The 144,179-nt window shown below is 52.5% G+C and overlaps 1 pseudogene; it reads right to left on the reverse strand.

Annotated features, from left to right (window-relative positions):
• Positions 1-20,444: 20,444 nt before the first annotated feature.
• On the reverse strand, positions 20,445-21,417 carry LOC135329402 (olfactory receptor 5AR1-like; annotated as a pseudogene).
• Between the last annotated feature and the right edge of the window lie 122,762 nt (positions 21,418-144,179).

Genomic DNA, 144,179 nt, shown 5'->3' on the forward strand with positions numbered 1-144,179 from the left:
ACTTGGGTCTGTCAGTTGATGCATATGGGGGAACTGGGATGGAGGTATTCTTGATCTTTGATATAGTAGGGAACATGGCAGTGGAAAATAGAATTTGGCATCCTTAATGGAACTGTGGGGTGCTTGTCGGGCAGGGTTTAGGATAAGAGTTGCACTGGCAGAGCTGAAGGGTTGGCTGACAGGCTTCTCAGCAGTTGAATTTTGTTGCCAAACCTGAAAGTAGGCCACAGAGTTGTGCAGGGACAGCCCTGAAGAGCTGGAATTTATTGCTCGCTACTAAGGATACGGAAAAACAAGGACACAATTGCCAATTTTTGGGAGGGGGCTGTTCTTCCCTGTCCTACTCCTTCAGTAACCACCTCCATTTATCCCCCACTGAAATTTTCCAGGATTCTGCTGTGTTGGGGTCTTGGCAATTTTGCTGCCATTAGTAATCTGTTGCCCAAGGCAACCCCTCTGCTCTGCCTAATAACCTGAGAGAGGTGGCAGGAGAGAGAACAAATTGGGCTGGATTATGTATACTGTCAGATTTCAACTATTTTATTTTAGAAGTTCTTTCTTCCAGAAAGGGAAACCTGTTTCATAACCTGTGGCAGTGATGGACTTCAACACTGGATTTCTCAACTGCCAGTTTGATTTCTCTCAGCATGAAGATGTGTCCCTCTAAGAAGACATTTTGTGCTGGTGAGGCAAAATGGAGAGACTGTGGAAAGCAGGCACATCAGGCTGATACTTATTAACTGATGACTAGTAATATTTGATGGATTCTAACATAGCCATAAGACCAAAAGTGTGGAATTTCAGATTTTTTTAAATTGCTTGATCTGTAATTGTGAAACTCTAATTTCCTGGTTTCTTTTTTTAAGCTCTACCTTTCCTCCAGGGGAAACGTCTGTGACTTTTTTGCTTTTCTATGAGGAAACACTATGCAGATTATTGCATGTATTGAATTGAAATAATCACTCCGACTATGACAGGGAAGCCAAATACAAATTCTGAGTAGGTTACAGTTTTAAAAGGAGCCTGTGTCTACAGACTCACAGCAAGCATTTTAATATAATTGGTTTGTCTTTCCAGGAAATTACTTAGGATGACTTTAATAAGGTCTCAGTAGGTACAGTTAAAAAACTTGTGCCTGACAAGTTGCAATGATGCAACTTGGCAAATGAGTTTGCAAGTGTGTTTAAATTGGCTCCAGTGTGCATCATTAAAATCTCAAGTTCTTTCACTCCTCGAAATTCGCAGCTCTCTCATTTTACAGTCAGATTGATTATTGCTCTAATCTAGGGATGGTGAGAGACTGCCTTAAAGGAGAAGCATCCTGTGAAAACTGGCAGGATTTCTACAATGCTTTTGTTGTATCTCAAGAAAACCAGAGAGACCCTGGTCTAATCTATTTCATTTAAAGATGATGGGTCAAACAGAGCTGGCTGCATTGCACTATTGAGGGTGCAGTTTTAAAACTGCCTGGACTAAGCTGGTTTTGAACTATTCTGTTTTTTGCTGGGATGACACACAGCTGACTGAAGAATCTGGTCTACATAGCAAAGGGAGTAAACTCAGGAATGGTTCCTGGCAAAGATAAGGCCAAGTCACAAGTTTCACTGTTTTCTTCTGTTGTCCCAGGCATCCTACTCTGCAGATTTCTTCTTGCTACTCCATCTTCTTTGCAGAACCTGGAAAATATGGGACAAAGGTTTGATTAGAAACCTAATTTTTAATTTAATTTTAGAATAAGCAACATTTTGAGGGAGCCTAGCAGTGAGTATGGAGCCCACCTGCAATGTGAGTTGCAATGAGGGATTATTCCCTTCCAACAGAACTATCTCAGAGCATCTTATCTCTATGAAACACAAATGGCCATGAAAGGGAAAAGGATTGTTTTCAGCCTCATGTCTAAAGTCAGCAGCTAAGTCTGTAATTGGCCTGGAGTATAAGGAGCATCCTTAGCTGGCAAGCTCAAGACCTGACAAAGCTCAGTAATCCCACTATTAGTCAATATCAGATTGCTTTGATTGCATTACACTAGGAACATAGTTCTGGTGTGGCATGAGGGGGGTGAACAAAGTCCTTCTCCAGGCAAACAGTTGCCCCTGCTGCCTGTGTAAACCCCATAGTGACAGATCCTCAGGTATAAGGCTAACGATCCTCAGTGGAAGCACCAGTCTGCAGGGTTACATAATGCAATAGCATTCACAGTGAGGAAAAAAAGAGGCCTAAATGAATCTTAACAGCAGTATTGCATGCATAAAAAGACTTTTCCTTTCCTTCTGAGCTTTCTATTTGCTTTGAGATCCAAAGCTAAGATTCAAAATCTAGGAAAAAAAAAAAACAGCCAGGAAATTGCAATAATAATGAATGTATAGATTTAAAAATGTGTGGCTGTGCACCAGGGGGGATGGCTGCTTATTTGTTCTGTCCTGCTTCCTGCACTGTGGATCAAGATGAAACTCCAGATTTCGGTTCCCTCAAACATCCTGAACTTAGAGACCCTTTTGGAGAGTAGGTGCCTTTGGCAGGGCAGGAGTTTGGTAGGGAATCTGCAACGTGAATGCAGATTAGACACAATTGAGAGCTGCAGGGTGCGCAGTCTTGGCCACAGCCAGGCCTCTGAACTGGCAGAGGGAGAGAGACTCTCCCAGTGGGCCAAGAGGGCCAGGGCTAAGTTTTTTGCAACCAAAAAAGCCCCAGAGAGGTGTTGACCTGGAAAGTAGGGCTCAAAGGAAGAACTGTTTTTCCAAGGACTCACTGAATTCAGAGGTGTGTGTTTAAAAACTTTCGATTTAAATTGCTCCCCCAGCAGGCCTGGGATTATTTGGGCCCAGTATATCATCTACTAGTGCACGCATATATAGACTCCTAAGATTTTTTTTTTTTAATTACCATTTCATCATAAAACAGAATGGAAGAACTGCAACTTTAAAGTGCACATCCTCAATTAGAAATTTCCTGTGGCGGCCATAACAAAATAAGCAGGTTGAGTAGTAGCAGATGGCTTTGGATGATAGAGCCCTTTGGATTAATAAGATCTGAAACAAGGAGTTTACACTGTACTACATATATCCAGCAAGTTAGGGGTCTGAAATAGTAACATTTGAAGGAGTTGCACCACCGAAGTACCTCTAAACTACTTTGAAGTACTCATAGGTGAAGAGCACTACTTGTGAAATGGGATTTTTACCCAGAGGCAGAATACCCTTTTTACAAGCAATATGTAACATCTACTTGCAATTGGGTTAAAGGCCTCATTTTTTTTCCTGAGTAATACTTCACAAGTATTGAAATTATTGCGTATGGACTGAATATTTCAGTACCTAGAATACACAGAGGCTAGTAATGCTATTCTTATGAAATATTTCTCTACTTATGTAAAATTCACTAGGCCTTGGTAACCATATGACAAAACTGATAAAAAGAACAGCATAATACAGACACAGCTGAGGGAGCTTTTGGTAATTGCTGATATTTTCCTGAGGGCTTGAAGACTGCACTTGCATTTGGTACATAATAGTGGCACAGAGTTCACAAGCATCTTGGGAGTCAGTAACATTGTATTCACAAACCTAGACCTTTTTAGTCTTGGGCTAACAACATCACAACCAGCCTGGTTAATTGGAAGGCCTGATTAGATTTGGCTAAGACCATATCTCAGATATTGTCCTGTGTTTCTACTTTTAATTAACCAATACAACTAAGAATATGCCTACAATGACACATCTGAAAACTAGATGCGGCATTGAGAGCCAGCAGCCCAAAACTCTCTATAGTCACGGGAGAATCTCACCTTGATGGAGCAATGTGTCCCAACCTAAAAGAGGTTCCTGAGATACATGACGTGAACCGCTCATTGAACTTGTTTATACTTTCACATATAACTACACCACTACCTTTTATAAGTGTACATTTTGATGAGATAGTTAGCTATACCACATACTTCATGCTGATGGCTAGCAATGTATGGTTTGGCAGAATGTCAGACATTGCATTGTAACAGGATTGGATTATCTGCACTGGGATCTAGCTGTAAGGTCTCCGATTAAAAGTACCAGAAAGGGAATATCTCACAGGCAGGAGGTCCATTCGTTTGGCTAGTGTTAGCACATCATCGCTTGACTATCCGTACAGCAATGGATTTTGGAGCCTTGTATCACATAGAGATTTTCATGAAGTATCGCCCTCTTGTGGCTGTCCAACAAAAGATGGGTAACTCAGGAAGTTTTCAGTTAGTGGAGATCCCATTAAGCCAGTTTGGGAAGATGGAAGGGCACAGCCCTAGTTCTGCTCCTAGGTGTACATGAGATTTATCTGTTCACTGTCTATTTCTGGCATCTGTTGGGTTTATTGCATACTGATTACCTCCATTCTCTGTTTCGAAACTTCATGGGATATGTGATTTCTGATGGTCCTAGGGCTTACTGCAGTACACAGAAAGAGAACTGGACCTCATGAATTTATTCCAGCTGAAGGTCTATGCAAGCATTCCAGGGGAGACCTGTGTTTGGTAATCCCTAGAGAATCCCAGCATATCTTCTAACACATACGTGGGAGTCTTAATTTTATGAGTCACACACTGCAAACATAGAGAACAGACTTTAGGAGTGATTGATAAACAATATTATCCATGTTAACACTGCAAAAGTTATTGGTTGGTAGTGTTGGAACAGCAACATATACACCATCCTGTGCATCCAGTTCTGGAACAAGAGTGGGATTTTTTGATTGTTCTCCCAAGTAGTGCTGGTAATTTGTGTTCATTCTTATGCCTGGGTACACATCCACTTCAAGTAGTGCATAGATTTCACAAGTGGTTTACCTGTTGTCTTTTCAGGAGGAGCTGTACAAAATTAAAAGGTTGCTCCTGTGAAAGAATTGGATATTGTTCATAAAATCAACACAGAAGGAGTTTAGAGGATGCTGTGCTAGCTGTCCTTGCAAAGCCATTACAGCACTTCCACAGCAGTCATTCAGGATCTGTTCTTTAGTCTGCAAAGACTTGGAATGTATGTGTTACCACTGCCCTTTCCTAAGGTATGTTCTTTTGCTGGGGAGCTGTTGCCACATTTATTTTGGCCTAATCTGTGTAAGAGGTTGATTTCAAACTTCACACTAAGACAAACTGGCTTAAAAAACCATTTGTGAACAAGTCTTCTTAAGGCTGTAGTTTACTGTAAAGAAGTCACTTAAAACTGTGGACTCTCTTGAGATATAAAACTTCAGTAACCTGGAAGGGCCCATGAGGTAGAGTTGTAGGACCTAAAGAGAAAGACACCATCTATTTCCTTTTCCCGAGAGTAGACTTAAGTTCCAAACCACCTATAGAAAGGTCCTAGAACATGAAAGACATAGGAACGAAAGGATTCAGGATGATGAAATACTTCTATCGTATGTCTAGCTTCCCTTGACCTTTTGATAATATTCTGAAAAAGCCTCCCACACCCAATAAAGATAGCATCCAAGAAAGCCTCAGAGACAGTCCTCTCCAGATACTACCCTCAACACATATTTATGAAACCTCATTAAAAAAAAAAAGACATTTGCTCTTGCAATGAAGCAGCGATTTTGCCAATGTTTGTGGATGTTTGCATAACTATTCCTATGTTGCCAAATTTGGTTTGATCACTTGCTTAACAGATTGGTGTTTCCTAAGTCAACAGTGAAATAATTTTTCTGTTATGTGAAGATATTCTTATTAGATATGGAAAGAGAAAAAAGGACAGTTAAATTTCCTGGAGATACAGATCAGTGTATATTACCAGCAATGAATTCCTTGTAGCAGTGAGTATTTCTGTGTTCATTTTCCATTGTATTTCACCTGAATGACTTCCCCATTTTAAGAATACATGATGCTGTGATTTAAACCACCATGTGTTCCTGCTGACTAAAACATTTCTTATGCTATTTTAAGGTCTGACCTTAGTCCTTTTCAAGCTGGAAATAAGCTTCTGTGAGAATGAGAGGCAAGAGATGATCCTGCTTTAAATTGGGTACCATAGTTACCTATTTTATGTTGTTTCTTTGTATCTCTTACAAGTGACAATATATTATGTTATTTACACCATGTCATCATTGTGATCCAGGTTTCAAAATAAGGATGTGAATAAGACTTTCTTTTTTCCCCTGTGTTCCTTGGCGTTGCCTGCAGAGTGCATACGACTTGGCTGATCATGGTAATGAATTGCTCTAATGGTTATCAGTAAAGAATTTCCTGCATAAGATTCAGCTAGAATAGTCTTGCTGGCTCTCACTATAGAACCAGTGCATAAGTCATTCTTGCAAGTACTGATTTACTGTTTAATATAGTAATGCAAAGTATATGGAAAGATCCTTCAATGCCAAGTCTGCCTAGACTTCTATGCACTGGGAGAGGGGAAAAAATTAAATGTCCGAGTAGATCCTAAAAGTGATGATACTGTTGTTATGAAAGTCTACAGGGCAAAATTTGTAGAAAGAAGTGAAGTCTTTTATCAGATACTGGATTATATTCAGTTTTTTATCCCACTAGATAAAGCTGAAAGAACAAAATGCATTCCGAGTACACCATCCCTTTCAGTGATTACTGGGGGTGGGATTCCTCTGTGCTAGCGTTACTTCACCTAAAAATTAGGTCTCTAGTTTCAGCTAGTCATCTAAACTCCTTTCATGATATTAGCATCATGACATAATTTAAGCTGAAAGGACTTCTAGAGGTCTGTATTCCGACCCCTCTGTTCAGAGTAGGGCTACCTTCAAAGCTATATTGGGTTGCTCAGGGTCTTGTCTAACTGAGTTTGGAACAGCTCCAAGGATGAAGAGGCCACCACCTCTCTGGGCGCTGCTTCCAATGTTGTAGCACTCTTGTGAATTTCTTGTTTCTTATTTCTAGCTGAAATTTCCCTTGCTGCAGTTTGTTCCTGTTGCCTCTTGTCCTTTCTCTATGCATCTCTAAGAGTCTGTTTTCATCTTTATAACCTCCCATTGAGTAGCTGAAGTTTGCAAATAGGTCTCCCCTTCAATTTCTCTTCTAAAGGCTGAAGTTGAATCCTTTGATAAATTGACTTGACCTCTACCTTCATCATACCCACCTGAATTGAGGCAAGATTAACCCTGTCTCTGACTACTCCTAACATCCTTACTGGGCACCACTGGGCTAGGACAGACATTTGACACAAACAGAAAGAATGGCTCTCTGTAAATGCCTTAGAGAGAGATGGTGGATAGAGATGAACTTAAATTGTTATCTTTGTCTTCAGCTCTTCAGCTCTCCAGAGTCAGAGAAGATGAATTGCACACAATGAAGTAAACATTCTTGATTAATCACTGTATGCTTGATGCCTATTTTTTGCCTTTTACATTAGGTATATGGGAGTAAAGTTCAGATTTTTGAGTGAGGTGAGGCAAACTTGCAAGTGTTTTTGAACTGCTAAACAGACCAAAAAAACCCCCACTCTTTCAAAGAGGGATGCAATTTTGACAAAGTTCCTACTTCTTTGTTCCAGGTATATCTCTGAAATCATTTCCACAACGAAAGGTAAAATGGAGAGGGCCAACGTGTCAAGAGTATCTGAATTTATTCTTGTAGGTCTTTCTGATGCTCCAGAGGTATGTTTTCTTCTCTTTGTGCTGTTTTTGTTCATCTATTTGGCCACGCTGGCAAGCAACATCACAACCCTTATTGCCATTAGCACAGATACTCGCCTGCACAACCCCATGTACTTTTTTCTCTGCAGCCTATCTTTCCTGGATGTCTTGTGCCCCACTATAACTGTACCGAAGATGCTGGAGGCCTTGCTGTTTGAGAACAAGGTAATTTCATTCACTGGCTGCATGCTCCAGCTGTTCTTCTTCATTGATATTGTAGGCACAGAGATTTTCCTCCTGGCTGTGGTGGCATATGACCATTACATTGCAATATGTCATCCGCTGCAGCACATGAATATCTTGAATATGAAACTGTGTGCTCACCTAGCCATTGGCACCTGGATAGCAGGATTTTTGAATTCTCTGTTGCACACATCTTTCATTTTTACACTCTTTTTCTGTGATTCTAATAAAGTTGACCAATATTACTGTGATATTCCCCCGTGCTGGCCCTCTCCTGCTCTCCTACTTACACCAGGGAACTGGTAATTCTCACAGTTGCTGGCATCCTCGGAAGCAGTGCCTTTCTGGTCACGCTGATCTCATATGTCTATATCCTCTTGACTATCCTGTGCACAAACTCTGCTGAGGGCAGGCATAAAGCTTTCGCCACTCGTGGTTCTCACTTGACAGTAGTATGCCTTTTCTATGGAACCACCATTTACACATATGTACGGACTTCCTCCAGCTACTCACTCAATCAGGACAGGATCGTTTCCATGCTTTGTGGGATCTTCACCCCCCTGCTAAAGCCCCTAATCTACAGTCTGAGGAATAAAGAAGTTAAATGTACCCTAAGAAGAGTGACCAGCCAGGTAAGAACTGCTTTAACAAGATGAGAACCTCTCTCCCAGGCCCTGGCCTCCTCTGGAGCCCAAGCAACTGGGTAGGTACTACAATTTATGATTTCTCTCAGTCAGGTGAAGGACTCATCTCCTCTAACTTCAGCCATCTAAAATTTAGATGCCAGGATCAAAACTCCTTGCCTGCACTTCCTTTACAGTTAAAAGGTGTACACCTCTAGAAGGTCAACTGGATAGCATGGCTTAGCCCATTATCATAGGAGGAGGTGACCTACAGTTTGCTGACAGGCTGATAGTTTTTTTTCTCCACTGAGCACAGAGGAAGCTTGGATACATAGACCTTATGGAGTGTGAATGGCAGGAAGGGATACTGTAGGCACACTTAAAGATACACATCCTTCTGTACTAAGGCAGTTTATATGGCTGGGGCACCTTTTTTGTCCATATTACTCCTGTGAAAGAGAACGTGAGCACATCTTTTGTGGAAAATTCACTGGAAGGAAAGCTCCTTTGCCATCACTTAAGGTCAGAAATCTGGGTGTGTTTTCACCAGGCATGCCAAGAATCCAGCTGCAATACCTGCGGTGTGAATAGGTACACCAGGCCACAGTTTGCACCATGCATCTCAAAATCGGTCTGCCAGGGTGGAAATCAGCTCCCCTAAACTGAGATGTGAACAGTGCTGAAGTCTACACACAAGCTAGTTTTCTAAGACTGCTTTTCTGGCCTGTGCAGAGGCAAGAAGGCCTTGCAATCACAAGGATTCTGTGAACATTCCACTGCTATGCCTGAGCCGTTCTCAGTGTTGGCAGTACTGAAGGTAGGTTTACAGAGTCTGTTTTAGGTCTGTGCGAGTCCCTGACGAGAAACAGTGTTTCCTTCCAGGCAGAAGTGAAAAATGTGGCTGACAAAAAAATGGAACTGGATGCACAAAGAATCACAGAATCATAGAACGGTTGAGGCTGGAAGGGACCCCCGTCTGGTCCAACCTCCCTGCTCAAGCAGGGTCAGCTAGGGCAGGATGCCCAGGACCATGTCCAGTTGGGTTTTAAATATCTCCAAGGACAGAGACTCCACAACCTCTCTGGACAACCTGTTCTAGTGTTCAATCCCCTGTCAGAGAAGAAGTGTTTTCTTAAGTTCAAATGGAATTCCCTGAGTTTCAGTTTGTGTCTATTGCCTGTTTTCCTGTCACTGGGCACCACTGAGAAGAGCCTGGCTCCATCTTTCTTACACCTTCCCATCAGATATTTATAAACATCGATAAGATACACCGCCACGAGCCTTCTCTTCTCTAGGCTAAACAGTTCTCTGCCTCCCTTTGTAAGAGAGATGCTCCAGTGCCTTAATCATTTCATGGCCCTTTGCTGGAGTCGCTCCAGTAGAGGGAGGGTGCTGTGCAGACTCCTATGTGTGTGTGTTGTGGCTATAAATCTGGGTGCATCTTAACTACGCCTCTGTGCTGGGATGATAAACACTTATGGCTGGGGGTGGACCTCAGGCTTGTAAAAGCACTATGGCATGGCATTCCAGCTGTGGTGCCTGGTGCAAAATAATTCATATGACTTTGTTGTTTGCACACTGCTCTGTACTGAAACCAAATGTCAAGGATGTATTTCTTAGTGGGCTTTTAGTGTGGTTGCTGCCTTTGTGTAAAGGCTAAGCAAATGACTATTTCCTGCTGGAACTCAGCTCTCAGTGGTAATGAATCTTCATTCTTAATAGTAAATCAGTGAAAGTATGAAAGTATGTTAAGTTTTGTTCACCCTCAGCTGTGGGTTGTGCTGACAATGGGTTCATAATGCATTTTCTGATTTTTTTAAAATATATTTCAACAACTTTAAAAATAGCATGATTGTCTGTTACTATCCAAAACCATTTAAATTCCAAAGTCAAGCTTTAAGAAGTTGGTAAATACCTCCATGAATTTTCCATGAAGCTTTTTTTGGGGGGGAGGGGGGGTGCCTCTGTTCTCATGTTGACATCACAGCAGAGTTGTCATGGATGGGACTGATGTGAAGAGGTATCTGTACCAGGGCTTTCTGTGCAGTTCCCTGTGCAGCAGGTGAACAGAAATCAAGAAATCAGCATTCATCCCATCCCAAAGTAAGTATTTCTCATACGCCAGATGAACTGCACCATCATAGTGCCTTTTCTCTCAGCTGAAAAAGAGCCTTGGAACCATGCATGGATGTGTAATTTCAGTGTCCAAACTAGGCAATTCTTACATATACAGTTAAATAAAAACCAGCAGGGCATTGTCTTCAGAACTGGTTTGGTCTGACTACTACTATTTCAGTAATACAGAGCCTATCACAGTGTTGGCATGCGCCAAATCTATGTCTGTCTATCTCTTTTTTTCTTCCCTTGTCTACCCCCAAGACAATTACAGGACACAGTTTGAGGTGACTCCTCATTAATAGTTTGCACATGGCTAACCCATTTTGAAGTGGTAAATGGGAGAAAAGAACTGATCCAGTTGGATGTGAGCCATGCTATACTCTCATAGTTTTTGGAAATGATAGTCTGTGTTGACAGCTGGAATACCCTTTCTTACCCTTTTCAGTAAGGTCATACCAATGTAGTATTCACTAACAAACTGAGGCAACTAGATCATTGCTTCTGGTACCATCAGACTGCGGTCATCAACAACGTTTACTACCTATATAAATGGAAGGAATCTCTTACTAATTGCGGACTAAACTATCACTGTCTGAATAATATGGAAATGTTTTCTGTAGTTACACCATCAAAAAACAGAGTTCAAGTCTTTCCAAAAGCTACAGGTAAGTTAATGACCATGAATTTCCAAACATTTGCTTCTGGTTTGAGAAACGAAGCAGACAGGTGGGGACTGGACAAACATATCTTTTCTCATTAATCAAGATTTTCAAAATGAGTATTAACCCAAGTGGATGACCAGCATAAGGCACTTCAAAAGAAAGAGAGTTTTAGGAAGTATAAAGAATATTCTGAAAAGAAGTTTCTTTAAAGCATCTAAGACTGAGCTTTTGTGAAAGGTCTGGAACTAGGTTTAATAATATTTTTAAATGATATGTGTGTCATTGTTTTGGCCACAAACTATTTCACAGCAAATAAAAGCTTCAGAAAACATTAGCTGTCTTTCTAATCAGCCTCTTTCTAATCAAAATGATATGCAAATGACTTTGAACTGCATATCAAACAGTTGTCTAAGAGTGGGAATGGGCAGCACTGTCAAGGAAATCCTGATGTCACGGGTTAAAAAAAAAAAGTGTGACAATAGTATAATGATCTCTGCTGGGAACAGAGGCCAAGGCTCTTAGAAGCTGTAGGGTTAGCTTCTTTCTGCTTGAGGTAGGTAGGGTGGTCGTTGCTGCTTGTGTTGGATTTAGCATGGATATCTGTCTGTTTGAATACTTGATCTGGAAGATTTTTCTTTTTTGAAGGAGATGATTATTTTCTGTAGAAATAATAGCCCAACTAAGAGCAGCATGCAGAGTTGCTACCAGACTGCAGGACCTTGAAAAACCTTGTGGGATTATACAGGAAAATGTGAAATACAGATGCAAGAAACTTTTCTTAGAACTCTTCCTCTCTGCCTCATATATAGTTGTTTAAAGAGTGAGTGGACTAAGGAAAGAAGTCTTTTCTTGAACCTTTTGCAACTAAATCATAGGTGGAAAAGACAAAAGGGGCATGTTCTAGAATGTGATGTAGTATACCACTGTTTTCTTCTCTTCTTTGCTGTAGGATATTAGACCAATCACTTGGAAATCCCTATGGATTTCCTATCTATGGAATGAAAGGTCAATGATACAAAGGACTTTGAAACTTTTTCTATTACGTATATACTTTCTTGTAGTTCTACTCATTTTATTTATATCCACCCTATTTAATAAATATTGTCTGCATATTAAGATAATTATCCAAGAATGAAATGACTCACCATCTAAAGGTACTTCTATCTCTCTAGTTTAGACTGAAACATCCAAATCAGAGTTGATGTATTCCACTCCTCAGGTTGACAGTGCAAACAAAATGCATAACTTGAAAAATACTGAAAATCTTCAATGGCAGCTAAGCACACTGTAGGGGGCTTTCAAAACATCCTGAGGATGCTATCAACCCACAGTAAAAAAGAAAAATTCCATTTGTGCCTCCCACCTGATAGCAGTCAGTGTGCTATATGCAAGTCAGTTGCATTTATGTTCTACCTCAGTGCAACAGCTCACAATGGCAAGGCACAAGTGGAGCAGTATTTTATATGATGGTGATCCCCGTGCTGAATGTCTTGATCTACAGCCTGAGAAACAAAGGTGTAAAGGATGCCCTGATATCAGCTATCGCTGTCCACCTATCTAGCATGTACTTCATCAGTTTGTCTAGGAGGATGTCATGAGAGACTGTGTCGGAAGCCTTGTTACAACTGAGATGAACAAGTACCTCTCCTCTCCCCTCACCTGCTAAGCCAATCATCTCATCATAGCAGGCTGTCAGGTTTGTTAGGCATAATTTTCCCTTCATAAAGCCATTCTGTCTACTCCCAACCTATCACCTATCCTTCACATGTCTGGAAACAGTGTCCAGGATTAGTTGCTCCATCACCTTCCTAGGTGAGGTGAGGCTGACCAGCTTGTAGTTCCCTGACTCCTCCTTCTTGCCCTTCTTGAAGGTAGGGGTGACATTTGCTCTCTTGCAGTCCTTGGGAATCTTTCCTGTACACTTCCTTTTTAGGTTTGAATTCAGTCAGGAGCTCCTTGTTCATCCACATAGGCTTCTTGCTACCTTTGCTTGATTTCCTGCTTGTTGGAATGGACCATTCTTGAGTTTGGAGGAGGTGATCCTTGAATACCAACCAGCTCTCTTGGACCCCTCTTTCCTCCAGGACCATATCACATGGGAGCCTTCCTGAGCAGGCCAAATTCTGCTGTCCTGAAGTCCAGGGTTATGATCCTGCTTTTTGCCCTGCTCCCTCCTCACAGGATCCTGAGCTCCACTGTTTTGTGGTCACTGCAGCCAAGATTGCCCCTGACTTCCACATTTCCAACCAGTCCTTCCTTGTTTGTATGTATGAGGTCCAGAGTACTGCTCCTCCTCAGCTCCTTGATCACCTGTGTTAGGAAGTTGTCATCAAGCACTCCAGCTCCCTGGATTTCTTGTGCTCTACTCTGTTGTCCATCCAACCAATATCAGGGTGGTCAAAGTTCATAGGACCAGGGCCTATGAACATAAAGTTTATTCCAGTTCTCTGAAGAATGCCTCATCTATTTCTTCTTCCTGAAGAGATGGCCTACAGCAGACACCCATTACATGGTCACCCATGCTGGTCTGCCCACCAGTCCCCACCCATGAGCGCTCAGCTGGTCCCTCACCTGTCCCCAGGCAGAGCTCCATGCATTCCAGCTGATCATTCAAGTATTCCTCTTCTCTTCACACTTGAAACAGATTGCATTTTAAACAAGAGCCTAAATTTTGTCAAATTTAACTTGATGGCTTTAAGGAAATACTTCAGCTGCTGCCTTTTAGATCATATCCATTTAATGTCATCTGCAACTAGAGAGTGGCACACTATTTCTGTGCTCATCCTGCACCACAGGTGTCTGCCTCCTGACAATATAGAGAAAGAAGATTGAAATCAATATTCAGTCATATTACATCCCTGCTGTTGAAGGGACCATGTCTGTACTTACCAACAGTTTGGGCCATTAGGGACAAATTCAGAAGACTATTTTATCCTTCCCATGAGTCTGAACAATAGTGAGTGTACTAAGCTGTCACAGCAGAAAAGTCTGGCAGGTGACTGTTCTACGTCAGTTGGTGACCACTGTTCAAATAACCTACATAAAACTTTCTGCAGGAAAGCAATGGTTCTTCCATGTCAAAACTATGATGCTACAGAGCCTCCCACAGAGTTCAGTGACCTACAGTAAGAGTGGGACTCAGTTCCCTAAATGCAAGTTTTAATGGCATATAAGATGACCCAAGGTATCTATTCTGGTCCCTAGCTTCTGCTCCAGAAAAGGTATAGACAACTCATGTTAAACTCAACATGTTTAATTTCTGGCAACTGGCCAAAAAGACCAGACATCTTATACTGCTAAATAGGAAAAGAATTGTCCATTAAGAGCAGAACAGGTAGATGTTTCCATAGTACTTCCTGTGATTCTTCAACTATGACAGTAGAAACTACTTTCCAAAAATAGTCATTTATTTCAAAGTCATCTGAAAAATCAGAAGATATACATCAACACAGACAAAGTGCCAGTTAGTCTGGATTGTAAAAATGCACACACAAACAACAACATAGACTGGAGCACCCTTCTAGGGTTTGTTAACTGCTTTACAAGGTTCCAGTGAATACTAGAGATTATGGGGGACTGTGGAGGTCTAACATGGGGAGAAGCAGGCATACCTAGTTTCCTTGTAAATCCAGGGATTCTGGTTGCTGAAAATGGGACTCTAAGACCAGAGGCTTGCTCAGGAAGCATTTCCCTTTTGACACCCCATCAGCTTTTTGTATATTGGATATTGTATCTGTTACCAGAGTAGCAATAAACCAGTACCAGTCTGAGGGCTGACATATACTCTGTCGTGGCCTGAAAGGAGTTGTTTAGGATGACCTCCCTCCCCTTGGGACCAACGACCAAGTTCGTGATGCTCTTGGACTGAATTAAGGTGAAACGACACCAGCCAACCAGTTTTATGATTTATTAATACAAAAGACAAGGCATGTGGCTAAATACAATAACTCGATGGCGATTACTTTAATTAGATAAACAAGTCTGTGCTGTACGATTTGAACAGATCTTATAAACATAAACTCAAAAGGGCGGGGGGGGGGGGGAGAGAGAGAAAGAGATATCACCACCCGTGGATCCAGCAGCGTCCCGTTGGTCCTCTTCACCCTGGGTGTCTTGGAAAAGTTCGGAGCCAAATCAAAGCAAATTAAACAAATAGATTGTAAAGACGCACATGCAGTAATTACGACTCGAGCAGGGTGCCTCCGAAGAGGGACCCCAAACAAAGAAACCCCTGGGCAATTATAGCTTTCCAATCTAAGCTGTCCACCCCTCACGCGGTAATTCAGACCAATAGTAATATTCAGGTCTGGGGTCTCCTGCTCCCTGTTGGGTGTCATCGCTGTCCCTAGGCAGGCTGTTTATCTTTACTGTTGCGGTTTCTGCTGACAGATGTGTCTTCATTCCTCAGGTCCAACTGTTGTCTCTTTACTGTTGCGGTTTCTGCTGACAGATGTGTCTTCATTCCTCGGGTCCAACTGTTGTCTCTCAAGGTCCTGACAAGGAGGTGGTAATTCCTGCAATTAACAATTAGCACTGCCCCAGCAGTGACAGTAGGTGTTATCTCCCAAGGTCCTGACAAAGGGGATATAGTCCAGACACCCCCCCCCCACACACCAATTAACACTGTTTCAGCAGCGAGAGGAGGCCCTGCTCCCCAGGGTCCTGGCGCCCAAGCAGGCCTCACTTCAATGCCTTGACATCCTTCCTCCCGGAGTGTGAAGCATGGGAATGCAAACTGCTGGTAACCCCCTTGTCTTTCCCACCTGCACCAGCTCTGGGGCCCTTTCTGACTGAACTAGGAGTGCGGCCTAAGGCTTCAGCAAATTTAGCTACTCATGCTAAGCAAGTTTTATAGAAGTTGTGCTAAGCGGCAATAATTTACAGTCCAGGTCCAAAAGTGTCCGCCCAATTGTGGTCTGGTTTGGCGCAGGCTCAGTGTGTCCCGAGTGGTCGCAGGGAGAGCGTTTCAGGGGTCGCAGCAGCTCCGTCCTGTTTCCACTGGGAACAGATGGCTTGTTCAGGGTTATGGTTTCCTGCAAAATCTGCAACGTGCACAGCAAGGCTCGCACCTTATGTACCAAGAAATGTTTAAGGCAAAAGTTCACTCATCTTGTCTGCCACATGCTCAGTGGGTCAACATTAATATGACCCATGCATATGCCCGGATAGAAGAAGGGACAGACAGACTCAGCTAAGATGACATGAAAAGTGTAGATATGAGAATGTTTAGTCATGTTATAAAAGGAGACTTTTCCAGCTTCATAGTCAAAGAAGACCCCAACCCACTTGGGTTTGACACTAAACAGCAGTGGGGTGGAAGGGGTGGTCGTGGCCACATATTTTTCATTACATAGATGCATCCTCCAATAGCCCCTCTCCTAACTGGGCTCATTAATCATGAGCGTGCAGGTAGCTGCGGTCTGACCTCTTGACATGGATGGCACCGCCATGACCTTTTAGAGGCAGTACAGCATGTACGTGCTAAAGCACCATCAATTATGCTTCGTTAAGAGTAATAGTGTGTGCAGAAAGTTCTAGTTCTTTGGCTCTGATATGCATTCAGTATCTCCCCAGCCACAGAGTCATGGGATACTGACAGCTGGGTGCAATGCTTTTGTTATCCCATGGGATCATGCAGCTAGAGTGAGTCCTCATTTTGCCTATAGGCTCAGGTCCCTGAGATGTTGCAGATCTGATCTGGCTCCTGCAGGCCTGGGTAGTGCTCTTTGGTAGTCCTTTCTGCAAGCAGGTCTATGTTGATTGTCAAGTGACACTGCAATGTAGAAAGCCAGACCAAGGCCACTTCTTGATTATCAAAGGTCAGTTTCAGTTCAATGCAGTGTCATGTCAGCTGGTGTTAAGTATTTATTTCTAAGTCCTCGGGCAATTAGTGTTCTATTTTTTCAGACAATGCCTGTTCCCAGAACACCAAACCATTTAGAGTAAATCACTGTCTGGGCCTGACTCTGACGTTCTATGCTGAAGTGAGGTATATATTTTCCCTCCATAAGTTTCCTAAACTTCCTCTTCTCTTTTCCTCCTTTAATTAATTCCAGACCAGAGATAGGGATCTGATATGCACTCGCGCTCACCCAGATGGGCTGGATGCAATTTGGGTAAACAGATCAACACAACCACTAGGTGAATCTAAGCGTGATTCTGAAATCTACTGAGGTGGCATTCAGTACCACTGAGGCCTCTGAGTGTGTTTGCCACCGCCATTTCACTTTTTCCCATTTTTTTTCTGTTTGCTACCTGATAACGTTCTCCAAAGATATCTATGGTGAAGATGAATGATTTCCCCTGGTGATGCCCACACCATTACAACTGAAAATTAGTTGACCTGGGTCTACTCCTTTGTATTCCCAGTGGCTGCCACTAGACTTTGCACCTCCCAGGTTTGTAGGACCCCTTTTATGGTATCATTAAGAAGTATGCAGAGTCTAGATATTGCTATGGCAGTGATGTTGAGTAAAAGCCAATCATCTTTTCTGTACCAAACCCAGTTGTGTTGGTCTTCTGCTGCTAGGTACTTTCCCCAGTTTGTTGTAAGGCTTCTGTTTTAAACCAGGTGTGGCGGACAGATGAGTGAACTTTTGCCTTAAACATTTCTTGGTACCTAAGGTGCAAGCAAACCAAAACCCCAAACAAGCCATCTGTTCCCAGCGGAAACAGGACTGAGCTGCTGCGACCCCTGAAATGGTCTCCCTGCGACCATTCGGGACACACTGAGCCTGCACTGAACCGGACCACGATCGGACAGAGACTTTGGGACCTGGACTGCAAATTACTGCCGCTTAACACAACTTTTATAAAACTTGCTTAGCCGCACTCCCTAGTTCAGTGAGAAAGGGCCCCAGAGCTGGTGCAGACTGGAAAGATAAGGGAGTTACAAGCAGTCTGCATTCCTATGCGTCACACTCCAGGAGGGAGGATGTCAAGGCTTTGAAATAAGGCCTGCTTGGGCGCCAGGACCCTGGGAAACAAAGCCTCCCCTCACTGCTGAAACAGTGTTAATTAGGGGGGGGTCTGGATTATATCCTCCTCGTCAGGACCTTGGAAGATAACACCTATTGTCACTGCTGGGGCAGTGCTAATTGCTGGAACAACACCTGTTTGTCAGGGCCCTGAGAAAGAAGGGCAGAACCCGAGGAATCAACACATTTGTCAGCAGAAACTGCAACAGTAAAGATAAGGGAGAAAAGCAGCCTGCCTGGGAACAATGATGAGACCCAATAGGGAGCAGGAGACCCCAGACCCAAAAATTACTATTGGTCTGAACTACCGCGTGAGGGGCGGGAAACTTAATTTGAAAAAAGCTATAATTGCCCAGGGATTTCTTTGTTCAGGGTCCCTCTTCGGAGGCACCCAACTCGAGCTGTAACTACTGCACGCGTGTCATTACAATTTATTTGTTTAATTTGCCTTGATTTGGCTCCAAACTTTTCAGCGGGAACCTAGGGTCGGACCCTGCTCGAGTTGTAATTATTGCACACACATCGCTAAAATTTACACCCAGGGTGAAGAGGACCAACGGGACGCCGCTGGATCCACGGGTGGTGATATCTCTTTCTCTCTCCCCCGTTTCTCTCTCTTTCTTTCTCTCTTTCCTCCCCTTCGCCTTCTCCCCCCACCTTTTCTCCCCACTCTGTGGAAAATAAAGTTAAAAGGTTGTACGATATTTGACCGGTTTTAGCGTCTTAATCTCGTCCTTGGGATCATAACGAACCCCCCCCCCCCCCCCGATATTGGATCGGGACACCAGGCTATTGTTGAAACCTGTATTTCATTATCTATTGTTTCCCACACTACCTCCTGAATTTGCCCGGGGAGGGTGGGGGGGGTGGGGGTGGGGTGGGGAGAGCAGCATAGGAATCTCTTCCTAGAATTGGACTATCCTAATGAGATCTGTGGGGAGCTTGGTAGCGGTTGGGTGGGGCCCAGTTGCCATTCCCGGTTGGCTTGTTGGGGAGCCCTGAGCACAGGGATGTGCAGTGATCCAATCTCCCCAGGTACACATCCTCTTACATAAAGGATGAAGCCTGAAAAAAGACTCATTCTCACCCACCAGCTAACCATGAACCCCCCATGCCACCAAGCTACTAATCTCTGTTTTTATCATGGCCTGTTCTTGACTACTTGGTTCCATATGCTGGGTCTGTTGCCTTGTTTGGTTTTCTTCTTCCTGAGGTTCATCCTGCAGGACTCCCTATGCCATGTCATTAATGAGGCAGATTCCCACCACAAGAACAGCAAGCACCTCCTTTGCTACATGTCCTGCTGTAAATAAGGATTTACTTCCCACATCATAATTATGCATTCAGCTGATTTCTTTGGGTAAGATTTTATTCGAGAGAAGTGCTCGGCAAGTGGTCTGACCATCAGTCACAATGTAGATTGGCCCAGTTTCACCCACTACCATGAAGGACCTTCTCATCATATCTGGGAGAAGGACCAATACCCCAGGGCATAGCTTTTGTGTTGGTCTCTTACATTAAACTTAGTATCAGGATTTCACTTTATGAAATCCTAGTGGGAAGAGATGAAAGGATGGGAGGTGATCTGCTCTTTCCTGGCAGCTGATCTCTTCCTTCACCCACCACTGCAGGTATTACCTGGGCAACTGAAATGCAGGAGCTGCTAGAGCGTATGTAGAAATCAGCAGCACATAACCATCACATAGGGTCATCCTGCATGGAAGTGTGGTATGATGTAACATAAGAGCTTGGTGGAGCTGCCACTAAAACTTAGACTCAACTGGCACCCAGAAAGGGTGCCACCTCAACAAGGAACCCAGAAAGCCTAACTCATTTTTAGACTTCTATACAGCAAATATCTTAAGATACATCCTAATATCTTTGGCTTCCAAATAAATAAACAAGCAAACAAGAATGCGTATAATTATTCCCAGTGAATTTGTCTGACAGCGTCTGTAGTTGCAGAGGTCACAGCATGAGATCAGGCATGAGGCACTGCTACATTATGGAGTAATGCTACATCACATCTGAAAAGTTAGTTCCTGAGGACTGCTGACGACACATCCCTCTCTTAGGGGTGAGGGAAAAGAGGGAGCCCTGCAATAGGAAGGGTGTTTGCTTAGCAACGCTCTTTCACAAAAAACAGATGTGGCAACAGGCAGTCTTGGATATTGCTCCCTTTTCCTTTCTCTTTGGCAGGGGGGAACTCACCTTCCTGCGTATTTAATTCACCTGTTTCAACAATAAGGACACATCATTGTCTCTCAGTTCTGCTTGGAGTCCTGAATCTGTTGTTTTCTTGGAGAACAATACAGCCTTGCTATTGTCCTTTGAAGGGCTTCTTTGACCTCCTTGTTCCTCAGGTCAGGCTGTAAATCATAGGGTTCAGCATGGGAATTACCAGGGTATAAAATACAGAGATGATCTTGTCATGCTCCACAGTGTATTTTGAACTGGACCTTAAGTACATGAAGGAGCCTGTCCCATAGAACATGGTAACACCAGTCATATGGGAAGCACAGGTGGAGAAAGCTTGGCATCTGCCTTTGGCAGATTTAATCTTGTAGATGGTGACACCGATGCATATGTAGGAGATGACAATGAGGAGAACAGTGGCGGTGATAAGCATAGTATCACAGACAAAATGGACAAGATCAATGATGTGTCAGAGCAAGAGTTTCAGGATGTGGGGGCCAGGTCACAGAAGAAATGGTTGATGATGTTGGACTTGCAGAAGGACAAGCGGAATATAAATGTCGTCTGAACAGTTGCATTCACACAGCTCATGAAGTAGGAGCCGCACACAAGGAGCATGCAGAACTTCCTGGACATAATGACAGGGTAAAGCAAGGGGTTGCAGATGGCTATGAACCAGTCATATGCCATCACGGCCAGGAGGTAGCATTCTCCCGTCACTGCAATGCAGAACAGGAAGAGCTGAGATGCACATGCTGTGTACGATATGACTTTTGTCTCTGCCACAAAGGTCATCAGAGTGCTGGGTATAATGATGGTGGAGTAGCTGACATCTAAGAAGGAAAGGCTGCTGATGAAGAAGTACATGGGGGTGTGGAGCCTTGAGCTGATCCAGATGAGCACAATCATCCCTAGATTTCCCACTAGGGTGAACAGATAGATCAGTAGAAACACCATGAAGAGGAGGACCTGCAACCTCAGGTTGTCTGTGAAGTCCAACAAGATAAATTCTGTCACCACAGAGTGATTCCCTTCTGCCATCTATCATGGGTGAGAAAGCCAGGGTTACACTGAAGAAAACAAGACAAATGCAAGGTGACTGTCAGGTTGCCAACATGGCTGTAGTCAAGCTGACTGAGGATGAAGGCTTAATTTTGCATATCTCTTCCTATTCATATTTTTCAAGTTTTGAACTTAGATTATCTCAGAGACATTTCCTGCCTTTTAAAAATGTATTTTCTTTCTGTGCACTTTGAAGGAGCACAGGTTAACAAATTGCACCTGTTCCTGCAAACTTCACTGCTTTTCCCTCCCCAAATGCTTAATTTAACTTCTACAGCAGTCAACTGCACTGCAGGCATTAGCTCCATAGTATTTGTTTTACCTCACCTATATTAGATGTTCACTCAAAGATAACTTGGATCATACTCTAGAAATGCTTTTTTCACATGTTTTGATAGACATAGTCTAGGTAATTAACATTGTACATTGCTGAGATATAAACACATGCTAAACTAGGAAAATCTCTCAAACCAAAAAAAAGGGGCCAAAGAAGTCTGTAGCTTACCACTATGCCAAAAATGGTATTTTGGAGCAACTATGGTAAGCAGCAGGCAAAAGCTGGTTGCTTGGAAAAGCTGACCTATAAGCATTAATGGCATTTCAGCTTGAAAAAGCAGAGCTTATGGTCTGCTATTGCTTCTGTAAATCTGAAACTAATGTGAAAATTATAATCAGCTGACTTCTCAAGCATGTTCTGTTTTAGCAGTCTGGAGATAAGCTTTCTGTGCCCAGGAATACAAAATTATGAAGAGACTTTGGAATAACTGATCTTGTCCATTTTTATTTTTCCAAGGAAGAATGCACTCCACCAATGTGATTCCCAGAAACCCTTGCCTACTTTGTTCTTTAAACTCTCTAGTAGCATAGTTTTCACACAATCCCTAGCCATTTATGTTTGTTCTTAAAAAGTTAGTGATTATTAAGTTTTCTCCTAAATTTTAACTCAAATTTTCCCATTGCAATTTAACTGAAAAACCTTCTGTCCCACTCTTTGTGGCATAAGAAACAATTTTTCCCCTTTCACTTTTCAGACATTTTTCCACCACCAGTTTTAACACAGTTTTAATGCTTTTTAGAGCTCATAGATTTTCCTAGACTGTGTCCAGTAAGGTGTTAGCTCATTTGGAAATTATTACCTTCAATCAAAGAGTTTGTTCTCATGGTAATTATGCCAAATGGAATCCCAGCAAAATGAGAAAGCTACTGCTTTTAAAGCTCCTAAAGCGAGCTCTCACAGTCTGAAGAAAAAAAATCAGAGATTATTCTCAAGAATACCTGTATTGATAGATGGGGGGGAGGAGGAGGAAGGGAATTCCCACTTCCCTCATGATATAAAGCAAAGGTATGAAATAGCTTATCTTCTGCATTCAGGCTTATCAAAAGAATTTGTATTTGCAACTCACTATTCTTACCTTACCACTCACGTCTTAGCATTCTGGGTGTGTCAGTGTTGCTTCTCTTGTCAATGAACTCTCCTGTAAAAGAAGCAGAGGAAGAGGAAGAAAATAACGCAGCTCTGACTGCAAGGTGCATATTCTCTGTTGTCTCCAAATAAGAAGGAATTTCTGTTCTCTAAAACCAGAAGGGAAGACACAGTGCATCTTTAGCTGAATCAGGGACACAGCTTATTTGTGGGAGAGGAAAATCTCCTGCTCCTTGTCAGAAAGGAGATATTTTAGCAAGTAACACGTTTTTCAAATACTTGTGCTCCATTTGGGTGTAGAATTCCTGGTTGGCCACAGCATCTGAACACAAGGCAAGACACAGCGGGACAATTAAAATGTCCTTTGTGCTCCCTGTGGAGATAATCTGTCCTCTCTTCTTGTGCAGTTATACAAATGGACTTTCTTCCTCAGATTTTTAAAAAGATTTTTCTTCTTTTTTTTTTCCCCTCTGTGTTATTTTTCTTGTTTTCTTCTGCTGCGTAGTAACTTAGGTCATCATGGACCAAAAAAAAAATCATTTTCCACACTGGGGAGGGAAACACAGGGAATGAGAAAAAGATGCTTCTGTTCAGTAGAGAAGGCCTTTTCCCCAGACTGCTCTGAAGCAGACTGGTAATTTCAGCCATATCAACCTGTCTTGGTTTTCTGAGCCTCTAGGATATGTAGGGGTGAATTAAACCCCTGCAGAAGAGTGAAACTTAGGCCTTGTTTTGCATTCTGGGAAGCTGTCCTGATCCAATATCGGGGGGGTTTTGTTACGATCCCAAGGACGAGATTAAGACGCTAAAACTGGTCAAATATTGTACAACCTTTTAACTTTATTTTCCACGGAGTGAGGAGAAAAGGTGGGGAAAGGCGAAGGGGAGGAGAGAGAGAAAGAGGGAGAGAGAGGGAGATAAAAAGGGGGAGAGAGAAAGAGGTATCACCACCCGTGGATCCAGCGGCGTCCTGTTGGTCCTCTTCACCCTGGGTGTAAATTTTAGCGAAGCGCGTGCAGTAATTACAACTCGAGCAGGGTCCGACCCTAGGTTCCCGCTGAAAAGTTCAGAGCCAAATCAAGGCAAATTAAACAAATAAATTGTAATGACACACGTGCAGTAGTTACAGCTCGAGTTGGGTGCCTCCGAAGAGGGACCCCGAACAAAGAAATCCCTGGGCAATTATACTTTCCAATCTAAGCTCTCCACCCTTCACGCAGTAGTTTGGACCAATAGTAATATTTAGGTCTGGGGTCTCCTGCTCCTTATTGGGTCCCTAGGTAGGTTGTTTACTGTTGTGGTTTCTGCTGACAGATGTGTTTTCATTCTTTGGGTCCTGCCCTTATCTCTCAAAGCCCTGACAAATTATTACTTCCCCAGCAGTGCTAGTAGGTGTTATTTCCCAAGGTCCAGACAAAGGGAATATAATCTGGACCCCGAGATAGCCCAGACCCCCCCTAATCAGCATTGTTTCAGCAGCGAGAGGAGGCCCTGCTCCCCAGGGTCCTGGCGCCCAAGCAGGCCTCACTTCAAAGCCTTGACATCCTTCCTCCCGGAGTGTGAAGCATGGGAATGCAAACGGCTGGTAACTCCCTTGTCTTTCCAGCCTGCACCGGCTCTGGGGCCCTTTCTCACTGAACTAGGGAGTGCAGCCTAAGGCTTCAGCAAATTTAGCTACTCATGCTAAGCAAGTTTTATAGAAGTTGTGCTAAGCGGCAATAATTTACAGTCCAGGTCCCAAAGTCTCTGCCCGATCATGGTCTGGTTTGGCGCAGGCTCGGTGTGTCCTGAATGGTCGCAGGGAGACCATTTCGGGGGTCACAGCAGCTCAGTCCTGTTCCCGCCGGGAACAGATGGCTTGTTTGGGGTTATGGTTTGCTTGCACCTTATGTACCAAGAAATGTTTAAGGCAAAAGTTCACTCATCTGTCCGCCACAGAAGCCCCTTTCTCAAGCTGTGTGTTGACATCAGATGTGCTTCAGCCTATTCTGAAACATGTTACAGACATAAGAAGCACAGATATGAGTTGCTCCTTCAAACGCTTTCTCTACACTTCTAACCTCTACACTGGGACTCCCAACATGTGAAATATGGCAGTAAATTAATTCAAGGCACAAACTAATGTTCTTCTAAGATGCTTCAGTTAAAACAACTACATATTTGCCAAGGTCTTTTCTTATTCACCAAGGGATATGTTTATGTGTAACCAAATCAAACACCTTGGCTAGAAAAGTCAGTGTTCAAGAAATGATATTCATACATTCGGTCCAAGAGAAATAAGTCCCCAGCTCTTTCTGTTTTTTAATTTCTCTGGGTCATTCAAATTAATGGAACATTCGCCCAGCTAAAGCTGTTCAAACTTTGAGAGGAGGAGAAATTATTGACACTTGAGATGAAAAGATCAAGTTTCTCATGGTTAAATAGGTTCATAGATTCTGTGAGGGGAAAATTAATCAACATAGATGACAGAAAGGAACAAAGTGTGTATTTCTCTGAAACACAAAGTCCGTAGACTACACAGTGAACCTACATAGTCTACTGTGACGGTCACAGGATTAATATGCTGTCATTATATATATGAGGACTAATGGCATAGGGGAAAGCAGGAGTGAAGTTCTGGAGGAAAAGTTTAGGTTCATGGAAAGGCAGATGAAGACCTGGAATTGTTTGGTGACATTTTCTGAAATGCCCTTAGCATTGTATGGCATATTAAGGAGAGAGTGGAGAAACATCTATTTAAACAGCTAAGATTATTGTGTGAGGAAAGCTTTAGCTTCATTAAGGACTCAGGACAATTCTGTAATAAAGGTATACTATGCAAGAGGAGGAGACTCCATCTGAACTAGTAGGAAATCAAGCTGCTGGCAAATGAAAAAGATGTTAAATGAGCTTTAAAAGTAAGGGAAAAACTAACAAATATGGAATGTTACATGGCTCCAAGGTAATGTTTCTAAGACCGAATACATGAAAATTCTGTATCATGAAGTGAAGGCTAAGTCAGAAAATGGAAAATGAATGGAAAGCACTGAAGAAGGTTCCAACTAATACAAGAGATTTAAGAAATAAAGTTTCCCCAGACTTGAATTTTGGGCCTAAAATGATGGCATTGTTATACAAGGTGTATTGGAAACTTGGTGGAAGGAGGACAGCCAGCAGGTCATTTTAATGCCAGGATACAGAATAGTTAAGTAGTTAGGGGAAACTCTGCTGGTGGCAGAGCAGTGTTGTGTGTTAAAGCGGAAGACAAATGTCATAAACTATCCATCTCAACAAGTAGCACAGAACCTGCATGGACTGAAATCCCAGGCCCAAGTGGGAAGAGCACAATATTGAAGCTTTTCTTTTGCTACTGGGTAATGTCTGTAGCAACTGTTCAAAACTGCACCATAGAAGCACCACTCTGACAGTGACTCTAATATCCTTAGCTTAGCTATGCCCCTGCAGGAACAATAAAAATGAAAATAATCTCTGATACTTGTGCTAAAATTAATGAGGGGACCTTTGGAAACTGATCTCTTTTGGCTTGTGCTTGTACAGCAGTGATTACTGTAGTGCCTGCTGCATAAGAATAGGGCCTGAATGTATCCCATTAAAATTAGGGTGTGTTTCCAGAAGAGACAATCTAATAGCTTCCCACCACCGTGTACACCTCTTTCTTCCCAGATGCATACTTTTGCCACTTACTTGCAGGAGATGAGGAGCGGCGGAGGTTGTGACAGGGAATGAGATAGTTGGGGATAACCCTTAAAAGGCCCCTAAAATTAAGAGAGGAATTTTAAGTTTGAAACTGGGCAGGAGGAAAAGGGCAGGGAGAGGTAATGAAAGAGGAAAAGTGTCCTGTTGCCAAGATTATATAGTGCTTTGTTTTATATCCTTTTGAAAGCTTTTGACTGGCCATCTACCCAAAACAAGCAGTCCCCAGATACCTTTCCCCAGCTATTTCCTTGTTCATTCTTTGCATTCTCTCCCAGCCACTATTGTCACATGTCACTTCTAGAGGCATCTTCTTTTGGCATGTGTATTTTCCAGGCTATGGAAGGGTTGGTGGCCTCTTGTGAGGCGGATTTCTTCAGCTTCCTGTTCATTAAGACTTGGAAATTCCAGATGAATTCCAGAGTTCCAAAACCGTGATTATTTCTTATATTGAAAAAAAGCATGAGCACCAAAGAGACAAAAGCTTAGAGGTAACCTAGAAATGTCTGAAAAAAGGAAGGCAAATGAGTGTTTGAGTTAGCCTGCTGTTTCAAATACCAGAAGACCTCCTTGTTGGAGAAAATGGATACAGACACTGTATTTACTGAGAAAGCTCTTGCAAACGAGAGAGAAAAAAAAAAAGGCATATCACTTCACACAGTTTAAACCAAAATCAGGATTGAAAATATTTATTAATTTCTTAACAACATGTCATTAACTGGTAATCATCGAACTCTGTGTTCAGGATCCATATCAGCAATACAACAGATAAACTGCAATAATAAATTTTTACAAAGCATTTGTAAATGCCTACCATACCTAATCCCAAGATGTTCTAACCCTGTGCACACTCATGTACGCATGTAGCTGAATGTATATACCAGTTTGCAAAGGATGTGTGGGTTACAAGCCCCCCAACTCTTCTTGAAGTGTGGATGCCCCTACTTGTCCCCCCCGTCTGTGGAGAGCTGGGTGCTCTTGTTTTATGTGGACCTAATATCACATGGAAGCCCAACAGAAGTTTTACACAATGCAGGAGAAAAAAAAAAAAAAAAAAAAAGAAAAGGTAATTTTCTGTTGTTCTGCTGGAACAGCTTGGAGAACTGTTGATGTGTGAGAGTTTGCTCTAATGGATGGGAAGGGATGCATCTGGAAGCCAAGGATGGGAGGCAAAAGAAAAGATAGGGGAAAAACAAAATCTCTTTCCTCAGGCAGTGAGCTGATGTAATTACAACCTTGGGAGATGCGGCTCAGTGCCTAATAGCAGGTGAAATGGGTCCAACATGGGACATTACTTCTAGCATATTAGCAATGGTACTAGCAGTAGGAGGGGGTGGTACTTACTAGTCTACGGTATATATACCAACATAAACTAAATAAAAGTTGTTTTGATTAGTTTACTGTGACTCAGAATGCTTAAATGAAATACTGAGGAATTCTTTAAAATATATATATTTATATATTTTAATTAAATACAACAATCTTTTAATTTTTTTTGTGTTGTCCTGATACAGTAAAATAATTGAAACTTTTGAAATAATGGAATTTCCTTTGAGGTCAAATTTTGCAGCCATATTTTTCACTTGCTACGAGGGACATTACAAAAGTTTACCTCTCTTAACAGAATATTACTATTATTTCTACTGGTGAGGAGATATATGGGGAACACACAAAGGTGAAATGATCATATGGACACAAGTGAAACTGGTTAAGCATAAAATGGAAATGATGAGGAAAATGAATGTTGCCTTATTTTTGTTTGGAAACCTAGAGTTAGGGGACATGAATCTTACCCCAGATTTATTAATTTACAAAGCCACCCACATTCTGTGGTCAATGGATGCAGGTAGAAAATGCTGGAGAGGCATATGTCCTGTCCTAAGAGAGGTGGCTAAGGAAAGAGGAATGAATTACCTTCTCAGGATGCCTCTACCTCTTTCCATTTCCTACCAGGAAAGCTAGACAGTCTGACCTGGGCATCCAACTGGATGAAGTAGTATAGATCAGAAGACAATTTCGCCTATGAAAGTTAGGTAGGGATTAATTTATTTAAACCAGTGGTGCAACTTCTTGATGATAATTCGGTGTACCATCCTTCTTACAGTCTTCAGAGTTCGTATTCCTAACAGGGCAAGTCATGACGGTTGGGGTTACACTCTCATGTTAAGACCAGGCTCCTGCCTCACCCCTGCAGCTGGCTGGCAATTTTTTGTTGAACAGTTCCCCACAAAAATATCCTATACACAAGACTGACTCTTCCAGCACAAAATTCTCTGTTAGTTTGACATTTCCTTTTCCAGCTTGAGTGACCTCAGAAAGATGTAAAGTTTCCAGCCCTTAACCTCAAAGACACTTAGTAATATCAGCTATCACTTCATCTAGTTTGAACTGAGCTAACAGGAAGGTGTTCACCTAGGGTCTTTATTTCTCCTGCTGTATATTTCCTCCACAGCATAGCTGGATGTTCAGCAGCTGGTTAGAAGGTTAGCTGGGGCCATAGAGATCTGGGACAACTCTGCGGGAAGCAACCTGGAAACCATTTCTCACTTCACTGACTGGTATCTTTTGTAAAAGGCAAGTGGCATGTGAAAATAATCTGTTCTGATTTTCCCTCTACTGACTTCCAAAAAAGTTATATCCCAAGAAAAATAAAAAAAGCAGCATCCCATCTTATTGAGGTTCCTAGCTGCTGACTCAGAAACATGGATATCTTCCACAGGAGACAAATTATACTCTCTGAATTTTTCTCCCACTTTTAGACACTTCCAGATTTGTCCCATAAGATGATTTTACTTAGTAATAGTTGTGTTTGCTATTGTCCTCCTCAGAACATCCTTCATCTCCTTGTTCCTCGGGCTGTAGATCAGGGGGTTCATCGTACAGACTATCAGTGTGTAAAACACAGCCACCACTTTGTATTGATCATGTGAGCTGCTGGACATGGGTCTTAAGCAGATAAAGAAGAGTCTCATAGAATAGGGTGAGAGCTGATAGATGGGAGGCACAGGTGGAAAAGGTTTTCCATCCGTCTCAGGCACGATGAATCTGTAGAATGGAAACGATGATATACAGCTAAGAGATGGGGATGACTAAAATGGTGCTCAACCCTGCTACTGCAGAAAAGGCCACGTGCACCATGTGAGCAAAGTGTGTATCAGAGCAGGAGAGTTTCTGCAAGGGAGGAATGTCACAAAAGAAGTGATTGATGACATTGGGGGCCACAGAAGGACAGGCTTAACAAAGAAGCCGTGTGGGCAACTGCATTAATGCAACTGCGTAAGTGTGATGCAGAAACCAACTGAACACAGAGTTTTCTGGATATAAGGACTGTGTACTGCATAAGGGTACACTGAAGTTTGAGTCTGTTAATTATTCCCATGTTTTTGGGGTGGAATTCATGTGACCAGATAAAGATATCTACAGCTGAATAGTCCTCTACATTTACTCTGTTATCAAGGGAAATGAATGAGCACTTTCAGAAAGCAGTTAATTTCATCCAATAAAAGAGGTCAGAAGATTCCTATTGTTAATTGCCTAAGACTTTTATAAGGTCTTATAAGACGTCTTTATAAGATGTTTATAAAGTATGCATACGGTGAGAGCTCAGAATGAAATGATTATAAAGTAGGTACTTAAATCTGGAAAGAAAGATTATCTGACATAATCAAGTATAAACCAGAAGATCAGTTCTTAACAGCCTCTACGGGTTTGTTTTCATGAAGGAATCTCACAAGCACAACTGAGAATTACTGAGGAGTCAGGATATAGTAACAACTGTTTCTTGTCCCGATCCAATATCGGGAGGTTTCCTTACGATCCCAAGGATGAGATTAAGACCCTAAAACCGGTCAAATACCACACAACCTTTTAACTTTATTTTCAATGGAGTGGGGAGAAAAGGTGGGGAAAAGCGAAGGGGAGAGGGAAAAAGGGTAAGGGGAAAAGATAGAGAAAGTTGGAAAAGGAGAAAAGAAACTAGCTACCGCCACTCCGAGTCCGATGATATTCCATTGACTCTGTCTGAAATCGCCAGTCCTCACAAACAAGCCCCCCCCCTCAATTAACCCAGTCTGCAGTTTTTATAGGTTCTTGCCCCGCCTCTGGGAGGTGCTTCCTCACTTCCCATGCAGATTAGCTGTCATGCACAGTCCGCCCTCTCGGAACCTTCCAGAAACAGGATAGGGGCATCTGGGGGGGTGGGGGTGGGGGTCTCCTGCTCATGCGCAGATGGCAAATGTGTATGTGCAGTTTGTGCCAGACGTGCTGTTCCCCTAGAAGCCGCCTTCTGCCCTTTTTGTGCCTTTTTTCCCCTGAGCAGGTGCATGAGGTTGCTTACCTGGCGGACGGCTCCTGGGGGTGCCGGCGTGGCATTGCCTGACGCACCTTGGCGGTGGCAGCTCTGCAGCAGCGACAGCAATGTCGAGACAAAACCGCATTTAGTACCGGTTCTCTACATTTCTAAATAAAAATGGCTATCTACAGAGGACAGGAAAAAAGGTATGCAGATCAGCAAATTGAAATGACTGCAGATTTAGAAGATGATGACCTTGTAAAAACAGGATGATTAATAAATGGTGATATTTTGGGGCATTATCAAAACCTTGTTCAGAGCTGGAAGCTATATGGCCTTGCTGAAATTCTCCCAGAACTCTAGCGCTTTCCTAAGCAGTATTTTTCTTAAGAACTGGGCGTGTTTATAATTAAAACTCCACTCAAATATCACCTTTGATTACAATTTCTAGTTTAACCAAACAACATCATTCTCATTTCTGAAGAACCATAAAGGCGAATTTGTTTACATAACTAGGGGCTCTGTACTAAAAATACATTATTCAGAAGAAAACAGCCCTGAAGATATGGTTGAGAAGGTCAAGGTTGATGTGGGCCTTTCCACAATCAAAAGATAGCATTCATACTGTGTTTGGGATTTTTTTAGATTTACTGACTACTATCTCATTTATTTCACTTTTTTCATTTCATCTGAGAACGATCGAGCAAAAATTAAAGTGAAATCACCACTTTCTTGTTACATGATTTTCACCTCAGAAATAGCTAGGTGTTTTAGTTCTCCTTGCTCTGTTAATTCCTCATGCTTACCTTCCCTAAGTGGTGAAAGTAGAGGAAATTATTTGCTCATCAGAGACAAACCATTGCAGGAATGTTCCTGTAGAGGTGGCAACAAGCAAATTCCCGCTAACAGTTTATGGTCAGCAATGAAATGCTTTGATAGTAGCAAGTGTAGCTCCAACATGACTGGTAAGTCATTTCCTTGGAACCAGGTGGCTCTTCCACTTCAAACTGCAGGCATGTTCTCAAATATGAGTGGCATTTATCTGTATCACATTGCCAATGCATATTGGCACTGGACTCTTGAGACCTTCCATGAAGCTGACTGTGGTGTACTGTTGAAAATTACATCCTACCTTCTTTCTGCATAAGCAAGCCTTTTCTCTCCAGGGCTTTATACTGGGAATAGCTCTCTAATACAAAATCTGCTTTTTAATATTTAAAATAAATTACACTGAAATGAAGGTACTGTCTTCATGCATAATAAGCCTTCATGTTTGTAAACAGTGTTACTGCTTAATTTCTTCTCCTTCTTGCTCTTTTTCCTTTTCACATTATAAGAAAACATACAGTAGTCTAGGTTATTGATGAACAGTGAGCCAAATTCTCTGTCAGTGTCATCTTGCATATTTCGGCTGGTTTGGTGGACCTGTTCTAAATGACAGCTCCTATGGATGTAATCTGGTAGCCTTCACAGTGACTTGAACCCTGGGAAGCTGTGGTTTGGCTTTGGTCTTTAGTAGTTTCTCTCTTTTCTGTGTAAAATAACTTTACAAGGATATGAACCAAACAAATAAAAGAAGAGGGGAAATTGTGGATGTCACTAAATACACATTTTGAAACAGATTTGTTTCTTCTGGTAGAGGGATTTGGGAACCTTTATTTCAAGGATTAGTGCTGAATGAGATGCTTCACTCATTTCAGTCTTTGCTGCATGGTGGGAAACTTGGCCATAGTAAGAGTTCTCTATTTTGAAATGAGTTAATGTGAGATTAAAAATCAAAGATGAGTGTGTACATTTTTGTCTGACGGTGCTTTGGAGAAGATTCTTTATGAACTCCGAATTCAAGGACTATCCGTAAGATGTGCTTCAGTTGTGGGAATACTGAGGCATGAATGGAAGCTGTGTTTTGGGGCCCTTGCAGTGGTGTTCCCCTTAGCAAGCTAGGCTTTTAGACGGGACTGCCTTCTATTTTTCTAATCCATGATGGCACTTCCGTATGTTTCTGTGCACAGCATTTTTCAAGGTAACCAAGAACATGCTCAGTGGTATAAGTGAAGAGATAACAAATGAATGGACTGTATGGCCAAAAAAAGCCATTGTTCTCATACAGACCCTGGTCTGGAAACCAAAAGGATGACCAGGCTTTCTGTTTAAGATGAAGTTTTGAAAGTTTTGCTTGGAAAGTTTTGAAAATGGTTATCCACCTTGGGGCGTTCCCAGGCAGACACTTCCTGGACCTTATGGAGTTCATGATCAAGGTAGCTGTCAAAATTTGAGCAAGAGATTCCTGGAATATATTTGGTAGGAAAAAAGGAAGTGTGTGTAATAAGATCACTGAGTCTTATGAAAGGGTTTGCTTCTCTGCTCTGCTACATAACTGAAGCTTAGAATTTGGTTCTGATCATTCTCCGGGAAATCTTGGGTAACTTCACGCACATCTCGGTGGCATATCACACCTTGTGCTTCTGGAGAAGGAAAAAGAAAAAAAAGGGGTTTGTATTTGGGATTAATCTAACTGAATTTTAGGAGAGTCAAATTCAGCTTCTTTAAATTCAGAGGTGGGATTCAGCTCCAGATTCATACACATAATTCCCTGTATCAGCAATATAAATGCCTGTATGTGTTTCGGGTATCAACGTTCCCATTGTATTTCATGGACATTCAGCCAACAGTATTACTGAATTCAATAGCACAAATTATCTCACCCTAAAGTAGACATTTACATGTGCTCATCAGAACATCCTGAACTCCATGGACTGTTCTTCTTAGGTTCCCACAGGATCTAGATGTCGTAATCCCTAAGCCCCAGGTCAGATATCTACATGTGGAATTGTGTGCCACTGCAGGTGTCTATGTCACAGAGAGCCACACATCAACCAGTTGTCTGGGATTCATTTGGGTAATGTTTCATCTTACTCTAGAGGAGACACTCATATTTTTAGATGAATTACTATATTTTCTTGACTACACCTCTACTGACTACACCTTGGAATTGGCATTCTAGTCTCTCTTTAGATGCCTGTGAAGTTCAGAGGGATGAATCCTACACCACATGTGTTTCTAACGGGGTCAGTAGTCACTTAAAATGGAGGTGTATTCAGATGATTCATTCTCATGATAAAACGTGTGTGAGATAGGTAATACAACTTGTCCTCTGGCAGTGTCTATTTTTACTGTTGACTCCAAGAGGACCCCCAACTTTTTTTTTTTTTTTTTAATAGTTACATGCCTTTGCCTGTAGCCTTCCTCTTTGCTGCAAAAGTCAGCAACATCCTTGGGGCAATAACAGCAGAGTAGCTGACATCTAAGATGGGCAGGTTACTAAGAAGGAAATACATGGGAGCATGCAGCTGAGACTCAGTCTTGATTAACATCACCATCTCAAAGTTTCCCACCAGAATCAGTAAGTAAATGAAAGAAAACCCCACAATTAGCATAACCAGTGTGTTAAAGGATGTTATAGAGTCACTGTCCTGGCAGGCGCTGGGAACCAGGGATCCCTCCTACCTGGCCACTGGAGCCCAGCCTAGTGAGGCTGGGGATCTGGAAGGCTTTCTGTCCCAGGCTGATGGAGGCAGTTGCTGCTCTTCCATTTGCAGGTTCAGTCAATAGCAAGGCTGAGCCCTCTGTCCCTCTAATATCCCTACCCAGACTCTGGGCCTCTTGCTCAACGGCTAGTCCAGCCTGGAGTTTGCTGGAGAATCCCACCCCAACGCACACCAGGTTAGGGAAAAACACCGTGGCCCCCTCAGCAGCTGGTGCCCAAGCACATGGGTGCTATGAAATGTGGTCCAGCACCAGCCACTAACACTGAGACCCTCACTCTACTCACCCCCCCCTCCACCCCCAGCTGGCCTGCACAATACATGGGCAATACGAGTCCTGAGCACCTGAGACCCTCTCTCACCTCAGTTACTGGCATCACAATCATGGGGGCCACTGCTGTCTCAGCTCTGACTCCAGTTGCTGGCCCCAAATTTGCTCACTCAGATCTCTCCAGTTGCTGGCACCTAGACCTTACAGCACTCACACACAGGGGCAGAGTGAAGTTACATGGAAAGATAGTTGAGAGGATTTAACAGGAAGATAGGATAGACTGCGGTGATGAGCCGCAGGGCTCTGTCACACAAGCATAATGACTGGCAACTGCTTACATATGACCAGTCCCTTTTACACACCACTTCCCTATTCCCCTTCTGTGTTCCTCCCTCATCCCCTGCCCTACATATTGCTTTGTCAGTTCTGCATGGTTCCACAACACTCCATGAACAACTTGAAATCCTCAATTACAAAGTCCAGGTTATCCCTCTCCAAAACTATGCCTATGGTTTCTTAATGGCCAATTCATTAGAGACTGGAGACTTTTGGTCTTTGTCATTGTCTGTTATTCCTTGCCTATCAGGTTCAGCTCTGTGGGTTTTTTTTAATCACTTCCCCCTTTGTCCTTGATCAGATATCCTTAATGAAGCAGATGCTCTGAAAATTCACAAACCCTTACATTGTCTACTGTGAGCTGCTGCCTATTCCATTGTCTATTAGGCAAGGGCTTTCAAACAGATCAGATTTGGATACAGGCAAAGGAACTCCTTCAGAAACCTTGCAATGCAGCTCAGAGGGTATTTTATTCTTGGGATTTCCTGGCCTTGCTCGTGTCACGCTGCACACTCCCTGCCCGGGCTCTTCACAGAGGCCGGGGTGGCAATGCAATAGACAATGTGGGCATGTCTGAAAATCAAGGGGTGTCTCTCCTTTCACTTCCCACCCCCGGGCTGGAGCCTGCCATTCCCCAGCGAGGATGAAACCTGAGCACTGTGCCATAGCATCCAACCCCCAACCAACCGTGTCACCACGACTCACCAGCAAGTGTCAACACACATGCTGGTGGGCCAGAGGAGGATGAGGGAATCTTGCTTTTGGTGCACAATTCCTCCTCTGCCATCTTCTTCATGCCCAGACCCCTTCTTGCCACTGCAGAGCATCTGCAGCTCACAGGGCCCCAGCCAGTGCTTCAGGCAGAAGGTCCTGCCTCCTCTGCAGAGAGGAACAGCAGGGGCTGACTTGGAGGCTGCTTCCTTGGGCCATGCTGGGAATCCCCCTGGCAGAGTCTCGGGAACGGAGGCCAGAGTCCACAGTGGTAGAAATCTGCCACAGTCACTGCCCCCGCGGGCACCTGCTGTGGAGGTCGGAGCTGGGGCCATGGGGCAGGAGGTCAGAGTTGGGCTCTGTGGGGCACTGGGACAGAGCTGTGGCCTTGGGGCAGTGAGTGGCAGCTGGGTCTGTGGAGCAGGAGGTCCGGGCCGGGGCTGTGGGGCAGGGGGAAAGAGCTGTCTGGGGCCCCATAGAGGGCAGGGGCCAAGTCTGCCCGAGCTGAGCCTCAGTGCCCCACACACTCCCACTGGCCCAGGCCTGGTGTGGCAGTGCCGAGGTGCCGGTGCCTTGAGGGAGCTGCCTTCCTGGAATCTTAAAGCCATGGGCTCAGTGTGCCCTTCGTGTATCTGTCTGCTCTCCTGGGGTGTGCAGTTGTGTGCCTTGCAACTGCCTTGATTGCTCCCTTGGCATACTCCAGGCTCCTTTGCACAACCTTAGATCCCTTCTCCATGCATGCTCTGGTCCCCTCATGCATGCTAAAGTCTCCTCCACTCCTCTCCCTGCATCCTCAGGTACCTTCCATTTCCCTCCGTGAGCACCCTGAGTCCCCTGCTTCCCCCTCCCTCAGCACTCTCCTCCCTTCCATCTCCCCTGAGGCATGCTCTGATCCCCACCGTTGCTCACCACGCACACTCAGCCCCTCCGTTCCCTTCCCTCTGTGCTCCCATTCCCTCCATTCACCTCCCAGCATGCTCACATCCCCTCCCTTTTCCCCCACTCACACTCACTTCCCCTCTGCAGCTTCTCTCCTCTGCAGTCAGTGAATGAAAACAGGTTTCGGGGTTCCAGTGATAATCCCAGCCTGGCCCCACCCTTCACTTTGTTTTGCCCTGTTAGGATCACATCTTTAAACCCCCCCAAATTAGAACCCACCCCAAGACCAGGATTCCCAGAGGCTGTCTCTAACGCAGAGAGAATTTAGTGCCGAGGGGAAGAAATGACCTTTCCGATAAGCTTTTTTTTTTTTTTCTTCTTGATTTTCCCAGGCTCTTACACTGTTGGGAGTCATTCATGGTGGATTTGCCTTAACACAGTTTTCAGGGTGAGAGAGCAAACCCCTCTGCTCCTCCACTAGGCCATGGCATCTCCGTTCCTGAGGCCTAGTGAAGCAACAGCTGGGACTTGGCCCTTCCTCCCCAGAGGCTGAGTGAGTGCAATCACAGTCTTCCTCTCTATTCATTCAGGTGCTTATTTAGGCCTTCCTTCCTCAGCAGAGCATCTCCTTGCCAGCAGTTACAGCCCCGCAACCCTGATTTGGGGACATCTCAGGAGCGGCATGCCTGAGATGAGCCCCAGCCTGGGGAACCCCTCCTGTTGCTCCCTGTGCCCCCTGGCATCCTTGGGGAGTGGGCAGTGAGGTGGGGGCAGCTCCCTAAAGTGCCCCAGGCAGCTCCCCTTACCCTTGCAGGGCCAACCTTGGCAGTGCCTTGGGGGGTAAAGGGGTCCCTGCGCCCCTCTGTGACATGGGCTGGGGCATCATGCAGTGCATCGCAGCAACGGCTGCCCCCTCCCCATATGGCCCTGGGAGCCTGAGCTGAGCCCAGGCACTTGGGGGCTGCTCTCACCACGGCTCTGCCCTGCCCTGCTGTGCTCTGCGCTGTTCTGGAGGAGCTGCTGTGCTGTGAGCAGGAGAAGGCGAGAGGAGGTGGTGAGACAGCAAAAGACGCTGTTTGGTTACCTTCCCAGGAGGACGTTGGAGAGGAGCGGTTTGTCCTGGCTGCAAGAGCTATTTGGACTAAGTCGGTAGGCTGGTTATTCCCTCTGTGCCCCTAAGGAAGTCCGCAGTGCTGCTGGGAATTGCTGCCTGTGGAAGCCCTCCATAATATGGCGCTGTCAGGGCTGCAGAACTTGTGCATTTAGAATCTTTGTTCCCCAGCAGCATGTCCAGCCCTGTGTCACTATTCCCTTGTCGGCTGCGGCCACAGGACCTTTGGTCCTCGCTCCAATAACTGTCCCCTCCTTTGCTGCTGTCACACTTGTGGTCCTTGGTATTGTGGAACCAACCTGGTTTGACAGGAGTGTTTTGGAGGTAGACGGTCATGGCTACTGAAGTCTCAGAGGAGTGAGAAGGTGCGTGAGAGGAGGAATTGTAAAGGTGCTTCCTGTCTCAAGAATTTGCAGACAGCTCCTGTGTAATTCCCTGTTGCTGCTGTCTTTGGTTTTGGATTATCATTCCACCCAGACCTTCGGACTACTGGCACTCGTGTCTATGGGCTCAGTAATTTCCGTATTGTCTTGTGGACCAAACGCTTGCTTCACTCTCAGGACGTTTACCTTGTCCTCTTCAGCAATTTTCTTTGCCTGAGAAACTTCTTCAAAAGTAAAGAACTTTTCTTCCATGCTTACAAAAGTTGATATGGGCTTCATATTGCTGTTTGAGTTCAGATTCTGAGGAAGAATGGACCTCAGGCAGACTGAGGGAGTCCTTACAGAAGTCAAAATGTCTTTACCTTGCTCCTTTTCGGTAAGTAATGTATTTCACACAGCACGATGCCACTGCTGAAAGAACTTCCTCCAAAGTGTACCCCAGTCTAAAAGAGCCTGTACCTTTGCTCCCTATAGGCACGCTATAGTGTGAGAGAAAGGAAACTTGTTGAATGCTATCAAGCTCCGCTGGAAAGTAGGTTATAGGCAGTTTCTCGGAAGGGCTAATTTCTCATGTATAAGGGGGATAGAAGATGTTAAATGAAAACATAGGTATGCACAGCGCAATCAGAAATTATAGCTAGGCTCTGTAATTTTAGGGCCATCAAAGGCTGGTGGACACCAAGAAGGGGAAGATGGCCAAGATGCTCACAAGGAGTATAACCTTCAGCCCAGGAGTAGTTGTCCAGTATGAAGAGCCTTTGGAAGGTGGGTTATGTGCACAGTTTGTCAGAAGGGCTGATTCCTTGTGCTTAAGGGTGGGAGGAATAAGTCATTGAATGACAATGTGCATATGCAGAGACAAACAAGAAATTATGTCTTGGTACTATAATTACAGGGTCCTCAGAAGACGATGAAGAGCAGGAAGAGGCTGATGGCGAAGATACTCCAAAGCCATCTAACCTTAGGCAAACTGCTGAAGAGGCTCAAGCCCCGCTGAAAGGTAGGCTATATGCAGAGCCTCTCTGAAGGGCTAATTTCTTGTGTATAAGTGGGATACAGGTTGTTGAATGAAAATCTATACGTGTACAGACAAATAAGAAGTTCTCTCTAGGTTCTACAGTCACAGGGGCAACACAAGAAGGTGAAGGCCGAGAAGGGGAAGATGGCAAAGATCCCTGCAAGGAGTATAACCTTCGACCCAGGAAGACTGTCCTGTGCTTCCAGGATCCATTGGAAAGTAGGTTACATGCACAGTTTCTCAGAAGAGCTGATTTCTTGTGTACAGTGGGCTAGAAGTTGCTAGATGAAAAGACATATACCTCCCCCCCCCCCCCCACAACTTTCATTTCAATTCCTTGCCTTCATTCTGCAGGTAAAACTCTCTCTTTGTGATTGAGAGGCATGTATCCTGTGCACATTGCAGTTCTTGGCCAGTGCGCATGCTCACTGCTGCTTTCCATTTCTTCAGGCCCATCTTCTCCTGTCAGGCAAAGGGCTGCATCTGCCCATGCTCGGTCACGAAGCCCGTGCTGCAAAAGAACAAACAGGTTGGTGTATGGATACTGATAGTTCTCAGGGAGCCACAGTGGTGCCACTGCCATCACTGAGTAATGCTTGAAAAGATTTTTCCGATTGATGGTCATGATGGGAAAAGCGCAGCACTGTAGCTGTGGCAGCTGGAGGGTCTAGAGGAAGCAAGGCTTTTTCTTTGGGAAAGAAGATAACTTTCATTAGCTAACAGCTTTTAAAAAGGCAGGATTTGGGGGCCAGCGATGAGATGATTGCGGATGTCCTGGCTGAGAATGGGTATCTGCAATTCTTCTGTTCTACACTTGAAGCTAGAATCCCCTTCCACACATTGTCATTCAACGATTTCATCGTGTTATATAAAAATGTCCACCTGCTTTTCTTCATGCTTGGATAGTGAATGCCAATCAATTCTAGGGAATTTTTAACAGTTTGGGAAGTTTATGTCAGTGTATAAGTGCTTCTACACTCACTTTCAATTATGAAAACCACAGCAATCTCGCTAACTGCATGTTCAGTTAGAGAGCCCCTTTCCCTTTCACCTTCATTCACATCAGGTGCCTACCCCTAAACTCTGGGAAAGACGAATTCAAGGGAAAGCATGTGGATGGAAGGAAAACCGGAACCACCTTGCCGGAAGTTGATCCAGTGCAAATTGAGAGTTCGGTAAGGAGCGGTAACTCATTGTGTCAGTGGGGACTTTTCTAGGGGTCATGAAAAACCTTCCCTACTGTGCTGTTGACAGCTCCCAGGCTTTACAGTTTTCTCTCAGGGAACTTCAAGATCGTCCTGAACCTTGCCTTTGTGCTGGCATAGGAAGCACTAAGGAAGTTTGGAGGAAGCCTTTTTTTCTAGGATGCAGCTTTCTCTGACCTCTGACATGTCTTCTGTTGCATGTCTCTTTAGGTATGCTTTGATGGTGTGGGCAGTCTCTCTCACCACATTTCAGCCTTAAAGGAGATGGTCCTGTTCCCACTGCTTTACCCAGAATTCTTTGAGAGATTCCAAATCCAACCCCCCAGGTAACAGGCGATGCATTAGAACTACAGAGCTAAATGTTGTGATATGCTTTTTAACATGAAAAGTATTCTTCTTCTTTTTTTTTTTTTTTGGAGGGGCAATATCTCAAGACTTAAAGGCTAGCTTTATATATTCTTGGCCAACAAAGCTTAACTCACTGGATGTTGAAACATGACTTTAAATCCTCCCCTTTCTATACCTTTAAAAGTATTGCAGATCTTCAGATGTTTTGCTGCTTTGTTCATAGGAATTCTTTTTTCCAGTTGATGTTTTAAGTAGGGTGTGGAAACAGGGAAGACCTTTTTCGGTCTCCCAGCTTAAGGCTTCCTCCCCAGCAGTTGCCAACAAATTCTGGAAGGCACAGTCCAAGAGCTTTGAATTTTGCAGGGAGAAAGACAGTCTTTGCTCTCAAATCTTGCCTCTTAGCAACACTTGCACCTCTTTGGACTTTCCTCGCACTGCAGCTCTGCCTGCTTTCAAATATTGGAAATGTTTTGATGAGGAGGGAAGGCTGCTTTGCTTTCACAATGGGGGTTGTCATAGGCACTTTTCCATGTTTTTGCTGAAGCTACATAAATCTCTCTTTTTCATGTTGCAGAGGCTGTCTGTTTTATGGCCCACCAGGCACTGGAAAGACACTGGTGGCTCGAGCGCTCACGAATGAATGTAGGCAGGGAGACAGGAGAATAGCGTTCTTCATGAGAAAAGGTGCCGACTGCCTCAGCCAGTGGGTGGGAGAATCCGAGTGACAGCTGCGCTCATTATTTCAGCAGGTAAGGAGGGAATGAGCTACAGGTTCGGTCAGAGTTGGACCTCTACTTTTTCATGGTGGATGTCTTCCAGGAGAATTTGGCCTCATGGGCAGCTGGGCAGTGTCTCCTGTTGAAAAGGGAACACCAGTGTTTCCTTTTTCCCTGCTGTCCTGCTTTGCCTGAGGGGCTGGAAATCTTGCAGATGTTGGCTCCAGCACAGTGTCAGTGCCTTTGCAGCCATAATGTTTCTCCTGCATGGTCTTGCTGAGTAGTGCTTTGTTCTACATACATCAATATGACTGCCTCTGTACTTCCTTTCCAGGCCTATGAGATGCAGCCTTCGATTATTTTCTTTGATGAGATCGATGGTCTTGCTCCTGTGTGCTCCAGTTGCCAAGACCAGATTCATAGGTACTTCCTTTTTCTTCCATTTCCATGTAATCTGCTTCACCTCTAGGAAAAGAAGACCCACCTGCTTCCCTTTATACGACACACACGCTTATTCTGAACTCCTCGAGTACAATGACACAGCGCTTCATAGGATTTTGAAGACAAGAGTTGAAATTAGGTCACTAAGCTTGGTGTCCAGACAAGGTCGCTCTCGAGACCTTGCCTCATTTTTTCTGTCTTACAATGAGGCCTTTTGCTAATCAACAGCTCATCCACAAAAGCTTGTCCTTTTTGAGTGACGTGACTTTGGAGAAAGTCATGCTGGAGGTAACAACAGCTACTAAACCAGGGAATCCAAATAATTTTTTTTTGTCAGTTCTATTGTCACAACGCTCCTGGCACTTATGGATGGCTCACACAGCAGAGGAGAGATCATAGTCATTGGAGCCACCAACAGGCCAGACTCCCTGGATCCTGCTTTACGAAGGTCTGGACGCTTTGACAGGGAGTTCCTTTTCACCTTGCCAAACAAGGAGGTAAGGCTGTTCAGTCAGCCTTCCTGCTGCTGGGGCAAAGCCTTGCTTGGCAAGAAAACCAGGCTGCTGCACAGCATCTCCGAGAGTGAGGAAGGAAAGAAGTGGTGTATGTGCTGCACACCTCCCTGTTCCCAAACAGAACCAGCAGGAAGGCTGCAAGCAGGAGTTTCACTCCGGCTGGAGCACATGGACAATCTTCCTTCCCCACGTGCTTTCTCTTTGCTTAGTTAGTGAGTCCACCTAGGCACTTGCCTTCTGAAGTTGCCGCCTTGCTCTCAGTTTGCCATTTGGGAAAGCCTCGGAGGAAAAGTTGGGCTGGAGTGTGGCCGGGGGGGCAGGGGTTGTGCACTGTTTATTTTGTTTTGAGAAAAAGGTTTAAGACAAACCAAAATGTAACCATCTGGTTTGTAGGCTCGAAAAGAGATTTTCAAGATCCACACGAGAGACTGGAGCCCCAAGCCACTGGACGCATTGCTTGACGAGCTTGCTGAAAAGTGCGTCGGTAAGATGAAAAAGCACCCCCAGTTCCTGCCTGTGCCTGGGGCGTGACAGCGTCTGAGCTTGTGCCAGGCAGTCCCCAAGCTCCCATGCCTTCCCTCAGAATTCCACGCCCACGAGCCAGGTGGCATGACTTGGTTGCTGTCAGAGTGGGATGCTTCTGTCTACTTCCCTTCCCTCCCCCCTCAGAACATGGAAGGGTCTGTGGGGCATCTTCCTCAGGAGCTAAGTTTGGCTCAGAGGGCTACTTCCAAAGCACAGGCTATAGGGTGCTGTGCCTCCCGTAATGCAAGTTCCCCATCATGGAACTCCTCTGCAGTGCAGGAACTCTTTTTCCATTGTCCATGAAACTCTTCTCCCATTGGGCCACATGCAAAGACTGAGAATGTCCCTTTGCAAAGCCCATCCTTGACTCCTTTGTGGTGCCTGAGGCTGACATACCTTTTGATTCTGCTCTTGCTGGTTAGGATACTGTGGGGCTGCTATCCAATCCCTCTGTGCTGAAGCTGCCCTCTGTGCTTTGCATCGATGCTATCCCCAGATCTACACAAGCAGTCAGAAGTTGCAGATTGATGTTGCTGCCATTGAAATCACAGCAACAGATTTTCTTGTGGCTATGCAGAAGACTGCACCAGCTTCACAGAGGGCTGTGGCTTCCTCTGGACAACCACTGTCACCAGTTTCCAAGCCACTGCTTCAGAACACGCTAGAGAGACTCCTCAAAGGCGTGCAGAGGGTATTTCCCCACGCAGCACTTGCACTTAAGAAGGACCAACAGCCAGGTAAGGCCATAGCATTCACTGTCATAAAACTCTCCCAAAGCGAACACTGCTAGTTTGTGCAATGCACAGAAACAAAGCTTTCAGTCAGGATGAGGTGAAGTTGAATGGTAGAGAGGGAAGAGCTGGGAACTCCTCCCACTTCACAGTAGAGAACAGTAGTGTGTTCTCCACTCAAGCATCCAGTTTCTGAAGGCTGTCAGCATCATCTTTGCTGTTTCCAAGGAGAAAAGGAGCTTTCGCCGCTAGCAACACATAGCTCGCACAAATCCAGACACTTGGGAGAGCTTTGTAGAGACTGAGGGCTTTGGAAATGGCATTCAGTGTATGCCCCTCAGGTGAAGAAATGCAAGGCCCTGGGTTTCAGCTCTCAGTTAGAAGCTGTCTTAGTGCAAGAGAAGGTTGCAGACTCTGTGGGAAAGTTAACAAGCCTCTCTTGCCTTCTCATGGTACCACTCCTCTCTTAGAAAACGACTGCGTGCACAGTGATGAGGAGTCACCTTCTGGTCCTGAAGATAAGCCGTTTCATCCCAGGCCTGGCCAGCAAAAGCAAACCTTCCTTAACTGTAACAGGTAACTGTCCATGTCCTTTGATTGAAATTCTGATTGCTGGGGCTTTCCAAACTGTCTTGGCTGTTGCAAGTGGGAGGGGTGTTAGATGAGGGAGGAAGGAAGAGTTAGTCCAGGGTGTTTTGGCATCAAAAACTGCAAGAAGGAAGCAGGGAGATATAAATAGGAGATACAGTTGTAAGAAAGCAAGTAGCTCCAGTCAATCATACTGAAGGAGCCAGCCTCCTTTTCTTCCACCTGAGACATCCACAGACAATCAGGGCACATGGATTTCATGCATGCTATTCTTTAAGGATTCAAGACCAAAGAAATGCATTGTCTCTCCTCTTAGCTAAAAAAAATGCAACGTGGGTTTGTGGAGTCATCTAGCTTCCCAGATTGGGAATGCAGTAGTGACTCACATCATAGGAAGAAAACTGAGGAATGGTCCGCTAAAAGAGCTTAATAAAAACCCTGCAAAGAATGTCTTCATTTGCTATCTTTAAGCCACTATGCTTACATTCGTATTTTGCCATTGCAATGTGAAAGTAATTCACTCCCACAGTGGAGCTATTAGCTTATGAGGTCCCAGCTGGGTCAATAATTTTTATCAGTTTCTCTTACTGTGCTGCTCAGGAAAGCGTCTGACCCACAGAACTTGGTTCAGTCTCTAGGCTCCTTGACCCGAGCCAGAAAAGGTCCTGCAGTACTGGGATGGCAAAAAAAAAAAGGTGCTATTCACAGATGTATTCCATGATAACAGTGAAAAAATCACAAGAAAGTTGTATTTGCAATCTAGGAGACAGCACACAAGGAAAGATGAAACCATTTCAATGAAGGAATCAAATAAATATCCTCCAGTTCTGTGGACTCACAGGAATGTTTTGCACTTCCTTAGATACAGCTAAGGCCTTTCAGAGCCCACGGCATTTGTTTTCTCAGAAGGGTTGTTCTGCTCCTTCCTGACCACCTTCTGCATTTCCAGTTGACCACCTGCACCTAAACCTGACCAGTGCAGAGACCTCAAGGCTGCTCAGTCAGGACATCCTGAACATAAGTGCGTCATGTTGGGGGGGGGGGGGGGGGGAGGAAGAGAGCCTGGCTGGTGTGTGCTGGACAAAGAAAGACACTTTTAACATCTGTGTCTTGATTGATCGTTTTCTTTGTAAACTTCTTGTTTTGCAGTTACGCTCCTAGCAGTGCTTGTTGCCAGCCACCATGTCACAGGCCCAGGTTCTTAATCACTGGAGAGCCTGGATACGGGCAAAGTTCTCACTTGGCACCTGCGCTAATACACGCGCTGGAGAGGTTTGCAGTTCATGTGCTGGACCTGCCAGCTCTCTTTGCTAGCAGCACCTCACCCAAAGAAAGATGTGCGCAGGTACCTCTTCTCTCTGCAATCTCACAGGATGAAGAGACTCAGGGGAAGTAGGCAGACTTCACGGTGTTAATGGCCATGGCCTGGCTTTCCTCTGCTTTCTGTGGTGTTTATTTCACACCAAAAGAACACTTTTCTTGTACACTGAACAATGGAGAAGAAGGATGTGCACAAGCATCTTTTCCATTCCAAGTTAAACAGTAAGGATGTTGCTAGCAGCTCAGGGAGCTCCAAGATGCTCTTGATAAACCCCTCTTCATGGCAAGAGCTGCTGCTGATGACAGTGGGCTCTCCAGAGTTGTTTCCTTTGCCTCTTCAGACTCTGTTGCTCCCAGGAGGCACCTCTGCATCAGCCTGACTGCATGTCATGCCCTTTCTCTAGCCTCCTCCTTTGTAATACTGAAATGCAACCCAGGTTTGGGGGGAAAGAAAAGCGATTCTTTTCTCTCATCATACCACAGGGAAGAGGCAAGAATACACTTGTTGATAATTATGAGCATTCTTTGTAGCTGGGTAATTACTGACAGTACAGCGCAAGTAATCTTCTCTGAAGGATCCTCTGGAAATGAGATGGTCAGCTGTGAGCGAGAGAGCCTTTCAGACTGGCTGAAGGTTGTTCACCTCTTATGCACTGAACCTTGAAATTTGGAATGATAGGCAGGCTTCTTTCTCGGGCTCTGCTCTCACCCTTTCACCTAGGCCTGTGTTTGTTCAGCCTCTGCTCCACACCCACTTGCATACAAGCCCTCCCTCAGCTGGAAACTGAGTGGTGTAGCAGTGGCCCCAGGCTCATGTGGGACCCTGCTGAAGGGCTGGGCCTGCTTTTCAAGCACACTGCTACTTGCACCCAGGGGCGAAGCTCTGGGGGAGTTAGCTGACATCTAAGCAATTTGGAAATCAGGCAGAGATTCAGGTCTGCCTCTCTCTGTGTAGCTATGTCCAAGGAGCTGGGTCCAAGCAGAAATGTTACCTTATTCTTGGTGGTTTGTTTGGACACTTGGTCTTTGTGCCATCTGGTTTTGGAGGCAACTCTGATTGATACATTGTTGCTCATTAGCAGCTTCTGCTACCTGGTTCAATAGTCTTCTCCCAACTTCCTTTTTACCAGTTGATCCGAGAAGCCCAGAGGACAGCACCGAGCATCATTTGTATTCCACGTATCCATGCCTGGTGGGAGGCTGCTGGAGTCACCTTGAGAGCTACGCTCACAACATTACTCGAGCGCATTCCGGCATATGCTCCAGTGCTGTTGCTCGCTACCTCAGATGTTTGCCATGCAGATCTCCCGCAAGAGGTATTTCTCTCACTGCTTTTCTGGCTTTTTTCAGTCTCATGTTAATTCATCACTCCATTCAACACCAGTATCACTAGGGCACCCTGCTGGCATCTCTTCCCTCTGCAGTTGCCACAAGGCTTCAAACTGAAGGGCAGCAAGGCAAGTAAATCCAAAACAGGCAACCTAGGAGATGGTCAGTGTCCTCCCTGGGAGCACTGGAACCTAGGGTCGCTTCACGGAGCTTTAATCCTAGAGGGGTTCCTTAAAGAAGATGCCCTAAATTGCTGGGCTGACCCACTATAATCTCGCCTTTAAGGCCAGGAAGCAAACTTGTTCTAGTCTCTCCCTTATTCAAAGCATTCCTCAGCTTCATGGAAAAAGGTATTCATCTTTTTGGAGTAGAACACAAATTTGGCGGGGGGCCTTATGGCTGCACTGTCTTTTCTCCTCCCACCCCAGGTACAAGTGTTGTTTTCTGAGCTTTATGGAGAAGTTTTCAATGTCCAGTCACCTGGCAAGGAGGAAGGGAGAAAGTTTTTTGAGGACTTGCTTGTTCACCAAGCTGCTAAACCTGCTGCACCACAAAAAAAAGCAGGTGAGGCTATTCTACAAACACAGCTTTGCTATCTGTAGCTTAGCAGCCATTCGGCATTTGCTTTGGTAATAGATTTCCTGGCATGAATGTTTACTCTGCTGGTATCTGAGTACCATCACTTGGCTAACCTTTTCTGGTTGACTGAAGCTTGTCAGGCACTGGAAGTCCTGCCTGTGGCATCACCACCTGAGCCTCGACTGCTGACAGGAGGAAGAGAGGCAGCTTGAGGAGCAAGGGGATGAGACATGGCCAGTGGTGCCTGGAGCTTCCAGTACACCCCTCTCTAGTGGCAAGTTCCTTTTCTTTTCTCTTTCCCTTCCCTTCCCTTCCCTTCCCTTCCCTTTCCCTTTCCCTTTCCCTTTCCTTTCTTTTCTTCTTTCTCCTTCTTTGGATAAGGTGACAATGACGTTGATATCTTCCCCCTTGTCATGGCATACCTGGTTTTGGTGATGCCAGTGGCTTTACACCAAAGGCATTCCATCTCTGAATTAGGTTCAGCATGTGAGGTCAGTCCCCAGGACATTCACTCAACATGCTTATGAAATAAAGCCCAGTGACAGAGCTTGGTTCACACTGTAAAACACTGGCCTCAATGGCCCCAGAACAGCTAACTCCTCAAATGTAACATGTTGTTTAGAGTGGTTGCTGGACACTCCACAAGTTCTTACTGTAATAGGAAACAGTCAGGATGTTTCCTTTGCTTTTGGTTCCCTTTTCTCTTCCTCTCCCTCTTGCCTTCCTGCCTGCCAGCCCCATGCCAAGTAATTGCCATCTGTCTGTGAGGCTTTGGTAACCTCTGCTTTTGGAACAGAGAGGAAGGCGAGCTTGTCTCCAAAGGCTTTTCTGCTTCCCATCTCTTTTAGTTCCTGTGATAAGAGAGGAAGCCACCTGAGCTTATGACCTTGCTTTGTGCTCATGCCTTTGATCTACAGTCTGCTTGTCTCCAAAGGCTTTTCTGCTTCCCATCTCTTTTAGTTCCTGTGATAAGAGAGGAAGCCACCTGAGCTTATGACCTTGCTTTGTGCTCATGCCTTTGATCTACAGTCTGCTCTGTGCACAAAAACTTGAGGAGGATTCTTTTGTGCTTGATATCACCTAACCAGTTCTTGTGCTTTTCAATTCTAATAACAAATTGACCCCCTTCACTTGCTGCCCTCTCTCCCTCAACACATCTATATAGTGAGCCAGCACAATGGTACTCCAGTCCCTCTCACAATGCTAGATTTTGCAGACAGAACTGCTTAGGTAATGCTTTGACTTGCTTTTTCTCCTACCTCTGTGCAGCTGTCTGCAGATGAAAGCGAAGGAGGAACACGTCACCCTCAGAGAGCCTAGCAGAGAAGAGGAGGAAATGTTCACCCCGTGCTGAGAAGGAAACCAGCATGTGTCTCAGGGTGGGTTGGAGCTCATTGATCTACCTTTGCTTCCTGCTCTGCTGTCAACTCTTGAGCTATCCGTTCTGCCAGCGGAGCTGCAGGCATGGGCAATGTCCAGCTAACAGGGAGACAGAAACACCTGAGGAGGCTCCCATTACCAGCCGGCAGCCCTCTTTCTAGAGGCTCTGTGGCCTCTCTTCAAAAGGTGCATTTCACAGAGCCCTGCATTGCAACCACAGAAACTCATCCAAGGCAAGAGGGGTTTTGCTGTGGCAGCCGCTGTCCTTTACTGCAAAATGGGCCATGGCAGTTCCCGCTGTCCTCAGAGGAGTTCACCTGCAGTTAGGATTGTGGAGGTGATGGCCTGAGAAGCAACACAATGCTAGCTGAAACTGAAGCCTTGCTTTTTCTTGCAAGTAGGACAAAGGAGCTCATTTCCTCCATGGAAATATGCGATATTTGGTCTGTTCTTGGATGTTTCACTCCTTTTTTATTTGGTGATAGAAGAAAAGAGGATGCGAGTTGTGTTGGACTGTTTTCTTTTGTGTCTGAACACATCGAGAGCCTATTCAAAAGATCTCATGCTATTGTAAACTTGTACTGTCTCCCTTTTTCTTCAGCAACTGCTGAATGTCATTGGTGAGGCAATGAAGGACTGCAACATCCACCACCTCGAAAAACTACATCTGGTGCTCAGCCAGTGTGTTTACCGCCATTGGCAAGATGATGACAAAACACAGTTAATAGAGGTACTTTGTTTACACAGCACTTCCTGTCACTGTTCTGCACTTCTTCCATGTGCACTGTAGATATTCTGCTTAGTCACTATCCATCCCTTTCCTGCTTAGTAGTCTGTGTTACATATGAGTTGCTGACTTGCATCTGGAAGGCATTGGGCCAGACTGCAAAGCCCTCGTTCAGTTTGGAATGACTCCTGGCACTTTCAGGGGGGCAAAAGGGAGCTTGACAATGACAAGACAAGACAATGGTGCCACCCACACAGCCCTTTCAAAGCTGTGAACCTTCGAGTCTGTGAATAGCTTTCCTTGGGAACCTCTTTTGCAACAGCAGGGGGATGCCAAAGAAGGGGGCTGGTTTCAGTGTTTTCCCTTTCCCTTCCCCTTCTCCCCCCACAGGCACTCCAACATGGTAAGGCTTAGTGGTCCTGCCCTTTTGGAACACTTCTAAAGGAAGGGCCCAGCCTAACAGGAGCGGAAGAGGTCTCTCTAGTGCCACCACAATCTCTTGTAGACAAGCATGCTTGAGCAGCTTCAGTTTCATGTGGAGGGAGACTGCTGCCTCGGCAGGCTTTCCCCTGATTCTTCAGAGTCTCAGATGCCTTCTTGTCAAAGAGGATGTATGAGCTACTAGAATTCAGCAGAAATCTTGCAGAGGCCACCATGGCCCAAGTCAGGCATGCCCAGCCTTGAGGCAGCTGAGATAGGCCACACATTCAGTCTTGAAATTCAAGAGCCACAACCCCATTTCTCTTTGAGATGCTTGTGCATGGGAGGAGGCAAACTTCTTTGTCCCTCTGTGGTTTGCCTTCAAAAGAGGAGGTCTCTTCTCCCAAGCCTGGCTCGTCTTGATCTCTTCTTCCACACTGCAAAAAGAGCGAGAACAGGTGCTCTGTTCTGACTGTGCATTCTGTGTCCTACTCTGTTTTGCACACCTAAGGGTAACTTTAAAGCTAGAGCTGATAAAAGACATTGCAATGGATGGAGCATGTGTACTTTCTAAATAGCGCCAGCCAACACTTGTATGCACTTTTGTTTTATATAAAGCAGCCGACTACAGGATTTTTATGTTTCTATTCCAGCTTATATCAAGTTTGCCTTTGTTTAGTTGGTGATTATTCTTTTTTATCTTTTTTAGGAAATGAAGGGAGAAATTGAAAACTTCTCCCATGCTCAGTAACAGGGAACGTGCTTCTACTCCCCCATTCTTTTTCTTTATTTGCTGTTTTGTCATCAGTGCATAATTCAGTAAAGAGAGCTTGTAGATATAATATAAATAGAGCTGTGCGTATATGTATACATATATATCTAGAATAGATTAATAAATCTCATATAAATCCTTTTAAGCTTTCTTACTGGCTATCTGTTGTTGTTGTTGTTCCATACATATTGTGTATACATACATGATCTGTTGAGATCAGTGTGTTCGGCCTTCCTTTCCCATGTGCATTGCCTGAAAGTCTCGTGCCTGGCATTTTTAGGAGACCAATGGTTGTCAGTGCCTTTGGACCTACACACATCTGGACGTCTTCCAAGTAACCTCAGTGCCTCTCTCAAAAGAAAATAATGGAAAACTTGACCATCTTTGGCCAAATGGTGACAGGCGGTTTTTCTGACGTCACCTGTGCTACTGCCTATTCCATGGTCTATTAGGCAACAGAGGTTATTATTCTTCGGCTCTGCTTGTGCCTCTAGGGATTCTCAGAGAATGAAAACAAACCTCCAGGAAGTGTTGGGGAGGAAAACTGTTTCCCCAGACAGCGGCATTTTTGCTGTGCTTGGGGCGCCCTGTGCCCGGGAACATCTCAGCCCGCAGTGCTGCCCGCTGCCCGCCACCCCCAGCAGCTCTCTTCCGCCCACAAGACGGCAACTGGTGCTCACGCTCTCTTGGCTCCTCGCCTTGGCCCTGGCCCCCCTTCTTGGCCAGCAGTGCCACGAGCAGCCCCTCCGCCACTGGCCACGGCTCTCCTGGCACAGCTTTCCTCCCAGGCGGCCGAGCCAAGCCGAACTGCGCCAGCCCTGGCTCCCCCGGCGCTCACTCCTGCCTGCCCGCCCGCTCGCAGCACCCACCTGGTCCTGACCCTCCCCAACCTGCTCCGACACAACCTGCACTGTCGCTGGCAGCCATGCTCTGCACTGGGAGCCACCCTCGTGGTGGGAAGCACCCCCAAGCCCCGTCGAGGCTGCGAGCCTGCCTGGGGCTGTAGTGCCCACGGTGCCGGCTGCCCCCGCACCCTCACCCTCGCCACGCCTGCTAGTGCTCTCGGCTCTGCGCAGCAGCCCTGCGCCCCGACATCTCACCACCCAGCGCCAGCGCTCTCCCCCGCCACTGCCCTGGCCCCCCTCGCCCAGCCGCAGCCTGTGCTAACGCACCCGGCAGCCGTGACACTCCAGCCCGGGGGGCTGCTGTTCCCCAGTGCCCTCCTGCTCGCCCCCCCCCCCACCACCGAGGCTCAGCACCTTTGCCACAAATTCACCCCTATGCACGTGCACATGAGCAGCGCACACACCCCATCGCTATCCTGAACTGCTCACACCCCTGCGGGTCCTGTGCACCCACCACAGCACTTGCAACCCACAGTCCCGGTGCCCTGCCTGCCCCCAGTGCCCCCGTTCTTCTTGTTCCACACATATTGTGTATATGTACATATGTAGATAATCTCTTGAGCTCAGTGTGTTCGTTGCATTGCTTTAAAGTCTTGTATCTGGCATTGTAACACAAGAAATTCGCTTGCAGCAATGGTAACTCCCTTGCCAGGCTTGCTCACCTGGATGGGCAGCGGTAACGTGCCTTCTTCCCAAATGGAGAGCTGCCAGAGGTTGGTCACAGCCTGCCTTTCTGAGCCCAGATCCAAAAGCTGCCCTGCTAGATGGCCATTGGCAGATGGTGATCGCAGAGCAGACGACCATGGTATCATCACCTTTCTTTTCCTGGTTCCGCCCACCGCAAACAGAAATCAAGCAAAAGTAGGCAAGAAAATCAGGAGGAGGCAGCACTCCTGCCCTTCCCCTTCGTGCAGTGCAGTGGTGTGCGATGCAGCAGGAAGAGCTGAGAGCGAACAGCTGAAGCCGCCACGCAGACTTTACCTCAGACTTTGAAGAAACTCCAAGGCAGCTAAGCACTTACGAAGGCAATGGCCACCTGAGCTGTAAAACTGTGAGCATCCCTCAAGGGGCACAACCTTTGCTGATTTGGTTTTACATTCCACTCACTGTGTCCTCTCAGAGAGGGTTGCTGCCCAGGTGCTCCTGCTCCTCTGCATCTTCTACCCTTTCATTTGAAAACCCCTCCCTCCTGCACTCTCACCTTGCTGATAGCACTGGTGTCTAATGGTAGTGCTCTGGGCAGGGCTGCTGCTTGCCCAGCACCCCCTGGCTGGGTAGCACTACCCAATGCAACGCACTTGCCCCAGATGATGGGAGCATCATTGCAGCCCTCTTTGGCTTCAAGAGGTTTGGAAACCTCTTAGCCTGGGATTTGCACCTTCATTGTAGGGAGAAGAGTGTGCTGGGAACTGACAAGTATCGACTTGATGGTGTGGCTGCCTGTTTCCTTCCCCTTCAGAATGAGCAACAGATGAATATTCTTGCTGGAAGGCCTTCAAAAGCAGCTGCCTCCTCCACAGAAAGCATCCACGACCACCCCAGAATGAAATTGTCCCACACCAAGAAGAAGCTCTTGGGACCTCTATTTGTGGCTCAGCACAGGTCCTTGAGAGAGAAGGGTTCCAACCCATGTCTCTGGAAAATAATTTTTCTTTTCCTGCTTCTGATGCTCTGGAAGTGAGTATGCCACTCCAGCTTTTTCCACATCTGGTCCTGCCTTGCTGACTGTCTCCTCCAAGTTGCCAGCTGTAGCAGAGACTTGGCACGTCCAGAGAAGAAAAGCCTTGCTGCTGCTGCTGCTGCTGCTGCTGCTGCTGCTGCTGCTGCTGCGAGAGTTTCCTTGCTCTGGGTTCCATCTTCACTGTGCAGAGGGACCAAGGGAAGGCATTTCCACCTGCCAGACTGCAAGAAACCTGGCATGCTTACAGTGCAGCCTCTCAGGAGTAAGGGCTACCAGCAAGTGGCATCAGCAACTCAGAAATCTGGGAGGGGCTCCAGGAAATAAACAGAGAGAGACAAACATGCTGGAGAGACTCTTGGGTCCAGGAAGGAAGATGTGGCCCTATATCCTGCAGGGAGGTTTGTCCCAAGGGGTTGTGCTTCATCCAGCAACCTGGCACCTGCCCAGCAGGCCATCACTCCAGGGCTGTCTTAGGCTGCTGCTCTGATCCAGTGAAGCAACAGCCAGGCACAAGCAATCTGACCGAGGAAGAGGTGGGACATGCTGCCTGCCTGGCCTCTCTGCCTCTGCACATGGGATTTCCTCCCAGGCTCCTCCAGGGAGCAAGTGGCATCTGTCTCCATGCATTCAGATCCCTTCTTCCATCTTCCCTAGCAAAACTGCCCTGCAGCTTTGGGATGTGTTTGCTACTCACACAAAGTCCACCTCATTTTCGACTTGGCTGTCCAGATCCCCCTTTGATGGGCGCTATCCATTGCAGTGCTCCTGCAGGCAGTGGGCAGTGCCACGGGTCCTGCGCTGTTGCCCACCAGCTGGCTCCACTGAGCTCCCCCAGGCAAGGCCAAGTTACTCTCCCACAGGAGCTGACTGCAATTTGCTAAGATCCTGCGCAGCAGTACACTGCAGGAATCTGCTGGAACACATGGACTGCTCACCTTTGCCTGGCACGCAGGCAAAGTCTCCGTGGTCCTGGCATTTCCTATCATTGACTAGGCAAGAGAACAAAGACTGCATGTGGGAAATGCATGCGATGCTTCATTTTAGAAATCACTGCTTTCCAAAGTCACTCTGCTGGTGCAGAGGGAACTGTAAAGGCACACCATTCTAGTGGCTTACCTCCAACACAAGGAGCTTAACTGAGGGAAGTCCTGTCACTCTGGTTGCTGCAGCTCCTTTTGTGTGCCTAGGCACAGGCAATGAACAAAGCAGGAACTGCAGTACCAAGCCCTTCTTTTCCCTCTCTCCTGCAAGTCACAGAGACAGGACAAAGTACCATGGGGCAGGACAGAGATGCTGCACAAGGTGGGCTCCCTCTTTCCCTCTAGGCAAGTGCCTTTTTTCTCTCTCCCATGCCCTGGAGAAAAAAAAGCCCCTGGAGCACTTACGTGTGGAAAAGATGAGGCATCTACCAGGTGATGTTTCCAGATGGAGACAAGTACAAGGAATACTGCAGTGTGGGATGTTTCCAAGTGAAAAAAAAAAAAAAAATCTCTTTCCTGAGTAGTTCTTCCTGCTTTCACTGAGGACACCAATTTCCACTCTGCCAACCAGAGAGAGTTTGGAATCTCAGAGCCTTTCCCCTGGTTTGGTACAGCTTTGCACCACACACACCCAAGCAAGCTCTTCTTTGGCCCACTTCAGTGGCACTTGGGTGAGCAGAGGTACAGGTATAGGATAGCAACAGAAGGCTTGCATAAACATGGACCTGTCTTTGCAGGACATTCTCCTCCTGAACTATGTAAATGTGCTCTCCTTCTGAGACATGAGCATGCTTACACAAATCCCGGGGGCTGGAAGAGGGTGTGGGCTTAGGCAGATCTTGTGGGACCAGCTCTCCATTGCTCTTGGGACTTCCTAACAAGAGGCTGCCGTTGCCCCGAGGAGCTTATGGCCTGAAAGAGGCAAATGAGGTGGGGTGGAAGAAAGCAAGAGTTCCTCTTCTCATTTGACAGGTGAAGAACTGAGGAGCATCAAACGAGGCAGGGGCTGCCTGACACAAAGTTTCATTAAGCCAAGAGGCACCCTCCCAGGACTCCCTTTGGCTCCTTCATCTCCAGAGGTTTGGGGATACTCATGAATGGACAAGCTCTGCTGTGAACACTGGGGCTCTCCAGATTTCATATGGGCAGCCTCCTTCACCCACAACAGTCCTTGCCTGCCATTCAGGAGCAATGCACTGCTAACAGGAACAGTGCTGGCTGGTGCTGAAATGGGTGCAAAGGCCACCTGGTGAAAGACAATCTGCTGCTTTTGGAGACCAGAAGTCATTACTTTGACCCAGGGCTGAAGGACACAGAAGTGCCCCCCTGCACACCAGTGCCATCTGGTCCCAGCTGTCTACACGCTCACCTCTCAGCCCCACTCCCCCCCCTGCAAACCTGGCCTTGCTTGTGTCACGCTGCACACTCTCTGCCCAGGCTCTTCACAGAGGCCGGGGTGGCAATGCAATAGACAATGTGAGCATGTCTGAAAATCAAGGGGTGTCTCTCCTTTCACTTCCCACCCCCGGGCTGGAGCCTGCCATTCTCCGGTGAGGATGAAGCCTGAGCACTGTACCATAGCATCCAACCCCGCCAAGTGACGTGTCACCACAACTCACCAGCAAGTGTCAACACACGTGCTGGTGGGCCAGAGGAGGATGAGGCAATCCTGCTTTTGGTGCACAGTTCCTCCTCTGCCATCTTCTTCATGCCCAGGCACCTCCTTCCCACCGCAGAGCAGTAGGTGCCTCCGAGTGCCCTTTGGAGTAGGCCGGGCATCTCCAAGTGCCTTTTGAGTTGGGCCCAGATCCTCGGAGTTCCTTTTAGAGAGTCCCATGGGCCTGAGTGCGTTATGGAGCAGTGTAGGCACCTCCAAGTGCCTTTTGAAGCAGGCTGGGCGCCTTTTGGTGCAGTGCGGGAGCCTCCGAGTGCATTTTGGAGTGGTGGAGGGGCCTCCACACACCTTTTGGAGTGGTGTAGGGGCCACCAAGTGTGTTTTAGAGTGGTGCAGGAACCTCTGAGTGCATTTTGTTGAGGTGTAGGGGCCTCCGAGTGGATTTTGGAGTGGTGTAGGGGCATCTGAGTGTCCTTTGGTGTGGTGCAGGGGCCTTCAAGCGCCTTTTGTAGTGATGGAGGTGCCTCTGAGTGCCTTTTGGAGTGTGCCAGATGCCTCCGAGTGCCTTCTGGAGCAGTACAGGGTCTTCCAAATGCATTTTAGAGCAGTGTAGGGGACTCTGAGAGCCTTTTTAAGTGGGCCGGTGCCTCTGAGTGCCTTTTGGAACAGTACAGGTACCTCCAAGTGCCTTTTGGAGCAGCCTAGGTGTCTCCGAGCGCTTTTTGGTGTGGTCTAGGTGCCTCTGAGTGTCTTTTGGAGTGGTGTTGGGGCCTCTGAGTACCTTTTGGAGCAATGTAGGGTCCTCCAAGGGCCTCTTGGAATTGGCCAGGGGCCTCCAAGTGCATTTTTGAATGGTGTAAGGGTCCCAGAGTGCCTTTTGGAGTGGTGTAGGGGCCACCAAGTGCCTTTTGGAGTGGGCTGGTGGCCTCCAAGTGCCGTTTGGAGCAGTGTAGGGGCCTCCGAGTGCCTTTTGGAGCAGTACAGGTACCTCTGAGTGCCTTTTGGAGCGGTCTAGGTGCCTCTGAGTGCCTTTTGGAGCGGTCTAGGTGCCTCTCAGTGCTTTTTGGTGTGGTCTAGGTGCCTCTGAGTGCCTTTTGGAGTGGTGTTGAGGCCTCCAAGTGCCTTTTGGAGTGGTGCAGGGGCATCTGAGGGCCTTTCTGAGGGTTCCAGGTGCCCCCGAGTGCCTTTCTGAGGGTTCCAGGTGCCTCCGAGTGCCTTCTGGAGTGGTGCAGGGCCCTCCAAATGCATTTTGGAGCAGTACAGGGGACTCTGAGAGCCTTTTAAAGTGGGCTGGGTGCCTCTGAGTGCCTTTTGGAGTGGGCTGAGGGCCACTGAGTGCCTTTTGGTGCGGCATAGGGGCCTCCGAGTACCTTTCAGTGTGGTGCAGGGGCCTCCGAGTGCCTTTTGGAGCAGTGTAGGGGCCCCAAGTGCCTTTTGGAGTGGGCTGGTGACCTCTGAGTGCCTTTTGGTGCAGTCTAAGTGCCTCCGAATGTTGTTTGGAGCAGTGTAGGGGCCTCTGAGTGCCTTTTGGTGTGGCAAAGATGCCTCCAAGTGCCTTCTGGAGTTGTAAAGGAGCCTCCGAGTGATTTTTGGTATGGTCTAGGTTAGCGTGAGGGTGAGGGTTAGGATAAGGGTTAGGGTTAGGGTTGAGAGAGAGACAGAGCGTAGAGCTGTGGCTGCAGTGCCCATGAAAAGGGGCCTCCACGGGAAGGAAAACCCTGCCACAACAATTGTCCTGGGACAGCCTTTTCCAGGAAACCACTTAGGGGGCATCCTCAACTTGGCTGAGTGCCAACGAGGCTTAGGGTTAGGGTTGAGAGAGAGACAGAGCGTAGAGGTGTGGCTGGACTGCCCCTTAAAAGGGGCCTCAAGGGAAGGAAAACCCTGACACAACAATTGTCCTGGTACCGCCTTTTCTAAGCAGCCACGTATGACTGTCCTTGAGTTGGCTGAGCGCCAGTGAGGGTTAGGGTTAGCCTTAAGGTAAGGGTCGAGAGAGGGACAGAGCGTAGAGCTGTGGCTGTACTGCCCCTGAAAAGGGGCCTCCAAGGGAAGGAGAACCCTGCCAGAACAAGTTTCCTGGCACCACCTTTTCCAAGGGACCACGTATGACTGTCCTTGACTTGCCTCAGCCTACAAGAGGTTTAGGGTTAGGGTTGAGAGAGAGACAGAGCGTAGAGCTGTGGCTGGACTGCCCCTGAAAAGGGGCCTGAAAGGCAAAGAAATCCCGCCCACAACCATTGTGCTGGGACAACTGTTCCCAAGGGACCATGTATGCCTGTCCTCATATTGATTGAACATGAACGAGGGTTAGGGATAGGGTTCAAAGAGAGACAGAGCGTAGAGCTGCGACTGGAGTGCCCCTGAAAAGGAGCCTCCAATGGAAGGAAAACCCTGCCAGAACACTTGTCTTGGGACCACCTTTTCTAAGGGACCACTCATGGCTGTCCTTGACTTGCCTCCACCCATACAAGAGTTAGGGTTACGATTAAGGTTAGGGTTAGAGTTAGAGTTAGGCTTAGTGTTAGGGTTAGGGTTCAAAAAGAGGCAGAGTGTAGAGCTGTGGTTGGACTGCCTCTGAAAAGGGGCCTCCAAGGGAAGGAAAACCCCGACACAACAATTGTCCTGGGATGGCCTTTTCCAGGGCAGCACTTAGGGCCATCCTCAACTTGGCTGAGTGCCAACGAGGGTTAGGGTTAGCGTTCAGAGAGAGAGACAGAGCGTAGACCTGTGGCTGGACTACCCCTGAAAAGGGGCCTCCAAGGGAAGGAAATAACTGCCAGAAAAATTGTCCTTTGCCAGGGCACCACTTATTTGCATCCTCGAGTTGGGTGAGCGCCAACGAGGGTTAGGATTAGGTTTAGGGGTAGGGCTTAGAAAGAGACAGAACGTAGAAGTGCAGCTGGACTGCCCCTGAAAAAGGGGCCTCCACAGGAAGGAAAACCCTGCCACAACAACTATCCTGGGACCGCCTTTTCTAAGGGACCACTCATGGCTGTCCATGACTTGCCTCCACCCATACAAGAGTTAGGGTTAGGGTTAAGGTTAGGCTTAGGGTTAGGGTTGAGAGAGAGACAGAATGTAGAGCTGCAGCTGGAGTGCCTCCGAAAAGGAGCCTCCAAGGGAAGGAAAACCCTGACACAACAATTGTCCTGGGACCACCTTTTCTAAGGGACCACTCCTGGCTGTCCTTGACTTGCCTCCGCCCATATGAAAGTTAGAGTTAGGGTTAGGGTTACGGTTGAGAGAGAGACAGAGCATAGAGCTGTGGCTGGACTGCCCCTGAAAAGGGGCCTCAAGGGAAGGAAAACCCTACCAGAACAATTGTCCAAGGACTGCCTTTGCCAGGGCACCACTAAGGGGCATCCTCGAGTTGGCTGAGCTCCAAGGAGTATTAGGGATAGGGTTAGGGTTAGGGTTGAGAGGGAGACAGAGTGTAGAGCTGTGGCTGGACTGCCCCTGAAAAGGGATCTCCAAGGGAAGGTAAATCCTGCCAGAATAATTGTTCTGAGACAACCTTTTCCAAGGGACCTCAACTTGCCTCAGTGTACATGAGGGTTAGGGTTAGGCTTAGGGTTAGGGTTGAGAGAAAGACAGAGCGTAGAGGTGTGGCTGGAGTGCTCCTGAAAAGGGGCCTCCATGGGAAGGAAAACCCTGCTACAACTTTGGTCCTGGGACTGCCTTATCTAAAGGACCACGTATGGACATCCTCGAGTTGGCTGAGCGCCATCGAGGGTTAGAGGTAGGGTTGAGAGAGATACAGAGTGTAGAAATGTGGGTGGAGTGCCCCTGAAAAGGGGCCTCCAAGGGAAGGAAAACCCTGACACAACAATTCTCCTGGGACCATCTTTTGTAAGAGACCACTCCTGGCTGTCCTTGACTTGCCTCCGCCCATATGAGAGTTAGGGTTAGGGTTAGGGTTAGTGTTAGGGATAGGGTTAGGGTTGAGAGAGAGAGACAGAGCATAGAGCTGTGGCTGGACTGCCCTTTAAAAAGGGCCTCCAAGGGAAGGAAAACCCTGCCAGAACAATTGCTCTGGGATTTCCTTTTCAACAGCACCAGTTACGTGTATCCTCGAGTTGGCCGAGTGCCAATGAGTGTTAGGGTTAGGCTTAGGGTTAGGGTTGAGAGAGAGACAGAGTGTAGAGCTGTGTTTGGACTGCCCCTGAAAAGGGTCCTCCAAGGCAAGGAAAACCCTGACACAACAATTGTCCTGGGACCACCTTTTCTAAGGGTCCACTCATGGCTGTCCTTGACTTGCCTCCGCCCATACGAGAGTTTGGGTTCAGGTGAGGGTTAGGCTTAGGCTTTGGGTTAAGGTTCAGAGAGAGAGACAGAGCATAGAGCTGTGGCTAGAGTGCCCCTGAAAAGGGGCCTCCAAGGGAAGGAAAACCCTGCCACAACAATTGTCCTGAGATAGCTTTTTCCAAGGGACTACCTATGGGCATCCCTGACTTGCCTCAGCCTACACAATAGTTAGGGTTAGGGTTAAGGTTCAGAGGGAGATAGTGTGTAGAGCTGCGGCAGGACTACCCCTGAAAAGGGGCCTCCAAGGGAAGGAAAACCCTCCCAGAACAATTGTTCTGGGAATGCCTTTTCCAGGGCACCATATGTGGCCGTCCTCAACTTGGATGAGCGCCAGTGAGGGTTAGGGTTAGGTTTAGGGTCAAGGGTCAAAGAGAGACAGAGCAGAGGCATGGGCAGGCAGCAGGGATGGGACCCACACGGACAGCATGAGCATGGTGGGGAAGGGGAGCTGGGGCAAGACAGCCAGGCACGAGCTCCTCCAGCGAGGGGGCGTTTATTCCTGGCCCTGGGCATTTTCTCTCAGACAAAGCACACTGACCTGGATGCTTCAAGGCTCACACGCACCCCGTGAGCTTTGCCCTGAGGGGGTAGAGAGCAGCTCTGGGCCAAGTGCAGCCAGGCTGCGTGCAGCCATGAGCTTCCCTTGGACACAGGGTTGGGGTTTCCTGTGCTTCAAGAACCGCTTGTACCAATGCAACCGCCTCCATCATGCATCTCCTTCTCCCCACAGGTGGGCCAGCAGGAGCTGCACGCAGCAATGCAGCACAGCCGGACCCCGGCTCCGTCCCACCAAAGGGACAGGCTGCCTTTGCTGCCCGGCCCACAGAGTTCACGAGCCTCAGAACATGGCATCAAAGGTACAGAGCTGAGCAGAGAAGGTGGCAAAGCCTCTGCCTGACTCCCTGCAGCTGCTGAGAAGCAGGCGGGAAGTGCTGGCCGAGACCAGGCAGTCTCCGCCCCTCGGCAGGCTGACTGGCTGCTCTGCATGGCAGCCTGCAAGCACAGGCCTCGGGGCGTCCCAGGGAGCTGCCTTTGCCCATCTCTTGCCCCATGGTGAGGACCCTTCTCCCCACCCAGCCTTTGGGAGCAGGGCAGCAGCCACCTGTGTGGGAGAGTGCTGCCATCATCGAGGGCATCAGGGGCTGCAGGAAGTTTCCATGATGGAAGGATGCAGGGCAGGGGGGGAGGATGGCAGTAACTTGGCCTTTCTTGTGGGTTTGAATTGCAGATGGTGGAGGACACTAGCAGGGATGTCACAGTGCAAGCTCTGCATGCCTCCACCGGCCTTCTCAAGAAGGCTCCTTTGAGGCACGGGGAGACACTGCCTGGCAGGACTTATGCGGGAGCAGAGACACCACATCTGCCTGGCTTACCACCGCTCCCAGCCAAGGCAGCTAGGCAGGCACAGGGAGGCCCGGAGGCCTCTGCAGGTAAAAGAGCAGGAGCTACAAGTCAAACCAAGCTGCCTGCTCTGGAAACATCCAGCAGATCTTCTCCCCAAGGCAGGGCCACTGCCATGGATACAGAAGCTGTGAGCAGGAGAGTCCTGGAGAGAATGACCAAGGCATTAGAGAGGCTGGCTACAAATTCCAGTGAAGCTGCTGCCAGGGAACACTTCCCGCTTGTTAGTGGGGCTGGGATGGCTCTGGACTCAGGGAGGCGCCTGGAAGAGGAGGAACTAAAGCCATCCCAGCTTTCCTTGCCTCCCCTTCAAAAACCCAAGTGGGAAATTCGCACTCTTACGCCCACAATTCAGGAGCATGTCCGCTCCTTGCCTGAGTTCCAGCCTGGGTCTTCCCCATTAGTGCTGGGAAAAGCAAGGATGTTGCAGGACGACGGTACCAGAACACCTCTTGCCCTGAAATGCCAACAGCTCTCAGGAAGCTCCTCCTTTGGCGCAGGAGCACAGACCGTTCCTGAAAGGGAGCTGCGAGGCACACCAGTGTGCAAGGAGAGGCACGAGGCCTGGTCAAGCTACCTGACAGTGCCAAGGCTGCCACAGTCCCCGTCAGCGGTGGGTTTTGCCAGCACTGGCCAAGAAATGCACCAGGAGCTAGTCAGCAAGCTGCCCCCGGCTCCCAGAGATGCCTGTGCCCAGGAGGTCAAGGCACAATGCTTGGACGCAGTGGTGCAGAGGCAGGACTTGGTGCTAAGCAAGTCCTCAGCATCCCAAGGGGCAGACCTGCAGCCTCCCCACCTGCAAGTGCCCCCAGCTGAGATGCCCCCGGAAGAAACAGCCTCTTCTCCCCTGCAGTGTGCGACGGCAGCCAAAGCTGTTTCGGACATGGCTAGACTCACCAGCCGCCCTTTGCAGAGCTACCACCCGGCTCTGCAGAAGACATCGCTGCCAGGTGCCACAGTGAAATGGCCCCACCTGAGACCCCATCGCCTTCCCTGCCGGAGCCTGCTGGCCTTGTTGAGAGCATCATTGCAGAAGCTGGCAGGCAATTGAGGGCTGAGAGCCAGGGGCCTGCCCCACATGGCCCCGCACCGCCTGCCGTGGCTCTGGAGGACGCGGGCCTGGGCCTCGAGGCACACACCATCGATGCAGCAACACTGGCAAGGCCAGACCAGCACCAGAGCACAGAGCGTGGCAAAAGCACAGCCCCTGCAGCTCAGCAAAGGCCTGATCCCCACGCTCGTGGGGGCAAAAGGCAGGTCAGCGGGGCTGGTGCACCAGCTTCCCCAGGCAAGGGTGCGGGGACGGGGACACCACAACCAGCGCCGGCAGGGCAGCGCCCAAAACAGCAGCCTTTGGGCATCATCTGCCACGTTGGAGGAGAGCCGCTGCGCATTCACCCGGACAACACCTCGCAGTACCTGGCAGTGCTGTCGATCAAAACAGAGACGCTGGAGGAGCTCGACAGCAGCTGCCTGGCCCGCACTGGGCAGAGCTTGGCCCAGCTGCGGGAAGCCTGTTTGCAGAGGAGGGAGCAGAGCCTGAAGGAGAGCGAGGGCAAGCAAGAGCAGGGCAAGGGGAAACGTTTCTCCCTGACAGCCTCAGGATCCCTCAACATCAAACCCAAGGAGGTGAGTGCAAGGGCTGGGCCGGGGCAGTGGGGGGCTAACCCTCCCAGTGCTGGGGTCAGCCGTTGCACCGTGCCACGACAGCCTGCTTGTGCCAGTGCTGGCGGGGCCCCACGAGGCCTTTCCTGGTGGGAAAAGGAGCTGCCTTCACAAATCTCCCTCTCTCCTTTCAGCTCCTCGCCAGAAACTCCTTCTACAACTTGTGGAAACCGGAGGTGACGCGAGTGGAGCTCCTCAAGGACGCAAGGTGCAAGTGAGAGGTGCTGGAGCGGCTGTATGCCCATGCCCCCAGGAGGGAGCAGGAGGTGGGAAGAGGCAAGAGAGTCCCAGGAGCGCTGCAGGAGGAGCAAGCGGACTGGCCCAGTGTGGCGGACAGATGAGTGAACTTTTGCCTTAAACATTTCTTGGTACATAAGGTGCAAGCAAACCATAACCCCAAACAAGCCATCTGTTCCCGGCGGGAACAGGACTGAGCTGCTGCGACCCCCGAAATGGTCTCCCTGCGGCCACCCGGGACACACCGAGCCTGCGCTGAACCAGACCACGATCGGGCAGAGACTTTGGGACCTGGACTGCAAATTACTGCTGCTTAGCACAACTTCTATAAAACTTGCTTAGCATGAGTAGCTAAATTTGCTGAAGCCTTAGGCTGCACTCCCTAGTTCAGTGAGAAAGGGCCCCAGAGCTGGTGCAGGCAGGAAAGACAAGGGGGTTACCAACAGTTTGCATTCCCATGCTTCACGCTCCGGGAGGAAGGATGTCAAGGCATTGAAGTGAGGCCTGCTTGGGCACCGGGACCCTGGGGAGCAGGGCCTCCTCTCGCTGTGGAAACAATGCTGATTGGGGGGGTCTGGGCTGTCTCGGGGTCCAGATCATATTCCCTTTGTCTGGACCTTGGGAAATAACACCTACCATCACTGCTGGGGAAGTAATAAATTGTCAGGGCTTTGAGAGATAAGGGCAAGACCCGAAGAATGAAAACGCATCTGTCAGCAGAAACCACAACAGTAAACAACCTACCTAGAGACCCAATAAGGAGCAGGAGACCCCAGACCTAAATATTACTACTGGTCCAAACTACTGCGTGAAGGGCGGAGAGCTTAAGATTGGAAAGTATAATTGCCCAGGGATTTCTTTGTTCGGGGTCCCTCTTCGGAGGCACCCAACTCGAGCTGTAACTACTGCACGCATGTCATTACAATTTATTTATTTAATTTGCCTTGATTTGGCTCTGAACTTTTCAGCAGGAACCTAGGGTCGGACCCTGCTCGAGTTGTAATTACTGCACGCGCTTCACTAAAATTTACACCCAGGGTGAAGAGGACCAACAGGACGCCGCTGGATCCACGGGTGGTGATATCCCTTTCTCTCTCCCTCTCTCCCTCTCTTTTTCTCTCTCTCCTCCCCTTCACCTTTCCCCACCTTTTCTCCCCACTCCGTGGAAAATAAAGTTAAAAGGTTGTACGATATTTGACTGGTTTTAGCGTCTTAATCTCATCCTTGGGGTCGTAACGAACCCCCCCCCAATATTGGATCAGGACATCTAATTGGTGTCACGGGCAGGATCCCTTGAGATGAGAGTGTCGTACAACCTTATGGTGTGCTGAGCGATTGTGTGTGAACGAGACGTACGAACAAGTACAAAGCGAGTGCGGAGTTCCGATCCGCGGGTCCGCTCTCCCGCGAGGGACGCGGCCAGAGACGAACGAAGCGTGAGGAAGGCGTGAATGGTGAGATCTTTAGTATACTAGTTTACGGTTTGGCCTCCTGAGGGTGTATAGGGGAAACCTGGATTTTAAGGTGTGACCCCCTCAGGATGATATCCCCTTTGTAGGACACTTCTTGTAGTAGTTTACGGTTTGGCCTCCTGAGGGTGTATAGGGGAAACTTGGATTTTAAGGTGTGACCCCCTCAGGATGAAATCCCCTTTGTAGGACACTTTTTGTAGTAGTTTACGGTTTGGCCTCCTGGGAGCGTATAGGGGAAACTTGGACTCCTTTAAGGTTTGGCCTTCCCAGGACGAAATCCGCTTTGTAGGATATGGCTGCTCAGAAGGCAGGCGATTTTTGTGAGGAAATCGAGAAATTATATGACCTTTCGGAAGCACACCATTCTCGTCCCTCACCCCCGGGACGAGACTGGGCACGGGACCATTGGTTCCAATTGCAAAGTGTAGTGGACCGAATAGCGGTCTTGCGAAAAGAAGCCAAAGTTAAGAGAGGAAAAGGAAAAGCTATTGTTTGTGCTGTGCTAGGAGCGTGCCTAGCAGCTGCGGTGGAGGACAGGAAGCAGGCACCTTGTCAGGCGGAGGCTGTGGCTGCCGCGCTGCAAGCGGCGGTAAGAGCCCTGCAAGAACAATTACGGGAAACCAAGCAGGCGCTGGAGGAGGAGAAGCGCCAAAATCTGATACTGAAAGAGGAGCTAAGAAACCAGCTCCTGAGGGAGGCAGACACCCTCACCGAAACTGAGATGCTGCTCAAGGAGAAAGGGGTATGCCAAATTTACCCCCCAAAAGACCTAAAAAGATTAAAGGAGGCCGTAGACGCCCCCCCCCCCCGTATGTGCCCACTAGTCAAAACGGAATATATATACGAGGACGACAGTGACAGCCGCCCTCAGGTTGTTACCAAAGAAATCCCTTTCACAGCTACCGAATTGGCCAAGCTGCGAAAAGATTTTGCTAGAACGGCTAGGGAATCCGAAAATGAATACGTGTGGAGGGTATCCCTGTCGGGGGGGTGGGGGTGGGGACGGAATCCTGCTATCGGAAAAGGAGGCAGAGGGATATTGGGGCCCAGGCGTGTTCCTGAAGATGGGCGATCGCCGAGCCCCGTGGTCCCTGACTCAGAGGGCTGCATATTGGGCGGGGGTCTGAACCCTTTGGAGAGGGGGGATCCCCTAGCTATAACAGGTTCCATCGATCAATTGCTGGAAAGCGTACAAATGCAGCTTGTCTGCAAATGATGCACGATTGGGAACTCAAGCCGAACCTGAGCTCTCCGATGTTATTGCCGGTAGATCCCGAGCGGATGACGCCCCTAATACGGGGACTTCCTGATTCCCTGAAACCTATTGGGATTCAATTGCAGGGGAGAATCCAAAATGTGCCCCGCGAGGAAAGAATCGCGGCTGCCCTGGAGGGGATGGTAACCCCCACACATCAGCGGCTGGGGGAAAAGGTGTGGACCTGGGGGGAGGTAGCCCAGGAATTGATCAATTATGGGAGGAAATACGGGCCAGTCGGCCGGACTTACCAAAGGGTGGAAACTAGGGCCGTGCGGGCGGCAGAGCCAGCAAACAAGCCGCTGGCATTTTCTGGGAGGAGCCCAGACTTAGCCAGAAGAGAAAGATCCCTGACCCGGCAGGGACTATGGCAACTGGGGCTGCAAAAAGGCGTGCCCCGAGACGTGATGGATGGGCTCCCGATCAAAAAACTAGAGCTCCTGGTACGGAGGTGGTCCGGACAGGAAACCCCCCCCCCCCCCCCAGACCGAAACCACCTTCCGCACCGGTGTTAAAGGTGGGGGAGGAGTTTGAGGGGGATGAAAGGGAGGCAGAAAACTAGCTCCTCCGTCCCCTTAGGGGGAGGGGGGAGGCAGAGGGTGGATGTTTACAAGACAACTCGCCTGCAATAACAAAGGAGATTTATTAATCACCGTAGCGGTGGGGCTGAAGAAAAGGCCCATAACCTTTTTAATCAATACAGGGACCTCGCCCCCTGACGGGGTGGCTCAGAGAGCCTCCGTACTTCCGTAACGGAAGGAGCTGCTAAAGTATCAAATATACTTGGAGAGCAAAAGATGCTAGTGGGAAAACCCACTAGATTCACATAAAATGGATTATCCCCTCCTTCTGACCCGAGGAGCGAGTTTGTTTTTATTTCTGTTTTCAAGGGCAGCGATCTGACCAAGATGCACCTACTGCTCTGGACCATCCTGACTCAAGGACGCATCCACGAGGGTGATGAACGACCACTTCCCCTACCTTCCCTCAACCCATTTAATCCATTCAAGAACAACGAATTTGTGTTGCTGGTGAAAGCGGTAAGCCAAACTTTCAATTTAAGCCACTGCTGGGTTTGCAGAGGACCGCTAGGGTTATCAAGCTGGCCGTGGACGTCCACATCCCTCATCCCAGACCAGACCGGATGGATGGGCCATTTGCTCAGGGCGTTGGAGCAAAGAAGGGGCATTATTGGATCTGCGGACACACAGCATATAAATCTTTACCCGTGGGGTGGTCGGGAATTTGTTATATAGGGATTATCAGACCTTTGTTTTTCCTTTTACCAGAAACAGGCGGACGTCAGTTAGGCGTAAAGGTATATGACAACCTCGGAGACAGAAGGGTTGCCCGTAAGACGCGATCCATTAAGGTAGATTTGGGTGGGACGCAAAAATGGGGGAATAATGAGTGGCCTCCTGAACGAATAATTCAACATTACGGGCCTGCAAGCTGGAACCCCAATGAACCAATATCGGGGGCGAGGGAACCAATTTATAACCTAAATCGAATAATCAGACTACAAGCGGCTTTGGAAATTATTACCAACAAAACTGCGGATGCAATAGATCTTTTGACTTGGCAGTCCCAACAGATGCGCATGGCAATCCTTCAGCACCGCATGGTCTTAGACTATCTGTTAGCTGAAGAGGGAGGGGTGTGTGGAAAATTGAATATTTCCAACTGTTGTTTAGAGATAGATGACATAGGTGAAGTAGTTCCCCAGTTAACCAAAGATATCAGAAAAATAGCCTATGTCCCCATCCAAACCTGGAATGGCTGGAGTGGCGATTTGTGGTCCTGGTTACCGGGGGCACTGTGGGTGAAACAGTTAATATTCTATTTGTTATGTGTGGTTGCCGCTTTAATGTTCTTACCCTGTATAATTCCTTGCTTTGTTCAATTAATCCGACATATTGTGTCAAATATGCAATTTGTTCCTACCACCTCACCCGATGGCATTAAGAAAATCCGTGCCATCCATCGGCCACAGCCAAACACAGTGCTCATCATTTAAGCCCATTCCCGGTTTATCCTGAAGGAGGAAATTGCATATTAACATCCACAACGCGTTTGCCAGCTGTTTTATACCTGTTGTAACAATCACTTACCTTGTTAACTCAGTTTTGATGTTTGTTCTGTGAAGTTAAATGTTGTTAAAGTTGTTAAAGAATAAGCTTGCATTGAGCAAGACCTCTGTTTAATCATTGTTAAGCACCTCCTTTTTCTTTTCCCCCTTTTATTCTTCCCGCGACTTGTTAAAAAATTGTTCATAGCTACCGTGTGCGCTTCTACCTTTTCTATACTTCCTTCTGATCTCTCTCTCTATCTCCTATCACCACCGTGGACGAAGGCTATGAAGACTTCAGGAAGGAGACGTACCAATCAATGTTTAAGTCACGGGGTGGTGTGGCGGAGAGATGAGTGAACTTTTGCCTTAAACATTTCTTGGTACATAAGGTGCAAGCAAACCATAACCCCAAACAAGCCACCTGTTCCCAGCGGAAACAGGACTGAGCTGCTGCGACCCCCGAAATGGTCTCCCTGCAACCATTCAGGACACACCGAGCCTGCGCTGAACCAGACCACGATCAGGCAGAGACTTTGGGACCTGGACTGTAAATTACTGCTGCTTAGCACAACTTCTATAAAACTTGCTTAGCATGAGTAGCTAAATTTGCTGAAGCCTTAGGCTGCACTCCCTAGTTCAGTGAGAAAGGGCCCCAGAGCTGGTGCAGGCAGGAAAGACAAGGGGGTTACCAACAGTTTGCATTCCCATGCTTCACGCTCCGGGAGGAAGGATGTCAAGGCATTGAAGTGAGGCCTGCTTGGGCACCGGGACCCTGGGGAGCAGGGCCTCCTCTCGCTGTGGAAACAATGCTGATTGGGGGGGTCTGGGCTGTCTCGGGGTCCAGATCATATTCCCTTTGTCTGGACCTTGGGAAATAACACCTACCATCACTGCTGGGGAAGTAATAAATTGTCAGGGCTTTGAGAGATAAGGGCAAGACCCGAAGAATGAAAACGCATCTGTCAGCAGAAACCACAACAGTAAACAACCTACCTAGAGACCCAATAAGGAGCAGGAGACCCCAGACCTAAATATTACTACTGGTCCAAACTACTGCGTGAAGGGCGGAGAGCTTAAGATTGGAAAGTATAATTGCCCAGGGATTTCTTTGTTCGGGGTCCCTCTTCGGAGGCACCCAACTCGAGCTGTAACTACTGCACGCATGTCATTACAATTTATTTATTTAATTTGCCTTGATTTGGCTCTGAACTTTTCAGCGGGAACCTAGGGTCGGACCCTGCTCGAGTTGTAATTACTGCACGCGCTTCACTAAAATTTACACCCAGGGTGAAGAGGACCAACAGGACGCCGCTGGATCCACGGGTGGTGATATCCCTTTCTCTCTCCCTCTCTTTTTCTCTCTCTCCTCCCCTTCGCCTTTCCCCACCTTTTCTCCCCACTCCGTGGAAAATAAAGTTAAAAGGTTGTACGATATTTGACTGGTTTTAGCGTCTTAATCTCATCCTTGGGGTCGTAACGAACCCCCCCCAATATTGGATTGGGACAGACCCACATCACGTTCGAAACACCCACGTCACGTTCGAAGCCCCCACGAAACGCCCACGTCAGGTTCGAAGACCCCACGTGACTCCAAAGTCACAATCGATGCCCCCACGTCACACACACATCAGGTTTGAATAACCCACGTCACGCCCACGTCCAGTTCGATGCCCCCACGTCACAACCACGTCACGTTTGAAGCACCCAGCTCACGACCACGTCACGTTCCAAGCCCCCACCTCACGCCCATGTCATGTTCGTCGCCCCCACGTCACGCCCACACCACATTCGAATCACCCACGTCACGCCCACGTCACGTTTGAAACCTTCATTTCACGCCCACATCACGTTCGAAGCCCCCACGTCACGCCCACGTCACGTTCGAAGACCCCACGTCACGCCAACATCAAGTTCGAAACACCCACATTAGGCCTACGTCACGTTCAAAGCCCCCACATCACAGCCACGTCACGTTCGAAGCCCCAACGTCACGCCCGCGTCACGTTCAAAGCACACACGTCACGCCCACATCACGTTCCAAACACCCACGTCATGTTCGAATCACCCACGTCACGTTGCAAGCCCCTACATCATGCCCACGTCACGTTCCAAACACCCAACTCACGTTTGAATCACCCACGTCACGCCCACGTCACGATCGAAGCACCTACGTCCCGCCCACGTCACTTTCGAATGACCCAGGTCACACCCACGTCAAATTCAAAGTACCGACGTCACATCCACATCACGTTCGAAGCCCCCACGTCACGCAGACGTCATGTTCGATGCCCCACGTTACACCCACGACAAGTTCGATGCCGCCACGTCACACCCACGTCACGTTCGAAGACCCGACGTCACACCCACGTCACGTTCGAATCCCCCACGTCACTCCCACATCACTTTCGAAGCCCCCACGACACGCCCACGTCACGTTCGAAGCCCCCACGTTACGTCCATGTCACGTTCGAAACACCCACGTCACGTTCGAAGCCCTCACGTCACACCCATGTCACTCTCGCATCACCTACGTCACGCTCACGTCACGTTCGATGCCCCCACGTCACACCCATGTCACGTTCGAAGCCACCACGTCACGCCCACGTCACGTTCGAAACACCCACATCACGTTCGAAGCCCACACGAGGAGCCCACGTCACGTTCGAATCCCCCACGTCACTCCCACATCACTTTCGAAGCCCCCACGACACGCCCACGTCACGTTCGAAGCCCCCACGTTACGTCCATGTCACGTTCGAAACACCCACGTCACGTTCGAAGCCCTCACGTCACACCCATGTCACTCTCGCATCACCTACGTCACGCTCACGTCACGTTCGATGCCCCCACGTCACACCCATGTCACGTTCGAAGCCACCACGTCACGCCCACGTCACGTTCGAAACACCCACATCACGTTCGAAGCCCGCACGAGGAGCCCACGTCACGTTCGAAACACCCACGACACGCACACGTCATGTTCGAAGCACCCACGTAACGCTAACGTCACCCTCAAAGACCCCGCGTCACGGCCACGTCACATTCGAAACCCCCGCATCACACCCACATCACATTCAAAGACACCACGTCACGCCCACGTCACATTCGAAACATCCACGTCACGTTCGAAACATCCACGTCACGTTCGAAGCATCCACATCCCGCCCACGTCACGTTCGAAGCCCCCACGTCACACCCACATCACATTTAGAACACCCACCTCACGTTCGAATCACACGTCACACCCACGTCACGTTCGAATCCCCCATGTAATGCCCACGTCACTTTCGAAGCACCCACGACACGCCCACGTCACGATCGAAACACCCACGTCACGTTCGAAGCCCCCACGTCACGCCCATGTCACTCTCGCATCACCCACGTCACGCCCACGTCACGTTCAATGCCCCAACGCCACGCAGACGTCACATTCGATGCCCCCATGTCACACCCACGTAACGTTCGAAGCCCCACGTAACGCCCAGCTCACATTTAGAACACCCACATCACGTTTGAATCCCCCACGTCACTCCCACGTCACTTTCGAAGCCCCCACGACACACCCACGTCACGTTCGAAGCCCGCACGTTTCGCCCATGTCACGTTCGAAACACCCACGTCACGTTCGAAGCCCTCACGTCACGCCCATGTCACTCTCGCATCACCTATGTCACACCCACATTAAGTTCGAAGCACACACGTTACGCCCACGTCACGTTCAAAACACCAACGTCACGTTCGAATCACCCACGTCACGTTCCAAGGCCCTACATCATGCCCACGTCACGTTCCAAACACCCAAGTCACTTTCGAGTCACCCACGTCACGCCCACGTCACGTTCGAAGCACCTACATCACACCCATGTCACCTTTGAAGGATAGTGTCACGCCCACGTCACTTTCGAGGCATTCACGTCACGCCCACGTCACGATCGAAGCCCCAAAGTCATGGCCACGTCACGATCGAAGCACCTACGTCACGTCCACGTCACATTCGAAGTCCACACGTCACGCAGACGTGATGTTCGATACCCCATATCACGCCCACGTCACGTTCCAATCACCCACATCACGCCCACCTGACCTTTGAAACACCCACGTCACTGTCGAATCACCAACGTCACGTGCACGTCACGTTCGAAGCACCCACGTCACCCCTACGTCACTTTTGAATCACCCACGTCACGCCCACGTCACGTTCGAGGCATCCACGTCATGCCCGCCTCACTTTCGAAGCCCCCACGTCACGCCCACGTCACGATCGAAGCACCCACGTCATGCCCACGTCACATTCGAATGACCCAGGTCACACCCACGTAAAATTCAAAGTACCGACGTCACGTCCACGTCACGTTTGAAGCCCCCACGTCATGCCCACGTCACGTTCGAATCCCTTGGTTACACCCACTTCACGTTCAAAGCCCCCACGTCACGCCCACATCACATTCGAAACACCCAGGTCACACCCATGTCACGTTCGAAACACCAACATCACATTCGGAGCATCCACGTCACGTCCAGGTCACGTTCGAAGCCCCCACTTCACACCTACGTCACATTCAAAGTGCCGATGTCACGCCCACGTCACGTTCGGAGTACCCACGTCACACCCAGGTCACGTTCGAAGCACACACCTCACACCCACGTCCCGTTCGAAGCCCCCACGTCACGCCCACGTCACGTTCGCATCCCCCACGTCACACGTACATCACGTTCGAATGACCCAGGTCACACCCACATCAAATGTAAAGTACCGACGTCACGTCCACGTCACGTTTGAAGCCCCCACGTCACACCCACGTCCTGTTCGAAGGACCCACGTCACACCCACGTCACATTCGAAGCCCCCACGTCACACCGACGTCACGTTCGAAGCATCCACGTCACGCCCACGTCACGATCGAAGACCACACGTCACACCCAGCTCACATTTAAAACACCCACGTCACGTTCGAATCACCCACGTCACACCCACGTCAGGCTGAAACCACACATGTCACGCCCACGTCACGTTTGAAGCCCCAAGTGACACCCACGTCACGTTCCAATCACCCACGTCACACCCACGTCACGTTCGAAGCCCCCACGTCACACCTACGTCACGTTCGAATGACCCAGGTCACACCAACCTCAAATTGAAAGTACCGACGTCACGTCCACGTCACGTTCGATACCCCCACGTCACACCCACGTTAGTTTTGAAACACCCAAGTCACGTTGGAAGCCCACACGTCACACGTGCATCACGTTCACATGACCCACGTCACACCCACGTCACATTCAAACTACCGACGTCACGCCCACGTCACGTTCGGAGTACCCACGTCACACCCAGGTCACGTTCGAAGCACACACGTCACACCCACGTCACCTTCGATGCCCCCACGTCACAACCACGTCACGTTCGAATCACCCACGTCATGCCCAGGTCACGTTCGAAGCCCCCACGTCACAGCCACGTCACGTTCGAATGACCCAGCTCACACCCACGTCAACTGTAAAGTACCGACGTCACGTCCACGTCACGATCGAAGCCCCCACGTCACGCCCAGGTCACTTTTAAACACCGACGTTATGCCTACGTCACGTTCGAAGCCCCCACGTGACACCTACGTCACGTTCGAATGACCCAGGTCACACCAACCTCAACTTGAAAGTACCGACGTCACGTCCACGTCACGTTCGAAACTCCCACGTGACGCCCACGTCACGTTGGAACCACACACGGCACGCCCACCACATGTTCGATGCCCCACGTGACACCCACGTCACGTTGAAACCACACAAGTCAAGCCCACGTCATGTTCGAAGCACCCACGTCACACCCACGTCACCTTCGAAACACCAATGTCACGTTCGAAGCATCCACGTCACACCCACGTCACGTTCGAAGCCCCCACGTCACACCCACGTTAGTTTTGAAACACCCACATCACGTTCGAAGTCCCCACGTCACACCTACATCACGTTCGAATGACCCAGGTCACACCAACCTCAACTTGAAAGTACCGACGTCACGCCCACGTCACGTTGAAACGACACAGGTCACGCCCACGTCACGATCGAAACACCAATGTCACGTTCGAAGCATCCACGTCACGCCCACGTCACGTTGAAATAACCCACGTCACGCCCACATCACATTTGAAGCCCCCACGTCACACCCACGTCAGGTTCCAAACACCGAGGTCACGCCCACGTCTACTCTGATGCCCCCACGTGACGCACACGTCACGTTCGAAGCACCCATTTGACGCCCGGCTCACATTTAAAACACCCACGTCACGTTCAAATCATGCACGTCACACCCACATCACATTCAAAGTACCGACGTCACGCCCAAGTCAAGTTCGAAACAGCCACGTCACACCCACGTCACGTTCGAAGCCCCCACATCACACCCACGTCATGTTCCATGCCCCCACGTCACACCCATGTCACGTTCGAATCACCCACGTCATGCCCACGTCACTTTCGAAGCCCCCACGTGACGCCCACGTCACGTTCGAAGCTCCCACGTCACGCCCACGTCACGTTCAAATGACCCAGGTCACACCCACGTCACATTCAAAGTACCGACGTCACGCCCACATCACGATCGATGCCCCCACGTTACGCCCACGTCACCTTCAAATCACCCACTTGTTGCCCACGTCACTTTCGAAGCCCCCACATCACGCCCAAGTCACGTTCGCATCCCCCACGTCACACGTACGTCACTTTCGAATGACCCAGGTCACACCAACCTCAAATTGAAAGTACCGACGTCACGTCCACGTCACGTTCGAATCTGCCACGTGACGCCCACGTCACATTGGAACCACACACGGCACGCCCATGGCACGTTCGATGCCCCACGTCACACCCACGTCACGTTGAAACCACACACGTCACGCCCACGTCACGATCGAAGCACCCACGTCACACCCACGTCACCTTCGAAGCCCCCACGTCACACCGACGTCACTTTCGAATCACCCACGTCACGCCCACGTCACATTGAAAGTACCGACGTCACACCCACGTCACGTTCGATGCCCCCACGTCACGTCCACATCACGTTCGAATGACCCAGCTCACACCCACGTCAGATATAAAGTACCGACGTCATGCCCACGTAACGATCGAAGCCCCCACGTCACGCCCAGGTCACTTGTAAACACCCACGTTTCGCCTACGTCACGTTCGAAGCACCCACGTCACACCCACGTTAGTTTTGAAACAACCACATCACGTTCGAAGCCCCCACGTCACACGTACGTCACGTTCGAATGACCCAGGTCACACCAACCTCAACTTGAAAGTACCGACGTCACGCCCACGTCACGTTGAAAAGACACAGGTCACGCCCACGTCACGATCGAAACACCAATGTCACGTTCGAAGCATCCACGTCACGCCCACGTCACGTTGAAATAACCCACGTCACGCCCACATCACATTTGAAGCCCCCACGTCACACCCACGTCAGGTTCCAAACACCGAGGTCACGCCCACGTCTACTCTGATGCCCCCACGTGACGCACACGTCACGTTCGAAGCACCCATTTGACGCCCGGCTCACATTTAAAACACCCACGTCACGTTCAAATCATGCACGTCACACCCACATCACATTCAAAGTACCGACGTCACGCCCAAGTCAAGTTCGAAACAGCCACGTCACACCCACGTCACGTTCGAAGCCCCCACATCACACCCACGTCATGTTCCATGCCCCCACGTCACACCCATGTCACGTTCGAATCACCCACGTCATGCCCACGTCACTTTCGAAGCCCCCACGTGACGCCCACGTCACGTTCGAAGCTCCCACGTCACGCCCACGTCACGTTCTAAGCACCCATGTCACACCCACGTCACGTTCGAAGCACCCGCGTTACACCCACGTAACGTTCGAAACCCTCACGTTACGCCCACGTCACGTCCGAATCACCCACGTCACGCCCACATTACGTTCGAAGCACACACGTGACGTTCGAAACACTCACGTCACGTTCGACGCACCCACATCATGCCTACGTCACCTTCAACGCACCCACGTCACGCTCACGTCACGTTCGAAGCCCCGACGTAGGTGTTTCGGACGTGACGTGGGCATCACGTAGGGGCTTCGAACGTGACGTGGGTGTTTCAAACGTGACGTGGGCGTGACGTGGGTGATTCGAACGTGACGTGGGTGTGATGTGGGGGCATCGAACGTGACGTGGGTGTGACGTGGGTGCTTCGAACGTGACGTGGGCGTCACGTGGGGGCATCGAAAGTGATGTGGGCATGATGTGCGTGATTCGAACGTGACGTGGGTGTGATGTGGGGGCATCGAACGTGACGTTGACGTGACGTCGGTACTTCCAATTTGAGGTGGGTGACATGGGTCATTTGAACGTGACTTGGGCGTGACGTAGGCGCTTCGATCGTGACGTGGGCGTGACGTGGGTGATTCGAATGTGACGTGGGAGTGACGTGCGTGAATCGAAAGTGAGGTAGGGGTGACGTGGATGCTTTGAACGTGACGTGGGTGTGACGTGGGTGTTTGAACGTGACGTGGGCATGACGTAGGTGCTTCGATCCTGATGTGGGTGTGACGTGGGGGCTTCTAAAGTGACGTGGGCGTGATGTGGATGCCTCGAACGTGATGTGGGCGTGACGTGGGGGGTTCGAACGTGATGTGGGTGCTTCAAAGGTCAGGTGGGCGTGACTTGGTGATTCGAACGTGATGTGGGCGTGACGTGGGGGCTTCGAATGTGACGTGGGTGTGACCTGGGTCATTTGATCGTGATGTACGTGTGACGTGGGTGCTTCGAATGTGACGTGGGCGTGACGTGGGTGATACCAACGTGACGTGGGCGTGACGTGGGGGCTTCGAACGTCACGTGGGTGCCACGTGGGGGCATCGAAGTTGACGTGGGCGTGACCTGGGTGATTGGAACGTGACGTCGGTGTGACGTGGGGGCATCGAACGTGACGTGGGAGTGACGTGGGGGCTTCGAGAGTGACGTGGGCGTCACGTGGGTGATTCGAAGGTGACTTGGGTGTGACGTGGGGGCTTCGAACATGACGTGGGCGTAACGTGGGTGCTTCGAACGTGACCTGGGCTTGACGTGGGGGCTTCGATCGTGACGTGGACGTGACGTCGGTAGTTTATATCTGACGTGGGTGTGACCTGCGTCATACGAACGTGACGTGGGTGTGACGTGGGGGCTTCGAACGTGACATGGGCATGACGTGGGTGATTCGAACGTGACGTGGGCGTGACGTGGGTACTTTACATTTGACGTGGGCATGACGTGGGTGATTTGAACGTGACGTGGGCGTGACGTGGGGGCTTCAAACGTTACGTGGGCATGATGTGCATGATTCGAAGGTGCTGTGGGTGTGACGTGGGGGCTTCGAACGTGACGTGGGCGTGACGTGGGTGATTTGAACGTGACGTGGGCATGACGTGGGAGTTTTGAACGTGACGTGGGTGTGACGTGGGTACTTTACATTTGACGTGGGCATGACGTGGGTGATTCGAAGGTGACGTGGGTGTGATGTGGGGGCTTCGAACGTGACGTGGGCATGACGTGGGAGTTTTGAACGTGACGTGGGTGTGACGTGGGTACTTTACATTTGACGTGGGCATGACGTGGGTGATTCGAAGGTGACGTGGGTGTGATGTGGGGGCTTCGAACGTGACGTGGGCATGACGTGCATGATTCGAAGGTGATGTGGGTGTGACGTGGGGGCTTCGAACGTGACGTGGGCGTCACCTCGGTACTTTGAATGTGACGTGGGTGTGACCTGGGTCATTTGAACGTGACGTGGGAGTGACGTGGGGGCTTCGAACGTGACGCGGGGGTGAAATGGGTGCTTAGAACGTGACGTGGGCGTGACCTGGGTGATTCCAACATGACGTGGGTCTTCGAACGTGACGTGGGCGTGACGTGGGAGTTTCGAACGTGACATGGACGTGACGTGGGTACTTTACATTTGACGTGGGCATGACGTGGGTGATTTGAACGTGACGTGGGTGTGACGTGGGGGCTTCAAACGTTACGTGGGCATGATGTGCATGATTCGAAGGTGACATGGGTGTGACGAAGGGGGCTTCGAACGTGACGTGGGCGTGACGTCGGTACTTTGAATGTGACGTGGGTGTGACTTGGGTCATTTGAACGTAACGTGGGAGTGATGTGGGGGCTTCAAACGTGATGTAAGGGTGACATGGGTGCTTAGAACGTGACGTGGGCGTGACGTGGGCGATTCCAATGTGTCGTGGGGCTTCGAACGTCACGTGGGCGTGACGTGGGGGCTTCGAACGTCACGTGGGTGCCACGTGGGGGCATCGAACGTGACGTGGGCGTGACGTGGGGGCTTCGAACGTGACGTGGGTGTGAGGTGGGTGTTTCGAACGTGACGTTGGTGTTTCGAACGTGACGTGGGTGTGACCTGGGTGCTTCGGACGTGATGTAAGGGTGACATGGGTGCTTCGAACGTGACGTGGGCGTGACGTGGGTGATTCGAAAGTGACGTCGGTGTGACGTGGGTGTTTCGGACGTCACGTGGGCGTGACGTGGGTGCTTAGAACGTGACATGGTCGTGACATAGGCGCTTTGATCGTGACTTGGGCGTGACGTGTGTGGTTCCAACGTGACGTGGGCGTCACGTGGGAGTTTCGAACGTGACGTGGGCGTCACATCGGTACTTTCAATTTGAGGTTGGTGTGACCTGGGTCATTCGAACGTGACGTACGTGTGACGTGGGGGCTTCGAACGTGATGTGGGTGTTTCAAAACTAACGTGGGTGTGACGTGGGGGCTTCGAACATGACGTGGGTGTGACGTGGGGGCATCGAACGTGACGTGGGTGTGACGTGAGGGCTTCGAACATGACGTGGGTGTGACGTGGGGGCATCGAACGTGACGTGGGCGTGACGTCGGTACTCTATATCTGACGTGGGTGTGACCTGGGTCATTCGAACGTGACGTGGCTGTGACGTGGGGGCTTCGAACGTGACGTGGGCGTGACGTGGGGGCTTCGAACGTGACGTGGGCGTGACGTGGGGGCTTCGAACGTGACGTGGGCATGACGTGGGTGATTCGAAAGTGGCGTGGGCATGACGTGGGTGATTCGAAGGTGACGTGGGTGTGACGTGGGGGTTTCGAACGTGACGTGTGTGTGAGGTGGGTGCTTCGAACGTGACGTGGGTGTGATGTGGGTGTTTCGAACGTGACGTTGGTGTTTCGAACGTGACGTAGGTGTGACGTGGGTGCTTCGGACGTGACGTGGGCGTAACGTGGGGGCTTCGAACATGACGCGGGAGTGACGTGGATGCTTCGAATGTGACGTTGGTGTTTCGAACGTGACATGGGTGTGACATGGGTGCTTCGAACGTGACGTGGGCGTGACATAGGCGCTTCGATCGTGACTTGGGTGTGACGTGTGTGGTTCCAACGTGACGTGGGCGTCACGTGGGAGCTTCAAACGTGACGTGGGCGTCACGTCGGTACTTTCAATTTGAGGTTGGTGTGACCTGGGTCATTCGAACGTGACGTACGTGTGACCTTGGGGCTTCGAACGTTATGTGGGTGTCTCAAAAATAACGTGGGTGTGACGTGGGGGCTTCGAACGTGACGTGGGCATGACGTGGGTGATTCGAACGTGACGTGGGCGTGACGTGGGGGCTTCGAACGTGACGTGGGCATGACGTGGGTGATTCGAAAGTGGCGTGGGCATGATGTGGGTGATTCGAAGGTGACGTGGGTGTGACGTGGGGGCTTCGAACGTCACGTGGGCGCCACGTGGGGGCATCGAAGTTGACGTGGGCGTGACCTGGGTGATTGGAACGTGACGTGGGTGTGAGGTGGGGGCTTCGAACGTGACGTGGGTGTGACGTGGGTGCTTCGGACGTGAATGGGCGTAACGTGGGGGCTTCGAACCTGACGCGGGAGTGACGTGGATGCTTCGAATTTGACGTTGGTGTTTCGAACGTGACATGGGTGTGACGTGGGTGCTTCGAAGGTGACGTAAGGGTGAGATGGGTGCTTAGAACGTGACGTGGGCGTGACGTGGGTGATTCCAATGTGACGTGGGGCTTCGAACGTGACGTGGGCGTGACGTGGCTGATTCGAAAGTGACGTCGGTGTGACGTGGGTGTTTCGGACGTCACGTGGGCGTGACATAGGCGCTTCGATCGTGACGTGGGCGTGACGTGTGTGGTTTCAACGTGACGTGGTTGTCACGTGGGGCATCGAACGTGACGTGGGCGTGACGTGCGTGGTTTCAACGTGACGTGGGTGTGACGTGGGTGCTTCGAACATGATGTGGGCGTGATGTGGGTGATTCGAACGTGACGTGGGCGTGACGTGGGAGTTTCGAACGTGACGTGGACGTGACGTCGGTACTTTATATCTGACATGGGTGTGACCTGGCTCATTTGAACGTGACGTGGGCGTGACGTCGGTACTTTGAATGTGACGTGGGTGTGACCTGGGTCATTTGAACGTAACGTGGGAGTGATGTGGGGGCTTCAAACGTGACGTAAGGGTGTCATGGGTGCTTAGAACGTGACGTGGGCGTGACGTGGGTGATTCAAAAGTGACGTCGGTGTGACGTGGGGGCTTAGAACGTGACGTTGGTGTTTCGAAGGTGACGTGGGCGTGACGTGTGGTCTTTGAACATGACGTGGGCGTGACGTGGATGCTTCGAACATGACGTTGGTGTTTCGAAGGTGACGTGGGTGTGACGTGGGTGCTTTGAACGTGACGTGGGCGTGACATAGGCGCTTCGAACATGACGTGGGCGTGACGTGGGTGTTTAGGACGTGACGTGGGCGTGACGTGGATGCTTCGAACGTGACGTGGACGTGACGTCGGTACTTTCAATTTGAGGTTGGTGTGACCTGGGTCATTCGAACGTGACGTACGTGTGACGTGGGTGATTCGAATGTGACGTTGGTGTTTCGAACGTGACGTAGGCGTGACGTGGGTGATTCGAATGTGACGTGGGTGTGACGTGGGGGCTTCGAACGTGACGTGGGCGCCACGTGGGGGCATCGAAGTTGACGTGGGCGTGACCTGGGTGATTGGAACGTGACGTGGGCGTGACGTGGGGGCTTCGAACGTGACGTGGGTGTGACGTTGGTGTTTCGAACGTGACGTTGGTGTTTCGAACGTGACGTGGGTGTGACATGGTTGCTTCGAACGTGACGTGGGCGTGACGTGGGGGCATCGAACGTGACGTGGGCGTGACGTGGGGGCTTCAAATGTGACCTGGGTGTGACGTGGTGTTTCGAAGGTGACGTGGGCGTGACGTCGGTATTTTGAATGTGACGTGGGTGTGACCTGGGTGATGCGAACGTGACGTGGGCGTTACGTGGGGGCATCAAACGTGACGTGGGCGTCACGTGGGGGCTTCGAAAGTGACGTGGGCGCGAGGTGGGTGATTCGAAGGTGATGTGGGTGTGACGTGGGGGCATAGAACGTGACGTGGGTGTGAGGTGGGTGTTTCGAACGTGACGTGGGCTTGATGTCGGTACTTTCAATGTGACGTGGGTGTGACCTGGGTCATTTGAGCGTGACGTAAGGGTGACATGGGTGCTTAGAACGTCACGTGGGCGTCACGTGGGTGATTCCAACGTGACGTGGGGCTTCGAACGTGACGTCGGCGTGACGTGGGTGATTCGAACGTGACGTGGGCGTGACGTCGGTACTTTCAATGTGACGTGGGTGTGACCTGGGTCATTTGAACGTGACGTGGGAGTGACGTGGGGCTTCGAACGTGACGTGGGCGTGACGTGGGTGATTCGAAAGTGACGTCGGTGTGACGTGGGTGTTTCGGACGTCACGTGGGTGTGACATAGGCGCTTTGATCGTGACGTGGGCGTGACGTGTGTGGTTTCAACGTGACGTGGGTGTCACGTGGGGCATCGAACGTGACGTGGGCGTGACGTGGGTGATTCGAACGTGACGTGGGCGTGACGTGGGAGTTTCGAACGTGACGTGGATGTGACGTCGGTACTTTATATCTGACGTGGGTGTGAGCTGTCTCATTTGAACGTGACGTGTGCGTGATGTCGGTACTTTGAATGTGACGTGGGTGTGACTTGGGTCATTTGAATGTAACGTGGGAGTGATGTGGGGGCTTCAAACGTGACGTAAGGGTGTCATGGGTGCTTAGAACGTGACGTGGGCATGACGTGGATGCTTCGAGCGTGACGTTGGTGTTTCGAATGTGACGTGGGTGTGACGTGGGCGCTTCGAACGTGACGTGGGCGTGACATAGGCGCTTCGAATATGACGTGGGCGTGACGTGTGTGGTTTCAACGTGACGTGGGTGTGACGTGGGGCATCGAACGTGACGTGGGCGTGCCGTGTGTGGTTCCAACATGACGTGGGCGTCACGTGGGAGTTTCGAACGTGACGTGGACGTGACGTCGGTACTTTCAATTTGAGGTTGGTGTGACCTGGGTCATTCGAACGTGACGTACGTGTGACGCGGGGGCTTCCAACGTGACGTGGGGCTTCGAACGTGACGTGGGCGTGACGTGGGTGATTCGAACGTGACGTTGGTGTTTCGAACGTGACGTAGGTGTGACGTGGGTGCTTCGGACGTGACGTGGGCGTAACGTGGGGGATTCGAACATGACGCGGGAGTGACGTGGATGCTTCGATCGTGACGTTGGTGTTTCGAACGTGACATGGGTGTGACGTGGGTGCTTCGAACGTGACGTGGGCGTGACGTGGGGGCTTCGAACATGATGTGGGTGTGATGTGGGGGCATCGAACGTGACGTGGGCGTGACGTGGGAGTTTCGATCGTGACGTGGACGTGACGTGGGTACTTTACATTTGACGTGGGTGTGACCTGGGTGAATCGAACGTGACGTGGGCGTGCCGTGGGTGATTCGAAAGTGATGTCGGTGTGACGTGGGTGTTTCGGACGTCACGTGGGCGTGACGTGGGGGCTTAGAACGTGACATGGGCGTGACATAGGTGCTTCGATCGTGACGTGGGCGTGACGTGTGTGGTTCCAACGTGACGTGGGCGTCACGTGGGAGCTTCAAACGTGACGTGGGCGTCACGTCGGTACTTTCAATTTGAGGTTGGTGTGACCTGGGTCATTCGAACGTGACGTACGTGTGACGTGGGGGCTTCGAATGTGATGTGGGTGTTTCAAAACTAACGTGGGTGTGATGTGGGGGCTTCGAACGTGACGTGGGCATGACGTGGGGGCTTCGAACATGACGTGGGTGTGACGTGGGGGCATCGAACGTGACGTGGGCGTGACGTGGGGGCTTCGAACATGACGTGGGTGTGACGTGGGGGCATCGAACGTGACGTGGGCGTGACGTCGGTACTTTATATCTGACGTGGGTGTGACCTGGGTCATTCGAACGTGACGTGGGTGTGACGTGGGGGCTTCGAACGTGACGTGGGCATGACCTTGCTGATTGGAACGTGACGAGGGTGTGACGTGGGGGTATCGAACGTGACGTGGGCGTGACGTGGGGGCATGGAACGTGACGTGGCCGTGATGTCGGTACTTTGAATGTGACGTGGGTGTGACGTGGGTCATGTGAACGTGATGCACGTGTGACGTGTGGGCTTCCAACGTGACTTGGGTGTTTCAAAACTAACGTGGGTGTGACGTGGGGGTATCGAACGTGACGTAGGTGTTTCCAAAGTGACGTGGGTGTGACGTCGGTACGTTGAATGTGACGTGGGTGTGACGTGCATGATTCGAACGTGAGGTGGGCGATTCGAAAGTGACGTGGGCGTGACGTGGGTGCTTCGAATGTGACGTGGGCGTGACGTCGGTACTTTCAATGTGACGTGGGTGTGACCTGGGTCATTTGAACGTGACGTGGGAGTGACGTGGGGCTTCGAACGTGACGTGGGCGTGACGTGGGTGATTCGAAAGTGACGTCGGTGTGACGTGGGTGATTCAAAAGTGACGCCGGTGTGACGTGGATGCTTCGAACGTGACGTTGGTGATTCGAACGTGACGTGGGTGTGACGTGGATGCTTCAAATGTGACGTTGGTGTTTCGATCGTGACATGGGTGTGATGTGGGTGCTTCGGACGTGACGTGGGCGTAACGTGGGGGCATCGAAAGGGACGTGGACGTGGTGTCAGCACTTTATATCTGACGTGGGTGTGACCTGGGTCATTCGAACGTGACGTGGGCGTGACGTGGGCACTTTCCTTTTGACGTGGGTGTGACCTGGGTGATGTGAACTTGACGTGGGCGTAATGTGGGGGCTTCGAAAGTGACGTGGGCATGACGTGGGTGATTCGAAGGTGACGTGGGGGCTTCGAAAGTGACGTGGGCGTGACGTGGGTGATTCGAAGGTGACGTGGGTGTGACATGGGGGCTTCGAACGTGACGTGGGTGTTTCGAACGTGACGTGGGCGTGAGGTCGGTACTTTGAATGTGATGTGGGTGTGACCTGGGTGATTGGAACCTGACGTGGGTGTGACGTGGGGGCTTCGAACGTGACGTGGGCGTGACGTGGGTGCTTCGAATGTGACGTTGGTGTTTCGAACGTGACATGGGTGTGACGTGTGTGCTTGGAACGTGACGTGGGCATGACGTTGGGGCTTCGAACATGATGTGGGCGTCACGTGGGTGCTTCGGACGTGACGTGGGCGTGACGTGGGGGCTTCGAATATGACGTGGGCGTGACGTCGGTACTTTATATCTGACGTGGGTGTGACCTGGGTCATTCGAACGTGACGTGGGTGTGACTTGGGTGATTCAAACGTGACGTGGGCGTGACGTGGCTACTTTACATATGACGTGGGTGTGACCTGGGTGATGCGAACGTGACGTGGGCGTAACGTGGCGGCATCGAACGTGACGTGGGCGTCACGTGGGGGCTTCGAAAGTGACGTGGACGTCACGTGGGTGATTCGAACGTGACGTGGGCGTGACATCGGTACTTTGAATGTGACTTGTGTGTGACTTGGGTCATTTGAACGTGACGTGGGAGTGACGTGGGGGCTTCAAACGTGAGGTAAGGTTGACATGGGTGCTTAGAACGTGACGTGGGCGTGACGTGGGTGATTGGAACGTCACGTGGGTGTGACGTGGATGCTTCGAACGTGACGTGGGCGTTACGTGGGGGCTGCGAACATGACACGGTTGTGACGTGGATGCTTCGGATGTGACGTTGGTGTTTCGAACGTTACATGGGTGTGACGTGGGCGCTTCGAAGGTGTGACGTGGGCGTGACGTGGGTGATTCGAACGTGACGTGGTCGTGACGTCGGTACTTTGAAAGTGACGTGGGAGTGACGTGGGCTCTTCGAATGTGACGTAAAGATGACATGGGTGCTTCGAACGTGACGTGGGCATGACGTGGGTGATTGCAACGTGACGTGGGTGACGCAAACGTGACGTGGGCGTGACGTGGGTGATTCGAACGTAACGTGGGTGTCACAAGGGGCATCGAACGTAACGTGGGCGTGACGTGCGCTGTTTCAACGTGACGTGGGCGTAACGTGGGGGCTTCAAACGTGACCTGGGTGTGACGTGGGTGTTTCGAACGTGACGTGGGCGTGACGTCGGTACTTTGAATGTGACGTGGGCGTGACCTGGGTCATTTGAACGTAACGTGGGAGTGATGTGGGGGCTTCAAACGTGATGTAAGGGTGACATGGGTGCTTCGAACGTGACGTGGGCATGACGTGGGTGATTCTAATGTGACGTGGCCGTGAAGTGGGTGATTCGAAAGTGATGTCGGTGTGATGTGGGTGTTTCGGACGTGACGTGGGCGTGACGTGGGTGCTTAGAACGTGACATGGGCGTGACATAGGTGCTTCGATCGTGACGTGGGCGTGACGTGTGTGGTTTCAACGTGACGTGGGCGTCACGTGGGGCATCGAACGTGACGTGGGCGTGACGTGTGTGGTTTCAACGTGACGTGGGCGTCACGTGGGAGCTTCGAACGTGACGTGGACGTGACGTCGGTACTTTCAATTTGAGGTTGGTGTGACCTGGGTCATTCGAACGTGACGTACGTGTGACGTGGGGGCTTCGAACATGATGTGGGTGTGACGTGGGTGCTTAGAACGTGACGTGGGCGTCATGTGGGTGATTCCAAGGTGATGTGGGGCTTCGAAGCTAACGTGGGTGTGACGTAGGTGATTCGAATGTGACCTGGCCGTGACGTGGGTGATTCGAAAGTGACGTTGGTGTATCGAAAGTGACATGGGTGTGACGGGGGTGCTTCGAACATGATGTGGGCGTGACATAGGCGCTTCGATCGTGACTTGGGCGTGACGTGTGTGGTTTCAACGTGACGTGGGTGTCACGTGGGGCATCGAACGTGACCTGGGCGTGACGTGGGTGTTTCGAACGTGACGTGGGCGTGACATCGGTACTTTGAAAGTGACGTGGGTGTGACCTGGGTCATTCAAACGTGACGTATGTGTTACGTGGGGGCTTCAAACGTGACGTAAGGGTGACATGGGTGCTTAGAACGTGACGTGGGCGTGACGTGGGTGATTCCAACGTGACGTGGGTGATTCGGACGTCACGTGGGCGTGACGTGTGTGGTTTCAATGTGACGTGGGTGTCACGTGGGGGCATCGAACGTGACGTGGGCGTGCCGTGTGGGGTTCCAACGTGACGTGGGCGTCACGTGGGGGCTTCGAACTTGACGTAAGGGTGACATGGGTACTTAGAACGTGACGTGGGCGTCACGTGGGTGATTCGAAAGTGACGTGGGAGTGACGTGGGTGATTCGGACGTCACGTGGGCGTGACGTGTGTGGTTTCAATGTGACGTGGGTGTCACGTGGGGGCATCGAACGTGACGTGGGCGTGCCGTGTGTGGTTCCAACGTGACGTGGGCGTGATGTGGGGGCTTCAAACGTCACGTGGGCGTCACGTGGGGGCATCGAAGTTGACGTGGGCGTGACCTGGGTGATTGGAACGTGACGTGGGCGTGACGTGGGGGCTTCGAACGTGATGTTGGTGTTTCGAAGGTGACGTGGGTGTGACGTGGGTGCTTCGGACGTGACGTGGGCGTGACGTGGATGCTTCGAACGTGACGTGGACGTGACGTCGGTACTTTCAATTTGAGGTTGGTGTGACCTGGGTCATTCGAACGTGACGTACGTGTGACGTGGGTGATTCGAATGTGACGTTGGTGTTTCGAACGTGACGTGGGCGTGACGTGGGTGATTCGAATGTGACGTGGGTGTGACGTGGGGGCTTCGAACGTGACGTGGGCGCCACGTGGGGGCATCGAAGTTGACGTGGGCGTGACCTGGGTGATTGGACCGTGACGTGGGCGTGACGTGGGGGCTTCGAACGTGACGTGGGTGTGACGTGGGTGTTTCGAACGTGACGTTGGTGTTTCGAACGTGACGTGGGTGTGACGTGGGTGCTTCGGACGTGACGTGGGCGTAACGTGGGGGCTTCGAACATGACGCGGGAGTGACGTGGATGCTTCGAATGTGACGTTGGTGTTTCGAACGTGACATGGGTGTGACGTGGGTGCTGCGAACGTGACGTGGGCATCACGTGGGGGCTTCGAACATGACGTGGATGTGAGGTGGGTGCTTCGGACGTGACGTGGGCGTGACATGGGGGCTTCGAACATGATGTGGGTGTGACGTGGGGGCGTCGAACGTGACGTGGACGTGACGTGGGTACTTTACATTTGACGTGGGTGTGACCTGGGTCAATCGAACGTGACGTGGGCGTCACGTGGAGGCTTCGAAAGTGACGTGGGCGTGATGTGGGTGATTCGAAGGTGAGGTGGGTGTGACGTGGGGGCTTCGAATGTGACGTGGGCGTGACGTCGGTACTTTCAATGTGACGTGGGTGTGACCTGGGTCATTTGAACGTGACGTGGGAGTGACGTGGGTGCTTGCAACGTGATGTAAGGGTGACATGGGTGCTTAGAACGTGACGTGGGCGTCACGTGGGTGCTTCCAACTTGACGTGGGGCTTCGAACGTGACGTGGGCGTGACGTGGGTGATTGGAACGTGACGTGGGCGTGACGTCGGTACTTTGAATGTGACGTGGTTGTGGCCTGGGTCATTTGAACGTGACGTGAGAGTGACGTGGGGGCTTCGAATGTGACGTAAGGGTGACATGGGTGCTTAAAACCTCACGTGGACGTGACGTGGGTGATTCCAACGTGACGTGGGGCTTCGAACGTGATGTGGGCGTGACGTGGGTGATTGGAACGTGACTTGGGCGTGACGTGGGGGCTTCGAATGTCACGTGGGCGTCACGTGGGGGCATAGAAGTTGATGTGGGTGTGACCTGGGTGATTGGAACGTGACGTGGGTGTGAGGTGGGGGCTTCGGACGTGACGTGGGTGTGACGTGGGTGATTCGAACGTGACCCTTGTGTTTCGAAGGTGACGTGGGTGTGACCTGGGTCATTCGAACGTGATGTACGTGTGATGTGGGGGATGCGATCGTGACGTGGGCGTGACCTGGGGGCTTTGAAAGTGACGTGGGCGTCAAGTGGGTGATTCGAACGTGACGTGGGTGTGACGTGGCGGCTTCGAATGTGACGTGGGCATGACGTGGGTGATTCGAAAGTGACGTGGGTGTGGCGTGGGGGCTTCGAACGTGACGTGGACGTGACGTGGGTACTTTACATTTGACGTGGGTGTGACCTGGGTGATGCGAACGTGACGTGGGTGTATCGTGGGGGCATCGAAAGTGATGTGGGCGTGACGTCGGTACTTTGAATGTGACGTGTGCATGACCTGGGTCATTTGAACGTGACGTGGGAGTGATGTGGGGGCTTCAAACGTGATGTAAGGGTGACATGGGTGCTTAGAACGTGACGTGGGCGTCACGTGGGTGATTCGAACGTGACGTGGGGCTTCGAACGTGACGTGGGCGTGACGTGGATGCTTCGAACGTGACGTTGGTGTTTCGAAGGTGACATGGGCGTGACGTGGGTGCTTCGAATGTGATGTGGGCGTGACATAGGCGCTTCGATCGTGACGTGGGCGCGACGTGTGTGGTTTCAACGTGACGTGGGTGTCACGTGGGGCATCGAACATGTGGTGGGCGTGCCGTGTGTGGTTCCAACGTGACGTGGGCGTCACGTGGGAGTTTCGAACGTGACGTGGACGTGACGTCGGTACTTTCAATTTGAGGTTGGTGTGACCTGGGTCATTCGAACGTGACGTACGTGTGACGTGGGTGATGCCAACGTGACGTGGGGTTCGAACGTGACGTGGGCGTGACGTGGGTGATTCGAATGTGACGTGGGCGTGACGTGGGGGCTTCAAACGTCACGTGGGCGCCACGTGGGGGCATCGAAGTTGACGTGGGCGTGACCTGGGTGATTGGAACGTGACGTGGGCGTGACGTGGGGGCTTCGAACGTGACGTTGGTGTTTCGAACGTGACGTGGGTGTGACGTGGGTGCTTCGGACGTGACGTGGGCGTAACGTGGGGGCTTCGAACGTGACGTGGATGCTTCGAATGTGACGTTGGTGTTTCGAACGTGACATGGGTGTGACGTGGGTGCTGCGAACGTGACGTGGGCATCACGTGGGGGCTTCGAACATGACGTGGGTGTGACGTGGGGGCGTCGAACGTGACGTGGGCATGACGTGGGAGTTTCGAACGTGACGTTGGTATTTCGAACGTGACGTGGGTGTGAGGTGGATGTTTCGAACGTGACGAGGGCGTGACATGGGCGCTTCGATCGTGACGTGGGCGTGACGTGTGTGTTTTCAACGTGACGTTGGTGTCACGTGGGGCATCGAACGTGACGTGGGCGTGACGTGTGTGGTTTCAACGTGACGTGGGCGTCACGTGGGGGCTTCGATCGTGACGTGGACGTGGCGTCGGTACCTTATATCTGACGTGGGTGTGACCTGGCTCATTCGAACGTGACGTGGCTGTGACGTGGGGGCTTCGAACGTTACGTGGGCATGACGTGGGTGATTCGAACGTGACGTGGGCGTGACGTGGGGTCATCGGACGTGACGTGGGCGTGACGTGGGGGCTTCAAATGTGACCTGGGTGTGACGTGGTGTTTCGAAGGTGACGTGGGCGTGACGTCGGTATTTTGAATGTGACGTGGGTGTGACCTGGGTGATGCGAACGTGACGTGGGCGTTACGTGGGGGCATCAAACGTGACGTGGGCGTCACGTGGGGGCTTCGAAAGTGACGTGGGCGCGAGGTGGGTGATTCGAAGGTGATGTGGGTGTGACGTGGGGGCATAGAACGTGACGTGGGTGTGAGGTGGGTGTTTCGAACGTGACGTGGGCTTGATGTCGGTACTTTCAATGTGACGTGGGTGTGACCTGGGTCATTTGAGCGTGACGTAAGGGTGACATGGGTGCTTAGAACGTCACGTGGGCGTCACGTGGGTGATTCCAACGTGACGTGGGGCTTCGAACGTGACGTGGGCGTGACGTGGGTGATTCGAACGTGACGTGGGCGTGACGTCGGTACTTTCAATGTGACGTGGGTGTGACCTGGGTCATTTGAACGTGACGTGGGTGTCACGTGGGGCATCGATCGTGACGTGGGCGTGACGTGGGTGATTCGAACGTGACGTGGGCGTGACGTGGGAGTTTCGAACGTGACGTGGACGTGACGTCGGTACTTTATATCTGACGTGGGTGTGAGCTGTCTCATTTGAACGTGACGTAGGCGTGATGTCGGTACTTTGAATGTGACGTGGGTGTGACTTGGGTCATTTGAATGTAACGTGGGAGTGATGTGGGGGCTTCAAACGTGACGTAAGGGTGTCATGGGTGCTTAGAACGTGACATGGGCGTGACGTGGATGCTTCGAGCGTGACGTTGGTGTTTCGAATGTGACGTGGGTGTGACGTGGGCGCTTCGAACGTGACGTGGGCGTGACATAGGCGCTTCGAATATGACGTGGGCGTGACGTGTGTGGTTTCAACGTGACGTGGGTGTGACGTGGGGCATCGAACGTGACGTGGGCGTGCCGTGTGTGGTTCCAACATGACGTGGGCGTCACGTGGGAGTTTCGAACGTGACGTGGACGTGACGTCGGTACTTTCAATTTGAGGTTGGTGTGACCTGGGTCATTCGAACGTGATGTACGTGTGACGTGGGGGCTTCCAACGTGACGTGGGGCTTCGAACGTGGCGTGGGCGTGACGTGGGTGATTCGAACGTGACGTTGGTGTTTCGAACGTGACGTAGGTGTGACGTGGGTGCTTCGGACGTGACGTGGGCGTAACGTGGGGGATTCGAACATGACGCGGGAGTGACGTGGATGCTTCGATCGTGACGTTGGTGTTTCGAACGTGACATGGGTGTGACGTGGGTGCTTCGAACGTGACGTGGGCGTGACGTGGGGGCTTCGAACATGATGTGGGTGTGATGTGGGGGCATCGAACGTGACGTGGGCGTGACGTGGGAGTTTCGAACGTGACGTGGACGTGACGTGGTTACTTTACATTTGACGTGGGTGTGACCTGGGTGAATCGAACGTGACGTGGGCGTGCCGTGGGTGATTCGAAAGTGACGTCGGTGTGACAAGGGTGTTTCGGACGTCACGTGGGCGTGACGTGGGGGCTTAGAACGTGACATGGGCGTGACATAGGCGCTTCGATCGTGACGTGGGCGTGCCGTGTGTGGTTCCAACGTGACGTGGGCGTCACGTGGGAGCTTCAAACGTGACGTGGGCGTCACGTCGGTACTTTCAATTTGAGGTTGGTGTGACCTGGGTCATTCGAACGTGACGTACGTGTGACGTGGGGGCTTCGAATGTGATGTGGGTGTTTCAAAACTAATGTGGGTGTGATGTGGGGGCTTCGAACGTGACGTGGGCATGACGTGGGGGCTTCGAACATGACGTGGGTGTGACGTGGGGGCATCGAACGTGACGTGGGCGTGACGTGGGGGCTTCGAACATGACGTGGGTGTGACGTGGGGGCATCGAACGTGACGTGGGCGTGACGTCGGTACTTTATATCTGACGTGGGTGTGACCTGGGTCATTCGAACGTGACGTGGGTGTGACGTGGGGGCTTCGAACGTGACGTGGGCATGACCTTGCTGATTGGAACGTGACGAGGGTGTGACGTGGGGGTATCGAACGTGACGTGGGCGTGACGTGGGGGCATGGAACGTGACGTGGCCGTGATGTCGGTACTTTGAATGTGACGTGGGTGTGACGTGGGTCATGTGAACGTGATGCACGTGTGACGTGTGGGCTTCCAACGTGACTTGGGTGTTTCAAAACTAACGTGGGTGTGACGTGGGGGTATCGAACGTGACGTAGGTGTTTCCAAAGTGACCTGGGTGTGACGTCGGTACGTTGAATGTGACGTGGGTGTGACGTGCATGATTCGAACGTGAGGTGGGCGATTCGAATGTGACGTGGGCGTGACGTGGGTGCTTCGAATGTGACGTGGGCGTGACGTGGGCGATTCAAAAGTGACGCCGGTGTGACTTGGGTGATTCAAAAGTGACGCCGGTGTGACGTGGATGCTTCGAACGTGATGTTGGTGATTCGAACGTGACGTGGGTGTGACGTGGATGCTTCAAATGTGACGTTGGTGTTTCGATCGTGACATGGGTGTGATGTGGGTGCTTCGGACGTGACGTGGGCGTAACGTGGGGGCATCGAAAGGGACGTGGACGTGGTGTCAGCACTTTATATCTGACGTGGGTGTGACCTGGGTCATTCGAACGTGACGTGGGCGTGACGTGGGCACTTTCCATTTGACGTGGGTGTGACCTGGGTGATGTGAACTTGACGTGGGCGTAATGTGGGGGCATCGAACGTGACGTGGGCGTCACGTGGGGGCTTCGAAAGTGACGTGGGCATGACGTGGGTGATTCGAAGGTGATGTGGGGGCTTCGAAAGTGACGTGGGCGTGACGTGGGTGATTCGAAGGTGACGTGGGTGTGACATGGGGGCTTCGAACGTGACGTGGGTGTTTCGAACGTGACGTGGGCGTGAGGTCGGTACTTTGAATGTGACGTGGGTGTGACCTGGGTGATTGGAACGTGACTTGGGAGTGACGTGGGGGCTTCGAACGTGAGGTAAGGTTGACATGGGTGCTTAGAACGTGACGTGGGCGTGACGTGGGTGATTCCAACATGACGTGGGGCTTCGAATGTGACGTGGGCGTGACATGGGTGATTCGAATGTGACGTGGGCGTGACGTGGATTATTGGAACGTGACGTCGGTGTGACGTGGGTGTTTCGATAGTGACGTGGGCGTCACGTCGGTACTTTATATCTGACGTGGGTGTGACCTGGGTCATTCGAATGTGACGTGGGTGTGACGTGGGGGCTTCGAACGTGACGTGGGCGTGACGTGGGTGATTCGAACGTGACGTGGGCGTGACGTGGGGGCTTCAAACGTGACCTGGGTGTGACAGAGGTGTTTCAATCGTGACGTGGACGTGACGTCGGTAGTTTATATCTGACGTGGGTGTGACCTGGGTCATTCGAACGTGACGTGGGTGTGACGTGCATGATTTGAATGTGAGGTGGGTGTTTTAAATGTGAGCTGGGCGTATCGTGGGTCATTCGAATGTGACATAGGTGTGACATGGGGGCATCGAAGGTGACGTGGGTGTGACGTCGGTACTTTGAATGTGACGTGGGTGTGACCTGGGTCATTTGAACGTGACGTGGGCGTGACGTGGGGGCTTCGAACGTGACGTAAGGGTGACATGGGTGCTTCGAACGTGACGTGGGAGTGACGTGGGTGATTCCAACGTGACGTGGGGGCTTCGAATGAGACGTGGGCGTGACGTCGGTACTTTGAATGTGACGTGGGTGTGACCTGGGTCATTTGAACGTGAAATGGGAGTGACGTGGGGGCTTTGAACGTGACGTAAGGGTGACATGGGTGATTGGAACGTGACGTGGGCGTGACGTGGGTGATTCCAACGTGACGTGGGGCTTCGAACGTGACGTGGTCGTGACCTGGGTGATTCGAATGTGACGTGGACGTGACGTGAGGGCTTCGAACGTGACGTAGGTGTGACGTGGGTGATTCGAACGTGCTGTTTGTGTTGCGAAGGTGACGTGGGTGTGAGCTAGGTCATTCGATCGTGATGTACGTGTGACGTGGGTGATTCGAACGTCACGTGGGCGTCACGTGGGAATTTCGAACGTGACGTGGACGTGACGTCGGTACTTTACATTTGATGTGGGTGTGACCTGGGTGATGCGAACGTGACGTGGGCGTCACGTGGGAGTTTCGAACGTGATGTGGACGTGACGTGGGTACCTTACATTTGACGTGGGTGTGACCTGGATGATGCGAATGTTACCTGGGCGTGACGTGGGGGCATCGAATGTGACGTGGGTGTGATGTTGGTGTTTCGAACGTGACGTTGGTGTTTCGAACGTGTCGTGGGTGTGGCGTGGGTGCTTTGAACGTGACGTGGGCGTCACGTGGGTGCTTCGAACGTGACGTGGGCGTGACGTGGGTGATTCGAGCGTGACTTGGGCGTGACGTGGGAGTTTCGAACGTGACGTGGACGTGACGTCGGTACTTTATATCTGACGTGGGTGTGACCTGGGTCATTTGAACGTGACGTGGGTGTGACGTGGGTGATTCGAACGTTACGTGGGCATGACGTGGGAGTTTCGAACGTGACGTGGACGTGACGTGGGTACTTTAAAATTGATGTGGGTGTGACCTGAGTGATGCGAACGTGACATGGGCGTGACGTGGGGGCATCGAACGTGACGTGGGCATGACGTGGGTGATTCGAAGGTGACGTGGGTGTGACGTGGGTCATGCGAACGTGACGTGGGTGTGAGGTGGGTGTTTCGAACGTGACGTGGGCGTGACGTCGGTACTTTGAATGTGACGTGGGTGTGACCTCGGTCTTTTGAACGTGACGTGGGAGTGACGTGGGTGCTTCGAACGTGACCTAAGGGTGACATGGGTGCTTAGAACGTGACGTGGGCGTGACGTGGGTGACTCCAACGTGACGTGGGGCTTCAAACGTGACGTGGGAGTGACGTGAGTGAGTCAAATATGACGTGGGCGTGACGTGGGTGTTTCGGACGTCACGTGGGCGTCACGTGGGGGCCTGCAAGTTGTTGGGGGCGTGACCTGCGTGATTGGAACGTGACGTGGGTGTGAGCTGGGTCATTGGAACGTGACGTGGGCGTGACGTGGGGGCTTCGAACGTGACCTAAGGGTGACATGGGTGCTTAGAACGTGACGTGGGCGTGACGTGGGTGATTCCAACGTGACGTGGGGGCTTCGAACGTGACGTGGGCGTGACGTGGGAGTTTCGAACGTGACGTGGACGTGACGTGGGTACTTTACATTTGACGTGGGTGTGACCTGGGTGCTGCGAACGTGACATGGGCGTAACGTGGGGGCATCGAACGTGACGTGGGCGTCACGTGGCGGCTTCGAAAGTGACGCGGGCATGACCTGAGTGATGCGAACGTGACGTGGGCGTGACGTCGGTACTTTGAATGTGACGTGGGTGTGACGTGCGTGCTTCGGACGTGACGTGGGTGTGACGTGGGTACCTCGATCGGGACGTGGTTGTGACCTGGGTGATCCGAAGGTGACGTGGGCGTGACGTGGGGACATCGAAAGTGACGTAAGGGTGACATGGGTGCTTAGAACGTGACGTGAGTGTGACGTGGGTGGTTTCAACGTGACGTGGGGCTTCGAATGTCACGTGGGCGTGACGTGGGGGCTTCGAAGTTGACGTGGGCGTGACCTGGGTGATTGGAACGTGACGTGGACGTGACGAGGGTGGTTTCAACGTGACGTGGGCGTGACGTGGGGGCTTCGGATGTGACATGGGCGTGACGTGGGGGCTTCGATAGTGACGTGGGCATGACGTAGGTGAATCGAAGGTGACGTGGGTGTGATGTGGGGGCTTCGAACGTGACGTGGGAGTGACGTCGGTGATTCGAACGTGACGTGGGCGTGACGTCGGTACTTTGAAAGTGACGTGGGTGTGACGTGGGTGCTTGGAACGTGACGTGGGTGTGATGTGGGTGATTCCAACGTGCCGTGGGCATGACGTGGATGCTTCGAACGTGACGTTGGTGTTTCGAACGTGACGTGGGTGTGACATGGTTGCTTCGAACGTGACGTGGGTGTCACGTGGGGGCTTCGAAGTTGACGTGGGCGTGACCTGGGTGATTGGAACGTGACGTGGACGTGACGTGGGTGGTTTCAACGTGACGTGGGCGTGACGTGGGGGCTTCGGACGTGACGTGGGCGTCACGTGGGTGATTCGAAACTAACGTGGGCATGACGTGGGTGATCTGAACGTGACGTGGGCGTGACGTCGGTAGTTTGAATGTGACGTGGGTGTGGGCTGGGTGCTTCGAACGTAACGTGGGAGTGACGTGGGGTCTTCGAACGTGACATAAGGGTGACATGGGTGCTTAGAACGTGACGTGGGCGTGACGTGGGTGATTCCAACGTGACGTGGGGCTTCGAACGTGACGTGGGCCTGACGTGTGTGGTTTCAACGTGACGTGGGTGTGACGTGGGGCATCGAACGTGATGTGGGCGTGACGTGGGTGGTTTCAACGTGACGTGGGCGTCACGTGGGAGTTTCGAAGGTGACGTGGACGTAACGTTGGTACTTTCAATTTGACGTTGGTGTGACCTGGGTCATTCGAACGTGACGTACGTGTGACCTGGGGGCTTCGAACGTGACGTGGGCATGACGTGGGTGATTCGAACGTGACGTGGGCGTGACGTGCATGATTCGAAGGTGACGTGGGTGTGACGTGGGGGCTTCGAACGTGACGTGTGTGTCACGTGGGTGTTTCAAATGTGACGTGGGCGTGACGTCGGTACTTTGAATGTGACGTGGGTGTGACCTGGGTCATGCGAACATGACGTGGGTGTGATGTGGGTGTTTCGAACATTACGTGGGCATGACGTGGGTGATTCGAAGTTGACGTGGGCGTGACGTGGGGGCTTCGAACGTGACCTAAGGGTGACATGGGTGCTTAGAACGTGACGTGGGCGTGACGTGGGTGATTCCAACGTGACGTGGGGCTTCGAACGTGACGTGGGCGTGACGTGGGAGTTTCGAACGTGACGTGGACGTGACGTGGGTACTTTACATTTGACGTGGGTGTGACCTGGGTGCTGCGAACGTGACATGGGCGTAACGTGGGGGCATCGAACGTGACGTGGGCGTCACGTGGCGGCTTCGAAAGTGACGCGGGCATGACCTGAGTGATGCGAACGTGACGTGGGCGTGACGTCGGTACTTTGAATGTGACGTGGGTGTGACGTGGGTGCTTCGGACGTGACGTGGGTGTGACGTGGGTACCTCGATCGGGACGTGGTTGTGACCTGGGTGATCCGAAGGTGACGTGGGCGTGACGTGGGGACATCGAAAGTGACGTAAGGGTGACATGGGTGCTTAGAACGTGACGTGAGTGTGACGTGGGTGGTTTCAACGTGACGTGGGGCTTCGAATGTCACGTGGGCGTGACGTGGGGGCTTCGAAGTTGACGTGGGCGTGACCTGGGTGATTGGAACGTGACGTGGACGTGACGAGGGTGGTTTCAACGTGACGTGGGCGTGACGTGGGGGCTTCGGATGTGACATGGGCGTGACGTGGGGGCTTCGATAGTGACGTGGGCATGACGTAGGTGAATCGAAGGTGACGTGGGTGTGATGTGGGGGCTTCGAACGTGACGTGGGAGTGACGTCGGTGATTCGAACGTGACGTGGGCGTGACGTCGGTACTTTGAAAGTGACGTGGGTGTGACGTGGGTGCTTCGAACGTGACGTGGGTGTGATGTGGGTGATTCCAACGTGCCGTGGGCATGACGTGGATGCTTCGAACGTGACGTTGGTGTTTCGAACGTGACGTGGGTGTGACATGGTTGCTTCGAACGTGACGTGGGTGTCACGTGGGGGCTTCGAAGTTGACGTGGGCATGACCTGGGTGATTGGAACGTGACGTGGACGTGACGTGGGTGGTTTCAACGTGACGTGGGCGTGACGTGGGGGCTTCGGACGTGACGTGGGCGTCACGTGGGTGATTCGAAACTAACGTGGGCATGACGTGGGTGATCTGAACGTGACGTGGGCGTGACGTCGGTAGTTTGAATGTGACGTGGGTGTGGGCTGGGTGCTTCGAACGTAACGTGGGAGTGACGTGGGGTCTTCGAACGTGACATAAGGGTGACATGGGTGCTTAGAACGTGACGTGGGCGTGGCGTGGGTGATTCCAACGTGACGTGGGGCTTCGAACGTGACGTGGGCCTGACGTGTGTGGTTTCAACGTGACGTGGGTGTGACGTGGGGCATCGAACGTGACGTGGGCGTGACGTGGGTGGTTTCAACGTGACGTGGGCGTCACGTGGGAGTTTCGAAGGTGACGTGGACGTAACGTTGGTACTTTCAATTTGACGTTGGTGTGACCTGGGTCATTCGAACGTGACGTACGTGTGACCTGGGGGCTTCGAACGTGACGTGGGCATGACGTGGGTGATTCGAACGTGACGTGGGCGTGACGTGCATGATTCGAAGGTGACGTGGGTGTGACGTGGGGGCTTCGAACGTGACGTGTGTGTCACGTGGGTGTTTCAAATGTGACGTGGGCGTGACGTCGGTACTTTGAATGTGACGTGGGTGTGACCTGGGTCATGCGAACATGACGTGGGTGTGAGGTGGGTGTTTCGAACGTGACCTAAGGGTGACATGGGTGCTTAGAACGTGACGTGGGCGTGACGTGGGTGATTCCAACGTGACGTGGGTGCTTCGGACGTGACGTGGGCATAACGTGGGGGCTTCGAACATGACGCGGGTGTGACGTGGATGCTTCGAACGTGACGTTGGTGTTTCGAACGTGACGTGGGTGTGACGTGTGTGCTTGGAACGTGACGTGGGCATCACGTGGGGGCTTCGAACAGGACGTGGGTGTCACGTGGGGCATCGAACGTGACGTGGGCGTGCTGTGTGTGTTTTCAACGTGACGTGGGTGTCACGTGGGGCATGGAACGTGACGTGGGTGTGACGTGGGCGCAACGTGGCTGCTTCAAACGTGACCTGGGTGTGACATGGGTGTTTCGAACGTGACGTGGGTGTGACGTCGGTAGTTTGAATGTGACGTGGGTGTGACGTGGGTCATTCGAACGTGATGTACGTGTGACGTGTGGGCTTCGAATGTGACGTGGGTGTTTCAAAACTAACGTGGGTGTGACGTGGGGGTATCGAACGTGACGTAGGTGTTCCAAACTGACCTGGGTGTGACGTCGGTACGTTGAATGTGACGTGGGTGTGACGTGCATGATTTGAACGTGAGTTGGGTGGTTTAAATGTGAGCTGGGCGTGATGTGCGTCATTCGAATGTGACGTAGGTGTGACGTCGGTGCTTTGAATGTGACGTGGGTGTGACGTGGGTCATTCGAACCTGCCATATGTGTGATGTGGGGGCATTGAACGTGACGTAGGTGTTTCCAAACTGACGTGGGCGTGACGTCGGTACTTTGAATGTGACGTGGGTGTGACGTGGGTGATTCGAAGGTGCCGTGGGGCTGACGTGGGGGCATCGAACGTGACGTGGGCGTGACGTGGGGGCTTCGAAAGTGACGTGGGCGTCACGAGGGTGATTCGAAGGTGACGTGGGTGTGACATGGGGGCTTCGAACGTGACGCCGGTGTGACGTGGGTGTTTGGGACGTCACGTGGGCGTGACGTGGGTGCTTTGATCGTGACGTGGGCGTGACATAGGCGCTTCGAGTGTGACGTGGGCGTGCCGTGTGTGGTTTCAACGTGACGTGGACGTCACGTGGGAGCTTCGAACGTGACGTCGGTACTTTCAATTTGAGGTTGGTGTGACTGGGTCATTCGAACGTGACGTAGGTGTGACGTGGGGGCTTCGTAGGAGATGTGGGTGTTTAAAAGTGACCTGGGCGTGACGTGGGGGCTTCGAAAGTGACGTGGACGTGACGTCGGTACTGTATATCTCACATGGGTGTGACCTGGGTCATTCGAACCTGACATGGGTGTGACGTGGGGGCTTCGAACGTGACGTAAGGGTGACATGGGTGCTTAGATCGTAACGTGGGCGTGACGTGGGTGATTCCAACGTGACGTGGGCTTCGAACGTGACGTGGGCGTGACGTGGGTGATTCGAATGTGACGTGGGCGTGACGTGGATGATTCGAAAGTGACGTCGGTGTGACGTGGGTGTTTCGGACGTGACAGGGCGTGACGTGGGTGCTTCGAACGTGACGTGGGTGTGACATAGGCGCTTCGATCGTGACGTGGGCGTGACGTGTGTGGTTTCAACGTGACGTGGGTGTCACGTGGGGCATCAAACGTGATGTGGGCGTGCCGTGTGTGGTTTCAACGTGACGTGGGCGTGACGTGGGAGCTTCCAACGTGACGTGGACGTGACGTCAGTACTTTCAATTTGAGGTTGGTGTGACCTGGGTCATTCGAACGTGACGTAAGTGTGACGTGGGTGATTCGAGGGTTACGTGGGCGTGACGTGGGTGATTGGAACGTGACGTGGGCGTGACGTCGGTACTTTGAATGTGACGTGGGTGTGACCTGGGGGCTTCGAACGTAACGTCGGAATGACGTGGGGGCTTCGAAGGTGACGTAAGGGCGACATGGGTGCTTAGAAAGTGACGTGGGCATGACTGGGTGATTCGAAGGTGACGTGGGTGGGACGTGGGGGCTTCAAACGTGACGTGGGCGTGACGTGGGGGCTTCGAACGTGACGTGGGCGTGACGTCGGTACTTTGAAAGTGACGTGGGTGTGACCTGGGTCATTTGAACGTAACATGGGAGTGACGTGGGGGCTTCGAAGGTGACGTAAGGGTGACATGGGTGCTTAGAACGTGAAGTGGGCGTGACGTGGCTGACTCCAACGTGACGTGGGGCTCCGAACGTGACGTGGGCGTGACGTGTGTGGTTTCAACATGACGTGGGCGTCACGTGGGGGCTTCGAACGTGTCGTGGGCATGACAGGGTGATTCGAAGGTGACGTGGGCGTGATGTGGGTGTTTCGAACGTGACGTGGGTGTGAGGTGGGTGATTCGAACGTGATGTGGGCATGACGTCGGTACTTTGAATGTGACGTGGGTGTGACGTGGGTCATTTGAACGTGACGTGGTAGTGATGTGGGGGCTTCGACGTGACATAAGGGTGACATGGGTGCTTAGAACGTGACGTGGGCGTGCCGTGGGTGAGTTGAACGTGACGTGGGTGATTGGAACGTGACGTGGACGTGACGTGGGGGCTTTGAACGTGACGTACGTGTGACGTGGGTGATTCGAACGTGACGTTTGTGTTTCGAAGGTGACGTGGGTGTGACCTAGGTCATTTGATCGTGATGTACGTGTGACGTGGGGGCATCGAACGTGACGTGGACGTGACGTGGGTACTTTACATTTGACGTGGGTGTGACCTGGGTGATGCGATCGTGACGTGGGCGTAACGTGGGGACATCGAACGTGACGTGGGCGTCAGGTGGGTGCTTCGAAAGTGAGGTGTGCATGATGTGGGTGATTCGAGGGTGACGTGGGTGTGACGTGGGGGCTTCGAACGTGACGTGGGTGTGGCGTGGGAGTTTCGAGCGTGACGTGCGCGTGATATCGGTACTTTGAAAGTGACGTGGGTGTGACCTGGGTCATTTGAACATGACGTGTGAGTGATGTGGGGGCTTCGAACGTGACGTAAGGGTGACATGGGTGCTTAGAACATGACGTGGGCGTGACGTGGGAGCTTCGAACATGATGTGGACGTGACGTCGGTACTTTCAAGTTGAGGTTGGTGTGACCTGGGTCATTCGAACGTGACGTATGTGATACGTGGGGGCTTCGAATGTGATGTGGGTGTTTCAAAACCATCGTGGGTGTGACGTGGGTGCTTCGAACGTGACGTAGGCGTAACGTGGGTGTTTAAAAGTGACCTGGACGTGACGTGGGGGCTTCGATCGTGACGTGGACATGACGTCGGTACTTTATATCTGACGTGGGTGTGACCTGGCTCATTCGAACGTGACGTGGCTGTGACGAGGGGGCTTCGAAAGTGAAATGGGCATGACATGGGTGATTCGAACGTGACGTGGGCGTGACGTGGGGGCATCGAACACGACGTGGGCGTGACGTGGGGGCTTCAAACGTGACCTGGGTGTGACGTGGGTGTTTCGCAGGTGACGTGGGCGTGACGTCGGTATTTTGAATGTGACGTGGGTGTGACCTGGGTGATGCGAACGTGACGTGGGCGTTACGTGGCGGCATTGAGTGTGACGTGGGTGTCACGTGACGGCTTCGATAGTGATGTGGGCATGACGAGGGTGATTCGAAGGTGATGTGGGTGTGACATGGGGTCATGGAACGTGACGTGGGTGTGAGGTGGGTGTTTCGAACGTGATGTGGGCGTGATGTCGGTACTTTGAATGCGACGTGGGTGTGACCTGGGTCATTTGAGCGAGACGTAAGGGTGACATGGGTGCTTAGAATGTCACGTGGGCGTCACGTGGGTGATTCCAACGTGACGTGGGGGCTTCGAACGTGACGTGGGCGTGACGTGGGTGATTCGAACGTGACGTGGGCGTGACGTGGGTACTTTGAAAGTGACGTGGGTGTGACCTGGGTCATTTGAACGTGACGTGGGAGAGACGTGGGGGCTTCAAACATGACGTAAGGGCGACATGGGTGCTTAGAACGTGACGTGGGCGTGACGTCGGTGCTTCCAACGTGTCGTGGGTGCTTCGAACGTGACGTGGGTGTGACGTGGGTGCTTGGAACGTGACGTGGGTGTGATGTGGGTGATTCCAACGTGCCGTGGGCATGACGTGGATGCTTCGAACGTGACGTTGGTGTTTCGAACGTGACGTGGGTGTGACATGGTTGCTTCGAACGTGACGTGGGTGTCACGTGGGGGCTTCGAAGTTGACGTGGGCGTGACCTGGGTGATTGGAACGTGACGTGGACGTGACGTGGGTGGTTTCAACGTGACGTGGGCGTGACGTGGGGGCTTCGGACGTGACGTGGGCGTCACGTGGGTGATTCGAAACTAACGTGGGCATGACGTGGGTGATCTGAACGTGACGTGGGCGTGACGTCGGTAGTTTGAATGTGACGTGGGTGTGGGCTGGGTGCTTCGAACGTAACGTGGGAGTGACATGGGGTCTTCGAACGTGACATAAGGGTGACATGGGTGCTTCGAACGTGACGTGGGCGTGACGTGTGTGGTTTCAACGTGACGTGGGGCTTCGAACGTGACGTGGGCCTGACGTGTGTGGTTTCAACGTGACGTGGGTGTGACGTGGGGCATCGAACGTGACGTGGGCGTGACGTGGGTGGTTTCAACGTGACGTGGGCGTCACGTGGGAGTTTCGAAGGTGACATGGACGTAACGTTGGTACTTTCAATTTGAGGTTGGTGTGACCTGGGTCATTCGAACGTGACGTACGTGTGACCTGGGGGCTTCGAACGTCACGTGGGCATGACGTGGGTGATTCGAACGTGACGTGGGCGTGACGTGCATGATTCGAAGGTGACGTGGGTGTGACGTGGGGGCTTCGAACGTGACGTGTGTGTCACGTGGGTGTTTCAAATGTGACGTGGGCGTGACGTCGGTACTTTGAATGTGACGTGGGTGTGACCTGGGTCATGCGAACATGACGTGGGTGTGATGTGGGTGTTTCGAACATTACGTGGGCATGACGTGGGTGATTCGAAGTTGACGTGGGCGTGACGTGGGGGCTTCGAACGTGACCTAAGGGTGACATGGGTGCTTAGAACGTGACGTGGGCGTGACGTGGGTGATTCCAACGTGACGTGGGGCTTCGAACGTGACGTGGGCGTGACGTGGGAGTTTCGAACGTGACGTGGACGTGACGTGGGTACTTTACATTTGACGTGGGTGTGACCTGGGTGCTGCGAACGTGACATGGGCGTAACGTGGGGGCATCGAACGTGACGTGGGCGTCACGTGGCGGCTTCGAAAGTGACGCGGGCATGACCTGAGTGATGCGAACGTGACGTGGGCGTGACGTCGGTACTTTGAATGTGACGTGGGTGTGACGTGGGTGCTTCGGACGTGACGTGGGTGTGACGTGGGTACCTCGATCGGGACGTGGTTGTGACCTGGGTGATCCGAAGGTGACGTGGGCGTGACGTGGGGACATCGAAAGTGACGTAAGGGTGACATGGGTGCTTAGAACGTGACGTGAGTGTGACGTGGGTGGTTTCAACGTGACGTGGGGCTTCGAATGTCACGTGGGCGTGACGTGGGGGCTTCGAAGTTGACGTGGGCGTGACCTGGGTGATTGGAACGTGACGTGGACGTGACGAGGGTGGTTTCAATGTGACGTGGGCGTGACGTCGGTGATTCGAATGTGACGTGGACGTCACGTGGGGGCTTCGAAAGTGACGTGGGCGTGACGTGGGTGATTCGAAGGTGACGTGGGTGTGACGTGGGGGCTTCGAACTTGACGTAAGGATGACATGGGTGCTTAGAACGTGACGTGAGTGTGACGTGGGGGCTTCGAACTTGACGTGGGTGTGAGGTCGGTACTTTGAATGTGACGTACGTGTGACCTGGGTGATTGGAACGTGACTTGGGAGTGACGTGGGGGCTTCGAACGTGAGGTAAGGTTGACATGGGTGCTTAGAACGTGACGTGGGCGTGACGTGGGTGATTCCAACATGACGTGGGGCTTCGAATGTGACGTGGGCGTGACGTGGGTGATTCGAATGTGACGTGGGCGTGACGTGGATTATTGGAACGTGACGTCGGTGTGACGTGGGTGTTTCGATAGTGACGTGGGCGTCACGTCGGTACTTTATATCTGACGTGGGTGTGACCTGGGTCATTCGAATGTGACGTGGGTGTGACGTGGGGGCCTCGAACGTGACGTGGGCATGACGTGGGTGATTCGAACGTGACGTGGGTGTGACGCGGGTCATTCGAACGTGATGTACGTGTGACGTGTGGGCTTCCAACGTGACGTGGGTGTTTCAAAACTAACGTGGGTGTGACGTGGGGGTATCGAACGTGACGTAGGTGTTTCCAAACTGACGTGGGTGTGATGTCGGTACGTTGAATGTGACGTGGGTGTGACGTGCATGATTCGAACGTGAGGTGGGTGTTTTAAATGTGAGCTGGGCGTATCGTGGGTCATTCGAATGTGACATAGGTGTGACATGGGGGCATCGAAGGTGACGTGGGCGTGACGTCGGTACTTTGAATGTGACGTGGGTGTGACCTGGGTCATTTGAACGTGACGTGGGAGTGACGTGGGGGCTTCGAACGTGACGTGGGCGTCACGGGGGGGATTCGAACGTGACGTGGGCGTCACGTGGGAGTTTCGAACGTGACGTGGACGTGACGTGGGTACTTTACATTTGACGTGGGTGTGACCTGGGTGATGCGAACGTGACGTGGGTGTGACGTGGGGGCATCGAATGTGACGTGGGCGTCACGTGGGGGCTTCGAAAGTGACGTGGGCATGGCGTGGGTTATTCGAAGGTGATGTGGGTGTGACGTGGGGGCTTCGAACGTGACGTAAGGGTGACATGGGTGCTTAGAACGTGACGTGGGCGTGACGTGGGTGATTCCAACGTGATGTGGGGCATCGAACGTGACATGGGTGTGACGTGGGTGTTTCGAACGTGACGTGGGCATGGCGTGGGTGATTCGAATGTGACGTGAGCGTGACGTGGGGGCTTCGATCGTGACTTGGGCGTGACGTGTGTGGTTTCAACGTGACGTGGGTGTCACGTGGGGCATCGAACGTGACGTGGGCGTGCCGTGTGTGGTTCCAAAGTGACGTGGGCGTCACGTGGGAGTTTCGAACGTGACGTGGACGTGACGTCGGTACTTTATATCTGACGTGGGTGTGACCTGGGTCATTCGAACGTGACGTGGGTGTGACTTGGGGGTTCGAACGTGACGTGGGCATGACATGGGTGATTCGAACGTGACGTGGGCGTGACGTGGGTGCTTCGAACGTGACGTGGGTGTGACGTGGGGGCTTCAAACGTGACCTGGATGTGACGTGGGTGTTTCGAAGGTGACGTGGGTGTGACGTCGGTACTTTGAGTGTGCCGTCGGTGTGACGTGGGTCATGCGAACGTGACGTGGGAGTTACGTGGGTGCTTCAAACGTGACGTAAGGGTGACATGGGTGCTTCGAACGTGACGTGGGCGTGACGTGGCTGATTCGAAAGTGACGTCGGTGTGACGTGGGTGTTTCGGACGTCACTTGGGCGTGACATAGGCGCTTCGATCGTGACGTGGGTGTGACGTGGGTACTTTCAACGTGACGTGGGTGTCACGTCGGGCCTCTTACGTGACGTGGGCGTGACGTGCGTTGTTTCAACGTGACGTGGGCGTCACGTGGGGGCTTCGAACGTGACGTGGGTGTGACATGGGTGTTTCGAACGTGACGTGGGCGTGACGTCGGTACTTTGAATGTGACGTGGGTGTGACCTGGGTCATTTGAACGTGACGTGTGAGTGACGTGGGGGCTTCGAACGTGATGTAAGGGTGACATGGGTGCTTAGAACGTGACTTGGGCGTCACGTGGGTGCTTCCAACGTGACGTGGTGCTTCGAACGTGACGTGGGCGTGACATGGGTGATTGGAACGTGACGTGGGCGTGACGTGGGTGATGCGAAAGTGACGTGGGCGTGACGTGGGTGCTTCGAACGTGGCGTGGGCGTGACGTGGGTGATTCGAATGTGACGTGGGCGTGACGTGGGTGATTCGAAAGCCACGTCGGTGTGACGTGGGTGTTTCGGACGTGACGTGGGCGTGACGTGCGTTGTTTCAACGTGACGTGAGCGCCACGTGGGGGCATCGAAGTTGACGTGGGCGTGACGTGGGTGATTGGAACGCGACGTGGGTGTGACGTGGGGGCTTCGAAAGTGACGTGGGTGTGACGTGGGTGTTTCGAACGTGACGTTGGTGTTTTGAAGGTGACGTGGGTGTGACCTGGGGGCTTCAAACGTGATGTACGTGTGACGTGGGGGATGCGAACGTGACGTGGGCGTCAAGTGGGTGATTCGAAGGTGACGTGGGTGTGACGTGGGGGCTTCGAACGTGACGTGGGTGTGACGTGGGTGTTTCGAACGTGACGTTGGTGTTTCGAACGTGACGAGGGTGTGACGTGGGGGCTTCGAACGTGACGTGGGTGTTATGTGGGGGCATCGAACGTCACGTGGGCGTGACGTGGGAGTTTCGAACGTGACGTGAACGTGACGTGGGTACTTTACATTTGACGTGGGTGTGACCTGGGTGATGCGAACGTGACGTACGTGTGACGTGGGGGCTTCGAACGTGATGTGGGTGTTTCAAAACTAACGTGGGTGTGTCTTGGGTTCCTCGAAGGTGTGACGTGGGCGTCACGTGGCGGCTTCGAACATGACGTGGTTGTGACGTGGGTGCTTCGAACGTGACGTGGGTGTGACGTGGGGGCATCGAACGTGACGTGGGCGTGACGTGGGTACTTTATATCTGACGTGGGTGTGACCTGGGTGATTGGAACATGACGTGGACGTGACGTGGGGGCTTCGAACGTTACGTGGGCATGACGTGGGTGACTCAAACATGACTTGGGCGTGACGTGGGAGTTTCGATTCTGACGTGGACGTGACGTGGGGACTTTACATTTGACGTGGGCATGACCTGGGTGATGCGAACGTGACGTGGGCGTAACCTGGGGGCTTCGAACGTGACTTGGGCGTGACATCGGTACTTTGAATGTGACGTGGTGTGGCGGACAGATGAGTGAACTTTTGCCTTAAACATTTCTTGGTACCTAAGGTGCAAGCAAACCAAAACCCCAAACAACCCATCTGTTCCCAGCGGAAACAGGACTGAGCTGCTGCGACCCCTGAAATGGTCTCCCTGCGACCATTCGGGACACACCGAGCCTGCGCTGAACTGGACCACGATCGGACAGAGACTTTGGGACCTGGACTGCAAATTACTGCCGCTTAACACAACTTTTATAAAACTTGCTTAGCCGCACTCCCTAGTTCAGTGAGAAAGGGCCCCAGAGCTGGTGCAGACTGGAAAGATAAGGGAGTTACAAGCAGTTTGCATTCCTATGCGTCACACTCCAGGAGGGAGGATGTCAAGGCTTTGAAATAAGGCCTGCTTGGGCGCCAGGACACTGGGAAACAAAGCCTCCCCTCACTGCTGAAACAGTGTTAATTAGGGGGGGTCTGGATTATATCCTCCTCGTCAGGACCTTGGAAGATAACACCTATTGTCACTGCTGGGGCAGTGCTAATTGCTGGAACAACACCTGTTTGTCAGGGCCCTGAGAAAGAAGGGCAGAACCCGAGGAATCAACACATTTGTCAGCAGAAACCGCAACAGTAAAGGTAAGGGAGAAAAGCAGCCTGCCTGGGAACAATGATGAGACCCAATAGGGAGCAGGAGACCCCAGACCCAAAAATTACTATTGGTCTGAACTACCGCGTGAGGGGCGGGAAACTTAATTTGAAAAAAGCTATAATTGCCCAGGGATTTCTTTGTTCGGGGTCCCTCTTCGGAGGCACCCAACTCGAGCTGTAACTACTGCACGCGTGTCATTACAATTTATTTATTTAATTTGCCTTGATTTGGCTCCAAACTTTTCAGCGGGAACCTAGGGTCGGACCCTGCTCGAGTTGTAATTACTGCACGCGCATCGCTAAAATTTACACCCAGGGTGAAGAGGACCAACGGGACGCCGCTGGATCCACGGGTGGTGATATCTCTTTCTCCCCCCTCCTTTTCTCTCTCTCTCTTTCTCTCTCTCTCTCCTCCCCTTTGCCTTTCCCCACCTTTATTCCCCACTCTGTGGAAAATAAAGTTAAAAGGTTGTATGATATTTGACCGGTTTTAGCGTCTTAATCTCGTCCTTGGGATCATAACGAAATCCTCCCGATATTGGATCGGGACACGTGGGTGTGACCTGGGTCATTTGAACGTGAAATGGGAGTGACGTGGGGGCTTCGAACGTGATGTAAGGGTGACATGGGTGCTTAGAACGTGACGTGGGCGATTCCAACGTGACGTGGGGCTTCGAACGTGACGTGGGCGTGACGTGGGTGATTCGAATGTGACGTGGACGTGACGTGGGTGATTGTAACGTGACGTCGCTGTGACGTGGGTGGTTTGGACGTGACGTGGGCGTGACGTGGATGCTTCGAACGTGACATTGGTGTTTCGAACGTGACGTGGGAGTGACGTGGGTGCATCGAACGTGACATGGGGCTTCGAAAGTGGCGTGGGCGTGAAGTGGGGGATTCGAACGCCACGTGGGCGTTCACGTGGGGGCATCGAAGTTGACGTGGGCATGACCGGGGGATTGGAACGTCACGTGGACGTGACGTGATGCATCGAACGTGACGTGGGTGTGGCGTGGGTGTTTCGAACGTGACGTTGGCATTTCGAACGTGACGTGGGTGTGACGCGGGTGCTTCGAACGTGACATGGGTGTGACGTGGGGGCTTCGAACGTGACGTGGGCCTCACGTGGGGGCTTCGAACATGACGTGGGTGTGACCTGGGTCATTCGGTCGTGACGTGCGTGTGACGTGGGTGTTTCAAAACTAACATGATGTGGGCGTGACGTGGGAGTTTCGATCGTGACGTGGACGTGACGTGGGTAGTTTACATTTGACGTGGGTGTGACCTGGGTGATGCGAACGTGACGTGGGCGTAACGTGGGGGCATCGAACGTGACGTGGGCGTCACGTGGGGGCTTCGAAAGTGACATGGGCGTGAAGTGGATGAATCGAAGGTGACGTGGGTGTGACGTGGGGGCTTCGAACGTGACCTGGGTGTGACGTGGGTGTTTCGAACGTGACGTGGGCCTGACGTCGGTACTTTGAATGTGACGTGGGTGTGACCTGGGTCATTTGAACGTGACGTGGGCGTGACGTGGGGGCTTCGAACGTGACGTAAGGGTGACATGGGTGCTTCGAACGTGACGTGGGAGTGACGTGGGTGATTCCAACGTGACGTGGGGGCTTCGAATGAGACGTGGGCGTGACGTCGGTACTTTGAATGTGACGTGGGTGTGACCTGGGTCATTTGAACGTGAAATGGGAGTGACGTGGGGGCTTTGAACGTGACGTAAGGGTGACATGGGTGATTGGAACGTGACGTGGGCGTGACGTGGGTGATTCCAACGTGACGTGGGGCTTCGAACGTGACGTGGTCGTGACCTGGGTGATTCGAATGTGACGTGGACGTGACGTGAGGGCTTCGAACGTGACGTAGGTGTGACGTGGGTGATTCGAACGTGCTGTTTGTGTTGCGAAGGTGACGTGGGTGTGAGCTAGGTCATTCGATCGTGATGTACGTGTGACGTGGGTGATTCGAACGTCACGTGGGCGTCACGTGGGAATTTCGAACGTGACGTGGACGTGACGTCGGTACTTTACATTTGATGTGGGTGTGACCTGGGTGATGCGAACGTGACGTGGGCGTCACGTGGGAGTTTCGAACGTGATGTGGACGTGACGTGGGTACCTTACATTTGACGTGGGTGTGACCTGGATGATGCGAATGTTACCTGGGCGTGACGTGGGGGCATCGAATGTGACGTGGGTGTGATGTTGGTGTTTCGAACGTGACGTTGGTGTTTCGAACGTGTCGTGGGTGTGGCGTGGGTGCTTTGAACGTGACGTGGGCGTCACGTGGGTGCTTCGAACGTGACGTGGGCGTGACGTGGGTGATTCGAGCGTGACTTGGGCGTGACGTGGGAGTTTCGAACGTGACGTGGACGTGACGTCGGTACTTTATATCTGACGTGGGTGTGACCTGGGTCATTTGAACGTGACGTGGGTGTGACGTGGGTGATTCGAACGTTACGTGGGCATGACGTGGGAGTTTCGAACGTGACGTGGACGTGACGTGGGTACTTTAAAATTGACGTGGGTGTGACCTGAGTGATGCGAACGTGACATGGGCGTGACGTGGGGGCATCGAACGTGACGTGGGCATGACGTGGGTGATTCGAAGGTGACGTGGGTGTGACGTGGGTCATGCGAACGTGACGTGGGTGTGAGGTGGGTGTTTCGAACGTGACGTGGGCGTGACGTCGGTACTTTGAATGTGACGTGGGTGTGACCTCGGTCTTTTGAACGTGACGTGGGAGTGATGTGGGTGCTTCGAACGTGACCTAAGGGTGACATGGGTGCTTAGAACGTGACGTGGGCGTGACGTGGGTGACTCCAACGTGACGTGGGGCTTCAAACGTGACGTGGGAGTGACGTGAGTGAGTCAAATATGACGTGGGCGTGACGTGGGTGTTTCGGACGTCACGTGGGCGTCACGTGGGGGCCTGCAAGTTGTTGGGGGCGTGACCTGCGTGATTGGAACGTGACGTGGGTGTGAGCTGGGTCATTGGAACGTGACGTGGGCGTGACGTGGGGGCTTCGAACGTGACCTAAGGGTGACATGGGTGCTTAGAACGTGACGTGGGCGTGACGTGGGTGATTCCAACGTGACGTGGGGGCTTCGAACGTGACGTGGGCGTGACGTGGGAGTTTCGAACGTGACGTGGACGTGACGTGGGTACTTTACATTTGACGTGGGTGTGACCTGGGTGCTGCGAACGTGACATGGGCGTAACGTGGGGGCATCGAACGTGACGTGGGCGTCACGTGGCGGCTTCGAAAGTGACGCGGGCATGACCTGAGTGATGCGAACGTGACGTGGGCGTGACGTCGGTACTTTGAATGTGACGTGGGTGTGACGTGGGTGCTTCGGACGTGACGTGGGTGTGACGTGGGTACCTCGATCGGGACGTGGTTGTGACCTGGGTGATCCGAAGGTGACGTGGGCGTGACGTGGGGACATCGAAAGTGACGTAAGGGTGACATGGGTGCTTAGAACGTGACGTGAGTGTGACGTGGGTGGTTTCAACGTGACGTGGGGCTTCGAATGTCACGTGGGCGTGACGTGGGGGCTTCGAAGTTGACGTGGGCGTGACCTGGGTGATTGGAACGTGACGTGGACGTGACGAGGGTGGTTTCAACGTGACGTGGGCGTGACGTGGGGGCTTCGGATGTGACATGGGCGTGACGTGGGGGCTTCGATAGTGACGTGGGCATGACGTAGGTGAATCGAAGGTGACGTGGGTGTGATGTGGGGGCTTCGAACGTGACGTGGGAGTGACGTCGGTGATTCGAACGTGACGTGGGCGTGACGTCGGTACTTTGAAAGTGACGTGGGTGTGACGTGGGTGCTTGGAACGTGACGTGGGTGTGATGTGGGTGATTCCAACGTGCCGTGGGCATGACGTGGATGCTTCGAACGTGACGTTGGTGTTTCGAACGTGACGTGGGTGTGACATGGTTGCTTCGAACGTGACGTGGGTGTCACGTGGGGGCTTCGAAGTTGACGTGGGCGTGACCTGGGTGATTGGAACGTGACGTGGACGTGACGTGGGTGGTTTCAACGTGACGTGGGCGTGACGTGGGGGCTTCGGACGTGACGTGGGCGTCACGTGGGTGATTCGAAACTAACGTGGGCATGACGTGGGTGATCTGAACGTGACGTGGGCGTGACGTCGGTAGTTTGAATGTGACGTGGGTGTGGGCTGGGTGCTTCGAACGTAACGTGGGAGTGACGTGGGGTCTTCGAACGTGACATAAGGGTGACATGGGTGCTTAGAACGTGACGTGGGCGTGACGTGGGTGATTCCAACGTGACGTGGGGCTTCGAACGTGACGTGGGCCTGACGTGTGTGGTTTCAACGTGACGTGGGTGTGACGTGGGGCATCGAACGTGATGTGGGCGTGACGTGGGTGGTTTCAACGTGACGTGGGCGTCACGTGGGAGTTTCGAAGGTGACGTGGACGTAACGTTGGTACTTTCAATTTGAGGTTGGTGTGACCTGGGTCATTCGAACGTGACGTACGTGTGACCTGGGGGCTTCGAACGTGACGTGGGCATGACGTGGGTGATTCGAACGTGACGTGGGCGTGACGTGCATGATTCGAAGGTGACGTGGGTGTGACGTGGGGGCTTCGAACGTGACGTGTGTGTCACGTGGGTGTTTCAAATGTGACGTGGGCGTGACGTCGGTACTTTGAATGTGACGTGGGTGTGACCTGGGTCATGCGAACATGACGTGGTTGTGATGTGGGTGTTTCGAACATTACGTGGGCATGACGTGGGTGATTCGAAGTTGACGTGGGCGTGACGTGGGGGCTTCGAACGTGACCTAAGGGTGACATGGGTGCTTAGAACGTGATGTGGGCGTGACGTGGGTGATTCCAACGTGACGTGGGGCTTCGAACGTGACGTGGGCGTGACGTGGGAGTTTCGAACGTGACGTGGACGTGACGTGGGTACTTTACATTTGACGTGGGTGTGACCTGGGTGCTGCGAACGTGACATGGGCGTAACGTGGGGGCATCGAACGTGACGTGGGCGTCACGTGGCGGCTTCGAAAGTGACGCGGGCATGACCTGAGTGATGCGAACGTGACGTGGGCGTGACGTCGGTACTTTGAATGTGACGTGGGTGTGACGTGGGTGCTTCGGACGTGACGTGGGTGTGACGTGGGTACCTCGATCGGGACGTGGTTGTGACCTGGGTGATCCGAAGGTGACGTGGGCGTGACGTGGGGACATCGAAAGTGACGTAAGGGTGACATGGGTGCTTAGAACGTGACGTGAGTGTGACGTGGGTGGTTTCAACGTGACGTGGGGCTTCGAATGTCACGTGGGCGTGACGTGGGGGCTTCGAAGTTGACGTGGGTGTGACCTGGGTGATTGGAACGTGACGTGGACGTGACGAGGGTGGTTTCAACGTGACGTGGGCGTGACGTGGGGGCTTCGGATGTGACATGGGCGTGACGTGGGGGCTTCGATAGTGACGTGGGCATGACGTAGGTGAATCGAAGGTGACGTGGGTGTGATGTGGGGGCTTCGAACGTGACGTGGGAGTGACGTCGGTGATTCGAACGTGACGTGGGCGTGACGTCGGTACTTTGAAAGTGACGTGGGTGTGACGTGGGTGCTTCGAACGTGACGTGGGTGTGATGTGGGTGATTCCAACGTGCCGTGGGCATGACGTGGATGCTTCGAACGTGACGTTGGTGTTTCGAACGTGACGTGGGTGTGACATGGTTGCTTCGAACGTGACGTGGGTGTCACGTGGGGGCTTCGAAGTTGACGTGGGCATGACCTGGGTGATTGGAACGTGACGTGGACGTGACGTGGGTGGTTTCAACGTGACGTGGGCGTGACGTGGGGGCTTCGGACGTGACGTGGGCGTCACGTGGGTGATTCGAAACTAACGTGGGCATGACGTGGGTGATCTGAACGTGACGTGGGCGTGACGTCGGTAGTTTGAATGTGACGTGGGTGTGGGCTGGGTGCTTCGAACGTAACGTGGGAGTGACGTGGGGTCTTCGAACGTGACATAAGGGTGACATGGGTGCTTAGAACGTGACGTGGGCGTGACGTGGGTGATTCCAACGTGACGTGGGGCTTCGAACGTGACGTGGGCCTGACGTGTGTGGTTTCAACGTGACGTGGGTGTGACGTGGGGCATCGAACGTGACGTGGGCGTGACGTGGGTGGTTTCAACGTGACGTGGGCGTCACGTGGGAGTTTCGAAGGTGACGTGGACGTAACGTTGGTACTTTCAATTTGACGTTGGTGTGACCTGGGTCATTCGAACGTGACGTACGTGTGACCTGGGGGCTTCGAACGTGACGTGGGCATGACGTGGGTGATTCGAACGTGACGTGGGCGTGACGTGCATGATTCGAAGGTGACGTGGGTGTGACGTGGGGGCTTCGAACGTGACGTGTGTGTCACGTGGGTGTTTCAAATGTGACGTGGGCGTGACGTCGGTACTTTGAATGTGACGTGGGTGTGACCTGGGTCATGCGAACATGACGTGGGTGTGAGGTGGGTGTTTCGAACATTACGTGGGCATGACGTGGGTGATTCGAAGTTGACGTGGGCGTGACGTGGGGGCTTCGAACGTGACCTAAGGGTGACATGGGTGCTTAGAACGTGACGTGGGCGTGACGTGGGTGATTCCAACGTGACGTGGGGCTTCGAACGTGACGTGGGCGTGACGTGGGAGTTTCGAACGTGACGTGGACGTGACGTGGGTACTTTACATTTGACGTGGGTGTGACCTGGGTGCTGCGAACGTGACATGGGCGTAACGTGGGGGCATCGAACGTGACGTGGGCGTCACGTGGCGGCTTCGAAAGTGACGCGGGCATGACCTGAGTGATGCGAACGTGACGTGGGCGTGACGTCGGTACTTTGAATGTGACGTGGGTGTGACGTGGGTGCTTCGGACGTGACGTGGGTGTGACGTGGGTACCTCGATCGGGACGTGGTTGTGACCTGGGTGATCCGAAGGTGACGTGGGCGTGACGTGGGGACATCGAAAGTGACGTAAGGGTGACATGGGTGCTTAGAACGTGACGTGAGTGTGACGTGGGTGGTTTCAACGTGACGTGGGGCTTCGAATGTCACGTGGGCGTGACGTGGGGGCTTCGAAGTTGACGTGGGCGTGACCTGGGTGATTGGAACGTGACGTGGACGTGACGAGGGTGGTTTCAACGTGACGTGGGCGTGACGTGGGGGCTTCGGATGTGACATGGGCGTGACGTGGGGGCTTCGATAGTGACGTGGGCATGACGTAGGTGAATCGAAGGTGACGTGGGTGTGATGTGGGGGCTTCGAACGTGACGTGGGAGTGACGTCGGTGATTCGAACGTGACGTGGGCGTGACGTCGGTACTTTGAAAGTGACGTGGGTGTGACGTGGGTGCTTCGAACGTGACGTGGGTGTGATGTGGGTGATTCCAACGTGCCGTGGGCATGACGTGGATGCTTCGAACGTGACGTTGGTGTTTCGAACGTGACGTGGGTGTGACATGGTTGCTTCGAACGTGACGTGGGTGTCACGTGGGGGCTTCGAAGTTGACGTGGGCGTGACCTGGGTGATTGGAACGTGACGTGGACGTGACGTGGGTGGTTTCAACGTGACGTGGGCGTGACGTGGGGGCTTCGGACGTGACGTGGGCGTCACGTGGGTGATTCGAAACTAACGTGGGCATGACGTGGGTGATCTGAACGTGACGTGGGCGTGACGTCGGTAGTTTGAATGTGACGTGGGTGTGGGCTGGGTGCTTCGAACGTAACGTGGGAGTGACGTGGGGTCTTCGAACGTGACATAAGGGTGACATGGGTGCTTAGAACGTGACGTGGGCGTGGCGTGGGTGATTCCAACGTGACGTGGGGCTTCGAACGTGACGTGGGCCTGACGTGTGTGGTTTCAACGTGACGTGGGTGTGACGTGGGGCATCGAACGTGACGTGGGCATGACGTGGGTGGTTTCAACGTGACGTGGGCGTCACGTGGGAGTTTCGAAGGTGACGTGGACGTAACGTTGGTACTTTCAATTTGAGGTTGGTGTGACCTGGGTCATTCGAACGTGACGTACGTGTGACCTGGGGGCTTCGAACGTGACGTGGGCATGACGTGGGTGATTCGAACGTGACGTGGGCGTGACGTGCATGATTCGAAGGTGACGTGGGTGTGACGTGGGGGCTTCGAACGTGACGTGTGTGTCACGTGGGTGTTTCAAATGTGACGTGGGCGTGACGTCGGTACTTTGAATGTGACGTGGGTGTGACCTGGGTCATGCGAACATGACGTGGGTGTGATGTGGGTGTTTCGAACGTGACCTAAGGGTGACATGGGTGCTTAGAACGTGACGTGGGCGTGACGTGGGTGATTCCAACGTGACGTGGGTGCTTCGGACGTGACGTGGGCATAACGTGGGGGCTTCGAACATGACGCGGGTGTGACGTGGATGCTTCGAACGTGACGTTGGTGTTTCGAACGTGACGTGGGTGTGACGTGTGTGCTTGGAACGTGACGTGGGCATCACGTGGGGGCTTCGAACAGGACGTGGGTGTCACGTGGGGCATCGAACGTGACGTGGGCGTGCTGTGTGTGTTTTCAACGTGACGTGGGTGTCATGTGGGGCATGGAACGTGACGTGGGTGTGACGTGGGCGCAACGTGGCTGCTTCAAACGTGACCTGGGTGTGACATGGGTGTTTCGAACGTGACGTGGGTGTGACGTCGGTAGTTTGAATGTGACGTGGGTGTGACGTGGGTCATTCGAACGTGATGTACGTGTGACGTGTGGGCTTCGAATGTGACGTGGGTGTTTCAAAACTAACGTGGGTGTGACGTGGGGGTATCGAACGTGACGTAGGTGTTCCAAACTGACCTGGGTGTGACGTCGGTACGTTGAATGTGACGTGCGTGTGACGTGCATGATTTGAACGTGAGTTGGGTGGTTTAAATGTGAGCTGGGCGTGATGTGCGTCATTCGAATGTGACGTAGGTGTGACGTCGGTGCTTTGAATGTGACGTGGGTGTGACGTGGGTCATTCGAACCTGCCATATGTGTGATGTGGGGGCATTGAACGTGACGTAGGTGTTTCCAAACTGACGTGGGCGTGACGTCGGTACTTTGAATGTGACGTGGGTGTGACGTGGGTGATTCGAAGGTGCCGTGGGGCTGACGTGGGGGCATCGAACGTGACGTGGGCGTGACGTGGGGGCTTCGAAAGTGACGTGGGCGTCACGAGGGTGATTCGAAGGTGACGTGGGTGTGACATGGGGGCTTCGAACGTGACGCCGGTGTGACGTGGGTGTTTGGGACGTCACGTGGGCGTGACGTGGGTGCTTTGATCGTGACGTGGGCGTGACATAGGCGCTTCGAGTGTGACGTGGGCGTGCCGTGTGTGGTTTCAACGTGACGTGGACGTCACGTGGGAGCTTCGAACGTGACGTCGGTACTTTCAATTTGAGGTTGGTGTGACTGGGTCATTCGAACGTGACGTAGGTGTGACGTGGGGGCTTCGTAGGAGATGTGGGTGTTTAAAAGTGACCTGGGCGTGACGTGGGGGCTTCGAAAGTGACGTGGACGTGACGTCGGTACTGTATATCTCACATGGGTGTGACCTGGGTCATTCGAACCTGACATGGGTGTGACGTGGGGGCTTCGAACGTGACGTAAGGGTGACATGGGTGCTTAGATCGTAACGTGGGCGTGACGTGGGTGATTCCAACGTGACGTGGGCTTCGAACGTGACGTGGGCGTGACGTGGGTGATTCGAATGTGACGTGGGCGTGACGTGGATGATTCGAAAGTGACGTCGGTGTGACGTGGGTGTTTCGGACGTGACAGGGCGTGACGTGGGTGCTTCGAACGTGACGTGGGTGTGACATAGGCGCTTCGATCGTGACGTGGGCGTGACGTGTGTGGTTTCAACGTGACGTGGGTGTCACGTGGGGCATCAAACGTGATGTGGGCGTGCCGTGTGTGGTTTCAACGTGACGTGGGCGTGACGTGGGAGCTTCCAACGTGACGTGGACGTGACGTCAGTACTTTCAATTTGAGGTTGGTGTGACCTGGGTCATTCGAACGTGACGTAAGTGTGACGTGGGTGATTCGAGGGTTACGTGGGCGTGACGTGGGTGATTGGAACGTGACGTGGGCGTGACGTCGGTACTTTGAATGTGACGTGGGTGTGACCTGGGGGCTTCGAACGTAACGTCGGAATGACGTGGGGGCTTCGAAGGTGACGTAAGGGCGACATGGGTGCTTAGAAAGTGACGTGGGCATGACTGGGTGATTCGAAGGTGACGTGGGTGGGACGTGGGGGCTTCAAACGTGACGTGGGCGTGACGTGGGGGCTTCGAACGTGACGTGGGCGTGACGTCGGTACTTTGAAAGTGACGTGGGTGTGACCTGGGTCATTTGAACGTAACATGGGAGTGACGTGGGGGCTTCGAAGGTGACGTAAGGGTGACATGGGTGCTTAGAACGTGAAGTGGGCGTGACGTGGCTGACTCCAACGTGACGTGGGGCTCCGAACGTGACGTGGGCGTGACGTGTGTGGTTTCAACATGACGTGGGCGTCACGTTGGGGCTTCGAACGTGTCGTGGGCATGACAGGGTGATTCGAAGGTGACGTGGGCGTGATGTGGGTGTTTCGAACGTGACGTGGGTGTGAGGTGGGTGATTCGAACGTGATGTGGGCATGACGTCGGTACTTTGAATGTGACGTGGGTGTGACGTGGGTCATTTGAACGTGACGTGGTAGTGATGTGGGGGCTTCGACGTGACATAAGGGTGACATGGGTGCTTAGAACGTGACGTGGGCGTGCCGTGGGTGAGTTGAACGTGACGTGGGTGATTGGAACGTGACGTGGACGTGACGTGGGGGCTTTGAACGTGACGTACGTGTGACGTGGGTGATTCGAACGTGACGTTTGTGTTTCGAAGGTGACGTGGGTGTGACCTAGGTCATTTGATCGTGATGTACGTGTGACGTGGGGGCATCGAACGTGACGTGGACGTGACGTGGGTACTTTACATTTGACGTGGGTGTGACCTGGGTGATGCGATCGTGACGTGGGCGTAACGTGGGGACATCGAACGTGACGTGGGCGTCAGGTGGGTGCTTCGAAAGTGAGGTGTGCATGATGTGGGTGATTCGAGGGTGACGTGGGTGTGACGTGGGGGCTTCGAACGTGACGTGGGTGTGGCGTGGGAGTTTCGAGCGTGACGTGCGCGTGATATCGGTACTTTGAAAGTGACGTGGGTGTGACCTGGGTCATTTGAACATGACGTGTGAGTGATGTGGGGGCTTCGAACGTGACGTAAGGGTGACATGGGTGCTTAGAACATGACGTGGGCGTGACGTGGGAGCTTCGAACATGATGTGGACGTGACGTCGGTACTTTCAAGTTGAGGTTGGTGTGACCTGGGTCATTCGAACGTGACGTATGTGATACGTGGGGGCTTCGAATGTGATGTGGGTGTTTCAAAACCATCGTGGGTGTGACGTGGGTGCTTCGAACGTGACGTAGGCGTAACGTGGGTGTTTAAAAGTGACCTGGACGTGACGTGGGGGCTTCGATCGTGACGTGGACATGACGTCGGTACTTTATATCTGACGTGGGTGTGACCTGGCTCATTCGAACGTGACGTGGCTGTGACGAGGGGGCTTCGAAAGTGAAATGGGCATGACATGGGTGATTCGAACGTGACGTGGGCGTGACGTGGGGGCATCGAACACGACGTGGGCGTGACGTGGGGGCTTCAAACGTGACCTGGGTGTGACGTGGGTGTTTCGCAGGTGACGTGGGCGTGACGTCGGTATTTTGAATGTGACGTGGGTGTGACCTGGGTGATGCGAACGTGACGTGGGCGTTACGTGGCGGCATTGAGTGTGACGTGGGTGTCACGTGACGGCTTCGATAGTGATGTGGGCATGACGAGGGTGATTCGAAGGTGATGTGGGTGTGACATGGGGTCATGGAACGTGACGTGGGTGTGAGGTGGGTGTTTCGAACGTGATGTGGGCGTGATGTCGGTACTTTGAATGCGACGTGGGTGTGACCTGGGTCATTTGAGCGAGACGTAAGGGTGACATGGGTGCTTAGAATGTCACGTGGGCGTCACGTGGGTGATTCCAACGTGACGTGGGGGCTTCGAACGTGACGTGGGCGTGACGTGGGTGATTCGAACGTGACGTGGGCGTGACGTGGGTACTTTGAAAGTGACGTGGGTGTGACCTGGGTCATTTGAACGTGACGTGGGAGAGACGTGGGGGCTTCAAACATGACGTAAGGGCGACATGGGTGCTTAGAACGTGACGTGGGCGTGACGTCGGTGCTTCCAACGTGTCGTGGGTGCTTCGAACGTGACGTGGGTGTGACATGGTTGCTTCGAACGTGACGTGGGTGTGACATGGGGGCTTCAAACGTGACGTGGGTGTGACGTGGGGGCTTCGAAGTTAACGTGGGCGTGACCTGGGTGATTGGAACGTGACGTGGACGTGACGTGGGTGGTTTCAACGTGACGTGGGCGTGACGTGGGGGCTTCGGACGTGACGTGGGCGTCACGTGGGTGATTCGAAACTAACGTGGGCATGACGTGGGTGATCTGAACGTGACGTGGGCGTGACGTCGGTAGTTTGAATGTGACGTGGGTGTGGGCTGGGTGCTTCGAACGTAACGTGGGAGTGACATGGGGTCTTCGAACGTGACATAAGGGTGACATGGGTGCTTAGAACGAGACGTGGGCGTGACGTGTGTGGTTTCAACGTGACGTGGGGCTTCGAACGTGACGTGGGCCTGACGTGTGTGGTTTCAACGTGACGTGGGTGTGACGTGGGGCATCGAACGTGACGTGGGCGTGACGTGGGTGGTTTCAACGTGACGTGGGCGTCACGTGGGAGTTTCGAAGGTGACGTGGACGTAACGTTGGTACTTTCAATTTGAGGTTGGTGTGACCTGGGTCATTCGAACGTGACGTACGTGTGACCTGGGGGCTTCGAACGTGACGTGGGCATGACGTGGGTGATTCGAACGTGACGTGGGCGTGACGTGCATGATTCGAAGGTGACGTGGGTGTGACGTGGGGGCTTCGAACGTGACGTGTGTGTCACGTGGGTGTTTCGAATGTGACGTGGGCGTGACGTCGGTACTTTGAATGTGACGTGGGTGTGACCTGGGTCATGCGAACATGACGTGGGTGTGATGTGGGTGTTTCGAACATTACGTGGGCATGACGTGGGTGATTCGAAGTTGACGTGGGCGTGACGTGGGGGCTTCGAACGTGACCTAAGGGTGACATGGGTGCTTAGAACATGACGTGGGCGTGACGTGGGTGATTCCAACGTGATGTCGGTGCTTCGGACGTGACGTGGGCGTAACGTGGGGGCTTCGAACATGACGCGGGTGTGACGTGGATGCTTCGAACGTGACGTTGGTGTTTCGAACGTGACGTGGGTGTGACGTGTGTGCTTGGAACGTGACGTGGGCATCACGTGGGGGCTTCGAACAGGACGTGGGTGTCACGTGGGGCATCGAACGTGACGTGGGCGTGCTGTGTGTGTTTTCAACGTGACGTGGGTGTCACGTGGGGCATGGAACGTGACGTGGGTGTGACGTGGGCGCAACGTGGCTGCTTCAAACGTGACCTGGGTGTGACATGGGTGTTTCGAACGTGACGTGGGTGTGACGTCGGTAGTTTGAATGTGACGTGGGTGTGACGTGGGTCATTCGAACGTGATGTACGTGTGACGTGTGGGCTTCGAATGTGACGTGGGTGTTTCAAAACTAACGTGGGTGTGACGTGGGGGTATCGAACGTGACGTAGGTGTTCCAAACTGACCTGGGTGTGACGTCGGTACGTTGAATGTGACGTGGGTGTGACGTGCATGATTTGAACGTGAGTTGGGTGGTTTAAATGTGAGCTGGGCGTGATGTGCGTCATTCGAATGTGACGTAGGTGTGACGTCGGTGCTTTGAATGTGACGTGGGTGTGACGTGGGTCATTCGAACCTGCCATATGTGTGATGTGGGGGCATTGAACGTGACGTAGGTGTTTCCAAACTGACGTGGGCGTGACGTCGGTACTTTGAATGTGACGTGGGTGTGACGTGGGTGATTCGAAGGTGCCGTGGGGCTGACGTGGGGGCATCGAACGTGACGTGGGCGTGACGTGGGGGCTTCGAAAGTGACGTGGGCGTCACGAGGGTGATTCGAAGGTGACGTGGGTGTGACATGGGGGCTTCGAACGTGACGCCGGTGTGACGTGGGTGTTTGGGACGTCACGTGGGCGTGACGTGGGTGCTTTGATCGTGACGTGGGCGTGACATAGGCGCTTCGAGTGTGACGTGGGCGTGCCGTGTGTGGTTTCAACGTGACGTGGACGTCACGTGGGAGCTTCGAACGTGACGTCGGTACTTTCAATTTGAGGTTGGTGTGACTGGGTCATTCGAACGTGACGTAGGTGTGACGTGGGGGCTTCGTAGGAGATGTGGGTGTTTAAAAGTGACCTGGGCGTGACGTGGGGGCTTCGAAAGTGACGTGGACGTGACGTCGGTACTGTATATCTCACATGGGTGTGACCTGGGTCATTCGAACCTGACATGGGTGTGACGTGGGGGCTTCGAACGTGACGTAAGGGTGACATGGGTGCTTAGATCGTAACGTGGGCGTGACGTGGGTGATTCCAACGTGACGTGGGCTTCGAACGTGACGTGGGCGTGACGTGGGTGATTCGAATGTGACGTGGGCGTGACGTGGATGATTCGAAAGTGACGTCGGTGTGACGTGGGTGTTTCGGACGTGACGTGGGTGTGACATAGGCGCTTCGATCGTGACGTGGGCGTGACGTGTGTGGTTTCAACGTGACGTGGGTGTCACGTGGGGCATCAAACGTGATGTGGGCGTGCCGTGTGTGGTTTCAACGTGACGTGGGCGTGACGTGGGAGCTTCCAACGTGACGTGGACGTGACGTCAGTACTTTCAATTTGAGGTTGGTGTGACCTGGGTCATTCGAACGTGACGTAAGTGTGACGTGGGTGATTCGAGGGTTACGTGGGCGTGACGTGGGTGATTGGAACGTGACGTAGGCGTGACGTCGGTACTTTGAAAGTGATGTGGGTGTGACCTGGGGGCTTCGAACGTAACGTCGGAATGACGTGGGGGCTTCGAAGGTGACGTAAGGGCGACATGGGTGCTTAGAAAGTGACGTGGGCATGACTGGGTGATTCGAAGGTGACGTGGGTGGGACGTGGGGGCTTCAAACGTGACGTGGGCGTGACGTGGGGGCTTCGAACGTGACGTGGGCGTGACGTCGGTACTTTGAAAGTGACGTGGGTGTGACCTGGGTCATTTGAACGTAACATGGGAGTGACGTGGGGGCTTCGAAGGTGACGTAAGGGTGACATGGGTGCTTAGAACGTGAAGTGGGCGTGACGTGGCTGACTCCAACGTGACGTGGGGCTCCGAACATGACGTGGGCGTGACGTGTGTGGTTTCAACGTGACGTGGGCGTCACGTGGGGGCTTCGAACGTGTCGTGGGCATGACAGGGTGATTCGAAGGTGACGTGGGCGTGATGTGGGTGTTTCGAACGTGACGTGGGTGTGAGGTGGGTGATTCGAACGTGATGTGGGCATGACGTCGGTACTTTGAATGTGACGTGGGTGTGACCTGGGTCATTTGAACGTGACGTGGTAGTGATGTGGGGGCTTCGACGTGACATAAGGGTGACATGGGTGCTTAGAACGTGACGTGGGCGTGCCGTGGGTGAGTTGAACGTGACGTGGGTGATTGGAACGTGACGTGGACGTGACGTGGGGGCTTTGAACGTGACGTACGTGTGACGTGGGTGATTCGAACGTGACGTTTGTGTTTCGAAGGTGACGTGGGTGTGACCTAGGTCATTTGATCGTGATGTACGTGTGACGTGGGGGCATCGAACGTGACGTGGACGTGACGTGGGTACTTTACATCTGACGTGGGTGTGACCTGGGTGATGCGATCGTGACGTGGGCGTAACGTGGGGACATCGAACGTGACGTGGGCGTCAGGTGGGGGCTTCGAAAGTGAGGTGTGCATGATGTGGGTGATTCGAGGGTGACGTGGGTGTGACGTGGGGGCTTCGAACGTGACGTGGGTGTGGCGTGGGTGTTTCGAGCGTGACGTGCGCGTGATATCGGTACTTTGAAAGTGACGTGGGTGTGACCTGGGTCATTTGAACATGACGTGTGAGTGATGTGGGGGCTTCGAACGTGACGTAAGGGTGACATGGGTGCTTAGAACATGACGTGGGCGTGACGTGGGAGTTTCGAACATGATGTGGACGTGACGGCGGTACTTTCAATTTGAGGTTGGTGTGACCTGGGTCATTTGAACGTGACGTACGTGTGACGTGGGTGCTTCGAACGTGATGGGGGCGTGACGCCGGTACTTTGAAAGTGACGTGGGTGTGAAAAGGGTGATTGGAACGTGACGTGGGAGTGACGTGGGGGCTTGAAACGTGACGTAAGGGTGACATGGGTGCTTAGAACCTGACGTGGGCGTGACGTGGGCGATTCCAACGTGACGTGGGGCTGCGAATGTGACGTGGGCGTGACGTGGGTGATTGGAACATGACGTGGGCGTGACGTGGGTGATACGAAAGTGACGTCGCAGTGACGTGGGTGATTCGAACGTGACGTGGACGTGACGTGGGTACTTTACATTTGACGTGGGTGTGCCCTGGGTCATGCAAACGTGACGTGGGTGTGACGTTGGTGTTTCGGACGTCACGTGGGCGTCACGTGCGTGCTTCGAACGTGACGTGGGCGTGACATAGGCGCTTCGATCGTGACGTGGGCGTGACGTGTGTGGTTTCGAACGTGACGTGGGCGTCACGTGGGGGCTTCGAACGTGACGTGGGCATAATGTGGGTCATTTGAAGGTGACGTGGGTGTGACGTGGGGGCATGGAACGTGACGTGGGTGTGAGGTGGGTGTTTCGAACGTGACGTGGGCGTGTCGTCGGTACTTTGAATGTGACGTGGGTGTGACCTGGGTCATTTGAACGTGACGTGGGCGTGACGTGGGGGCTTCAAACGTGACGTAAGGGTGACATGGGTGCTTAGAACGTGACGTGGGCGTCACGTGGGTGATTCCAACGTGACGTGGGGCTTCGAATCTGACGTGGGCGTCACGTGGGTGATTCGAAGGTGACGTGGGTGTGACGTGGGTGATTCGAAAGTGACGTGTGCGTGAACTGTGAGTTTCGAACGTGACGTGGACGTGACGTGGGTACTTTACATTTGACGTGGGTGTGACCTGGGTGATGCGAACGTGACGTGGGCGTCACGTGGGGCATCGAACATGATGTGGGCGTGACGTCGGTACTTTGAATGTGACGTGGGTGTGACCTGGGTCATTTGAACGTGATGTGGGAGTGACGTGGGTGCTTCGAATGTGACGTAAGGGTGACATGTGTGCTTAGAACGTGACGTGGGCGTGACGTGGGTGACTCCAACGTGACGTGGGGCTTCGAACGTGACGTGGGAGTGACGTGGGTGATTGGAACGTGACGTGGGCGTGACGTGGGTGATTCGAAAGTGACGTGGGTGTGACGTGGGTGTTTCGGACGTGACGTGGGTGTCACGTGGGTCATCGAACATGACGTGGGCGTGCCGTGTGTGGTTCCAACGTGACGTGGGCGTCACGTGGGAGTTTCGAACGTGACGTGGACGTGACGTCGGTACTTTCAATTTGAGGTTGGTGTGACCTGGGTCATTGGAACGTGACGTACGTGTGACGTGGGGGCTTCGAATGTGATGTGGGTGTTTCAAAACCTTCGTGGGTGTGACGTGGGTGCTTCGAACGTGACGTAGGCGTAACGTGGGTGTTTAAAAGTGACCTGGACGTGACGTGGGGGCTTCGATCGTGACGTGGACATGACGTCGGTACTTTATATCTGACGTGGGTGTGACCTGGCTCATTCGAACGTGACGTGGCTGTGACGAGGGGGCTTCGAAAGTGAAATGGGCATGACATGGGTGATTCGAACGTGATGTGGGCGTGACGTGGGGGCATCGAACACGACGTGGGCGTGACGTGGGGGCTTCAAACGTGACCTGGGTGTGACGTGGGTGTTTCGCAGGTGACGTGGGCGTGACGTCGGTATTTTGAATGTGACGTGGGTGTGACCTGGGTGATGCGAACGTGACGTGGGCGTTACGTGGCGGCATTGAGTGTGACGTGGGTGTCACGTGACGGCTTCGATAGTGATGTGGGCATGACGAGGGTGATTCGAAGGTGATGTGGGTGTGACATGGGGTCATGGAACGTGACGTGGGTGTGAGGTGGGTGTTTCGAACGTGACGTGGGCGTGATGTCGGTACTTTGAATGCGACGTGGGTGTGACCTGGGTCATTTGAGCGAGACGTAAGGGTGACATGGGTGCTTAGAATGTCACGTGGGCGTCACGTGGGTGATTCCAACGTGACGTGGGGCTTCGAACGTGACGTGGGAGTGACGTGGGTGATTCGAACGTGACGTGGGCGTGACGTGGGTACTTTGAAAGTGACGTGGGTGTGACCTGGGTCATTTGAACGTGACGTGGGAGAGACGTGGGGGCTTCAAACATGACGTAAGGGCGACATGGGTGCTTAGAACGTGACGTGGGTGTGACGTGGGTGCTTGGAACGTGACGTGGGTGTGATGTGGGTGATTCCAACGTGCCGTGGGCATGACGTGGATGCTTCGAACGTGACGTGGGTGCTTGGAACGTGACGTGGGTGTGATGTGGGTGATTCCAACGTGCCGTGGGCATGACGTGGATGCTTCGAACGTGACGTTGGTGTTTCGAACGTGACGTGGGTGTGATGTGGGTGATTCCAACGTGCCGTGGGCATGACGTGGATGCTTCGAACGTGACGTTGGTGTTTCGAACGTGACGTGGGTGTGACATGGTTGCTTCGAACGTGACGTGGGTGTCACGTGGGGGCTTCGAAGTTGACGTGGGCGTGACCTGGGTGATTGGAACGTGACGTGGACGTGACGTGGGTGGTTTCAACGTGACGTGGGCGTGACGTGGGGGCTTCGGACGTGACGTGGGCGTCACGTGGGTGATTCGAAACTAACGTGGGCATGACGTGGGTGATCTGAACGTGACGTGGGCGTGACGTCGGTAGTTTGAATGTGACGTGGGTGTGGGCTGGGTGCTTCGAACGTAACGTGGGAGTGACGTGGGGTCTTCGAACGTGACATAAGGGTGACATGGGTGCTTAGAACGAGACGTGGGCGTGACGTGGGTGATTCTAACGTGACGTGGGGCTTCGAACGTGACGTGGGCGTGACGTGGGTACTTTGAAAGTGACGTGGGTGTGACCTGGGTCATTTGAACGTGACGTGGGAGAGACGTGGGGGCTTCAAACATGACGTAAGGGTGACATGGGTGCTTAAAACCTCACGTGGACGTGACGTGGGTGATTCTAACGTGACGTGGGGCTTCGAACGTGACGTGGGCGTGACGTGGGGGCATCGAACGTGACGTGGGCCTAACGTGGGTGATTCGAAAGTGACGTCGGTGTGATGTGGGGGCTTCTAACATGACGTGGGTGTGACGTGGGTGCTTCGAACGTGACGTGGGCGTGACATAGGCGCTTCGAACGTGACGTGGGCGTGACGTGTGTGGTTCCAACGTGACGTGGGCGTCACGTGGGAGTTTCGAACGTGACGTGGACGTGACGTCGGTACTTTCAATTTGAGGTTGGTGTGACCTGGGCCATTCGAACGTGACGTAAGGGTGACGTGGGTGATTCCAACGTGACGTGGGGCTTCGAACATGACGTGGGTCTGACGTGGGTGCATCGATCGTGACGTGGGCGTGACGTCGGTACTTTATATCCAACGTGGGTGTGACCCGGGTCATTTGAACGTGACGTGGGCGCCACGTGGGGGCAGCGAAGTTGACGTGGGCGTGACCTGGGTGATTGGAACGTGACGTGGGCGTAACGTGGGGGCTTCGAACATGACGCGGGAGTGACGTGGATGCTTCGAATGTGACGTTGGTGTTTCGAACGTGACATGGGTGTGAGGTGGGTGCTTCGGACGTGACGTGGGCGTGACGTGGGGGCTTCGAACATGATGTGGGTGTGACGTGGGGGCGTCGATCGTGACGTGGGCGTGACGTGGGAGTTTCGAACGTAACGTGGACGTGACGTGGGTACTTTACATTTGACGTGGGTGTGACCTGGGTCAATCGAACGTGACGTGGACGTCACGTGGGGGCTTTGAAAGTGACTCGGACGTCACGTGCGTGATTCGAAGGTGACGTGGGTGTGACGTAGGGGCTTCGAACGTGACGTGGGTGTGACGTGGGGGCTTCGAACGTGACGTAAGGGTGACATGGGGGCTTACAACGTGACGTGGGCGTGACGTGGGTGATTCCAACGTGACGTGGGGCGTCGAACATGACATGGGTGTGACGTGGGGGCTTCGATCGTGATGTACGTGTGACATGGGTGCTTCGAATGTGACGTGGGCGCCACGTGGGTGATTCGAAGGTGACGTGGGTGTGACGTGGGAGTTTCGAGCGTGACGTGGACGTGACGTGGGTACTTTACATTTGATGTGGGTGTGACGTGGGTGATGTGAACGTGACGTGGGCGTCAAGTGGAGGCTTCGAATGCGATGTGGGCATGACGTGCATGATTCGAAGGTGACGTGGGTGTGACGTGGGGGCTTCGAACGTGACGTGGGTGTGACGTGGCTGATTCCAACGTGACGTGGGCGTGACGTCGGTACTTTGAATGTGACGTGGGTGTGACCTGGGTCATTTGAACGTGACGTGGGAGTGACGTGGGGGCTTCGAACGTGACATAAGGGTGACATGGGTGCTTAGAACGTGACATGAGTGTGACGTCGGTACTTTCAATTTGAGGTTGGTGTGACCTGGGTCATTCGAACGTGACGTATGTGTGACATGGGTGATTCCAACGTGACGTGGGGCTTCGAACATGACGTAGGCGTGAAGTGGGAGATTCGAATGTGACGTGGGCGTGACGTGGTGGCTTCGAAGGTGACGTAAGGGTTACATGGGTGCTTAGAACGTGACGTGGGCGTCACGTGGGTGATTCCAACGTGACGTGGGGCTTCGAACATGACGTGGGTGTGACGTGGGGACATCGATCGTGACTTGGGCGTGACGTCGGTACTTTGAATGTGACGTGGGTGTGACCTGGGTCATTCGAACGTGACGTGGGTGTGACCTGGGTCCTTCGATCGTGATGTACGTGTGACCTGGGGGCGTCGAACGTGACGTGGGCATGACGTGGGTGATTCGAAAGTGACGTGGTCGTGACGTGGGGGCTTCGAATATTACGTGGGTGTGACGTGGGGACATCAAACGTGACGTGGGCTTGACGTCGGTACTTTATATCTGACGTGGGTGTGACCTGGGTCGTTCGAACGTGACGTGGGAGTGACGTGGGGGCTTCGAACGTTACGTGGGCATGACCTTGCTGATTGGAACGTGGCGAGGGTGTGACGTGGGGGCATCGAACGTGACGTGAGCGTGACGTGGGGGCATGGCACGTGACGTGGACGTGACGTCGGTACTTTGAATGTGACCTGGGTGTGACGTGGGTCATTTGAACGTGATGTACGTGTGACGTGTGGGCTTCGAACGTGACGTGGATGTTTCAAAACTAACGTGGGTGTGACGTGGGGGTATCGAACGTGACGTAGGTGTTTCCAAAGTGACCTGGGTGTGACGTCGGTACGTTGAATGTGACATCGGTGTGACGTGCATGATTCGAACGTGAGGTGGGTGTTTTAATTGTGAGCTGGGCGTGACGTGGGCGATTCGAATGTGACGTGGGCGAGAAGTGGGTGATTCAAAAGTGACGCCGGTGTGACGTGGATGCTTCGAACGTGACGTTGGTGTTTTGAACGTGACGTGGGTGTGACGTGGATGCTTCAAATGTGACGTTGGTGTTTCGATCGTGACATGGGTGTGACGTGGGTGCTTCGGACGTGACGTGGGCGTAACGTGGGGGCATCGAAAGGGACGTGGATGTGGCTTCAGCACTTTATATCTGACATGGGTGTGACCTGGGTCATTCGAACGTGACGTGGGCGTGACGTGGGTACTTTCCATTTGACGTGGGTGTGACCTGGGCGATGCGAACTTGACGTGGGCATAATGTGGGGCATCGAACGTGACGTGGGCGTGACGTGGGTTATTCGAATGTGACGTGGGCGTGACCTGGGTGATGCGAACTTGACGTGGGCATAATGTGGGGCATCGAAAGTGACGTGGGCGTGACGTGGGTTATTCGAATGTGACGTGGGCGTGACGTGGGTGATTCGAAGGTGACGTCGGTGTGACGTGGGTGATTCGAAAGTGACGTTGGTGTTTCGAACGTGACGTGGGTGTGACGTGGGTGCTTCGAACGTGACGTGGGCCTCACGTGGGGGCTTCGAAAGTGACGTGGACGTCACGTGGGTGATTCGAAGGTGACGTGGGTGTGACGTGGGGGCTTCGAACGTGACGTGGGTGTGACGTCGGTTCTTTGAATGTGACGTTGGTGTGACCTGGGTCATTTGAACGTGACGTTGGAGTGACGTGGGGGCTTCGAACGTGACGTAAGGGTGACATGGGTGCTTAGAACGTGATGTGGGCGTGACGTGGGTGATTCCAACGTGACGTGGGGCTTCGAACGTGACGTGGGCGTGACGTGGGTGATTGGAACGTGACGTGGGCGTCACGTCGGTACTTTGAAAGTGACCTGGGTGTGACCTGAGGGATTCAAAAGTGACGTAAGGGCGACATGGGTGCTTAGATCGTAACGTGGGCGTGACGTGGGTGATTCCAACGTGACGTGGGGCTTCGAACGTGACGTGGGCGTGACGTGGGTGATTGGAACGTGACTTGGGCGTGACGTGGGTGATTCGAAAGTGACGTCGGTGTGACGTGGGTGTTTCGGACGTGACGTGGGCGTGTCGTGGTGGCTTCTATCGTGACGTGGACATGACGTCGGAACTTTATATCTCACGTGGCTGTGACCTGGGTCATTCGAACGCGACGTGGGCATGACGTGGGTGATTCGAACGTGACGTGGATGTGACGTGTGTACTTTACATTTGACGTGGGCATGACCTGGGTGATGCGAACGTGACTTGGGCGTCACGTGGCGGCTTTGAAAGTGACGTGGGCGTGACGTGGGTGTTTCGAACGTGACGTCGGTGTGAGGTGGGTGATTCGAACGTGACGTGGGCGTGACGTCGGTTCTTTGAATGTGACGTGGGTGTGACCTGGGTCATTTGAACGTGACGTGGGAGTGACGTGGGAGCTTCGAACGTGACGTAGGGGTGACATGGGTGCTTAGATCGTGACGTGGGCGTGTCGTGGGTGATTGGAACGTGACGTGGGCATGACGTGGGTGATTCGAACATGACGTCGGTGTGACGTGGGTGTTTCGTACGTCACGTGGGCGTGACATAGGCGTTTCGATCGTGACGTGGGCGTGACGTGTGTGGTTTCAATATGACGTGGGCGTAACGTGGGGGCTTCGATCGTGACGTGGGTGTGACATGGGACATCGAACGTGACGGGGGCGTGACGTGGATGCTTCGAATGGGACGTTGGTGTTTCGAACGTGACATGGGTGTGACGTGGGTGCATCGAACGTGACGTGGGCGTGACGTGGGGGCATCGAACGTGACGTGGGCGTGACGTTGGTACTTTGAATGTGACGTGGGTGTAACCTGGGTCACTCGAACGTGACGTGGGTGTGACGTGGGGGCATCGATCGTGACGTGGGCGTGACGTGGGGGCTTCAAACGTGACCTGGGTGTGACGTGGGCGTTTCGACGGTGACGTGGGCGTGACGTCGGTACTTTGAATGTGACGTGGGTGTGACCTGGGTCATTTGAACGTGAAGTGGGAGTGACGTGGGGGTTTCGAACGTGACGTGTGTGTGACGTGGGTGTTTCGAACGTGACGTGGGCATGACGTGGGTCCTTCGAACGTGACGTGGGCGTGACGTGGGTGTTTCGAAGGTGACGTGGGCGTGACGTCGGTACTTTGAATGTGACGTGGGTGTGACCTGGGTCATGCGAACGTGACGTGGGTTTGACGTGGGGGCTTCAAACGTGACCTGGGTGTGACGTGGGTGTTTCGAAGGTGACGTGGGCGTGACGTTGGTACTTTGAATGTGACGTGGGTGTGACGTCGGTGATTCGAAGGTGACGTGGGTGTGACGTGGGGGCATGGAACGTGACGTGGGTGTGACGTGGGTGTTTCGAACGTGACGTGGGTGTGACGTCGGTACTTTGAATGTGACGGAATGTGACCTGGGTCATGTGAACGTGACGTGGGCGTGACGTGGGAGTTTCGAAAGCGACGTGGACGTGACGTGGGTCTTCGAAAGTGACGTGGGCATGACGTGGGCGATTCGAAGGTGACGTGGGTATGACGTGGGGGCTTCGAACGTGACGTGGGCATGACGTGGGATTTCGAACGTCACTTGGGCGTGACGTGCGTACTTTACATTTGGCGTGGGTTGGACCTGGGTGATGCGAACGTGACGTGGGTGTGACCTGGGGGATGCGAACGTGACGTGGGCGTCACGTGGGGGCTTCGAAGGTGACGTGGGCATGACGTGGGTGATTCGAAGGTGATGTGGGTGTGACGTGGGGGCATGGAACGTGACGTGGGTGTGAGGTGGGTGTTTCGAACGTGACGTGGGCGTGACGTCGGTACTTTCAATGTGACGTGGGTGTGACCTGGGTCTTTTGAACGTGACGTGGGAGTGACGTGGGGGCTTCGAACGTGACGTAAGGGTGACATGGGTTCCTAGAACGTGACGTGGGCGTGACGTGGGCGATTCCAACGTGACGTGGGGTTTCGAACGTGACGTGGGCGTGATGTGGGTGATTCGACTGTTACGTGGGCGTGACGTGGGGGCTTCGAGGTTGACGTGGGTGTGACCTGGGTGATTGGAACGTGTCGTGGACGTGACGTGGGTGGCTTCAACGTGACGTGGGCGTCACGTGGGGTGTTCGAACGTGACGTGGGCGTGACGTCGGTACTTTGAATGTGATGTGGGTGCGACCTGGGTCATTTGAATGTGACGTGGGAGTGACGTGGGGGTTTCGAACGTGACGTAAGTGTGACATGGGTGATTGGAACGTGACGTGGGCGTGACGTGGGTGATTCCAACGTGACGTGGGGCTTCGAACGTGACGTGGGCGTGACATGGGTGCTTCTAACATGACGTGGTCTTGACGTGGGGGCTTCGATCGTGACGTGGGTGTGACGTCGGTACTTCATATCTGACATGGGTGTGACCTGGGTCATTCGATCGTGACGTGGGTGTGACGTGGGTGCTTCGAACGTGACGTGGGCATGACGTGGGAGTTTCGAACGTGACGTGGACGTGACGTGGGCACTTTACATTTGACGTGGGTGTGACCTGGGGGCTTCGAACGTGACGTGGGCGTCACGTGGGGGCTTTGAAAGTGACGTGGGCATGATGTGGGTGATTCGAATGTGACGTGGGTGTGACGTGGGGGCTTTGAACGTGACGTGGGTGTGAGGTGGGTGATTCGAACGTGACGTGGTCGTGACGTCGGTACTTTGAATGTGACGTGGGTGTGACCTGGGTCATTTGAACGTGACGTGGGAGTGACGTGGGGGCTTCAAACGTGTCGTAAGGGTGACATGGGTGCATCGAACGCGACGTGGGCGTGACGTGGGTGATTCCAACGTGACGTGGGGCTTCGAACGTCACGTGGGCGTCACGTGGGGGCTTCGAAAGTGACGTCAGTGTGACGTGGGTGTTTCGGACGTGACGTGGGCGTGACGTGGATGCTTCGAACGTGACGTTGGTGTTTCGAAGGTGACGTGGGCGTGACGTCGGTACTTTGATTGTGACGTGGGTGTGACTTGGGTCATTTGAACGTGACGTGGGAGTGACGTGGGGGCTTCAAACGTGACGTAAGGGTGACATGGCTGCGTAGAACGTGAGGTGGGCGTCACGTGGGTGCTTCCAACGTGACGTGGGGCTTCGAACGGGACGTGGGCGTGGCGTGGGTGATTCGAAAGTGACGTGGGCGTGACGTGGGGGCTTCGAACGTGACGTGGGTGTCACGTGGGGGCATCGCAGTTGACGTGGGCGTGACCTGGGTGATTGGAACGTGACGTGGACGTGACGTGGGGGCTTCGAACGTGACGTGGGTGTGACGTGGGGGCTTCGAAAGTGACGTTTGTGTTTCGAAGGTGACGTGGGTGTGACCTAGGTCATTCGATCGTGATGTACGTGTGACATGGGGGCATCGAACGTGACGTGGACGTGACGTGGGTACTTTACATTTGACGTTGATGTGACCTGGGTCACGCGAACGTGACGTGGGCATCACGTGGGGCATCGAACGTGACGTGGGCGTCACGTGGGGGCGTCGAAAGTGAGGTGTGCATGATGTGGGTGATTCGAGGGTGACGTGGGTGTGACGTGGGGGCTTCGAAGGTGACGTGGGTGTGACCTAGGTGCTTCGATCGTGACGTGCGCATGACATAGGCGCTTCGATCGTGACGTGGGCGTCACGTGTGTGGTTTCAACGTGACGTGGGTGTCACGTGGGGCACCGAACGTGACGTGGGCGTGCCGTGTGTGGTTCCAACGTGACGTGGGCGTCACTTGGAATTTTCGAACGTTACGTGGACGTGACAGCGGTACTTTCAATTTGAGGTTGGTGTGACCTGGGTCAATCGAACGTGACGTACGTGTGACGTGGGGGCTTCGAACGTGACGTGGGTGTGACGTGGGTGTTTCGAACGTGACGTGGGCGTCACGTGGGGGCATCGAAGTTGACGTGGGCGTGACGTGGGTCATTCGAACGTGATGTACGTGTGACGTGTGGGCTTTGAACGTGACGTGGGTGTTTCAAAACTAACGTGGGTGTGACGTGGGGGTATCGAACGTGACGTAGGTGTTTCCAAAGTGACCTGGGTGTGACGTCGGTATGTTGAATGTGACATGGGTGTGACGTGCATGGTTCGAACGTGAGGTGGGTGTTTCAAAACTAACGTGGGCGTGACGTGGGGGCTTCGAACGTGACGTGGGCGTCACGTGGGGGCTTCGAAAGTGACATGGGCGTGAAGTGGATGAATCGAAGGTGACGTGGGTGTGACGTGGGGGCTTCGAACGTGACCTGGGTGTGACGTGGGTGTTTCGACGGTGACGTGGGTGTGACGTCGGTACTTTGAATGTGACGTGGATGTGACCTGGGTCATTCAAACGTGATGTACGTGTGACGTGTGGGCTTCCAACGTGACGTGGGTGTTTCAAAACAAACGTGGGTATGACGTGGGGGTATCGAACGTGATGTAGGTGTTTCCAAACTGACGTGGGTGTGACGTCGGTATGTTGAATGTGACGTGGGTGTGACGTGCATGGTTCGAACGTGAGGTGGGAGTTTTATATGTGAGCTGGGCGTGACGTGGGTCATTCGAACATGACGTAGGTGTGACGTGGGGGCTTCGAACGTGACGTGGGCGTGACGCGGGTGATTCAAAAGTGACGCCGGTGCGACGTGGGTGTTTCGGACGTGACGTGGGCGTGACGTGGATGCTTCGAATGTGACGTTGGTGTTTCGAACGTGACGTGGGTGTGAGGTGGGTGTTTCGAACGTGACGTGGGCGTGACATAGGCGCTTCGACCGTGACGTGGGCGTGCCGTGTGTGGTTTCAACGTGACGTGGGCGTCACGTGGGGGCTTCGAATGTGACGTGGGCATGACGTGGGTGCTTCCAACATGACGTGGGGCTTCGAACGTGACGTGGGCGTCACGTGTGGGCATCGAAGTTGACGTGGGCGTGACCTGGGTGATTGGAACGTGACGTGGGTGTGACGTGGGGGCTTCGAACGTGACGTGGGTGTGACGTGGGTGTTTCGGACGTGACGTGGGCGTAAGTTGGGGGCTTCGAACGTGACGCGGGAATGACTTGGATACTTGGAATGTGACGTTGGTGTTTCGAACGTGACATGGGTGTGACGTGGGTGCTTTGAACATGACGTGGGCGTCACGTGGGGGCTTCGAAAGTGACGTGGACGTCACGTGGGTGATTCGAAGGTGACGTGGGTGTGACGTGGGGGCTTCGAACGTGACCTGGGTGTGAGACGGGTGTTTCGAACGTGACGTGGGCGTGACGTCGGTACTTTGAATGTGACGTGGGTGTGACCTCGGTCATTTGAACGTGACGTGGGAGTGACGCGGGTGCTTCGAACGTGACGTGGGCGTGTCGTCGGGGCTTCGAACGTGACGTGGGTGTGACGTGGGGGCATCGAACTTGACGTGGGTGTGACTTCGGTACTTTATATCTGACGTGGGTGTGACCTGGGTCATTCGAACGTGACGTGGGCGTGACGTGGGGACTTTGAACGTGACGTGAACGTGACGTGGGTACTTCACATTTAACGTGGGTGTGACCTGGGGGATGCGAACGTGACGTGGGCGTAACGTGGGGGCATCGAACGTGACGTGGGCGTCACGTGGGGACTTGGAAAGTGATGTGGACGTCACGTGGGTGATTCGAAGGTGACGTGGGTGTGACGTGGGTGCTTCGAACGTGACGTGGGCGTGACGTCGGTACATTGAATGTGACGTGGGTGTGACCTGGGTCATTTGAATGTGACGTGGGAGTGACGTGGGGGCTTCGAACGTGACGTAAGGGTGACATGGGTGCTTAGAACGTGACGTGGGCGTGACGTGGGTGATTGCAACGTGACGTGGGGCTTCGAACGTGACGTGGGCGTGACGTGGGTGTTTCGAATGTGACGTGGGCGTTACGTGGGGGCTTCGAACGTGACACGCTTGTGACGTGGATGCTTCGGATGTGACATTGGTGTTTCGAACGTGACATGGGTGTGACGTGGGTGCTTCGAAGGTGCGACGTGGGAGTCACGTGGGGGCTTCGAACGTGACGTGGGTGTCACGTGGGGGCTTCGAAAGTGACGTGGGCATGACGTGGGTGATTCGAAGGTGACGTGGGTGTGATGTGGGGGCTTCGAACGTGACCTGGGTGTGACGTGGGTGTTTCGAACGTGACGTGGGCGTGACGTGGGCGATTCCAACGTGACGTGGGCATGACGTTGGTGATTCGAAGGTGACGTGGGCTTGATGTGGGAGTTTCGAACGCGACGTGGACGTGACGTGGGTACTTTACATTTGACGTGGGTGTGACCTGGGTGATGCGATCGTGACGTGGGCGTGACGTGGGGGAGTCGAACGTGACGTGGGCGTCACGTGGGTCTTCGAAAGTGTCGTGGGCATGACGTGGGTGATTCGAAGCTGACGTGGGTGTGACGTGGGGGCATCGAATTTGACGTGGGCGTGACCTGGGTGATTGGAGCGTGACGTGGGCGTGACGTGGGGCATCGAACGTGACGTGGGTGTGACGTGGGAGTTTCCAATGTGACGTTGGTGTTTTGAAGGTGACGTGGGTGTGACCTAGGTCATTCGATCGTGCTGTGCGTGTGACGTGGGGGCATCGAACGTGACGTGGGCGTCACGTGGGGGCTTCGAAAGCGACGTGGGAGTCACGTGGGTGATTCGAAGGCGACGTGGGTATGACGTGGGGGCTTCGAAAATGACGTGGGCACGACGTCGGTGATTCGAACGTGACTTGGTCGTCACGTGGGAGTTTCGAACGTGACGTGGACGTGACCTGGGTACTTTACGTTTGACGTGGGTGTGACCTGGGTGATGCGAACGTGACGTGGGTGTGACGTGGGGGCTTCGAACGTGACGTGGGTGTGACGTGGGGGCTTCGAACGTGACGTGGGTGTGAGGTGGGTGATTGGTACGTGACGTGGGCGTGACCTCGGTACTTTGAATGTGACGTGGTGTGACCTGTGTCATTTGAACGTGACGTGGGAGTGATGTGGGGGCTTCAAACGTGATGTAAGGGTGACATGGGTGCTTAGAACGTGACGTGGGAGTGACGTGGGTGATTCGAATATGACGTGGGCGTGACGTGGGGGCTTCGAAAGTGACGGCGGTGTGACGTGGGTGTTTCGGACGTGACGTTGGAGTTTTGCTCGTGACGTGGGTGTGACGTGTGCTTGGAACGTGACGTGGGCGTCACGTGGGGGCTTCGAACATGACGTGGGCATGACGTCGGTACTTTATATCTCACGTAGCTGTGACCTGGGTCATTCTAACGTGACGTGGGCGTGACGTGGGTACTTAACATTTGACGTGGGTGTTACCTGGGTGATGCGAACGTGACGTGGGCGTGACGTGGGTGTTTCGAACGTGACGTGGGCGTGTTGTAGGGGCTTCGAACGTCACGTGGGCGTCACGTGGGGGCATCGAAGTTGACGTGGGCGTGACCTGGGTGATTGGAACGTGACGTGGGCGTGACGTGGGGGCTTTGAACCTGATGCTTGTGTTTCAAAGGTGACGTGGGTGTGACCTGGGTCATTCGAACGTGATGTACGTGTGACGTGGGGAATGCGAACGTGACGTGGGCGTGACGTGGGTGATTCCAACGTGACGTGGGGCTTCGAACCTAACGTGGGCGTGACGTGGGTGATTCGAATGTGACGTGGGCGTCACGTGGGGGCTTCGAACGTGACGTGGGTGTGACGTGGGTATTTCGAACGTGACGTTGGTATTTCGAACGTGACGGGGGTGTGAGGTGGGTCATTCGAACGTGACGTGGGTGTAACGTGGGGGCTACAAACATGAGGCGGGTGTGACGTGGGGGCTTCGCAAGTGACGTGGGCGTAACGTGGGAGTTTCGAATGTGCCGTGGGTGTGACCTGGGTCATTTGTACGTGACGTGGGCGTAACGTGGGGGCTTCGAACGTGATGTGGGTGTTGCAAAACTAACGTGGGTGTGACAGGGGGGCTTCGAACGTGACATGGTTGTGACGTGGGTGATGCGAACGTGACGTTGGAGTTTCGCTCGTGACGTGGGTGTGACGTGTGTGCTTGGAACGTGACGTGGGCGCGACGTGGGGGTTTCGATCATGACGCGGGTGTGGCGTGGATGCTTCAAATGTGACGTTGGAGTTTTGCTCGTGACGTGGGTGTGACGTGTGTGCTTGGAACGTGACGTGGGCGTCACGTGGGGGCTTCGAACATGACGTGGGCGTGACGTCGGTACTTTATATCTCACATATATGTGATCTGGGTCATTCGGTCGTGACGTGGGTGTGACGTGGGTGATTCGAACATGATGTGGGCGTGACGTGGGAGTTTCGAACGTGACGTGGACGTGACGTGGGTACTTTACATTTGACGTGGGTGTGAGCTGGGTCAATCGAACGTGACGTGAGCGTCACGTGGCGGCTTCGAAAGTGACGTGGGCATGACGTGCATGATTCGAAGTTGACGTGGGTATGACGTGGGGGCTTCGAACATGACGTGGGCGTGACATGGGTGATTCCAACGTGACGTGGGGCTTCGAACGTGACGTGGGCGTGACGTGGGTGATTGGAACGTGACGTGGGCGTGACGTGGGTGATTCGAAAGTGACGTCGGTGTGACGTGGGTGTTTCGGATGTGACGTGGGCGTGACATAGGCGCTTCGATCGTGACTTGGGCATGACGTGTGTGGTTTCAAGGTGACGTGGGTGTCACGTGGGGCATCGAACGTGACATGGGAGTGACGTGCGTGGTTTCAACGTGACGTGGGGGTCACGTGGGGTCTTCGAACGTGACCTGGGTGTGACGTGGGTGCTTCGAACGTGACGTGGGCCTGACGTCGGTACTTTGAATGTGACGTGGGTGTGACCTGGGTCATTTGAACGTAACGTGGGAGTGATGTGGGGGCTTCAAACGTGATGTAAGTGTGACATGGGTGCTTAGAACGTGACGTGGGCGTGACGTGGGTGATTCCAACGTGACGTGGGGCTTCGAACGTGACGTGGGCGTGACGTGGGTGATTCGAATATGACGTGGGCGTGACGTGGATGCTGCGAACGTGACGTTGGTGTTTCGAAGGTGACGTGGGCGTGACTTGGGTGCTTCGGACGTGACGTGGGCGTAGCGTGGGGGCTTCGAACATGACGCGGGAGTGACGTGGATGCTTCGAATGTGACGTTGGTGTTTCGAACTTGACATGGGTGTGACGTGGGTGCTTCAAACGTGACGTGGGTGTGACGTGGTGATTCGAGCATGATGTGGGCGTCACGTGGGAGTTTCGAACGTGACGTGGACGTGACGTGGGTACTTTACATTTGACGTGGGTGTGACCTGGGTGATGCGAACGTGATGTGGGCGTAACGTGGGGGGCATTGAACGTGACGTCGGCGTCACGTGGGGGCTCCGAAAGTGTCGTGGGCATGATGTGGGTGATTCCAAGGTGACGTGGGTGTGACGTGGGGGCTTCGAACGTGACGTGGGCGTGACGTCGGTACTTTGAAAGTGACGTGGGTGTGACCTGGGTCATTTGAACGTGAAATGGGAGTGACGTGGGGGCTTCGAAGGTGACGTAAGGGTGACATGGGTGCTTAGAACGTGACGTGGTCGTGACGTGGATGATTGGAAGGTGACGTGGGCGTGACGTGGGTCATTCGAACGTGACGTGGGTGTGACGTGGGGGCTTCGAACGTGACGTGGGCGTGACGTCGGTACATTGAATGTAACGTGGGTGTGATCTGGGTGATTGGAACGTGACGTGGGTGTGACGTGGGTGTTTCGAACGTTACGTGGGTGTGACGTGGGTGATTCGAACGTGACGTGGGTGTCACGTGGCGGCTTCGAAAGTGACGTGGGCGTGACGTGGGTGATTTGAAGGTGACGTGGGGGTGACGTGGGGGCACGGAACGTGACCTGGGTGTGAGGTGGGTGCTTCGAACGTGACGTGGGCGTGACGTCGGTACTTTGAAAGTGACATGGGTGTGACCTGGGTGATTGGAACGTGACGTGGGAGTGACGTGGGTTATTCCAACGTGACGTGGGGCTTCGATCGTGTCGTGGGCGTGACGTGTGTGGTTTCAATGTGACGTGGGTGTCACGTAGGGCATCGAACGTGACGTGGGCGTCACGTGTGTGGTTTCAACGTGACGTGTGCGTCACGTGGGGTCTTCGAACGTGACGTGGGCATGACGTGGGTGATTCGAAGGTGAAATGGGGGTGACGTGGGGGCTTCAAACGTGACGTGGGCGTGACGTGGGTGTTTCAAACGTGACGTGGGCCTGACGTCGGTACTTTGAATGTGACGTGGGGGTGACCTGGGTCATTTGAACGTGACGTAAGGGTGACGTGGGGGCTTCGAACGTGACGTAAGGGTGACATGGGTACTTAGAACATGACGTGGGCGTGACGTGGGTGATTACAACGTGACGTGGGTGATCGAACGTGACGTGGGCGTGACGTGGGTGATTCGAAAGGGACGTCGGTGTGACGTGGGTGCTTCGGACGTCACGTGGGCGTGACGTGTGTGGTTTCAACGTGACGTGGGTGTCACGTGGGGCATCGAACGTGACGTGGGCGTGCCGTGTGTGGTTCCAACGTGACGTGGGTGTGACGTGGGGGCTTCGAACGTGACGTGGGTGTGACGTGGGGGCATCGAACGTGACGTCGGTGTGACGTGGGTGCTTCGAATATGATGTGGGTGTGACCTGGGTTATTTGAACGTGACGTGGGAGTGACGTGGGTGCTTCGAACGTGACGTGGGTGTGACGTGGGTGATTCCAAAGAGACGTGGGCCTGACGTCAGTACTTTGAATGTGACCTGGGTGTGACCTGCGTCATTTGAACGTGACGTGGGAGTGACGTGGGGGTTTCGAACGTGACGTAAGGGTGACATGGGTGCTTAGAACGTGTCGTGGGCGTGACGTGGGTGATTCCAACGTGACGTGGGAGTGACGTGGGGGCTTCGAATGTGACGTCGGCGTGACGTGGGTGATTGGAACGTGACGTGGGCGTGACGTGGGTGATTCGAATGTGACGTGGGCGTGACGTGGGTGATTGTAACGTGACGTCGCTGTGACGTGGGTATTTCGGACGTGACGTGGGCGTGACGTGGGGGCTTCGAACGTGACGTGGGCGTGACGTGGGGGCTTCGAACGTGACGTAGGTGTTTCCAAACTGACGTGGGTGTGACGTCGGTACGTTGAATGTGACGTGGGCGTGACGTGGGGGCATGGAACGTGACGTGGGCGTCACGTGGCGGCTTCGAAAGTGACGTGGGCATGACGTGGGTGATTCGAAGGTAACGAGGGTGTGACGTGGGGGCTTCGAACATCACGTGGGCGTCACGTGGGGGCATCGATGTTGACATGAGCGTGACCTGCGTGATTGGAACGTGACGTGGGCGTGACGTGGGGGCATCGAACGTGATGTAAGGGTGACATCGGTGCTTAGAACGTGACGTGGGCGTGACGTGGGCGATTCCAACGTGGCTTGGGGCTTCGAACGTGATGTGGGTGTGACGTGGGTGATTCGAATGTGACGTGGGCGTGACGTGGGGGCTTCCAACGTCACGTGGGCGTCACGTGGGGGCATCGAAGATGACATGCGCGTGACCTGGGTGATTGGAAGGTGACGTGGGTGTGACGTGGGGGCTTCGAACGTGACGTGGGCGTGACGTGGGTGATTGCAACGTGACGTGGGGCTTGGAACGTGACGTGGGCGTGACGTGGGTGATTCGAACGTGACGTGGGCATGACGTGGGGGCTTCGAAAGTGACGGCGGTGTGACGTGGGTGTTTCGGACGTGACGTTGGAGTTTTGCTCGTGACGTGGGTGTGACGTGTGCTTGGAACGTGACGTGGGCGTCACGTGGGGGCTTCGAACATGACGTGGGCATGACGTCGGTACTTTATATCTCACGTAGCTGTGACCTGGGTCATTCTAACGTGACGTGGGCGTGACGTGGGTACTTAACATTTGACGTGGGTGTTACCTGGGTGATGCGAACGTGACGTGGGCGCGACGTGGGTGTTTCGAACGTGACGTGGGCGTGTTGTAGGGGCTTCGAACGTCACGTGGGCGTCACGTGGGGGCATCGAAGTTGACGTGGGCGTGACCTGGGTGATTGGAACGTGACGTGGGCGTGACGTGGGGGCTTTGAACCTGATGCTTGTGTTTCAAAGGTGACGTGGGTGTGACCTGGGTCATTCGAACGTGATGTACGTGTGACGTGGGGAATGCGAACGTGACGTGGGCGTGACGTGGGTGATTCCAACGTGACGTGGGGCTTCGAACCTAACGTGGGCGTGACGTGGGTGATTCGAATGTGACGTGGGCGTCACGTGGGGGCTTCGAACGTGACGTGGGTGTGACGTGGGTATTTCGAACGTGACGTTGGTATTTCGAACGTGACGGGGGTGTGAGGTGGGTCATTCGAACGTGACGTGGGTGTAACGTGGGGGCTACAAACATGAGGCGGGTGTGACGTGGGGGCTTCGCAAGTGACGTGGGCGTAACGTGGGAGTTTCGAATGTGCCGTGGGTGTGACCTGGGTCATTTGTACGTGACGTGGGCGTAACGTGGGGGCTTCGAACGTGATGTGGGTGTTGCAAAACTAACGTGGGTGTGACAGGGGGGCTTCGAACGTGACATGGTTGTGACGTGGGTGATGCGAACGTGACGTTGGAGTTTCGCT

This window comes from Dromaius novaehollandiae, chromosome 10 (assembly GCF_036370855.1).
Source record: "Dromaius novaehollandiae isolate bDroNov1 chromosome 10, bDroNov1.hap1, whole genome shotgun sequence".
In the NCBI taxonomy this organism is placed as follows: domain Eukaryota; kingdom Metazoa; phylum Chordata; class Aves; order Casuariiformes; family Dromaiidae; genus Dromaius; species Dromaius novaehollandiae.